Consider the following 144,179-nt stretch of genomic DNA (forward strand, 5'->3'; position numbering starts at 1 on the left):
TGCATAGGCTTTTGTACATGCCTTATTGAACCAACCACTCGCTGTATACCCTTTAGTTCTCATTTTCCGAAATAAGGTTTCTTGAACTATTTTAGTTATATTAATAAAACTAGCCAAAATCACATTATGGGCAGTGTCGGAATTTAAGCATGTTTCTTTTAACGGCAAAGGTTTCCTCACTATTTCAGTGGTTACTGCGGCCGGGTCAATTTTTGCCCATTTTAAAGAGAATCCATTTAATGTATCCAAACGTAACAATTGTTGCCCCAGATTACTTATTGAAATAGGTTTTTGATGTTTGGTAGAAACGGCGAGTGAGATAGTATTTGGAAAATGGTCGCTCACGGCATTGTTGATGGTTACGAAGCCATGAGCGCAATGTACCAAACAACTAGCTAGCAGGATATAGTCAATGACACTAGAGAGGCCCCTACCATTGAATGTTGTAGAAAATGGGACTGGGGGGGGCATCAATTCATTTGCAAAGCCTAATTCTAACGCAAACATAATTTCATTCAGGCGTGTGCCAACAATTGAATGGGGATAATGAGTTAGTACAGTATTATGCTCATCCAAAATCCCACAATTCTTATTGTTTTTATTTTTACAAAGCTGTAAGTTAAAGTCACCTCCCCAGTTTAATTTAAAATCTTCATTTGAGTACTTGCTTTTTAAATCCTGTAGGCAATAAAAAATGCCATTCAGAATTTTTAGAAGTTCTACCCGCGGTAAATTATTATAAAAATTAACCAGAAAATAATTAGCCTCTTTACTTGTCCTAAGGTTAAAAATTTGGAAGTTAGTTTCTAATTTGAGGGGAACTATTTTGTCAGCTTATAAGGTATTAAAAATGAACGTTGTCAGCCCACCTTTTGGCCTGCCTGAAGTTGATGGGAGGGCATACGAGGAGAAGGTTTTATACCCTATGAGATGTAACTCTACCGTAGCCCATGTTTCCTGAAGGCATAAGATGTTATATTTGCTCGCCAATTGTAACCAGGCGTCATTAGTCTATTTGGATCGGAGACCTGACACATTCCAAAAAATAATATTCAGTTTGGATATTCCTAAATTACACAGAACTTTTGGGACTTTGGTGGCTGGATTCTCTTTGCCTATATGGCCCACTATTAAGTCTGGGGGCCTCTCCATTATCGAATGATCTGATGGGTCCACTCGATCCGTTGCTTCAACTACGTGTCCAGTGAGACCTACTGTAGTGAAAGGGTGGGATGCTACTAAAGATTCCAACTGTTGTTGAGCTAGGTCAAAAGAAGACAAACCTTGCCCAAGAAGTGAGGAAGGACTGTTAATCAGTCAGTCGTTATCTTCATGACCTGAGAGAAGATGAAATCTGTTGTTGCTAGGGGCAAAGTATGACCTGAAATCATCAGATGCAATAAGTGCGGGTTTCGAAGGGTTTTCATGTGGTGCACGGGGAGGATAAAAGAATCCTAAAGGTAGTATGTAATCCCTGCTGGATCCAAAAATTGATTCTCCCCCCCCCTTAAGATCTTATTCACCAATAGCGGGGAGACAAATGTTAGAACTATACAATCCCCTCTAACTTTTTTTCACGAGGCCCCACCCACTGGACCCTTCTCGCCATCTTAAATTCACAAAACATTTGCTTAGTCAGGCCTACCTTGCTGCCTAGCCAATGTAATTATTTATTACTTAAGGAAACCCATGTTTCTTCATCTGCATTCTCCTTTTTTGGTATATTGGCTAAGATGACGACATATGGTGTTGCAGCCGGCGGGAGGTCTAAATGATTAGTGAAGGCCCTCTGGTCCCGGGGGAGAAATGTTTTTTTCAGAGCTTGGCGAGTAAGAGATTCGGAGGGTTTATAGGATGTACTAAATCAAATGATTCTGTCGATCTTGATCTAATTACTAGGGCGTCTCCCCCCTTCTTAGTCCTGGTAGCCGTAAGGCAATTTGGTTCGTTTATGGTCCTGCTAATACCGTGATCAATCACAGTGTTTTTAGTTAGAGTGTTGTCTTTTATAGTGGTCGCCCTCTCTGTGATATTCAGGAGGTCTGTTGGTAAATACTTGGCTGGACCAGAAAGGATACCCCGACCCGAATTTAATAAATCCTGGGGACTAGGACTAGTTACTGCCACCCCACCCTGAGAGTAGTTGTTGGAAATAAGATCCTCGATGTTAGTCTATATGTTAGTTGATCCAGTCTAACTCTCAAGTATAGATCCAATCTCTCGACCAAAGTTGATAGAAACTTAATATCATTATGCACATCACTAGCGTCTTTTAATGCAGTCTTACCCTTGATCTGGCTTTTAGTGGGCCCCCAGTTTTTTACCTTGTGGGGTTTGTTTCACTGATTTAATGGCTGTATGTGATGCTTGGACATTTGAAGGAGGCCTATTAGTAGTATGAATCTCCACAGGGCAGGGATTTTTGAGTCTTTTTTGTGGAGGTTGCGTTGGGGAGTCATTATCGACAGATATAATCTCCTCTGAACTAGGCTGAACACAGCCGTTAACAGTGGCACCATTTAGCCTGCCCTGACCCGGTGTAAGGGGCTCGTCAGATGGTGTAATGTCAGAGCTCAACCTAGATGACCCAGCTTCAATAGATTCTTCTACGGATGATATCTGCTTATCAAGGACCCCTACTGCCCCCGAAAAGTAGTTAAGCAGGGTCTGCTGGGAGTCAACCACTACTCTTGTGACTGAGGGATGTTTTGGGCTTGGTAACTTCCTTTTGCCCATAGCGCTTAATATGTAGATATTTATAGCAATAAAACGTTAAAAAGGGGAACAGATGGTAAAAGATCTCACAGCTGACCTGGTCCTAGAGGAAACCCGCCCTAGCTGGATAATCGTTACTTACATATGTCAAACAGTCACAAGTAAATTCAGAAAATACACAAGACCAAGAGGGTGGGCCCAGCCTAGCCCCAAACGGGCACAGACGGGCAAGGACGGGCCCGCCCTTGGCCCGCGCGCGTCCCGCACTGCGGGAGCCGGAGCGGAGATTTAAAGTCCCTGGGGCGGAGCAATGAGATGAAGGAGGCGATCAGCCCCACACAAGTGCAAGCGTCCCCAGAGTCAGCAGCTCCCCTCTGCCAGCAAGGGGCCAAAAGAAAGTCCAGCGGCTCGAAAACCGAGCTGAAATCCAGGTACGGCAATGAATCCGGGTAGGGCAGTAAAATATTCACAAAATCGCTCGATCAATGCGTCCCGCGCCACGGGAGCTGGAGCGGAGATTTAAAGTACCAGGGCCGGGGGTGGGGCAACTCTTTCTCGCCTCACGCGTGACCGCGGGGCCCCCTGGGGAACTGGGTCCGGGGCAATGTGCGGTCCGCGAGATGAAGGAGGCGATCAGTTCAGCACAATCGCCAGCGTCCCCAGAGTCAGCAGCTCCCCTCTACCAGCAAGGGGCCAAAAGAAAGTCCAGCGGCTCAAAAACCGAGCTGAAATCCAGGTACGGCAATGAATCCGGGTAGGGCAGTAAAATATTCACAAAGTCGCTCGTTTGAATCCAAAAGAACAGGTTTTCATTGTAAGACTGGACACAGTAGTAAGAATCACTCACAATAAGTGTCGTCACACTAGGATCAGCGTACTCCAATGCAAGTATCAGAGCACAAAGCTCTGCCAATTGTGCGGTGCAGTCCCCTAGAGTCTGCATGTGCACGACTCTGGACTTGAATTCATCATTCACCATGGCACCTACCACAATGGCGCAAGCAGAAACGTATGCGTGTTTGGACTCATGCGCAACTTGCGCTGAACCATCAGTGTAAATGATACAATGGAAATCCTCCAAGGGCCACAAAGCCAAAGGTGCAGGATGAACAAATTCATATTGCAAAATCTCCTGCGACTGTAAGGAGGCATCAAAACTAAACGTGACATCCGCAGATGTCTATGATGCTGCCCATTGTATCCACTGAGTGTGCAAAGGCAAATAATTTGGTACACTGGCTTTCGTAACTGCCTCCAATGCAGGATACGGGGTAACAACCAACATGCGTTTTCCCTGTGACAGTGCACGTTCCTTAAGAATCGCCATCTGCACTGCTGTCAAAACGTTTTCCACAGAAGAAAACCGCATTTCAGCCGAAGTAATCAATAGGTACTGCGTCTCCTTCATTAAAAGTAAGGTAAGTGAAAGCCACCGCCCCAGGGATGATTCTTATCACCAGGTTGGTGTGGTTATCACGAGTCAGTAAGAATTTAGATTCTAGAATATCAGCCTGCAAAGATTGCAAAATAGCTGAGTGTTCTGGCAGCCAGCACGATTTGGTAAAAGTAGGTTGTATCAAAGCATACAAAGGCTTGATACGCTGGGAATATTCAGGAATGTATGTACGCCCGAAATTCAAAAATTCCAGTAAGGACTGTAATTTCTTCAGAGTTGTAGGAGTGCACAATTGTGCGCATTTCTCCAAGAAGTGAGGAGCTAAACCTCGACCTTCATTGTTGAGCTCATAGCCCAGGAACAACACTGTGTACTCTGCAATGTGAGACTTTGCAAAGCTGAATTTGTAACCGAAGTCCGCAAAGTTACAAATTATGCGGTCAACACGACACAGATGCGCCTAAAGCTCGTCGTCTGTGAGATAGATATCATCCACATACGAACACGCATCTGTGTCCACTCTCTCTAAGAGAGAGACAATGCGGGCAGCAAACCCGCCTGGACTATTCTTATAGCCCATTGGTAAACGTTTGTATTGGCACTGTTTGCCTTCACTTGTAAAATTGGTCCATTGAGAACTTGGACCATCTAAATTGTGGGCAAAAAAACCATTGGAAATGTCAAGTGTGGTTTTAAAATGTTTCCGCACAAGACCATCCACTAAAGCAGCGCCGTGGGTATTCTGTACTGCACAGGTACGACATTGTGAGTTAAGATGCCGGTAATCCAATACTAAACGGTAAGATCCGTCTTGCTTGGTCACAGTAAAAAGAGGGTTATTCATCCGTGACACACAAGTCTCAATTACACCTTGATATTCCAATTGTGCAAGGATTTCCGCAACGGAAGCCTTAGCTTCGCGTCTGATAGTAGATTGAGGTTGAGGCTGTGGCATAGACCGTAAGGGAATCACGTGGTGTGGGGAAAATTTATCCCAACCACAGTGTGTACGGTAGAGAGCCGGCGCAAGGGCTTTAGCCCACTCTTCTGCAAAATTCAGCGCATGCTCCTTCTAGACAGTGTGCGCGAAACTAGGGAGGATCACCTCCTCCCCTCTCGAGCTGCGAGCTCAAAAGGTGAGGGCCAGTCAGCATCTGCTAACAAAATGTCATAAGTAGTCGTAAGATTTTCCCAAAATACCCCTTTTATGGTACGTTGTATGTCACCTTCAATTAAAAGGACTATTTCATAATATCTATCAGGGGGAGCTACTCTAGTGTCAGCTGTCTCCACAACAACATAACGGTCAGTCGCTGTCACCTTCAGTAGCAGACGCAGGGCCTCTTGTACTATGGTAATCTCTGCAGCGCTGTCCAGCAAGGTCAGAGCCCATGTCTGATTCCGAAGCTGTATTCTCACTATCTGTGGCATATCTCGCTGTTAAAGCGGCAACTTTCTTTTTCTGAAACTGGGGTCTTTTCGGTGTTGAATCCTCCTGCTTGCCTTCACTGTCTTTAAGGCGGGGTTGGTCGCGTCCCTGCTGACCGCCCGACCTCTGCCGCCTCCTCCACCACTGGTCAAAGAGGCCGATGATTCCTGAAAAGAACGAGGAGAGCGTTGTTCAGAAACCTGAAAACGATCAGGTGATTTTATCGTCGCGCGATCACGCAAGTCATAAATACGTTCTGTAGGTGCAGGCACTGGAGAAGCAGGACAAGACTCCTGTTTCTGCTGTTGTTGTTTACCCTGTTTTTGTTGTTTTTTTCAGCCAATTTTGCTTCTTAACCTTGGGCTGTTCGTCAGTTTCTGACTTCTGCCCTTGAGGCTGTTTTTTCTCTTTTGTTGAGAAAGGCTTGAGTCCCAAACTATTATGGCCTACGGTTTTATAAGCCGCCACAATAATTCTTGGTAACTGCCGGGGTTTGTCGGCATCGGGTACAACCTGCAAAGCATTAGACACCTGAAAGTTCACAGCATCTCCCTTGACATTCGCAAGTACGAGATCGAAAACTACGTCAAAAGTGCCGCATAGGCGCATACCCAATTCAACCGCCGCCTCGGGTCCGTGCTCATCCTGAACACGCTTAAGGACCGTAGAAAGGACAGTCACTGACGGAGTGCCGAAGCACCTCGTATATACTGATGCAAAGGTCTTACCCCATGTCTCACAGTCACCAGGTTCCGGGACCAAGTCTTTTGGCACGCTAATTGTCAGAATCCTGTGTTTTTCACCAGGAGTCGTGTTAGGAAATAGTGCTTCCAGCTGGTCAAACTTCTCGGCAAGCCAGAAAGGAAAATCATCCTTATTCTGGGGGCGCTTGCCCATTACTGTGTTCACCATCACAGGACTGAGCTCCATTCCGCCCTGTCCGGCTGGAAGCGCCGCAACACCTGGGGCCCCGCCTGGGAGATTGCAGGTAATGTACTGCACTAACGACCGAATCACGCTAATTGCGACTACATGTAGTCATCTTAAATCAGCAAGGGGACACGCCCCTTGTTGAGGATGCAGTGTAAATCCAGCCAAAACAGGCCAAGTTGCGCCTGGAATGGACAAAGGACCTACCTCGGAGCTAACAAAGAGTGTGGTAGGGCGCCATTAAACCAAACTTGCTGCTGCCAAGCATTAATCGAAACTTCCTGTGTCGTATAGGGAACATATTCTGGTGGCATGGCAGTCGCAGTGTACGTGTCGAACACATTAGTATTTGCATTCATAGCTGGGAAGGTCACCCACGAGTAAAACATTTCGTATGGGTAAGCTACTTCCGCACTCACCACCATGATCACAGCCATGCCATCCACAGGGGCATTATAAGTCTGTAAATGATTGCGAACCACAATCCGACTATGCTGTGGAATATCTACGGCATTAGCCATAGCGACACAGGAAGAAAGAGGTACAATAAAAACTACGTAGCACAACTGGGTAGCAATTCAAAAAGAAACCGTTTAAAAAGACTCAAGCTTGAAAAGACCTATGTAACTATAAGTAGGTTTGTCCGACACCACTGTTAACCGGAAACAATAGCGAAGGGGGTTAAGGACTGACAGAAGCACTACTCAAGTGTCATGTAATAAGACCACCAACGGTTGGGCGCCATGTCGCAGGGATCCTGCTCTCACACAGAACTGTCCATAGAGACTTGGAACCGCAGTGAATTAGAGTGTGCCAAAACTCACCTTAGTACCCAAAATCTCCTACCAGACTAGCAATCAGTGTCTCATTTATTCTTTTTTTTTTTTTTTGTCCTCATCTGCCTTCCCCTTTAGGCGGATAATGCCACCCACCTTGCACGACATTGCTGACGTGATGTGTTATGGGGTGCTTTCTTTTGACTCCATCTAGGTATATTTCAACCTGCCGGACCTTACTCGAAACTATCCTGGGCCCTGGTCCAAAAGAGTATAGATGGCATAATCATCGGACCCGGGGGAAAAAAAAAACAAAAAAAAACCCCGGATCATCTCCAGTTGGTCAGGAGGTCCCAAAACGCCAAGTTTCTCTTACCGACAGATCTTTTTAGATCACTTTTAGATGTCTCGTATAAAGATGTTAGCCATAAACAATGTAAAGGAGGTGTCTTCTCTACCCATTGTATGCAGATCTGTCTTTTCGCTAATAGAATTGCGTAAAAAAGGAATGATTTCTCCTTACCTATGATGTTATCTTCCATCCTAAAGATGACCAGTGGGAGGGGGATTGAAAGGGATGTATTTAGTATGGAGTTTAGAGTGTTTTTCACGTCTTCCCAGAATTTTGCTATATTCGGACATTCTAGGAACATGTGTACATCACATGCATCCGCTAAATTACATTTGTTGCATTTCTTATCCGGTTGGTATTTAGAAAGTTTTCCTGGTGTTAAATATGCCCGATGTGCCGAGAAGATATGATTTCTTACTAGCCATGAGGGCTTTACGATTTTACGCAATAATCCAAAAGAGTTTATCCACCTCTCCTCGCATGGAAGCCCTATCTCTGCCCCCATAACTCATCCGGGAGTTGAAACTCCCCTTCGCTTTCCTCCAACAGAAGCCAATACCATTTGGCTACTTCTCTTCCCCCCGTTGGTTGTTCCACCATTTGTCGTTCTGTTTCACTTATCTTCCCAATATTACCATCTATACGGGTTTCAGATCTTGCCCAACTATCCAGTTGAATATATTTAAACCTGGAAAGCCCCGGGCCAACTAGATCGTATAGCTCATCCCAAGTTATCAATTTTTTTCCTTTAAATAATTGGCCCCATTTGGTAATGCCTGCTTGTTCTAATATGATGGACAAATTGTCTCTTAGGCATGGGGGTAAACCGGGAGAGTCCCAAATTGGGGAATAGTTTGAATAGTAAGATAAGCCCAGTTTTTTTCTGATGTTAAACCAGTTTTTGGCCCATGAGTGTAATACTTTCAGTTTGATGTTTTTGAAAAATGTCTGACTTCCAAATTTAAACATAAAGCCATCTGCTGCTAAATTCGTCCCCCTTAGCATGGCCCCGTACATGGATGTATTAGGAAAATTAGATGGCATTTTGAGGAGCATTCTAGAATAGGACATCTGAAAGGCCCATGAATAGTACATTAGGTTCGGCAATGCAAGGCCCCCTTTTTCTCTCCTTCTTCTAAGCTTCTTCCATGCTATTCTTGTGGTCTTATAGTTCCATATAAAAGAGTTGATTTCTCTTTGGCATTTTTCCATCATTTTTGTTTCCAGGGCAATTGGGATAGTGTTAAAAACAAAGGTGAATTTTGGGAGAATGCACATTTTGATTAGATTTACCCTTCCTGTTATCGAGAGAGGCAGATGTGTCCAAGATTTCATAAGTCTTTTGCTTTCACTGTGTATTCTTTCCAAGTTAGTTTGTGCAAGGGTGCCCACATCTTGGGTTATTTTGATTCCCAGATACCGCATTGAGGATGAGATGTTTATCCCGACATCTAAGTTGGGTAGATTCCATGCCATAATCTCGCTCTTGCTCGAGTTTATGTCGTAGCCTGAAACATGGCCGAATTCTTCAGCCCGTTGTATTACCACTGGGAATGCCCTGTCTGGATCAGATGTAAAGACTAAGATGTCGTCTGCATATAATGCTACCCGTCTTTCCCACTCTCCGAAACAAAAAGATGGAATATTAGCCTCTTCCCTTAACACCTGGGCAAAAGGCTCGATGTACAAATCGAATAAGAGAGGGGAAAGCGGGCAGCCCTGCCTTGTTCCACGTGTGATGTTAAATGCTTCAGTCAGGGACCCGTTAATCAGCAGCCTAGCAGATGGTGCACTATATAACTGCTTTATGGTTCTGCAGAACACTTCCCCACAGTTAAATTTTTTTAAGACGTCATTTAGGTAGAGCCAATTTACTCTATCAAACGCCTTAGTTGCGTCTAGAGTCAAAGTGGCCAAGGGCAAGGAGAAAGCAGTAGCGATATCTATAGCCCCAATTAGCTCCCGCGTTAACTCAGCTAGTTGTCGCCCCTTTATAAACCCTTTCTGATCATGATGGACTACAGTACCAATAACGCTAGCCAATCTTGTGGCAATGATAGTTGTAAAAATGTTATAATCGTTGTTAAGTAACGATATTTGTCTGTATGACCCGCACTCTAATGGGGATTTCCCTGGTTTTGGAATGAGAACTATTGTGGCCTCCCCCCAACCTTGGGCATTAGCTGTTCTTCCATTAAGATGCCATTGAAGAGTTCAGTTAGCACCGGTGTAATGATGTTCTCCAAGGCTCTATAGATTTCTCCCGGCAATCCATCCGGACCTGCAGCCTTCCCTTTCTTAGTTTGACTAATAGCTTTTTTTACATCCTCTTCTGTAATGTCTGACCCTAGAGATTTGGTCTGGATTATTGAGAGAGTAGGAAGTGTAATGGTGTCTAGCCATCTGTCTCTTGCGTTTTGGTCGTTGGGGAGATCCTCTTTGTAGATATCCTGAAAAAACTCAAGAAACGCTCTCCCTATCTCAGGACTGGTGGTTCTTGTCTCTGACTCACCTTCTATCTTGATTTCCCTGATGTAATTTAATGCTTTGTCAGATTTAATTTTCCAAGCCAGAATTTTCCCTGCACTTTCTCCAAACTCAAATTGAGAGGATTTACTCGCTTCCCACCTCTTATTTATTCTCTCCTGCAGAGTGTTCTCTAATTCACCTTTCAATCCAGCCACTTTTTCTTGCTCTTCAGTTGTTATTGAAGGCAAGACCATTTTTGACTCTAAAGTTTTCATATCTTGTTCTAATCTATTTATCTTGTCAAAATATGTCTTCCTCCTGTAGGAGGCTCTATTAGTAATTTGCCCTCTCAAAAAAGCTTTGAATGTCTCCCAAACGACTGTTGGGTTTGCAGTTTTTATTTATTTCAAAAAAGGTTATAGATTCTTTTACTAGGAAGTTGACTTCTTCTTCCTCAAGCAGGAGTGTCCTGTCAAAGGACCATGAAGGGTGTTTAGCAGTAGTGTCAGATTTAAGAGAAAATTCTAGCGCCGAATGGTCTGATAGATGTGAAGGTAAATACTCAATTGATTCGAGAGTATCTTTTAGACAGTAACTGAAGAAGGCGTAATCTATTCTGGATTTATGTTTAAACCGGCTGTTCCTGTAAGACACCCCCAGTTTATTACCCACTCTTTCTCTCCAACAATCTGCCAGACCCAAATTTGTCATTATTACTTTAAGTGTTTCTCTAGATTTGATAGAACCAGTAGTTTTAATCCTTGTTGATTTATCTAATTTGGGATTAGGGACAATGTTAAAGTCTCCCATCCAGATTATTGGCTCCTGCACAGTTATTAGTTGGGTCCTTATTGCGTCTAGATGTGATGGGTCGTCCGAGTTTGGGCCATAATAGCCCACCAAGGTTCTAATCTGTCCATCGAACGAAACTCTTACTATTAGCCATCTCCCTGTATGGTCCTCCCTGCAATCTAATATTTCTGCTTTTGCAGATTTTTTAAAAATGAACACTACCCCTCTTATATTAGCGTTATGAACTGTGGTGCAAAATTTGTCAATCCACCTATGTTTTTTTAGTATAGTATTTACCTCTGTTCTGAGAAGGTGTGTTTCCTGCAACGCTATGACCTGCGCCCGTGAGTCTCTCAAGTATTGTAGTATGCACTCGCGTCTCCCTCTCACACGCAGACCATTCACGTTCCAGGACAAAAATTTTGTACTTGTCATGTTGTAGCTTCTATCCCTATCATCTTTTCTCTTTTGCTATTTATGTGGAAATCTCTTAACCCTGGCATGGAAGAAGCCTGTTTGTGTAGAAGTTGTAAAGATTGGGTAGTTAAAACAACAGAACAAGAGCACAGATGAGGATTTTTTTTTGCTAATCTACCACCACCCCCCCTACCCTTACCCCGGGAAACCCCCCCTTATTTACTCTGGCTTTGTCTTTAGCCAGGTTAACGCCCGTCCACAGCCCTTCCATGAGCCACAACTGCTACCTACTCGAAAAAAGAATATGCTAGTCTATGAGCGGGTAAAAAATGATCAGACAGAAAGTAGCTAACATGTCAAACTGTATTTAGTTAATCGTAGGTGGGAGCTATATGTTATTTTTATATTCTTTTTTTTAAATTTATTTTCCTTCTTTTTGGAGCTGTTCTTCTTCATTTTATCTCCACCTTTTTTTTTTTTTTTATATTTTTTTTTTTTGTGCTTGGTCTCCCAGTGTATTTCCAAAATATATCTATATATTAAGTGAAGGTTTTTTTTTCCCCCTTTTTTATGCTATCGCTTCCACCTATGTGATCATTTCCCTTTTTTTTATGTTATTTTTTTAACCCTTATTTTAGGTTCTCCAGTCTTTCTCAGGAAGACCTAAAAATCTGTATCTACACTGATATCTAGTTTACTTTGATTTCTATATCTTTCTAAGTCTTGTGAGAGTAAGCCTGGTCATGGGCTTGAGCTTGAGCGTGATCTCGGATGGAATCTAACAGCTGATCTGCATCCTGTGTGGTACGAACATTATGCATCTTATTATTATACATAATGCGGAGGAATGCAGGGAATCTCATCTGCACCGTAGCCCCGTATGATCTAAATTTGTCCATACGCTGACCCAATTCCCACTGTCTGTCCAATGTGGTTTTTGAGAGGTCAGAACGGATCTCAAAAGAGAAGTCAGGGCCTTTTATTTTACCAGCTTTCAGGGCTAAATTTAGTATTTTCTCTTTAAGAGCATACGTCAGGAAATTGATTAGCACTTTTCTAGGTTTGGTCCTTGCAGGGTTCAAGCAGAAAGGATCTCTATGTATCCGCTGGATGCCTTTATTGAGATCTTCGACCGTTTCCTCCAGATTAAGTGTTTCTTTTATTAGTTTTATTATGTATCCCTTGAGATCTCCGCTCTCTTTCCCCTCCGGAATCTTTAAAAGTCGAATGTTATTACGTCTAGAAAAGTTCTCCAAAACTTCTATTCGCTCTTTCATATTTTCGCCATCTCTTTGGAGGCTATGTATTTTTGACCTAGCGCACTCCAAATTAGTGGTTAGAGAACCTACAGAGCTTTATAAAATCTCCGTCCTTTCAAAAAGGCCATCGACCTTATGTCCTAGTTCCTCACAAGTAGCTCTTATTTCATTTTGATTTAATTTAGAGACTACAAATTCCTGTCTGATCTCTTCTCGCATTGTTGCGATGGAGGAGACTATAGCCTCGAGCGATTTTCCGAGACCTAGAGCTGTATTTTGTTCAGCCTCCCTTCCAGCTGATGCGTCCAAGGGCAGTTCCTCTAGAGGTGCTGCACTGTGAGTGCCCTTATCTGTTAAGTTTTTAGAGACCACAGGTGTGAGTGAGGTGGCTGGAGCTTCGGACCCATCCCCCACATTTGATGACGCAGAACTGCAGTTGATAGTGAGTCAGGTTTGCTCTGCAATTGCACGTTGCTGTCCATAGCAGCTGCTGCCATACCTTGTGTAATCTGCAACACTTGGGGTAAGGCTCTGAAATAAGAGCGCAGTGATTGGGTTATATCCCCTGGGGCCCTTGAGCTTTTGCTCTTAGGTTTATTCTTATTCTTGTTTCTTTGCTGTTTTTTACTTATGTTTATCGCTAATTCAGATTTTTTTTTTTTAGCTCCTGTGCTTTCCTATGAACCTCTTCCCAAGTGCACCCTGGGCCCTGTAGTTCGTTTTCTAAGGTTCTTGCCTTACTCCTTGTTACTCTCCCTTGTAACTCCCTGTTAGAATCGTCGTTGCAGGCACTATTCACAACCCCCCTAGCATCAATTAATTCCACCTTACTTGATTGAGCGTTGATGTCGCCTTGAACCTCCAGCTCGGCCAGCTCTCTCTCAACCCCCACTGCTCTCTCAGATCTCTCAGCTCTCCCAACGTCCACCGCCTTATGGGCCGTCCTGTGTGTCCCCCTTCTCACAGTCGGTTTGCACTGGTATTTCCTGCTCCCCCCGCCGCTCTCCGCCACCGTGTGCACCGTATGCACCCTCCGTGCTACAGCCGCACGGCCGCGTCTAATCCCTGCAGCTGCACGCCCCCAACACAAACGAGAGGCGGGGATCGGCAGAGCAATCTTTGCTGGTGGACACATCCACAAAAAGCAAGTTCGAAAAACAGAAAAGCCAGGAAAAATACTGAGTCAGCACACAGCTTCCAAGACTCTCGATGCAAGCCCCAGCGGCAGACAGGTCACAGCTGAGAGCCGGGAAATGCCGGCAGACGCGAAGGGCTCCGCTCCGCTCCTCACCGTTTTTCCGACCTCTGAGCCCGAAATGCCGAAGCTCCAAAAAGAATGCCGGGTCAAATGCAAAAGCTCCAGATAATCTCTAGAGAAGCCGACTCCTCACTTTCCCCGCTCACATCAGAACCGTAGCGGCAGCAGTGTAGGCTCCGGATCGGCTGTTCACAGAAGCGTGCGCACCGCTCTAGCCTGCGGCCGCCATGTTTCCCTTGCGTTCGTCTCATTTATTCTTACAAACTCCCAATGTTTAGACAACCCAGAACATGGACTTAGAACACCTCAGGTAACGTGTAACACATGAAGACTCTTTCTTTATACCAACATATCAATCCAGAACGAGGAGTAAATTAAGACACGTGCAAGTTTGAAATGTTTATTTCTAATGCAGTCTTCCCAAGTGCAGTATCTTAGCTAAAGAAGCAAACATATTATAAGAAAAAAGTAATCAGCATAGCTACTAGTGCATAAAATACAAAGGGAGAAAGCATGTTAAAATGCTAAAGGGAAGAAGGCTAATGCACCTAAGTCTTACCCTCCCTTGCTAGTATATTATAATATATCTAAAGAAGGTCTCTTTGGGTTTTAGAAGGGCGGCCCCATACCTCTGATCCTAGTGGTAAGGGATCACATCATCTTCCACCAGCTCTCTGCATGCGAAAATCCATCAAGTGTGTTGGCATGCTCTGTGCAGTGCAATATTAAACGCAACCTAAAGCCAGAGCTGGCCGCAGCTGCATATATGTTATGTCTAGGACTTGCGAAGATCAGACCTCACAACAACCACTGTCTTGAAATAACCTTGAAGGCCTCGGCACTCACTGAACAGACATAGCTTACCAAGCAAAGCTGATACAATAGCAAAACATATTATTCTTGTGGTAAGCAAAATATTTTACTAGGCTCAAAACTCTAATAACAATATGTGCTGTGTGCAGAAGCAGCAAAAAGGTAAAAAGGCGTTTAAACTCCTAATAAGCTCATGCTAACTTAACACAGTGTGAATTTTAAAATAATATACGTTTATTATAAGTACAAATCTATTATTTTTATGAATATCTTAGATAATCTCTTGCCCTAATATGTATATTAAAGACACATACATATCATTTTAGAACATACATTTTTTGGTGGGAGTCGGCACCCGGCCCGATTTGCCACCGCACCCAGCGGGACCCGCCACTGCGCAAGCGTCGTGTACCGTAATGCGCATGTGTCACAGATGAGCAGGAGTCGCGGACTGGTCGCTTACCAATCGCGCACATCACGTAATATTAAATATTAAATGTACACGGATCCTTCATGACTTTTCTAAAATGGCGACTAGAATCCGCGCACTCACCGTGATGTGTACGCTTTGGGTGCGCCACTCCGAAAAAAATTTGGAAAAAAAGAAAAATAATATAAATATATTCAAATAAAAAACACAATTAAAAACTGAAACAATATTTCAGTTCGAATTTTCATATTTTTTTTTTCAATTTTCTGAAAAACATATAATGTTATTTAATGAATAAAATATGTATATTTTGTGAGTGATAGCTTGCATGCATGGCTAATGCCTGGATGAATGCATGAGTACAGCGGTACTTCCTGGGTGTTTGGATGAGTGCATGAGTAGTACCTGAGGGAATGGGTGAGTGCAAGAGTAGTCCTTGGCTGATTGAGTGTATACATACTGCCTAAGTGAAAAATGAGTACAGCAGTAATGCCTGGGTCACTGGATAAGTGCAAGGACAGTGCCTGAGATAATGGATGAGTGCATGGGTAGTGCCTGAGTGACTGTTTCAGTGCAAGAGTAGTGCCTGAGAGATTACATATCTACATGGGTAGTGTGTGGTTGATTGCATGAGTGCAGGGATAGTGCCTGGATGATTGAATGAGTATATGAGAAATACCTCAGCGAAAGTATGAGTGCAAGAGTAATGCCTGCGTAATCCGATGAGTTTATTAGTAGTTCTGTTATGTTATGTTATGTTGGCTTGTATAGCGCATGGCTACCCCAGCAACGGGGCGTCCCAGCGCTTGCAGACATGCCTGAGGGCAAGGCAACCTAGCCCATAGAAGTGACGTGTAGCGCCTTTTAGATACCCTAGATGGCAGGGAACAACCAGGTTTTGATTTGTTTCCTAAAAGACAGGTAGTTCTTTGTGGCACGCACTTCAAAGGGGATCGAATTCCACAGTTTCAGGGCTAAATATCTGAAGGAGCGACCGCCAGCCCTACTCTTCCGGATTTTAATAGTACAGGCAAGGTGAAGGTCTGCCGAGCGGAGGGCGCATGTACGAGTATAGAAGGAATACAGATCTCGTAAGATTTGAGGACCAGAGCAATGAAGAATTTTGTGCATTAGACAGAGGGTTTTGAAGTGGATGCGTTGTTTCACCGGAAGCCAATGTAAACGCCGCAGAATTTGGGACGTGTTTTGGTAGAGCAAACAAAGTGCAAGCGGCAGCATTTTGGGCTCTTTGGAGTCTGTTAATGGCTGTCAAGTTGGGGCCAAGCATTAAGCCATTACAGTAGTCTATGTGCGATAAGACAATTGTCTGGCGTACAGATGGTACAAAAAAGCCCAATATCGGTTTGAGAGACCGTAGGCGACCATAGCACGTGCCAGCCACTCTTTTTGCGTGGGACTCTAGAGCAATTGAGTTGGCCACAATCACGCCCAAGTTTTTTACTTCCTTCTTAGGGACGGGAGGTGGGCCTAACGTAGGGGGCCACCAGTGGTCATCCCACTTGTGACTGTCTTTGCCAATCAGAAGTACCTCAGTTTTTGATGAATTTAACTGCAGACAATTCATGGACATCCAACTTGAGATGGCCAGAATATCTTCTTGAAATTTGGCTCGGTCCACATCGAGGTTATTGGAAAAGGAGAAAATGAGTTGCGTGTTGTCCGCGTATGAAATTAATTTGATCTTACGTCTCTAGCCAGCACGGCCAGAGGGCGGACATACATGTTAAAAAACGTGGGGCTGAGTGCCGACCCCTGCGGGACACCACAGCACAGCGGGAGTCTGCTGGATGAGTACGGCGGAGCATGGACCTGGAAGGAACGGTCCGATAGAAAAGACACAAACCAATTCAGGGCTCCATCCCTGACTCCGATCTCCCAAAGTCTTCTCAGTAGGATCTCATGGGAGACCGTGTTGAACGCCGCACTCAAATCCAGCAAGACTAAAACCGACGTGCCACCCAGATCTTGTGTCGCCCTCAGTTGTTCCGTGACGGCCACTAGGGCGGATTCCGTGCTGTGGTTAGACCGGAATCCGTTTTGCGATTCATCCAGAATCCCGTTGCTCTCCAAGTAGTTGGTCAGAGTGGCATTCACATGCACTTCTGCCACCTTGGCCAGGTAAGGTAACAGAGAGATAGGTCTAAAGCTTTCAGGCCTTTTAGGGTCCAAGGTGGGCTTCTTCAATAGAGGAACAACCTTAGCGTGTTTCCAAGATATAGGGATGATGGCGGACTGAAAAGATCTATTAATCAGTTCCCGACCCTCCACCAGGATACGATCCTGGAATGATTTAAACATTTCTGGTTTAACGGGGTCGTCCGGGGACCCAGACTTAACTTTTACAGCCAGAAGTTCCATATTGGCCTGCGAGATAAGAGGGAGGGCATGAAGTGAATAGGGGGGTTCCAGTGAGTCTAGGGCATGGTGGGCCGTTGGGACAGACCCGCCAGATTTAAGAGAGTTATGGATCCCTTGGACTTTGTCGACAAAAATGAGGGCTATCTCTTCGCATTGCAGGTCAGATGTTATCGTGCTGCTAAGTCCCTCCGGTGACTTAGTCATGTCCTTCACTAACGAAAAGATAGCTTTGGAACAGTTTAAGCTAGAGCTAATTAGTTCAGTATAGTAGTTGGTCTTGACTTTCTTTATGAGTCTATGACAAGCTTTGGTAGCGGATCTGTAGTTAGTTTTGGCCAGAGGATCATAGGATCGCCTCCAGATACGCTCCAATAGCTTACATTGCTTTTTCTGGGCTGCCAGTGCCTCAGAGTACCAGGGGTGGGACTGCTCGCGCTTTGGCCTGGACAGTTTCTTGGGAATGCAGTAGTCCAGAGATTTATTAACTCACTCTCTATATACTGTGTCCGCTTCCTCCAGATTCTCTGGCCAGTCTGGACGGGAATTTTTTAGTCTGGTCACGAACGTAGCACCATCTAATTTATGCCATGGGCGCCCCCAGAAAGGGGGGGGGGAGCTGTTTTCTGGAGCTGACTGGGATCTTAATAAAAAATTGGACCAGGAAATGATCCGGCCAGCTAAGGGGGCTAGGGATAGAGGCCGTGGCTCCTGAAATGTTCGAGAATACCGGATCAAGCAGATGACCTGCCAGGTGAGAGAGCCCTTTGATTAACTGAGTGAGTTGACAGGCCTTAGGGCTCCCAGAAGCTCTCGGACAGCAGGGGATTCACAACACTCAAGATGGAGATTAAGATCCCCGAGTATATTAAAATTTGCAGACTGTAACGCTAGCGTAGAAATAGTTGAGACCAGAGATTTCTTGAAGGCGCTTGCAGGGCCAGGGGGGCGATAAATCAGGAGACCTGTAAGAGTAAACATATCTGAGATCTTTATCTTAAAAAGAGCGCATTCACAATTGACTATGTTTATAGGGGAAAGAGAGCAGGAGTAGGTGGATTTGAAAATCACTGCTAATCCGCCCCCTCTTCTCTTTGGTCTATTCTGGGTTTGTATTAGATAGCCAGGGGGTAAGGTCAGATTCAGGATGGCTGAAGAATCATTCATTAACCACGTTTCTGTTAAGAATAGCAGATCCGGGGAATGATTTACCACAAGATCGTAGACATCCTCGTGGTGCCTAACCAGCGATCTGCAGTTCAGGCTCAATATGTTTAGTTTCATGATCTTTTCCGACGGTGGAATTAGTGGGTCTTCAGTGGCAGTGACACCACAGTGATGACATTGTAGGTAGTGAGAGCCTGGATGTAGGAGATGGACCGCACACGCTGCCTGGCACCGGAGAGCAAATAACTCCTCCCTAGCATATGGAGCCATTCACAGTAAATGTCATCCAGGGGTCCTGGCAACGGGCGACGGACCAGGGTGGACGGGCGCAGACGGGCTCGCCTTTGGCGACCCGCCGGCTACCCGCCGCGCACGTCCGTTGCGCAGGAAAATGTGTAGCAGCCTAAATAGGCACCGTCCCCGACTCTGGCGAAGAGAAACACCCTCAGGGGGCGGGCCCAAGGTCGTGACCGCCCTCCACAGCAAACGGCACTAGCCGCGGTGGAACGAGGCGCCGACCAGGATCAGCAGGTAAGACAAAGTAAAAAATTTACAATAATTGCAGTTTTAAAACAAAGGATATCTCGTGCGCACACTTCACAACAGCTGAGTGCCTAGTGATTCAAGCGCGTCCCCTTTGCGGGTAAATGTGTGGCAGCCTAAATAGGCACCGTCCCCGCCTCTGGCGAAGAGAAACACCCTCAGGGGGCGGGCCCAGGGTCGTGACCGCCCTCCACAGCAAACGGCAGTAGCCGCGGTGGAACGAGGCGCCGACCAGGATCAGCAGGTAAGACAGAGTAAAAAATTTACAATAATTGCAGTTTTAAAACAAAGGATATCTCGTGCGCACACTTCACAACAGCTGAGCGCCTAGTGATTCAAGCGCGTCCCCTGCGCGGGAAAATGTGTGGCAGCCTAAATAGGCACCGTCCCGCCTCTGGCGAAGAGAAACACCCTCAGGGGGCGGGCCCAAGGTCGTGACCCTCCTCCACAGCAAACAGCACTAGCCGCGGTGGAACGAGGCGCCGACCAGGATCAGCAGGTAAGACAGAGTACAAAATTTACAATAATTGCAGTTTTAAAACAAAGAATATCTTGTGCGCACACTTCACAACAGCTGAGCGCCTAGTGATTCAAGTGCGTCCGCCAGTGAGTGCCTGAGTGAATGGATGATTGCATAAGTAGTGCGTGAGTTGAAGGTTTGGTGGAAGAGAAATACCTGGGTCATTTTATGAGTGCAAGTATGAGTGCAACAGTAATGCCTGGGTCATTAGATGAGTGAATGGGGAGCGCTTGAGTGAATGCCTGACTGGAAGAATGGGTGCAAGGTTAATGCATGGGTCATTGGATGAGTGCATGGTTAGTGCCTCAGTGAATGGTTGAGTGGAAGAATGATTCCTGAGTAATTGCATAAGTACATGGGCAGTACCTGGGAGATTGCATAAGTGCAGTGGCACTATCTGAGTGATTGTATGAGTGCATGCATAGTCCCTGAGTGACTTCATGAGTGCAGGGGTAATGCCTGGGTGCTTAGATGAGTACATGGGTAGTACCTGAGTAAATGGATGACTGCAATAGAAATGCCTCGGTCATTGGATGTGTGCATGGGTCGTATCTCATTGAACGAGTGCAGAAGTAGTATCAGAGGGAATGCATGAGTTCAACAGCAGTGCCTGAGTGATTGCACAAGTGTATGGATAGTGCTAAGGTGATTGCATGAGTGCAGGGGTACTGCCTGAGTGATTGAAAGAGTGCATGGGTACTGCATGAGTAAAAGGATGACTACATAAGTAATGCCTGGGTCATTTGAAGAGTGCATGGCTAGTGCCTGAGAGAATGGATGAGTGCATGGGTAGTGCCTGAGAGAATAGTTGAGTGTGATAGTAGTGCCTGAGTGACTGCATGAGTACATGGGTAATGCCTGGGTGATTGCCTGAGTGCAGGGGTAGGATTTGGGCCATTGCATGAGTGCAGGGATACTGCCTGGGTGATTGGATGAGTGTATGGGTGGTGCCCGAGTGAATGGAGTGTATGAGAAGTGTCTGGGTGATTGTATGAGTACATGGGTACATGGGTTGTGCATTGGTGATTGTATAACTGCAGGGATAGTATCTGGGTGATTGAATGAGTACATGGGTATTGCCTCTGTGAAATAGAAAATGCAAGGATAATGCCTGGTTTATCCTATTATTACCAAAGTTGTGCTACAGAGATTAGATGACAGCATGGATAGTGTTTGTGTGAAATGATTACTAACTGGCTGATGACATTTATTCGAAATAAATAACATATAAATGAACTTTAAACATTGTTTCACGTTATCATGCGAGATTTCAGATTTCAGATTCAGATTTGTTTATTGTAAAGTAAAAAAAAACTCACAATATTAAAACAAGCAAATTATAAGACAATGACTAACTAAAGTGTTTGTGATTAAAATGACGGGTGAATTCTCCTTATTAGTTAATAAAAGCACAATTTGGTTTGATGCTGACCTTTAGGGCGACTGGATGCTGACAGTTTTTTTATTTTAGGTAGTGCTTCCAGTTGGCACGGCAGCTGTTTCTTTTAGTCTTTTGGCCACAATGTCAAAAAATCTTGTTATTCTGCAGTTTAACTGGGTTTCTCCGGGGTTAAAGCAGAGCATCACAGCCTGCCTGCAGCTTGTTGTTCCCTTCTGAATCCATAGGGGCCGAAGCAGGTAGCGTCTTATATCCAGGAGATTTGTGCAGATGCAGATTATATGCGTCAGGTCCTCTTTTCCAGTGAAACAGAGTCGGCAGCAGTTTGCTGCGTTTTCTCTTTTCCAGGGTGCTAAATGAAGCGTTATGGGTATATTGCCAAGGCGCATGTTGAGGAACTTGTTTTTTGTTGTCTGTGTAAGGCCCGTTGTTAAATACTGTTGTGGCTTGAGAGCTGTGTAGCCTTCCAATACCACCCATCCATGTGCTCTCTTGGCAAGAGTTGCTTTATCCTCAATAGATGAGACCGTCTTGGTGAATTTCGATACCATTTTTTTGAAAGTCTTGGGGTCGGTTGCTGACTCCCATAAATTTGTTAGTCCTAGGGTCTCCAATGATTTCATTAGGTAGTTCCTTGCTGGTGAGTTCTCTCTAATGGATAGTTCGGTCCAGAGGTGGGCATTATCATGCATATTAGGTTATGTATTCTTAACTTTTTATGTAATTTAGATATATAACTCTGTTGAACTATTTTAGAGTAGTGATGTTGTAAACAGCATTAAATCTCTTTTCAAACTTCACCGTTACCTACTGTAAACAGAAAGAAAAAAAAAGTTATGTAATGTAATGTATTACAGAAATTATACTACTATAATTTTAGGAACACAACATAATTTTAGAATTACATAACATTTTCAATGTCCCTTTTTTGCTGTTCTCAGATTCTACTGAACTTCACCATACACAGTGATTTCAACGTAGTATCGTCATTGAACAGGGGGGGAAATAACAATCAACAAGATTGTAAAAAACAAATCAGCACAGAGCGTTATTGTCAATATGTGTAGCTATGTGTTTACATATCTACAGTTTCTTAATCACATCCTTCTTGGACTCATTTGCTGAAATGTACACTCTCATTTACATCTAGTACAAAATAGACAACAAATATATAGAAAAATTGCCCAAATGCAATGTCAATTAGCACAAATAATAATCCAAACAGTAACTAAAAATAGTAATTGTTTTAATGCTGTCTACTTTCTGTTCACATATTCTCAATAGGCCGAATAATGTATTCAAAACATTTGCTTTGAAAATATCTAATAAGAGTTTGGTCATTCGTAAATCAAGCTAGATTTGAATTCCAAGTGGGCATCATTGCAATGTGTACATCCATTATTACACTTTAAATGCACAGTATAGTGTCCAGATGTTGTAGTAGGTCCATAATGAAATATGATAGCCAATGCTATGAAAGTTCTTCCTGAAACAGATAGTTGGCTTGCAACAAATATTTTAATTTCCGTTTCCATTTTTGTTCCAATTGCTCCAGAATGTTGAAACATTAAAATGAGATATTTTCCAATTCTTTCTATATGTAATGTAGACAACATCCCTGATCTACAATGTAAACATTTCATGTCCTGATTAGCTGTTTTAATCAATCTCTTAAAAGGTACTGATTTGCAGTCTGGTATCGTCAAGTATATGAATATTTGTGTTTCTATTTTAGTGATGGTAGTAAATGAACACTCTTCATATTTATGATCCCATGTGTAACTTATTACAAATAAGTTTTCAATCTGTATTCCTTCATGTTTTAACACTCCAAGCATAAGCATTATAAATGTTTGTGCATCATCTTGTTGTACATCAAGAGCTAATTGAAATAAACCAGTACATATATCCAAGAGATGCTGAATGCCAAAAACAGTATGGAGTTTACTTCTGCCAGTTACCAACTGTTGAAATACATGATGTAATAAAGAACAGAATCCTTTTTCATGATTTCCCATGATTTCACAATGAAGCTCTCCTGGATTACCCACAACATTTAGAATCACATTAGCAAACAGTTGATACCTGAACTATTTTCCAACTAGTATCCTACAATCTCATCAACAGTCTCCATTTTCTTTTTCTTTATGCCTTAAAGTTTCTCTTAATTTATTTTCTTTATTTCAACATCAATTCCATCTTTGACATATTTCCATTTTGGACAGACTATACCTTTCCCATATATGGGATATTCACCTGTCAGGGCCATGAAGTCTTCTTAAATGATTACACTCTCTTACACAATTTGCATCAGCACTAAAGTTTTCCTCATCAAAATCTATCAAGTACAAATCACACAATGTTCTTACTTGAGATAATGCAACATATGCCATTGCCTCTTTGAACACTGTCCTTACTATATTTACAAAAGCACTGTCTATATGTAAACCTACACATTTATGAATAGTTACTGCATATGCTAAAAACAGATAAACCTGTTTTTTGCGAACATACAATTCTTGTACAAGCAAAAAACGTACAACACAACTCCCATTCTGTCTTACCTCTTTAATCTGATCAAATTGTATTTTCAAAAATTGTATTTCATCTCTGTTCTGAAAATTTACAAAATCAACAACTTTCCCATTGCTCCATTTACTAAACCTTCTTCTACTTTCAAATTACACTGTAAAATTACCTGACAGTTCAAACATACATGTATAGTCTTTTCAAAGCCTGCAGTTTTAGATACAGACTTTTCCAAAGAATCCAATTTAGATTGTAGATTTTCTGTGAGAAGAATAGTCACTCCTTGGTATTCAATCTTATCAATAGCTTCAATTTCCACTATTTCTTGTTTTTGTAGTTTTAAAACTTCTTGATTAAATGTAGAACACTCTTGCAGTGTAGGCATTAGGCAAACTATAGACTTCTTTTCTTCAAGCTTATTGTACATTATTTCAGCCGCTGTGTTTTGAGTTGTAAACAAGTTCCTTACTAGCTAACTTTCTAAAGCTTGTTTACCATATTTTGTCAATACATCAATTCTTATATCTTGAAGAATATTTCCATAATATTCATCACTTGCTTGTTGCATATTCTTAATATGTTCTTTATATTCAAAATGCGACCAAACGTTTACATTTTCAATACTTTCCAAAGATTTCCTAGTGTCTTCATGGATGAGTATTTTAAAAACAGGTTGTCCTTTTACAGGAGTAAGTCATGGTAGATCTCCAAATACAATTACATGTTTTCCTCCAAACAGAACATCGGATTCTGGTTTTAAAATCGGTTGCATTCTCAAGTGTACAAAGACAAGCATTAAGATAAGTTTTAGATCATGCTAACCTCATCAATGATTAGAAGTTTCATTTTCTTCAGTACTCTTGACACTTTATAACAAGCTTCTGCAGATAGCTTTTGATATTCCAATTTACTATCATGCTCAATTGGTAGCAAAAGTAATCAATGTAAAGTAATCAATTTTTGCTAATCCAGTTGGAGTTGTGACAAAACAAGATCAATGTGATTCTGTAGTTTTGTGTAGACAACTGGTCAAAACTTTAATTAAAAAACGTTTTCCTGTTCCAGCTTGTCCACTGATGTACATTTGAATAGATTTAAATGATGAACATTGGCATTCTTTTTTTGTGCAGTAAACCATGTTGTATCTTTTGTGTCACTTGTTGATATATTTCTTTTTGTTCAATATTTAGTTGTTCTTCTAACTTTTCCAACTGGATAATATCCTGTTCTTCTTGTTGCATTGCAGTTTCTACTTCATTCCTGGATATTGCTGCTTCATTTTCAATCATTGGTTGTCCTAGTGGATCTTGACTTAGTGGAGCTGAACTTTGACTATCTTGAGAACTGTCTCTAGCTATTTCAGCTGCAATAGTAGTTTATTGTTCAATCTCATCATTTAACATTTGTAGATAAATTGGGAAAATTGGGCATTGAATGCTATCTTTACATGCATTAAAACAATGTTCATAGCAGTTGAAGTCTCCAAGTAATTAAGTTTCACTATGCCAAGACTTGAACAGTTACAAAAGTGCTAAATTGAAAAATTGCCTCTCATCTGAACTTTCGTAACTCCGTTTTCTGTGGTTAATAAGATTTCCTTTGGCATGTTTTACGAAACATCCGTCACACCCAATTACTGCATACTTTTCTTCATTTATATTTTCTGTAACATTTCTTTTAAAACTGTAATGTTGAAGTATTTCATAGCGACATAGTTTTTCCTGATGTGGACTCCTTTTGGGATAGTATGTATCCAACAAATTCATTTTAACAATTATATGTACTTTCTGGTTCATTCAGTGCTAAGTATTCGATTTCTTGTGGTGTTTTCAATACTCTATTTCATGTACAGGCAGGACCTAAACTTACCCAAATGATTCCTCTTGACTTTGAATATAAACTGGCAGAGCTCAACTGATCCAAACATTCATGGGATCCAATCTCTCGGTGGGAAAGCATTTTCAAGCTTAAGCTGTACAATTTCTTGCTAAGACTCTTTTCCTGTGAAATTTCTTCCCACATTCCTTTCATCTCTGTCTTGTCAGATTTGGATATATATGATGTAACATATCAAACAACAGCAATTGAATTACCTGCACTATATTGAATATCCTTGTTTGCAGTCTTCATTCTCAAAATTACTGGATTGTAGTTATTAATATACTTTGAATCTACAGTTCTTTTTAAGTTGTATGTATTCTTCGGAGACTTCCGAATTATTGTATGCCTTACTGCTAACATAAAATTATTTACTCTTACTTTTGAAATTATTGGACGTGGGAATCCAAAATGACACTTTGTATAACATTTTCCCTTAGACTTGTATTTTTGTAGACAGTATTTTCCATATTGATGACTTTGAAACCGTAAATCTTGTTGTCTCAAGCTGCTTACTTCTCCTTCTCTTGGCACGCCACAGGTAACATACTGTTCAATGAAAGACAAAACACGTTCATCACTATTAGTTCAGAATTTTACAGCATTCTTGATCCCTAAAAGCATATGTAAGCACCTCTGGCTTGATACTGTTTTTGCCAAAAGAAATCAGTTAATTCTCCAAGAGGAGGAATATTTTTATTGTAGATAAATGACATCATACTTTGAAACCTATAGTTAAAATGTCTGCAGACATTTGCAGGATCCAAGGAACAGGGTTCTCCAGGTGTCTTCAATTCAATATTTTTTACATTTGAATTTGTTTCTCATTGAAATTTAAGTAAATCGTCCCACGAATATTCAACACAGCTAAGTTAAAAACCATGTAGGTTTACCTAAGTTTCTTAACATACATTTAAGTTCTCTGTGATGACGAAACCAATATTCATTAGAACCACATTGACATGTCATCACATTAATTGAATGAGATTCTAAATTGTCATCTCTTTGTTGAACTTTGTCCATGAATTCTTTTGCAGAAACCTGTTAAAAATGATCTCCTGCTTTTAATATGTGGGTCACTGCATATGAAAGTGCAGACCAATCACTGTCAAACAAAAGATGAAATATTCATTGAATACACTGTTGAAATCTTGGATCTTCTGAGTATGACCTTTTTGAGCTGTATTCTGAAGCTGGAATCTGTTCTGCTCGTTCATCATATCACCCACCTTCTCCAGTGGGGAACAGCTGTGGAAACCAACGTGCGTCAAAACTTTTTTCCTACACACTCATGGGAGTTCTCTTTGCTTTATTCCTTTGAATCAATACTGTTTCCTATCACTTCTTTTGAATGTAGAGGATGAATACTGTAATGGTCATAAATCTCTTCACTACTGCCTTTGTCCACTTTTTCTATATGGTATCTTGAAATTTCTGTTTTATCTTCTAGACATATTTCCTGTTCATCACCATTTACATTCTTTTAATAAATATTATTTTGTACCATATATAATGTAGCCTTTTGAAGGAATATAAAATCGATACTATATAATGTTGTTGTAATATATCCAATATATCACTATTACCTTGATAGAACCCATTTGTAAATACACTCGACCCATGTAGTTTATCAGAATCGGGCCTGAACTGAACAAACACCATCTTGGTTTCATTTCCTGGGGCCTCTTTCGTTAGTTAGGAAAACACGTGACATGCTGCTGAGAGGAGAGCCTGAAAGGTCGGCCTGGGCTATGAACAGACCATTGATTCTAACTTAGGGAACACAAGGTCGCATCTGTCTTTCTTGAAGGAGGAGCACATTCTTGCAGGCGCCATGCCTGTACTCCCATGCACCAGAATGAAAGGGAGGCACCTTTACTGACCTACCCCCGGAATAACTTGAGCTGAGTTTCAAATCAATCAGTTGTGCCTTACATGGGTTTTCCTGTTGGTTTCTCATGAACTTGTACTTTTCCATGTACGGGGTTTCTATGAGGCATGCTGAAAGTATATATGCACTGTCTTGAATGTAATCCAGCAGTCTCCTCTGCACACCTTTGAGAGCTGTGACGAGAGGGAGGCTCCCCTATATAGGGCGCTTTTTGCAAAATAAATGATTGAACCTTCTCCATTGCCGGCTGACTTACTCTTGGTAACTATTGTATATGGGCTATTGGTAAGTATAGCCCTATGTTTTTTTTTTAGTACTTCAGTTGGCGACTCCGCCAGGACTCCGCGATAGGGTTGTCCCCTCCTGTAAGTAGGAGAAGAGGGACGGGGAGGGGTTCTGGTCGAGGGGGTGGACTGAAAAAGGATCCTAATTGAGAAACCAGTTTGTGGTAGAAAAGGAAAATTCCACTCTCGGGCCCAGTGACCTTCCCAGCTGCTAAATAACCCTTCGCCGGAGTCCTTCGGGCTTAACCCGGGAACAGCTGACCGTGTTGGTCTATAAAAGAAGTCGGCAGTGAAGAACGCGCAATCAGACCTGAGTGCACCAGGTGAGTGATTTGTATTGTAAGTTCTTTGTTGACTTTGGAACGGCCACTTTTGAGAAGTGGCTCAGAAGAACAGTTAACTGAGTATGGAATGTAGTGGTTAGTGAACCACAGGGAATCTGGGGGTCTGACGTGGCAGAGATGTGACTGCACGGGCAGATGCCTCACAGACTTGTTCGGTGATTAGTTGGGACAACATCGGACCCCTTAGTATTGCACGGGGTGTGCTCACTCGGCCAAATCCTCTTCGGAAAAGCCCGTAGGAGCAACTGGGTAAGCGCGGGGTCTGGGGTTGCGCCCATAACGCCCGGCCAAACCAGCACAGGACTACGGGATAGTCTGTAAGAGGGTTCGCGGTGCGCCCGTCTGATGATCCCAGGGAAGTCTTTGGACTGTCTCTTTTGTGAATTCTTTTAAGTGGTCTGGAATCAAGGTTGATAGATTCCCTGAACAGGAGTCGACGGGCTCTGTTCGCGTATTAGACATGTCGTATGGAATTGTGAATTCAAGACCGGAGTATTTTTATCGATCGAAACTTATGCACTTTATGTATGTTATGTAAATGGAATTGTTTGAGTTGAAAAGTGAAAGTGTATGTGGTGAAGTGGACGCGTCCATGAGTCTAACTTCATTTGGAACGGTATGATTTGTTGAATTCATAAAAATTTTGTGTTTCAGTAAATTGTGCTTTGGATATTGCCACCAGAGAAGTGGACGGCTGGAAGAAAGACAGCCTGCTCCTCCGGAAGGCAGTCCTAGCTTCGATTTGTATGGTAAATATGGTATTTCTCCCATTTTGTTTAATGCACTGTGGAATAAATATACTAAAGACAATGCAGAATTACAATGGCCTTTAACTTGTTTTTTTGATGAAAGAAAAATTAATTACTTACAGAATAAATTGTTTTTAAGAAGGAGCCGCCTGACTATGTTTGACTCCTTGACCTTTTGGTTGAAGGAGGTAAAACACCGGCGAATACGAGAAGAAAAATTGGGAAAGATTAAAGCAGGACAGACTGTTACTCAAAAGGCAGTGGCATATGAAAAGGAAAAAGTAGAAAAGAATATTGAACAACTGGATAGACAATTTCGATTACAGACAGATAAGAGTTATGTGACCCGAACCGCGGCAGAAGATAAAATACAGGAATTATTAGAGGTTCGCCCTCCTCCTCCATATGCCCACCAAGGCTTATATCCGGCGGTCCATGTGGACCGGACAGGAAGGGCGGGAGCAGCGGTACCTGCAGCCGCTACCGCACCAGTAGCCGTCCACCCTCCGGCTCCATTGCCCGCCCCTCCTACACTTCGTTCAACTACCTCAGATTTAATTACTTTGATGCCTGGGTCAGGTGCCGCCTCCCCCTTGTCCCCAGTATTTTTAACGCCCCCAGCTAGAGGAACAACGGCCATCCCTATGGGACTGACCGCTGCCTCATCGGATGTCACGCCACGATGCCCTATGGGAGGGATGGAAGGTCAACGAGTTTTTACTCGATCATCCTTAGGAACCGAAGAAAGACGGGCAATAGTGATTCAGGCATCCCAATGGATGTGGAATCCGATTTATACTCTGGAAGACATTTGGAGTACCATGAAAGATTTTGAACCAGTTACGCAGCAATTAGCATTAGAACACATGGCAATAAGACTGATTTCCTTATGGGAGCAATGTTTTCAGGAAGGGCTGACCCCCCAGATATTATGTGATATCAAGGATCGAGCTTTTAAATTCGAATTACAGGTTGAAGAAGTATTTCAAAATGTTGAAAATTTGATTCAGTATCAGGAACGAATGAATAGGAAATGTCCAGATGTAGGGGCACAATATCCTATGAGAGAAGTGCACCCTCTTTTTCACCCAGAGATTCCTGAAGTGTTAGATGGAGGGGGCCAAGTGACCAGAGCACGAGGCACGTTTCCAAGAGCAGTGGGTTTATACCCCTTGGAAGCGGAGTGAAGTTCTTACCTTAAAAGCCCAACTTCCTGACCCTCGGAAGAACCCCACAGCTTATTATAAAGAATTGACAGAAGTCGCAAATTCGGCTGTTATGACTTTAGCTGACATCAAGTTATTTTTCGGTCTTCTGATCCCAGTAGATATATGGAGACAGGTGCATGATACAGATTATGCTGCAGAACTTGGAGGAACCTGGGATCAGATTAAGACGTGGGACAAAGATCAAAAACCGGGTGACAAGCCTAAAGACGAGATTTTAGCTATACCCGCTCGAATTATTACATATATGCAAACTCTTATTCCCCCACGAAAGGTGGATTGGGATACACTAACGGCCTGCAACCAAAAGAAGGATGAGAATGTGTCCGATTTCTTCACTCGGTTTGAGAAAGTATTTATTGACTTCAGTGGACAAGATTTGTCCACGGAAGGTGGCACACGATTATTTGTAAATAGATTTGTCACTAATCTATTACCAGAAATAAAGACACGTTTACAGGCTGCCGAAAGTACTTGGACCACTTCGACCCCCTCAGTTATTCTTAGCATGGCCCAGTATTACGAGCATCAAGAAAACGAGAGCAAGGATAAGTCCGATAAAAAGGTTAAGGATTTAAAAACCCAAGTGCTGCTGCAGCAAGTCAGCAGAGGACAAAACGGGAGAAGGGGAGGAAGGGGCTCCTTCCCAAGAGGAGCAATAATGAGAGGGGGAGCAGGAAGTCAGGGTCCAAATATAGGAATAAACCAGTGTTCAAATTGTAGACAGGAGGGGCATTGGCGAGCTCAGTGTCCATTATTATACGGGCAGGGTGGTTTTAACCGAGGACGAGGAAGAGGAGGTACTGATCGGAATAGTATGAGACGTGGTGACAGGTCCGGCGATGAGTCGGGAAATAACTATTTCGATGATTTTCATGGAAGGCAATAATATAATGAGGATTACCGAGAAGATAGCTATGATGGAAACAATTATGCATGAGACAGCCACGGACAGAGCAGGGGCCATGTATCAGTGCCAGTCGACCAACAAGGGCCTTATGTACAGGGGCAATTGATGGGGACATCTGAGAAGTTTTTGGTGGATACTGGAGCAATGAATAGTACATTGGTCCCAAGGGCTGCTCTGTCTGGGCAAAATAACGAATCGGTGGGATTTTCAGGAATCCTCGTGGTAAGCCCCGTTTCAAAGCCACTACCCTTTACTATTGGCCCTGTCACTGTGGACTCACCATTCTTGCTTACTTCTAGTTGTGGCGAAAATTTGCTAGGATTGGATATACTAAAGAAGTTGCATGCTCGTATTTATTGTTCTCCTGATGGTGTGTATCTCACATTGCAGCCTTCTATTGAACTTATGTCCCAATGTTTGGTTAAAGATGGACCTCGCCCTCCTGAGTTTTCAGACATACCCCACACTCTTTGGGCAAAGGGGGACACGGATGTAGGATTGTTGAAAATACCCCCTGTATCCATCAAGTTAAAACCTAATGGGCACCTACCACGCATTCCCCAATATCGAATGTCGCCAGAAGGTGAACAGGCTTTATTGCATGTCATTCATGATTTAATTAAGAAAGGAGTGGTAGAAGAAACAGCTGCAAACATTTGTAATAGCCCCATTTTACAGATTCTGAAGAAGGCCCCTCTAGATGGTGACCCTGATTATACTTATACTTATTACTTATCGTTTTGTAATTAACCTTAGAGAGGTTAATAAAATAGTGATTCCCAATACCCTGTGGTTCCTGACATCACTGCAATCCTGACTATGATTCCTCCTACTGCACAGAATTTCTCAGTGATTGATTTGAAGAATGCTTTCTTCAGTATCCCAATACATCCTGACAGCCGTCATATTTTCGGATTCTCATTATCTGGCCACAGCTTCAGATTCTGCCGCGCACCTCAAGGCTATACTGAGAGCCCTAGTATTTATAGCCAAGCCCTAAAAGCAGTATTAGATGAATTAGTCCTACCTCCTGGTAATGTTCTCGTCCAATATGTGGATGACATCTTAGTGGCATCAGATACGGCAGATGGTTGTAAGGAGGGCACAGTTCAATTGTTGCACCATTTGGCAGCTAATGGTAATAAAGTGTCCTTATCCAAATTTCAGTATTGTTGACAGGAAGTGACTTACCTTGGTCATTTACTGTCGAAAGCGGGGAGAAGATTATCTCCTGAATGGATAACTGTTATTACTAACATGTCTGTGCCCCGTACTCAACATGATGTTCGTGCTTTTCTAGGCATAACCTCTTACTGTCGCCAATGGATTCCTAATTTTTCTCTTCTGGCTAAACCTCTGTTGAATTTGGTTACCAAAGATGTGCATGAACCCTTGCCCTGGACGGATGAATGCCAAGATGCTTTTAATTATCTGAAATCTGCTCTTTGCTCTGTACCCGTCTTTGGTACTCCGGACTACCGAAAACCTTTTGTACTCTACGTGCATGAAGTGGACGGTTGTTCTCTTTCAGTGTTAACCCAGGGTTTTGGCGGAAAGCAACGACCTTGTGCATATTTTTCGGCAGTATTGGATAATGTTGCCAGGGCCCTTCCTAGCTGTTTAAGGGACACTGCTGCTGTAGCGGTGGCCTTTTGACAGTCGGAGGGGATTGTTTTAAATACTGATCTCACAGTGATGGTACCGCATGCTGTGGATATATTATTGAATCAAACAAAAACTCAGCACCTTACGAGTGCACGATTGACTGGTTATAAATTAACTCTATTTGCACCCCACATTATAATTAAAAGATGTGCCACTCTGAATCCAGCCACTTTACTACCCCTCCCTTCGAGTGATCAAAAGGACGATGTCCATGATTGTATATTTCGGACTGAAGAAGAAACGAAGGGACGTGTAGACCTCACTGACTCCCCTTTATCTGACCCGCAAGAGGAGTTGTATGTGGATGGCTCTTGTTTGAAGTTACCAGATGGCACGACAACAGCTGCTTATGCTATAACTACCCTTAGAACAGTAGTAGAGACCACTCGGGTTTCTCAGCATTCAGAGCAAGCAGCTGAACTAATAGCATTATTAAGAGCATGTGAATTGAGCGAAGGTTTAAGAGTGAATATTTTTCCAGACAGCCAATACGCCTTCGGCGTGGCCCATAGCTTCGGGTGGCTGTGGAGGGAACGAGGATTTCTTACCTCCCATGGTCAAGGAATACAACATAGCCCTTTGATTGAAAGATTGTTAAATGCTTTAACCTTACCAGATAAGGTGGCTATTATCAAGTGTAGTGCCCACAAGAGAATCATTGACACTACAGGAGAGGGAAATGCCTTTGCTGATCAAGTAGCGAAAGAAACAGCACAAACTAAAACGTCCACGATGTTTCCTAGTGTAGCAGCCCGATGGGTGACAGAGACCACAGTATTTGATAATACTGTAGAAAGTGTTAGAGAACTACATAAAGAAGCCACTCCTGACGAATTATTGAAATGGGAACAGGAAATAGGACGATTAGATAAAAACGCTTTTTGGACTGACTTGACTGACAGACAGAGATGGCTATTGCCTAATGCCCTGGTGTATGCAGTAGTAGTGATGGCCCATGGCACTTCCCACATTGGAGCAAAAGGTATTTATGCATTATTGGTCCCAGTGTGGAATAACTCGAATATCCCCAAGTATGCTGCCTATGTGGTTAAATACTGCATGGTCTGTTTACAGCATAATCCCGGTGGGAAAGAGACCGTTCTTAGTGGAAATTTTGCACCCCCTTTTTGCCGTTTGAAGTGCTACAAATGGACAATATTCAATTTGACAGGGTGAACAATCTTAAGTATGTGCTGGTGGTGGTTTGTGCGTTTAGCAAATGGGTTGAAGCATACCCCACCAAAGACAATACTGCCTTGGCCACTGCAAAGGCCTTGATTAAAGAGTTTCTGCCACAATTTGGTTTGCCCCGAATTATATGGACAGACAATGGGGTACATTTCAACGCAGAACTCGTTAAATACATTTGTAATGGACTACAGATAAAACAGAAATTTCATGCAGCACGACACCCGCAATCTGCAGGACTGGTTGAGAAATATAATGGCATATTGAAATTAAAGATGGCAAAGATGCAGGAAAGCACGGGTTTGAGTTGGCCTGATGCGTTGCCCCTAGCGTTAATGTCAATAAGAGTAAACCCCCATTCTCGGGCTGGGCTGTCACCTTATGAGGTTGTTTTTGGCCGACCAGCCAATGTGTGGGGTGTCCCAAGGCCTAGATCCTTCCGTGATCTTGATTATCCTATGATGACAGACTATTTGTACGCCTTAACTAAAGTTCTGCGTTCCATTCATCAACAGGTGTCAGCAGTACTGCAGCCGCTGCTGGAGGGTCCCGGACATCGCTTGGAACTAGGACAGTGGGTCCTTGTACGGAAATACCAACGTAAATCGAGTCTGGAACCCAGGTGGAGCTGTCCTTACCAGATCCTCTTGGCCACTCGAACAGCAGTGAAAGTAGATGGGAAGAAACATTGGATACACGTTTCGTATATAAAGAAACTACCCCTGCCGCTTCCTTCTGACAAGCAGAATCGAGACGGAGTTCTGACTCAGGAAGGAGAGCAGAGGTTGAGATTTGTGCCTTTCTCGGATGTCATTGAAATCGGGCAAGAGGAAGGATTGTTGACGCCTCAAGGAGACGAATCAGCCTCCGTTTCTGAAACACGTGATAAGGCTGATTCCCCTGAGGCTTCTGAAAAATGTGTTGTGCCGAATGTCCCTGCTGCTGTGTTGTTCCATGATCAGGAGCAACCAGGCCATCTTCGATACAATTTACGGCCCCGAAAACAGCGCGGTACCCCAGTGTTGGATTGCAGGAGATAGGGAAAGACTTGAGCTGTAGGGCTGAAGATAGCTTTTTACTGGGGTATTGAGCAAGACACTGGACTGAACCCGTTGAGAGCACGGAACGGTTATATTGCTCTGTTCAGAAAAGAAGACTGTGTTATGTTAAGGGCCTAAATTGTAACGTCAAAAGTACAGTGAAGATTGTTTTTGTGGATGGATAATAAGAGCCTACCTGTGAGGATCTAGACAGACACAGGGAGAAGAAACCCTCTGGCAGTTGGCTTGCATCTCATTCCCGAGTTTAGTTTGGATTTTTTAGTTAGAATGTATCCCTTTGCCCGGTTTACCCTTGAAGACAAAAGACCTCTTGCTCCCAGACCTTTCATAGAGAATGTCCCCATGTTTTCCGGTTGGGCTACCAGAGTGAAGATAACCTTTGTAATAACTATTGCAGTAATTATGATAATATTGATGAGTGTGTTTATGTATTTGGAGTTTCAATACCCTATGCATAAGGTATTAGGTACTACAGCAACCCCGCCTGAGCATTTCTTTTATACTTTGCCTCCCCACAAAGAGCGACATCGAGAAACCTATGCTAAAAATGTGTTCATAGAAATGTTGCACGAAGCGCATAGCACTATGAATAAGACAAACTGTTGGGTATGTGGCCATTTGCCATCTGTAATGCTTCGCCATGATTTATTGATTTTTTTGCCATTATGACACTTAGCAAGCTGTGAAGCCTGGTTTCAGTTGTTATCTCTCATGTATCTGAATTATGTAGCTGACCCTAAATGATATACTGAAAAGGATTACGAAGCTGTTTTAAAATATATAGAACAACATTAGGGATTTGATGCTCAAGGAAATCAAGGAGAAGGATCTTTAGATCCAGATGCCTGTATGACTCTGTATACTACTTACGAAAATGCTACGTGGTTAAGAGAAGAAATGTTAGATTTTGAACAATTTAATTCCGCGCAATATTTCCAACACTTCCAAGACCGTAATGTTACTGATGACAAGGCGATGCCAGTTCCTATCCTGAATAGTACTGCTTCTTTTTGTATACAAGGACAAGGTCATGTTAAAGTAGGAGATAGTAGATGTAACTACACCTACACTTTGCATACCAACAGCACTCCACCTTTAATAACCCCGCCTAATGTATATTTTGTATGTGGTGAGAACGCTTATACTTGGCTCCCCAGAGGTTGGGCAGGGCGATGTTACCTGTCCTTCCTTTACCCCCCCCCCGGTGTATATAGCCCCTTCTAATTATCACAAGACACACCAGTTGATTAAACGAAGTTCAGACCCTTACCGAGTTAGCAGAAGTATCGATACTGAAGGCACTGATCAGACTGATACTGCTTCTCAGCAGTTTGTAGATATAGCAAAGGGCCTCTTTTCTATCTGGGGTCCTATTTTTACTAGCAGAGATGTTAGGCACCTCTCTAGAGTGGTAGAAAATGTAGTCCAACCACTACTGGGATTTTGACTAACTTGACAGTGGAGTTTCAGGCTACGAGGCTTGTATTGCTCCAAAATCGGATGGTGCTTGACGTCATCCTAGCTGACCGAAGAGGAGCATGCAGCGTGAACGGGGCAGCTCCTGCTGTGTATATATTCCAGATTCTGCTCCAACCATACATTTGGCCATTCAGAAATTACACCGCTTAGCTGCAGAAGTCCATGCGGACACTGGTACTTGGTCTTTGACCGGGAGGTTCTGGGACCTTCTCTCTACTTGGGGCTGGAAAATGTTCATGATTCTGGCTGGAGCACTTGGAGTGGTGTTTGTTTGTTGTCTGTGCCTTCATTGTAGGCCAGCATGTTGCTCCTATTGTGCTGCCAGGCTCACTTCCTCATTGACCATTTCATAACAGGCGAAAATGGAGAAGCAGTTGGTACAAAAGGAGGTTACCGACCTCATGCAAATTGATGAAGGTGTGTTCTTGGATTAAGAAGACCTGTTATATTATATATATATTGGCTATATCACGCCAAAAGGGCGGTCTGAAGGAATATAAAATCAATACTATATAATGTTGTCGTAATATATCCAATATATCACTATTACCTTGATAGAACCCCTTTGTAAATACACTCGACCCATGTAGTTTATCAGAATCGGGCCTGAACTGAACAAACACTATCTTGGTTTCATTTCCCGGGAACTCTTTCGTTAGTTAGGAAAACACGTGACATGCTGATGAGAGGAGAGCCTGAAAGGTCGGCCTGGGTTATGAACAGACCATTGATTCTAACTTAGGGAACTCAAGGTCGCATCTCTCTTTCTTGAAGGAGGGAGCACATTCTTGCAGGTGCCATGCCTGTACTCCGGTGCACCAGAATGAAAGGGAGGCACCTTTAGTGACCTACCCCCGGAATAACTTGAGCTGAGTTTTCGAATCAATCAGTTGTGCCTTATATGGGTTTTCCTGTTGGTTTCTCATGAACTGGTACTTTTCCATGTACAGGGTTTCTATGAGGTATGCTGAAAGTATATATGCACTGTCTTGAATGTAATCTAGCAGTCTCCTCTGCACACCTTTGAGAGCTGTGACGAGACGGGAGGCTCCCCTATATAGGGCGCTTTTTGCAAAATAAACGATTGACCCTGCTCCATTGCCGGCTGACTTATTCTTGGTAGCTATTGTATATGGGCTATTGGTAAGTATAGCCCTATGGTATATTTTTTTAGTACTTCAGTTTGTTAACATCTACAAACTCTTAACATATTTTTTGACTCTTTGTTGGTATACCATTAACTAGAATAACTACAGGCTCCCTTTCCTCCCTGTCTGTACCAAAAGTTTCATTATTTTTCTTAACATCTAAAGGTAAGTACTAACCGCAGATGGGGAGCCCAACTCTGCCCATGGAGTGTGCAGAGATTTGCCTATTCCATGTTCCATGGAGAATGTGGAGTAGGCAAATTTCTGCACACTCCGCAGCGGAGCGAAGTTGCCCTGCCTCCGCCTTATCCCCCCTATTAATAATTAATTAAAAGAACATTACAAGTAAAAGAATAAAGACTTACCTTTACTGCGGCGTCCCCGGGCAGCCGTCCTCCTCTTCATTGCCGTCTCATGGTGATCTGCACATGCTCAATTCTCACAAGGAATGCGCATGCGCGATGCGTGCACATGCGCAGATCACCAAGAGACTGTAATGAAGATGAGGACAGCAGCCCGGGGACGCTGCAGTCAAGGTAAGTCTTTATTCTTTTAGTTTTTACTGTATTTTTAATTATTTCTTAATAGGGGGTGGAGGCGCGTGGCGGAGCGGAGTTCCACGTAGTTTGTCCCCAACTCCGTGAAGTTCCGCTCCGCCAGCTCCACCCAGGTATAGTAAGTACACAACTCTTCCTTTCAGACCTCTTTGTAAGAGGCGGCTTGCCTGTTTTAGGCTGCATATGAACTATAGCCTGAAATGGGTGAACAGATTGAATAAAAATGGACTCATATGCATTCAAATCTGCCAGTTCCGGAGGAATAGCTATCAGTTCTAAGTTGTTATGTACAGCTCTAGCTGGCATTTTATTCTCTTCTAATTTGTTATAAAAATATTTACAAATAAGTTGATCAGTAGCCAACCGAAATTGACCTTCTACCAATAAGCACCATTATGCTTCCACTCAACATTGCTTTCCTTTTCCCTTTTTAAATATAGATCAACATTCCTAGTTTGACTTCTATAGTGAGTACGTCGACAACAAATACAAACATGGGGGTCGATTACGATGGCGGACGGAAGGCCGACCGCCGTCCTGGAGTAGGCAGAAAATGCCTTTTTACAGTCCGCCAGCTGCGGTCAGTCCGTCCGCCATATTAGGATGGGAAGCACTGTCAAATGTCCGTACGCCGCGGAAGAGCACGCACTGCCGCGGAAATACACCCGACCCCGCGGCGGACGTAACCAATCCAGAGACACCGCCGTACGGAATGACGTCTCAGACCGTCCTCTAAATCACGGTGGCGGTAAAGACACATCAAATCGCAGCGGGAAAACAACCTGCCTGAACACGGCGGATTCACCACAGCGGAGAGGCAAAACATTGCAGAGATACCCACCACAGGCAGATCGCCGGCATGGACCCAGCGCTACACGCATTTCCTATACTCTTCGTGCTTCACCACCAGCAAGTCATGGACCGTCGCCGACGACGACGCAGGTACGCAAACACACCAATTGCTGTCGGAAGGGGAGTACCTTCCGGGGCCGTGATGTGGGGAGGGGGAGGGGCATGTTGGAGAAACAGCACTTATGATAGCACCAATATATCAACAATGCAAGGAGACAACCAGGAATGACAAAGACAAACCACTACACACAATTAACTTGCTTTATTTCACATAATAGGGGTTCAATCCTAGAGTAGCCCGGAGCATGGGCACTGGATAGAACAGAGCAGGTACATCAGAGGCAGCACATGAGAGGGCACAATGCAGTATCATAACAGCAACAGGGCAGTGTTCATAACAGAGCAGGTACATCAGAGGAAGCACATGAGAGGGGCTAAGTGCATCAACAGTCCATGGCACAGAACAGGTACATCAGAGGCAGCACATGAGAGGGGCTAAGTGCATCAACAGTCCATGGCACAGAACAGAGCAGGTACATCAGAGGCAGTACATGAGAGGGGCTAAGTGCATCAACAGTCCATGGCAAGGCACAGGTACATCTGAGGCAGCACATGAGAAGGGCTAAGTGCATCAACAGTCCATGGCACAGAACAGAGCAGGTACATCAGAGGCAGCACATGAGAGGGGCTAAGTGCATCAACAGTCCATGGCAAGGCACAGGTACATCTGAGGCAGCACATGAGAGGGGCTAAGTGCATCAACAGTCCATGGCACAGAACAGGTACATCAGAGGCAGCACATGAGAGGGGCTAAGTGCATCAACAGTCCATGGCACAGAACAGAGCAGGTACATCTGAGGCAGCACATGAGAGGGTCTAAGTGCATCAACAGTCCCTGGAAAGGCACAGGTACATCTGAGGCAGCACATGAGAGGTCACAATGCAGTATCATAACAGCAACAGGGCAGTGTTCATAACAGAGCAGGTACATCAGAGGCAGCAAATGAGAGGGCACAATGCAGTATCATAACAGCAACAGGGCAGTGTTCATAACAGAGCAGGTACATCAGAGGCAGCACATGAGAGGGGCTAAGTGCATCAACAGTCCATGGCAAGGCACAGGTACATCAGAGGCAGCACATGAGAGGGGCTAAGTGCATCAACAGTCCATGGCACAGAACAGGTACATCAGAGGCAGCACATGAGAGGGGCTAAGTGCATCAACAGTCCATGGCACAGAACAGGTACATCAGAGGCAGCACATGAGAGGGGCTAAGCACATCAACAGTCCATGGCACAGAACAGAGCAGGTACATCTGAGGCAGCACATGAGAGGGGCTAAGTGCATCAACAGTCCATGGCAAGGCACAGGTACATCTGAGGCAGCACATGAGAGGGGCTAAGTGCATCAACAGTCCCTGGCAAGGCACAGGTACATCTGAGGCAGCACATGAGAGGGCACAATGCAGTATCATAACAGCAACAGGGCAGTGTTCATAACAGAACAAGTACATCTGAGGAACCACAAGTACGTGGGTCAAGCGCCCCGTCCCATGGACATTAATAATGCAAGTGAGGTTACAATGGACAATCTAGACACCAAGTACAATGACATGTGAGTGATGGGAGCTACACCTCACAGCACATAATCTGGTGGCCTGCTTGACCTAGTCGCCTCAGACACACTGCCAGCACCAGAAACAGGAGTGTGAGACACAGCCACAGCTCTAGTGACTGACACATGAGCCATAGACCCAGACACACTGCCAGCACCAGAAACAGGAGTGTGAGACACAGCCACAGCTCTTGTGACTGACACATGAGCCATAGACCCAGACACACTGCCAGCACCAGAAACAGGAGTGTGAGACACAACCACAGATGTAGTGACTGACACATGAGCCATAGACCAAGACACACTACCAGCACCAGATACAGGAGTGTGAGATACAGCCACAGCTCTAGTGACTGTCACATGATCCATAGACCCAGATACAGGAGTGTGAGACACAGCCACAGCTCTAGAGACTGACACATGAGCCATAGACCCAGATACAGGAGTGTGAGACACAGCCACAGCTCTAGTGACTGACACATGAGCCGTAGACCCAGACACACTGGCAGGACCGGATACAGGAGTGTGAGACACAGCCACAGCTCTAGTGACTGACTCATGAGCTATAGACCCAGACACACATCAGGACGTGTCCCTGAACAGTGACCAACAAATACCATGCCAGCATCTGAGACATGAGAGTGTGGAACACACACAGTGGCAGTACCTGAAACAGGAGAGGGCACAACTGACACAGTGCTACTACATGAGGTACAGCAAACAACAGACACAGTGCCATTATCTGACACATGAGAGTGAACTGCAGCTGACCCACTAGGACCACTGAAATGATGAGCCACAGGGCTGTAAGGGCCAGGAGGCAGGGTGGCTCTGGAGAGCTGGGGACAGCTGTACTGGAGCGACATTGGGGTGGTCAGGTGTCAATGGTGTGTGTCTATGTTTCTTAGGGATATGTAAGGGCACCCTGGACATGACTGGACTGGTAAGTGGTCCGGGCTCATCTGAAACATCACCCATCAAAGGTGGATCATGTGCTGGTGGGGGTCTGCTCTCTGGGGACGTGCTGGACCCTGCTTGACGTTTGCTGTGGCCCTGCCTTCTGCCCTCTGCATCATGGGTAATGGGGGATGCAACAACAGTGTACTCCTTCCTCTGCTTCAGCGGGCTGTGGATGGGAGTAGACGTATGGGGGGACTCTACCGCTGACACATGTGTTTTACGTTCCTTCACCAACACCAGCCTCAGGGGACGCAGGGGTGATGTATGCCTGGCCTTGGTGGAGCTCGTGTCCATGGGAGAACCCTTAGCCCTGGGAGGTGCCTTGGCCATGGGAGGTGCCCTATCTATGGAATGTGCCTTATCCGTGGGCGGTGCTCTGTCCCTGGGAGTTGGCTTGTCCTTTGTAGTGTCCCTGTCCTTTGAAGTGTCCTTGTCCTTGGGAGTGTGCCTGGCCTTGGGAGGTACCCTGTCTTTCGAAGTGTCCTTGTCCTTGGGAGTGTCCCTGGCCTTGGGAGGTGCCCTGTCCTTCGAAGTGTCCTTGTCCTTGGGAGGGTCCCTGGCCTTGGGAGGTGCCCTGTCCTTCGAAGTGTCTTTGTCCTTGGGAGTGTCCCTGCCCTTGGGAGGTGCCCTTTCCTTTGTAGTGTCCTTGTCCTTGGGAGTGTCCCTGCCCTTGGGAGGTGCCCTGTCCTTTGTAGTGTCCTTGTCCTTGGGAGTGTCCCTGGCCTTGTGAGGTGCCCTTTCCTTTGTAGTGTCCTTGGGAGTGTCCCTGTCCTTGGGAGGTGCCCTTTCCTTTGTAGTGTCCTTGTCCTTGGGAGTGTCCCTGGCCTTGGGAGGTGCCCTTTCCTTTGTAGTGTCCTTCTCCTTGGGAGTGTCCCTGGCCTTGGGAGTACCTTTTGAGGGGGATGCCTGTGTTACATGTGAATCACTGTCCCCCAACTCCCCTTGAGGATCCTGTGTGTCAACTCCAGGGCAGCTGATGTCGTGTTCTGTGAAAGATTTCCTTGCCCTGCCTTGCTGCCCGTGGCTGCTTCTAGTGCAATACCCAGAAAATGATGCCTGGTCTGAAATGTCACTCTCCCCTGAGACAACAAGTGGTGTGGATGGGGGAACTGAAGTAGAACCTTGTCCATGCGACTGTTGAATGGCTGCAGTGGGTGACTGGCCAGAGCCGGCGGTGGGTGACCGGCCAGGGCCGGCAGTAGGTGACCGGCCAGGGCCATCCATGCCAGGGTGACATCAATACACAGGGCGTTCACCCACCGCCAGCACCTGGCGGAGGGTGACCGGCCAGGGCCATCCATGCCAAGGTGACATCAATACACAGGGCGGTCACCCACTGCCAGCACCCGGCGGTGGGTGACCAGCCAGGGCCGGCGGTGGGTGACCGGCCAGGGCCATCCATGCCAGGGTGATATCAATACTCAGGGTAAACACTCACCGCCAGCACCCGGCGGTGGGTGACCGGCCAGGACCATCCATGCCAGGGTAACATCAATACACAGTGCGGTCACCCACCGCCAGCACCCGGCGGTGGGTGACCGGCCAGGACCGGCGGTGGGTGACCGGCCAGGGCCGGCGGTGGGTGCTGCAATGTGACTGTGAGGGGGGGTGCCAACTGCCATTTCCACTTGCACTTTCAAATGTATGTGTTAGCCTGCCCCGCCCCGGCCGGAATGCGTGCTCCGCCATTGCGATGCCAGTGAGTGATGATTTTCAAAAGATGCACCGTTGCGGTAGTGCGCACATGCGCTTGGCCGGGTGTGACCGTGATGGTCCTTGACCATGCAGCAAATGTTATGCACAATTGCAGTATCAAGGATCATCTTCTGTGTTAGGGGAAGGCATACCCGGATGGCGTGTGTACACACACTGCATGTCTCTGCAGACATGTAATGTTCATAGTTGTACATGTGTGTCAGGACATGTCCGGAATGCATCAAGAATCATTATGTCAAGTCAATGGCCCGTGTCCACGTGTGTCATTCATATCCATTTGTTGCATGTGTGGTCATACTATTGACCTTGCCAGTGGTTAACTAAGGCCAGTGATGTGAACCCAAGTTGCGTAAGATGTGCATGGCTATGTATTGACGTCTTGGTTTTGAGGTCACACGTTTCTATTTGTACACATCTACACAGTACATCAAGCCTGTGTACCCACATTCAGAAGCTGTTGTGAGTGTGTGGTGTGTGTGCAAGTAGCAATGATGGGGGTATACATGCATTCTGTGTATGCGGATGTGTGTTGCCTGTTGTATGCCCATTGATGTCATGTAATGAAGTCCTGCATTGTAGGTGGGGTCATGGGTGCATGAAGACAAGGAGGGTGTGTTCCATGTTCGTGTTGTGTGTGCACGTCCATGTGTGTCTGTGGGCACGCTTGTCCACACTTGGGCCCTCAGTCATGTGATGTTGGCTGTTCTTTCAACATGTATGCACGTTACATTGGACATGTTTGCACACAGGATGTTGTTTGTGGGTGAACATTGTGTGTGTAGTTAGCTGTAGTGCCTTATATTTTGGTCACGTCACACATACAATCAGTGTCTGCAACATGTATTATTTGTATTGTGTTGGTCAAGATGTGATAGTGTGGCACAGCTGTGTGGTGTTAGTCAATTGACATCTGCTCCCATCTACTCCCACACAGGAGGGCTCCAAATGTGATTCGACCGTACACTGTGCTGGAGGACATGGTTGACGAGGAGGTGATCCGCAAATTCCGGCTTGACCGACGGAGATTGCAGGACCTTGTAGCCCAATTGGCACCTCATCTGCAGCAACGCAGGCCATATCCAGGACCTATTACACCCACAGCAAAGGTGATGGCGGCACTTCACTTCTTCACAACAGGCACTTTCCAGTACACAGTTGATCATGCAGGGGGATGTCCCAATCCATGTTCAGCATGGTACTGCGGGATGTGCTTTATGCCATGATGCATTACAAGGATGATTACATCCATTTCCCACGTCCGGCAGAACTGGCTGCAGTGAAAGGTGACTTCTATGCCCTGGGCCAGATCCCACACGTAGTGGGTTCCATTGATGGCACACATATTGGTCTCATTCCACCCCAGCCAGGTGAACTCGTCTATCGCAATCGGAAGCACTACCATTCGATCAATGTGCAAGTGGTGTGCCTGGCTGACAACATCATCTCCCATGTGTGTGCCAGATTTCTCGGATCCGCACATGACTCCCACATCCTGCAGAGCAGCATTGTCCCACAACTGATGGCTAATCTGCGTCAAGAACGTGCGTGGCTTGAAGGTGAGTGTGCTGTGAGGACTACTGTGTTGTATGTGTGCCATGCTGTTCCCACTAATCCTGGTAATGATGTATGTGTCTGTCATCCCCCCACCTAGGCGACTCTGCATACCCACACCACCCGTGGCTGCTCAGCCCCCTACGGAATCCTATTACCCCTGGTGAAATGCGTTATAATGAGGCCCATGGGAGGACACGTCGGGTGGTGGAATGTACTTTTGGACTGCTGAAGTCTAGGTTTCGCTGCCTGGATAAAACCTGAGGGGCCCTGCCATACTCACCAGGCAAAGAATGCAAAATAGTGATTGCCTGCTGCATGCTCCACAACCTGGCCTTGCGCAATAATATTGAACTGATCATGGACCCTGCAGACCAACAGGTTGCTCCGCCTCCCATCCCACCCATGTCCACTGATGAGGATAGTGGGGAGGAAGAAGGTGTGGCCCGAGGCGTCAGCTCATTGCTCGCTACTTTCCTTGAATATGAGTATCTACCTCTTGTGCTGCTGGTCAATGCGTGATGTATGTTTGCTGGTGATGTGTGGTTGTGGTGTGTGAATGCTGCCTGTTCTGGTATGTTCTGTTCGCAAATGGGTGTGTGAGATGGTGTACATGCAATGCTCCCTGATGTGTGTCCTGTGGTCCACTTAATTAGTGATGAGTGTGGTTTGTGGGATGTTGCAGTCAGTGTGGTGTGATGGGTGTGATTCAGTTTCCTGACCTGTGCTTGTTGTTCTCTCATTATCCCTAGGTCACTCCCACAGAGGCATGATTCTCAAGAACATTGATCCCTGCACCTAGTAATGACAACTAATAAGACAAACCTGTGATTAAAACATGGAGGTCACACAGCATTGAGTGTTTACGTGGTGTTTATTTACAGGGTGTGGATTACTGTTAGTGCATATTTACAAATAGGTGTTGGGGGAAGTGAGAGTTGAAGGTGAAAACAGCGTGGGGACACCACATTGCGTGATGTACACCTAGTCCAACAGTCGTGGGCCAATGCTTGGCATTGTGGAGCAAGATAGTTTGCAGAGTGAATGGCAGGCTCAAGGAAGGGTGAAGTCAGTGGCGGCCTCTCTTCGAGCGGGTAGATGGTGCATTGACACTGCTCTCAGCTAGATCCAGCCTCGGACGGCCCCTCCGTCTTGGAGCCGGAGCAGAGCCAGCTGTGGGGGCAGGTTGTTCAGGGACGACCTCCCTGTCAGTGTCCTCAGGGGATGGTGGCGGTGGTGTTGGTGCCCTGTCCCGCTGGGCACTTGGGGGAGGAGGAGGTGGTGTGGCGCGGGATAACCACTCCCTCCAAAGAGCAGTTTGCTGCCCCATGAGGTCAACAATTTGGCCCATGCGGGTGTCCATGGACCGCAACAGCTGGCAGTTCTGTAGCGAGTCTTGGTGTGCCCGATCCGCCTGTGCCTGCGACCGCTCATAGGAGGCATGGACTCTGGCGATGGCATCCAGGGTCTCGGTCCCAGGATGGGGGAGGTCTCGTTCCCGACCTCGCCTAGCACCTGTACTTCTGTTTGTGAGCTGTGGCATCACATTGTGTCCTCCCCCGTCCACTCTCCCTGCTAGCCTGAGATGTCGATGGCCCATCATCGGATGATGGGTCAGGCAGGGTGACACAGGTAGGAGTGGTGGTGGTGGTGGTAGCTGCACAGCTCACAATGGCAGGTGTTGGTGTTGTGACACCGGCCAAGGTGGTGGAGGCAGGGATGTCCTGGGAGCCTGATGGCCCTGGGAGTGTGCTTGGGCCAGCAGCGTCCTCTGCACCCGAGGTGTCCATGGGATCTTCACCAGAGAGTCCTGGCTGTGAGGGGGGCAACTGGTGCTGGCGGTTGATGGTTTCGCCTGTCAAGTTGCGATCACCTGAGGGACAAGAATTTCAGAATCAATGCTGTGGACAATGGCAGGTTTTTTGGCGTTACATTACAAATTACAATGGAATCAGGACATGGTTGTTGGTGTCATCATGTTGGTGTGGTAGACAGTACTGGGCAATATGGTGGTGTGGAGGTGGGGAGACAATACTTGGATATGTGTGGTCCGGTCCTGCTATTGGATGGTGCCCCTGTGAAGATGGCTACCTACCTGTAGGTTTGAAGTAGGAGATGCACTGGCCAGCAAATGGTGGGCGGACTCCATATTGCTCTGGGATGAGACATGGGGGCCTGTTGGGAGTTGTAGTGCTGGTCTCTCACCCCCCCACCCACCACCACCCTCCTGGTAGACATGGGGGCCTGTTGGGAGTTGTAGTGCTGGTCTCTCACCCCACCCACCCACCACCACCCTCCCTGTAGACATGGGGGCCTGTTGGGAGATGTAGTGCTGGTCTCTCACACCCCCCACCCACCACCACCCTCCCTGTAGACATGGGGGCCTGTTGGGAGTTGTAGTGCTGGTCTCTCACACCCCCCACCCTCCCTGTAGACATGGGGGCCTGTTGGGAGTTGTGGTGTTGGCTCCTTTGACAACATGCAAGCCTGTGAATGTAGGAGGCAACATTTGTGGTTGTTCATGGTGGGTGCATTTGAGCCCAGGACTTCACATTTGGGTGACTGTGTGGTCCACATGCATGGATTGGAGCCTGGGAGATGTGTGTTGGCAGTTGTGCAAGGCAGACCATGACAGTGTGATAGTGGTCATTGGTGTGTACTCACCAGCCTCAAGTCCCTCTTCTATTCCTTCCAGGCTCTCAGGGTGCAGTATGCCTAGCACCTACTCCTCCCATTCGGCAAATGGTATTGGCTCTGGGGGAGTGCCGCCGCCAGTGTGCCCGCAGGTGGTTCTTGGCCCTGATGCCTTTCACCCTTGCCTTGAGGTCGTGCCACCGCCTCTGGATCTCGTGTTTGGTGCATGGCACGGTCCCTGACACATTCACTCTGGTCACTATCCTGTTCTACATTTTGGTTTTGGTTGCCAAGGTGGTCTGCTGGACTAGGGTACCGAACAGATGTGGTTCGACACGGATGATTTCATCCACCATGACCTTCAACTCACTGTCTGTGAACTTGGGGTTTTTCTTGGGTGCCATGGTGTGTGATGTGCAATGTGTTGGTGGGGTGGGATGTGCAGGTGTGTGGTATGTAGGGATGGTGTTGTGGGGGTTTGTGTGGTGGGTGTGTTGGTGTGTAGGTTGTATGTGTGTTTGTGTGTGTCTGCTGTTTGTGCTAGTCTAACTCTTTCTTGCAGCTATGCTCTGATGCAAAGGATTGTGGTAATGGGAGGGATTCATTTTATACTCTGTGTGGTTGTTGTGTCCCAATGGTTGTTGCCAGTCAGGTGTTCTGTGGGTGTGGTGACTTGGGTGCATTTGTTTGTGCTTGGGGGGGGTGCCATTTGGGCGTGTAGTTGTTGGGGGTGGGTGTTTCAGGTGGGTGTGTGTTCTGTTTAGTGTGTATTCTATTTACTTCCGTCTGCCATTTTAGAATCGGTTTGACAGCAGAGATGATGTTCGTTTGGTCCTTCCGCAGTCATGCTCCATTTGTCGAAGCATTGTTTCCGCGGCGGTCGAGGGAGGTGGTGAGTTCCGTTGGGATGGCGGGGTTATCCTAATCGTGCGGCCGGACCCTCTGCAGGTATTGTGGCGGTTGGGCCTGTTTCCGCAGTCAATTCGTCCGCGGCGGAGAGTGTTTCTGTGGTACCGTCCGCTTACGCCGGTCTTTGGTGTGATCCGTCTGCCGCGGACGGTGTTTAATGTGATCCGTCCGCCGCGGTCGGTGTTTGTTGACAGAAATATCCTAATTGCAACCGCGGATTATCTGCGGTGCGGTCGGGAGTATATTTGCCACGACCATGGCGGACAGATCACGTTTCCCGTCCGCCATCCTAATATGCCTCATGGTTTGGTTTTTCAGATGCAACTATCTTAAACTTTGTAATCTCTTCTGTAAACTTTTCACTACTAATATCTTACACCTGTTCTTCAACACTTATCAAGCTCTCACTTACTCCATACTCCACTTGTGAACCAAAGAAACAAAACTGTATATTATCACAAATTTGTTTTACATCTGATACTGAACCATGCAAAGAAGATGTGTGCATTTCACTTAAAGATAATGCAGGACTTTATTTTCTCCTTACTAACTTCCACATTTCTGAGTGATGGACTGCTAAAATTCTTAAATGATTGAAAGTACTTTGACACACTTTCCTACAAAGACAATTTAGAGAATGACCCTGCAAGTTAGTATATTTTCTTACTTTACCTGGATCTAGTCCTTCTAACATCTTAATGTTCTGTTTAAGACTTTTTTGGACATATCCTCGGTTACAAATTAGTAATATGCCAATGTATTCCTGTCCAATACTACAAATACTGCTACAATCCCACTTAGACACTGGAGCTTGTGTACGCCTCCCTTGAACTTCTTCAGCTATTACTTCTTCCACATTCCTAGGGACCATCTTTTCTTTGGGATGGGACAACCATCTTTCATCTCATAGCATCAACCTCATTAGCTAATGTTTTTTGTTGAAAATAACTTTTTTCATTAAAGAAAGGTTCAGTACTGGAAGTATGCGCCATTCACCAATGAAAATTTTACAAAAGTTACGTCTATTAACCAGTCTTTTTCTTTTCTCTTTCATAGACAGCATTGTTTTATCCAATGTTTTCATTCTCTTCAATATTATTATAAATAATTTTCTTTTTATTTCAAAAGCTTTTTATACTACACTTTCAATGTGTTGCTTTTTCTTATAAACTATATCTTTTCATATTTTTTAAATCTTTCAATATATGTTGTAGTACTCTACTTCTATACATTCTCTTCTGTATGTCTTTATATAGTTTCAGCTTCTTTTAACATGGATTGTTTTCCCATAACATGATTTTCTATTACTATGTCCTTTTTCATTTCCTTCCTATTTGTTGTTGAACTCTCCCCTTTCTCTTCTAAAAATTCTTTACATTCTTTAAAAGTCTTTTAACAACCTCTTTAGTTGTCTTACCAGAAGTCTTTTTCTTTAGTGTAACATTTTGCACCTCATCTAATTTCTGCTTTTCTCTTTCCTTTAAATGGTACTGGGTTTTTTCTTGTCTTCTCGAGGCGAGGAGCAGGAGCAGTAGCAGGCGAGGCGAGCAGGCGAGCGGCGAGCAGGCGAGAGGCAGAGAGCCGTGCCGAGTGCCGTGTGCAGCGTAGTGTGGTGCGGGAGCGAGGCAATACGGCAGCACGGCGGTGAGGCGCCGAGTTTGACACCGGACTTCCCTCACAACGATCTGTGGTCCGGGGGTCTCAGTCTCCGCCAGCCACCGCCTCCACCACCTCCACCACCACTAAAAACGCCGAAAAACGCTCTGCACTGCACCGCACGCCTACCCTACTACCCTACTCTATCCCACCAATCCAGCGGGAAGGAGGGAGAAAGGAGGACGAAAAGTGAGTCTGCGATCTTAGGCAACTCACCAACGCTCACAGAAAAGCCCAAGGTACCGGGGAGAGGGTGAGGGTGATACGCGAGCGCAGTTGCCTGTTAGAGGCACCTGCAAAGTAAGAGCCGGGGGGGGGGTTGTCAGACAGGCAGTCCGACTAGGTCCGACTGACCAGTGGCCCCCCTGTGTGCTCCGCTTGCAACCAGCCACCCCCTACGACCCCCTCCGCCCTCCTCTCATACTCCATCCAACCACCCAAGCAACCAACCACTGCCCCCGCCACAGTTAGCACCAGACACTGCGGAGAGACTCGGAGATCCAAGGCAGAGAGAAAAGCACAGCGGTGCAGCGGGAGAACGGGAGGGAAATACCCTACACCCAGAAAAAACCCCGAACCATCCAGCGGGGGCCCACTAACGGCAGGAGGTCTGGGAAGGCCAGGGGTCCCCCGGAGTCAAAGCCGAAGGAAAAAAAAACCAAGGCAAAAACGGGAAACGGGAAGGGGAACAAGGAAAAGGACAAGGAAAAAATAAATCCAAACTCCCCCACAGGCATGGAGTCCAATTCCCCCTTAATAGAGCACGTATCGGGGGTGATCAAATCTGAAACAACACAGGGATCACTAACGGTCTTGTCGCAAGAGACACAAGCAAGCAAACCGCAAAACGTAAAAAAACTTCATCAACCCAAAATATACACCAAGTTGGATTTCCTAAAAGACACGGGCTCGGCAATATTCTCGAGCAAAAAACACCTACACGGGCTGCAAACCCCATTGCTCCCTTTACCGCTAAGGCCAACATACTCATTACCTCCACCCTGTGAAATGATCTCAAGCATCTTAGCCCTAGAAAGCCCTATGGACGATCCTCATCAAGGTGGCAACTCAGAACACAGGAATACAAGTACAAGAAGACTATCTGAGATCCTCGAGACCCCCACTGCCAGAGGAAAGCCCCTCGATTCAACCTCCAAACAGCAACCATCACCTACTTACTCAGCCAAATGGGCTACTGGTAGAGTCCAAAGCCAACTTAAAACCTATTTCGGCTCCAAACGCAGCCGAAAATCCAGACAAACCGGACAGTTCTCCAAGCCGATTACGCAAAGGGGATCCCAGGGCTGACCTACAGATAACAACACCAATACAGATGTCAACACCAGTCATCCCCAAGGAAACATACCCCAGCCTGGCGCAGGGTACACAACCCACGAGCCACAGTCACATCGCACCGATCAAGCCTCACCTCACAGCAGCAGGCGCAGGCGCCCCACCATTTACAGACTTGGTAAACTACGGCTCAACATTAAGCCCTTCGGGTAGGGCGTCCTTCAGTCCTTATAACTTAAGTCGGAAAACTGACGGCAGGACAACAGAGCCCAACCCCAATACACAGGACTGGGCAGATATGCTAGCGACCCACATACCAGACCCTAAAGACTTTCATCCCCTCAATTCACCTTTGACAGCTAACAACCCCAATAATTCCGCCCATCCCCCCAACAAAAAAGATCGGGGAAAAGATCACAACAACGGAACCTGGCTCTCACTGCTAAACACAATCCAGCTAGCAGTAGATGCACTGCAATACCAATCAGATAAAATGGACTTACAACTCAACCTCCTCAATACCCTGGCAGTTTTTACATCCGGAATCGACGACAAGCTGGGCAACCTGAACAACTTGATATTAAGAGCACAAACAAACACCTATCTAAGTTGCAACTGTAGCCAGACAGTAGACAAACTAGCCACATTGCCTCTAATGCTAACTGACCTTATAGCTGACATAAAGAACCTTCATAGAGGCAACGCAATTATGGAAACGGGCCCCATTATGCCCGAAGAAAGATTTGGATTTTGGATTTGGATTGGATTTATAGAGCGCGTAGCTACCCTAAGGCGTCCCAGCGCTAAACAGAAGACCTGTATTTCCAGAGGGGAAGGATACTATGGGAAGAGCCAAGTTTTTAAGAGACACCAGGAGTAAAACACCTGGTACAAATCCAACCGTTCAGCATGCCCTCGCAAACGAGGAGGAAACCCAGATGGGACCGGAGTCCCCAAAAAAACTCAACGCAAAACAACGGCGCCAACAAAAAAGAAAAGGGCGCAAGCAAAAATCTAACATAGCAACAATACCAAAACTCTTTCCCATCTTCCTTGGCACAAACGGAAAACGCTCGGTCTCCCCAAGTAATCTTCATCTCACAGAAGGGGAAACCGACGCGTCTATCTGCCCAACCCAGCAGCAAAACCTAAACAGCAGCGTGCTGAATCAAAAAGGACAAGGGCCCCAACCTCGTAAGGCCGAAAATCAAACTGGCCACACAGATGCACTGAGAAAAGCGGCAACAAAGACTAACCAGTTCACCCAGTCCACTTGGACCTCAAAAGACCAAGAGCCGGTCCTCGACCTACAAGCGGCAGATCTAACACCGCCAAAAAGGAAGCAACCTCGCCAAGGGGATACGCTCTACAAGTCTATCAACTGGGACACACAAATAGCAGCCGCGAGCAAGAGATCACCTCCGCCTATCTCCAAGGAGGGGGCCAGAGAAAGTAACTTAGGCTCCATGCCGACCTCAAAACATGAGAATCAAACCAGAATCACCTCCATTACGACAACCCACTCTGCCCCCAGCCAGACAGAGCATTTACAGGCAAAACGGCCACTCGTGATGCAAATAGCACCAAAGCAACTAACACCAACAAAAGCAAAAACAGACACTTCCACTACGCCAGGAGATGGCAAACACTTGGTAACTCAGGAACTCCAGTCTGGCTGTGGCTCAGCAGTTCAAACATTTCACACAACAACAAAACAGTACGTGGAAGGAGCCAAACAACAATCCACCGAGATTCTTGTTTTCTACCCGGAATACACATCTCAAGGCCGGCAGGACTTCTTGAACCGAGGCAATATTCTCAAACTAATGGAATGTATTCCAAACCTGGGGGGGATAAGCTCCAAGGACTTAATCTCCGTCGAATTTCTGCCTGCCTTAAATCCGAATAGCCAAGAGGCAACGAGGACAATGTGGTCCTCCAGCACTGTTGCAGATCTAATCACAGCAGAAGCAGAGCACTTTAAGACCTGGGGCATTAACCTGGTCCCTCAGCAAAGACCAGCCTATCCCTCACCTCTTCTGAGGAGAATCAGCCCTGAATCAGTGACACAACAGGCATACACCTCCAGTGTTCTCAAGGGTGCCTTGGGGAGCTCACCCAACACAAGGGCCAACAGCCCCTGGCAACGACCAACAGACAGAAAGATGGCGACTACTGGCCCTGAGCCAGCGTCTACAACGGGCAGGCGTTATTCAGCCTCAAAGAACCACCAGACCCGTACCTTCACCACTATTAAGCCCCTGCGAGACAGCCCGCTAAACTTGAACTCCCGCGGCACTAGGGAACGGGCAGAAGCCAGCGCAAGGGGAGCATCATATCAAAATCGCGCACCAACAAGAGAAACTCTTTCGTGAACGATCTTCATACACACCGAAGAGGCTTGACGCCACCAACAAACTAGAGACGACAAAAGAGGAGGGGCACAATCCATAGGCATTTGCTCTTGGAACATAAATGGCTTAACATCAAAAATGGACGACCCGGATTTTCTAAGGTATATCTCTCTATTCGATATAATAACGCTGCAAGAAACCTGGCTTACAAGCACAAAGCACATCTCAGGCTTCATTTGCTACTCTACTGCAGCAGTCAGAACCAACAGATTTGGACACCAGTCAGGAGGCTTGGCAACATACGTATCCACCACAACAATACCATCGGCTGTTCTTATGGACTCATCCACATCCTCAACCCTAACAGTAAAGAAAAAACTACAGCTCGGTATCAAAGAAGAAGAGCTATGCATAGTCAACGCATATGTTCATCCCAAAAACAGAGCTCGTACAAAATCTCGAACCAACTGGCGGAGTACGTTACTCAAATGGAAAACCCACTCCTCATCCTGACAGGGGACTTCAACCAAAATCTACTTGGTTCATCTTCAGACAAGGAGGCTCTGGCTCTGAATACAATCTACAGTATACCAACACAAAGCTCCCCTCCAAACAGGCGAAAGCGTCAAAACAACTCCCTACTCGAAGATCTAGAACATCAAAATCTTCGGGCACTAAACGGAAGATTTACGACCGACTCCCCTCCAGTAGCAACATTTTACTCACAAACAGCTAGCTCCATCTTGGACTATACCTTCGCTAGTCTGGCCCTATTTCCATACATCCAGGGTTTCAGAATGGGGGACAAGGGCGAAAGTGACCATCGCCCCCAGGAATGCCACATGACATCGAAGACGCCGACATCAATCATGTCAGATAAAAGTTGGGGGAGATTTACTCAATGAATCTAAAAAGAATCAAATGCACGCCAACCAACGCAACCACTCTGGCCGACACTGCCCTTCATATATATAACTCACAAAAACCAAATGCAGCTGGGCACATCTCACACTGGGAGAAATATACAGAATCTTTGCTAAAAGAACTGGCAACAAAGACCGCCCCCAAAAACAACCTCAACAAAGAGAGCAGTAAAACCGGCCTAAAAAATGGTTCAAGAATACAACTAAGGTCACAAAAAAGGGTCGTAAACTGGACCCTACAGAAGCTGAGATCAGCGCCCCAAGACATATATTTACGAGCCACCCTGAAAAACCAAAGGGTTAAGCTCAACCACACAAAATGGAAAATAAAAAAAGACGCAGAAAATGAGTCATGGGCAAAACTACTATACGACACCAAAAGCAATAACAGTGCCTGCTTTTGGCATACAGTGAACAAGATCCTACACCCACAACACAAGGACATAGGATCTCACATCACAGAAGAGTCATGGACCAACTACCTCGTATGCCAATTCAATGATCCCTTGGGAAATGCAGGAGAGCAAAGAAATAACAACACAGAGTTAGCCAATACCATCCACATGTCAGAGTCACGCACCAAGAGAGAGCAAACCCGGCCCAGAGAAACCTTGAAATCATCGGACGACCAGCAGATGGCACTAATCGCAAAGCAGATCTGCAAGGGCAGGAAAGAAGGAGCCCCAGGTCCCAACGGCATTCCGCCAGCCCTGTTTAAGGAAAAAAACATAGAATGGGCCACCATCATGCAACCACTATTCGCGGAAATCAGACTCCTAAATCGCATCCCAGACTCTTGGAGAGGGTCAACGATAATCCCTATACACAAAAAAGGCGACAAAACGAACCCCAACAACTATCGCCTAATACTCCTCCTTGACAACGAGGCAAAATACTTTGTGGGAACCATCTTAGAGGAGATTGTGCTATGGGTGGAATCAAACCAGATCATACCCTTGAACCAGACTGGTTTTCGCAAAAACACTGGAACAATGGGGTTTACCGCAACCAACTTTAAACATGCTGAAGCTTCTCCACTCTGATGCCTGGGTGCAGGTGCAGGTGAAGCTAGGAAGCGGCACCCATTTGTCATCCAAAGTTCGCACCACCAAAGGCCTCAAACAAGGGTGTGTGCTTGCCCCTATATTGTTTAACCTATTTATGGCAGATCTACCAAGCCAACTCAACACATGCAACTCCCATTCACCAAGGCTGGGAGGTAAAACTCTAAGCAACCTACTATACGCGGACGATGTCGTACTTCTCAGCCATACTCACACTGGCCTTCAGAAGTTACTCATCGAAATGCACAGTTATGCAACTGAAAACAACCTAAAAATAAATCTGAGTAAAACGCGCACGATGTCCACCAACACCAAAAATAAACACCATAAGTCCTGGACTCTGGGCGGCCAAAAACTAGAGCTATCACGGGAATACGAATATCTGGGAGTCATCTTTGACTGTGAGGGTTCATTTATCCAGCAGATGCAGGAAACAAAAAGAAGAGGGACTATGATCGCCGCTACACTGAAAAACTTAGCCAACCAACTGCCAGGGCCAACCCTGACACCCTACCTGTAAGTCATCCAGGCAAAGTTACTCCCCTCAATCTCCTACGGCAGCGAGGCATTACGAGGAAGAGATTCTGGAAACTTAGACACCATTCAGGTAAAAGCCTACAGAACAATGTTTTCGCTTCCGCCTTACACCTCCCCTGCGCAACTAAGGCTGGAGTTTGGCTTGCAAAAACAAGATCTCACAAGACAGGGAGCTTACATTATCTGCTGCCATAAACTCCGTTCTGCCACGATTGACTCACTTAACTCGCTGTTGTGGCAAGACATACAAAACAGGGACGCATCCCAGGCACGATCCTACCTGAAGGCAGCATTGGGGACCGTCAAAGCAACTGAACTCTGGGACATGCAACTGGGGCATAATCCATTCAAAAAACTAGTCTGGAAAAACGTAAAATCCCTATCTTTACTACAGGACAAGGCCACCTTTGCAAAAAGGAATCATGCATGGATGACACTAAACACATACAAATCCCCGACTCCACAAGTATACTTCAGCCAGGGCTATTCAAAAACCACAAAACTAAAGTTCTTGAAACACAGACTAGGGGGCCTGCCTAGCAGAGAGCATCTTCCACCATGGCTCAGGAGTAACAGCCAAGAAGCATGTCCACTGTGTAACCAAGGAAAGGGAGACATACTGCACATGACCTGTCTCTGTCAAGGCTGCAAGCACTCTTACCTGTGAGTTGCTTGCAGATGGATTTCGCAGAGACGTTATGGACCCGCTTCCCCAAATTTCTAGGCAACACCCAGTGATTTCTAGAAGAACACCTAGGTAATCGATAGAAAAAAAGGGAGGGAGGCCGGATAATGGACGCTACCGGTTCCTGGGTTGTCGACCTGCGAGGCAACAAAGAAACTCTTGTAACTTTTATCCTTATTTCCTGCACACATTAATTGCTTGCATTTCACAATTCACTGTCCTACTTCTAAAACCCCTTATGGCCTACCTGCGACAGTAAGAGTCTAAGCGTCGCGTCCGTGTTGTCGTCGAGGAAGGATGAGGCGATGTGGATTGTTGATTGGAAGAGTTGGATTCAAGAAGGAGAAGTCAAGTTCTCTTTCCTAAGTAGAAATAAGCATTAACGTATTAGGCACTCCCTTCAACTTTCTATTCATAACACATATACACTTTCACCTCTTTTGTACATCACACTTACTTAGTGTACTCAGTAATATCATCCCTCGCCTTCACCACCTAGAATGAAATAACACTAAACCAAACAATTTGCAAATCACAATTAACACTTCTATTGTCCAAAGCTATAAAATACTTTGATATTTTCTCAAAGCTCTTTATTTTCTTTTCAGAATTCGAATCGTGTCTTTAAACAAAAGCTTCAAAAAGTCTTTGAGGGATTAGCAGGTAAGTTCAAGTCTTTTACATGAGTTGCTGCTTGCTTGCGTAGGGCGCCTTGCTTTGCATTAAGAAAGAAATATTCACTTCGCTTTTGTCTTTCTCTTTTTGCAGGGATGCGCGATGAAGTCCGTGCAGAATCTGAAGTCCTCCTGAAGCCTGAAGATTTCCTGGACTGGACCGGCGTTCTGAATCCCACGGAGCCTTCAGGTGAGTTGTCCTCGAGGGCGCAGCGGAAGACGAAGCATCGAGAAGCTTTGGGTGTGGCTTTTTATAGCTGAGCCGCACCCAGAAGAAGACGACGCACCGCGCACCCTTTGACAGCGTGCGTGTGCGTCAAGAGCCCCGCCTGATGACAGTTCCAAGTAGATGCTCCCAACGAGAGCAGGTTATTTGCGTATGCGACTTCACTCAGATAACAAAAGGCAGAATCACTCGATTTAGGCAATTATGTATTTCAAAATGCACAGTTTACATGATTGGTGAAAAATTACGAATTCAAATGCACAGTTTACATGATTGGTGAATGTTCCTTACAGAAAATACACAAACCACCATTAACATATATGTCAACTCTTTACACATACACTTTGGCGTGCTGGGTGCACGGGACAGGGGTGGGTTTCTTGATGGGATAAAAAACCTTCTTGCTGCAGGGCAGGAGGTGGGCGAGTTAGCAAATCATGACAGTACTCCCCTCTCAAGAGCCCTCCCAAAATCGGAGGAACAGGTCTAGGTTTAGTTGGGTTTTGAAGATGAAAACGTTTCAGACATCGAGGAGCATTTTGCACGTTTGACAGCGGTTCCCAGGTCCGTTCCTCAGGACCGTAGCCTTTCCAATGAACTAAATAAAACAACTTTCCTCGACTTCTTTTCGAGTCTACAATTTTTTGAACTTCAAATTCTGGTATCCCATCAACTTGTATGACTGCGGGCTTTCCTTTAAATCTGGTTTTAGGATCACAGGGTTTGATCAAAGACACATGGAATACCGGGTGAAATTTATATCTGATTGGTAAAGTTAATTTTACACTGACTGGATTTATTAATTTTTCAATGGGAAATGGTCCGATAAATTTGGGACAGAATTTTTTACAGGTTCTTATTTTCAAATTTTTTGTGGACAACCACACCTTATCTCCTACGGAGTATTTGGGTGGCGATTTCCTGTGTAGGTCAGAAGTTTCTTTTTGCTTTTCTTTTGCTTGTGCTAAATGAAATTGGGCCTGCTCTTGAACGTGAGCTATTTTTTTAATATGATCTTCTAAGGACGGAATTTCAGATGGAATTGGCACCGTGCCTGGAATATTTCTAGGATGATACCCATAAGTGCTGAAAAAGGGTGAAAAAGAAGTAGAGGAATTATCCATATTGTTAAAAGCAAATTCTAGGACCCATAATATATCAGACCATTCCCTTTCTTCTTCCACTGGAGCACAACGTAAGAATTGCTCGATAGTTTGGTTAGTTCTTTCAGTCAAACCATCCGTTTGAGGATGATAACCTGAAGAAGTGCGGATATCCATGCCTAGAGTTTTTCCTAAATTTTGCCAAAAGTGGGATATGAACTGAGGGCCTCTGTCTGAAATTATGACTGAAGGAATTCCATGCAAACGAATTATTTCCTTAGAGAAAATTTGAGTTAACTCCTTGGCAGAAGGAATTTTCTTTAATGGGACAAAATGAGCCATTCGTGTGAAATGATCAACCACAGTTAGAATAGTAGTAAAGCCTTCCTCAGTTTTAGGGAGCTCCACTATGAAATCGAGGGACAATGTGTGCCAGGGTTGAGGTGGAATCGGGAGAGGAAGCAAAAGACCACTGGGAGCTTGATGTTGTGATTTGCTTTGAGAGCAAACCACGCAAGTCTCAATGTATGATTTAACATCATTTAACAAAGAAGGCCACCAAAATTTTCTTTTTATTAAATTACTAGTCTTAGCTACTCCTGGATGAGCAGACATTAAAGTATCATGATGCAATTGTATCACCTTTTCTTGGAGTGCTTGTGTGGGTACTAACATCTGTTCATTCATGTATAACAAATCATTTCTGTTTTGTAACAACGGATATATCTTATGCCATTCCTCAATTGTTTTTTCTTGTATTTTATTTTTAATGTCTTCCATTACATCCGATACTATCACGCCTACTTTGAAACAGTGATCAGACAATACTGGTTGAATCTCTTCAAGGGAACAATCTTTTTCTCCCGCAATTCCCATGCGAGATAAAGCGTCCGCTTTCAAATTCTCTTTTCCAGGACGATAAGTGATTATGAAATTGTAGTCGTTAAAAAATAACGTCCAACGTAACTGCCTAGCTGTCAGGGCTTTTACAGAACGCAGAAATTGTAAATTCCTATGATCTGTATAGATTGTTACTGGGTGCCTAGCACCTAACAAATAATGGCGCCATTCTTCGAATACTGCTTTTATGGCTAACAATTCCTTGTCGGCGATTGCATAATTCTGCTCGGTAGGTGTGAGTTTTCTTGAATAAAATGCAATAGGATGCATTTGACCAGTTTCTTTATGCCTCTGGGATAGGATACCACCAATGGCAAGTTGAGAAGCATCCGCCTCTACTATGAAGGGTTGGAAAGGATCGGGATGCATCAACACGGGTGCAGTTGTAAATTGTCTCTTGAGAGTTTGAAAGGCCTCCTCAGCTTCCTTATTCCATTCAAACTTAACATTCTTTTTTAACAGTCTAGTTATTGGAGTAATCACGTGGGAAAAGCTACAGATAAACCGTCTGTAAAAATTAGCGAATCCCAGAAAACTTTGAACCTGTTTTACTGAGGAGGGGCTAGACCAGTCCAGTATTGCTTGAATTTTCTTTGGGTCCATCTCAATTCCTTTGGGACTCAAGACGTATCCTAGAAATTCTACTCTTGTGGTATGAAAGGTACTCTTCTCAAGTTTAATGTACAAGGAGTTGTCAAGTAGTTTTCGAAGAATAGCCCTTACTTGTTTTACATGTTCCATGGTATCTTTTGAATAGATGAGAATGTCATCTATATACACAATGCAACAGATATCCAAAAATTCTCTTAATACCTCATTTATAAAAAATTGGAACGCAGCAGGTGCATTGCAGAGTCCAAATGGCATGACTTGGTATTCGTACAAACCAAACTTGGTACGAAAGGCTGTTTTCCACTCGTCTCCGCTTCGGACCCGTACCAAGTGGTAAGCACCCCTTAAATCCAATTTAGTATAAATCGTGGCATCCTTCAACTGATCTAAAAGAGTTGGAATCAAGGGAAGTGGATATCTATTTTTGATGGTAACATTGTTCACAGCTCGGTAGTCAATACAGGTTCGCAACTCTCCCCCCTTTTTAGGAATAAAAAAGAGAGGGGAGGATACAGGAGATTTTGAATGGCGAATAAAACCGTTAGCCAAATATTCATCTAAATATTCCCTCAAGTGTTCATTTTCTTTCTCAGTGAGAGCATATATTCTACTACACGGTAAAGTAGCTCCCGGCACAAGATCAATTTGACAATCGAAATCTCGATGAGGTGGTAATGTGTTTGCCTTCTTTTTATCAAAAACATCATGAAGATCTGCATATTCCTTAGGAACCCCTTCTAATAACAAAACACTCTTTGAGTTCAAAGGAAAATTGCTACCTTGAACTATTAATTCAGATTCCAAGGATTGCCAACAAGATTTTTGACAGGTTTCAGAATCGAATAGCACTGTCTTCTTTACCCAATCAATCTTTGGATTATGTTTTACTAGCCAGGGTATGCCTAAAATTAAGCGAAATTGAGGGGCATCAATTATATCAAAAGCAATTCTTTCTTCATGCTTATTTAAACAAGTCATTAGGAGCGTTTCAGTATGAAATTGAATTAGTCCGGATGATAACTCCTTACCATCTACAGCCTTAACAACTTCGGGGTGTTCTTTAGACTCAGTTCCAAATTTCAGGTCTTTTAAGAAACAAGTGTCTATAAAATTGCCTGTAGCTCCTGAGTCAATTAGAGCGTCAACTGTCCAAACCTTTTCCTTAGTTATCAGTGACTTTAAGGAAATCTTTATACTGAGGTGATAAGATGTTATCTCAGGGGTAATGGAGGCCAAGCTAGATAACATACTCGACAATCTGACCTCTTGATTTGTCGAGCCAGTTAGTTTTCCGACTGCTGTATTAAGCCTACCTCTGAGCCTTTGTTTTTATGTTTATTTGGACGAACTGGACATTCTTTAACAAAATGTCCAGGTTTTCCACAGTAAAGACATTGATTTAATTTTCTCCTTTTGTCCTTTTCCTCTTTGCTCAAAGGTCCTTTAATAGTCCCTATCTGCATAGGTTCTCCCAAATCCACCCTAGGTGGAGTCTCAGTCTTTACACTACTGATTCGCTCTTTAAAAGAAAACACCTTAGTATCCGCTTTTCCTTTCTCCCCTCTTCGTTCTGATAACCGATGGTTCAATTTTACCACTAAGTCAATAAAGTCCTCTATATCATCTGGTGGATCTAGAATTTGTGTGACCATATCTTTAAGTTCATCCTTTAAACCTTTATAGAATATAGACACTCGCTTACTCTCGGGCCAGCGTGCTTCTATCACTAGTCTATTAAACTGGGATATGTAATGTAAAAGGTCTGAGGATCCCTGTTTCAAGTGTAGAAGTTCGTGATCGGCAGACTGAACAAACACATGCTTGGCAAACAGTTTTTTCATGGTATTTTTAAAACGTCTAAGGTCATAAAGAATAGGGTCGTCTCGCTCTACTATTGGTAGGGACCATTGAGCTGTGTCACCACCTAAATAGGATAAAATAAAAGCTATCTTGGAAGAATCATCCGGAAAAGCTGTTGCTTTAGCGATAAAATGTAATTGACATTGATTTAAAAAGATAGCAAACTTATTGTTATCCCCATAAAACCTCTCCGGTGGTGCTAAAGGAACGGGAACAGGAGTTACAACTTGTATTTGAGTTGGGGTAGTGGAAGGATTTGAGCTGGAGTGCAAGGTTTGAAACCCTGGATGGAAAGTAGCTGGTTTTAACACAGATTTCTGACTGGGGAGAAGCTCCAAGTACTTGGTCCAGATTGTATACTGTGCTGAATGACAGTAACATCCCTACGAAGGGCAGCATTTTCTTCCTGAATTGTTGTTAGCATATTTGCAATGTCTTGCAAAGAAATTGGATCAGCAGCATCCATAACGTCTGGGCGAAATGATCGTCGTGGGCTTCGTCTTCTGTCAAGGCTGCAAGCACTCTTACCTGTGAGTTGCTTGCAGATGGATTTCGCAGAGACGTTATGGACCCGCTTCCCCAAATTTCTAGGCAACACCCAGTGATTTCTAGAAGAACACCTAGGTAATCGATAGAAAAAAAGGGAGGGAGGCCGGATAATGGACGCTACCGGTTCCTGGGTTGTCGACCTGCGAGGCAACAAAGAAACTCTTGTAACTTTTATCCTTATTTCCTGCACACATTAATTGCTTGCATTTCACAATTCACTGTCCTACTTCTAAAACCCCTTATGGCCTACCTGCGACAGTAAGAGTCTAAGCGTCGCGTCCGTGTTGTCGTCGAGGAAGGATGAGGCGATGTGGATTGTTGATTGGAAGAGTTGGATTCAAGAAGGAGAAGTCAAGTTCTCTTTCCTAAGTAGAAATAAGCATTAACGTATTAGGCACTCCCTTCAACTTTCTATTCATAACACATATACACTTTCACCTCTTTTGTACATCACACTTACTTAGTGTACTCAGTAATATCATCCCTCGCCTTCACCACCTAGAATGAAATAACACTAAACCAAACAATTTGCAAATCACAATTAACACTTCTATTGTCCAAAGCTATAAAATACTTTGATATTTTCTCAAAGCTCTTTCTTTTCTTTTCAGAATTCGAATCGTGTCTTTAAACAAAAGCTTCAAAAAGTCTTTGAGGGATTAGCAGGTAAGTTCAAGTCTTTTACATGAGTTGCTGCTTGCTTGCGTAGGGCGCCTTGCTTTGCATTAAGAAAGAAATATTCACTTAGCTTTTGTCTTTCTCTTTTTGCAGGGATGCGCGATGAAGTCCGTGCAGAATCTGAAGTCCTCCTGGAGCCTGAAGATTTCCTGGACTGGACCGGCGTTCTGAATCCCACGGAGCCTTCAGGTGAGTTGTCCTCGAGGGCGCAGCGGAAGACGAAGCATCGAGAAGCTTTGGGTGTGGCTTTTTATAGCTGAGCCGCACCCAGAAGAAGACGACGCACCGCGCACCCTTTGACAGCGTGCGGGTGCGTCAAGAGCCCCGCCTGATGACAGTTCCAAGTAGATGCTCCCAACGAGAGCAGGTTATTTGCCTATGCGACTTCACTCAGATAACAAAAGGCAGAATCACTCGATTTAGGCAATTATGTATTTCAAAATGCACAGTTTACATGATTGGTGAAAAATTACGAATTCAAATGCACAGTTTACATGATTGGTGAATGTTCCTTACAGAAAATACACAAACCACCATTAACATATATGTCAACTCTTTACACATACACTTTGGCGTGCTGGGTGCACGGGACAGGGGTGGGTTTCTTGATGGGATAAAAAACCTTCTTGCAGCAGGGCAGGAGGTGGGCGAGTTAGCAAATCATGACAGTCTCTGCGAAGAGCTTCGACTAGCCCGCCAACAGCTCTTAAAGGAACAGTTCAAGCAAATAGGGACGAGGACCCGAAGGCAAGCGGTACTCGCCTGCTTGAACCCTGCATACACCAAATTGAACTGCAGATACGTCAAGTTCCTGGCAAAGATAGAGCAAAGACTGCCAAAACCCCAACTACTGGCGACTATTCACACAGGCAAGTAGCAGACGTCCATCAGGTCGCAAGGACTCATGTTGCCCTCGCCCTGGGAAAAGACTGTTAGATAATTATTTTGGGTCTTTTATTACATGCTCTACAAAAACGACGACTACAACTATTAGACTGTTTTACTCTTTAAAAAAAAAAAAAAATCTTTTATTTACTGTGAAATAATTTGTACTGGTTTTAATTAACTATGCATAATAAACTTACCTTACCTTGTCTTCTCTTTTGATCTTTTCTTGCCATACTCAATCTTTCTTACCAATAAATATAAATATATAAAAAAGAAAAGTTTAAATAGTTTCTAAAAATAATTTTATATTTTTAAGATAACTATATACAAATATTCATATCAATAAATAAACAAATACTTTCAATTGCATTGCAAAAGTCTCCGTAACATGTAAATATTTAGAATATTATACTTTACATATTATCAAACCAATGATAAGAACACACACATTTAAACAGTAACATCTCAGAGCACATGCTATCTAAATTTGAGTAACAAAAAAGTGTATGTATTCATTTCTGCTCATAAAATATGACACCTTCGGTATTGAATAATCTATGTTAGACACTGCACAATTCCTTCATTTAGAAGACATCAGAACCTCTGCAACAGAATGACAGAGCAGAATTAAAGAATTTCCCTACTAGTAGCCGAACCAACAAGGTTTAGATGCATAATACATGCAACGTATGTCAAGTGTACCTTTCCAAAGGCTCTTAAAAGTAACCTAGTCACTAATTCCTCTGCCAACATGTCTTAACCCTCACTTTTGTGCTGTAGCTTCTACTACTTCTCAGGGTGTTGGGCCTAGCTAAATACAAAGCAGCAACTCTTCACATATCTTATAAGTGTCACCATAAGCCTGAAAGCATGCATGCATCTGTCTGTACCTTTTGCTAGTGACAGCATATATAAAAGAAACATACAAATAGATGTATACCTGAGTTTTATACATCTAGCATCTTCAGATGCATAACACATGTGAAAATACAATTTACAAGTAGACATATGCCTCATTCACAAGACCATGAAGTCCGTTAATCTTGACAGACTACACTTCCCATTTAAAAGAGAGTCCTAAATTTATGCGGCGTACTTCAAGTGTACATTTCAACGCACTCATTCAAAGTAACCTAATCACCAATCCCTCTGCCAACATGTCTTAAACCTCACTTTTATGCTGTAGCTTCACCATTCTACTACTACTCAGAGTGTTGGACCTAGCCAAATGCAAAGCAACAACAATTCACATATCTCTCTTGTAACTCTCACCATATTCCTGAAAGCATGTATGCATGTCTCTCTACCTTTTGCTTTTGCCATGATATATAAAAGAAATATAAAAAATAGATGTATACCTTGTTTTACACATCTAGCGTCTTCAGATGGATAGCACATATCAGAATACATGTGTAAGTTGAGACACATGTTAGTCACACTACTATTCAGATCTTAGAACTTCATGAAATGCTCTTCCCATTTCAAGCAGACACCGAACATTATGCAGTATATTTGAAGTGTACCTTTCCACAGACTCACACAAAGTAGTCAAATCACTAATCCCTCAGCCAACATGCCTTAATCCTCGCTTATATGCTGCAGCTTCACCTTTCCACTGTTACTCAGAATGTTGGGACCAACCAAATACAAAACAGCTACCATTCATATTTCACTCTTGTAAGTCTCACTATATTCCTGAACGCATGTATGAATGTCTCTGCACCTTTTGCTAGTGCCATTATATATAAAAGAAACATACAAATTGATGTACACCTGTGTTTTACACATCTATCATCTTCGGGTGGATAACACACATCAGAATACATGTGTAAGTAGAGACATATGTCAGTCACAAGACTATGCAGACCTTAAAACTTCACAGAATGCATTTCCCATTTCAAGCGGACACCAAATATTATAAGGTATATTTTAAGTGTTCCTTTCCACAGACTCATAGAAAGTAGCCTAATCACTAATACGTCAGCCAACATGTCTTAAACCTCACTTTTACGCTGCAGCTTTACCTTTCTACTACTACTCAGAATGTTGGGCCTAACCAAATACAAAGCAGCAACCATTCACATTTTTCTCTTGTAAGTCTCGCTATATTCCAGAAAGCATGTATACCTGTGTTTTCTATGTCTACATCTTCAAATGCATGAGACATATGAGAATACATGTGCAAGTAGAAACATACATCAGTCACAAGACCATGCAGACCTATAAACTTCACAGAATGCACTTCCCATTTCAAGCAGACACCGAAAATCATGTGGTGCATTTGAAGTGTACCTTTCCACAGACTCATACAAAGTAGCCTAATCACTAATCCCTCTGCCAAAATGTCTTAAACCTTACTTTTTTGCTTCAGCTTCACCTTTCTACTACTAATCCGAATGTTGGGCCTAACCAAATACAAAAGAGCAACCATTGACATTTCTCTCTCATAAGTCTCACTGTATTCCTGAAAGCATGTATGCATGTCTCTGTACCTTTTTCTATTACCATCATATATAAAAGCAACATACAAATAGACATATAGCTGTGTTGTATACGTCTACCATTTTCAAATGCTTAATATGTATTAGAATACATGTGTAAGTAAAGACATACCTCAGTCACAAAACAATGCAGACCTTAAAACATCAAAAACTGCACTTTCCATTTCAAACAGACACAGAAAAGTATGCAGTATATTTCAAGTGTAGCTTTCCACATACTCAATTCAAATTTACTTAGTCACTAATCCCTTTAACCAACATATCTTAAACCACACTTTTGGGCTGCACCTCCACCATTCTACTACTATTGAGAGTGTTGGGACTAGCAAATGCAAAGCAGAAACCATTCACATGTCTCTGTTGTAATTCTCACCATATTCCTGAAAGCATGTAAGTGTCTGTACCTGTTTGCTAGTGCCACCATATATAAAAGAAACATACGTACAGATGTACATCTGTGTTTTACATGTCTCCCATTTTCAAATGCATAACATGTATGAGAATAAAAGTGCAAGTAGACACATACCACAGTCACAAGACCATGCATACCTAAACACTTCACAGACTGTACTTCCCATTTAAAGCAGTCACCTAAACTTTTCCGACATATTTCAGGTGTACCTTTCCACAGACTCATACAAAGTAGTCTAATCATTAATCCCTCTGCCAACACATCTTAACCCTCACTTTTATTTTGCAGCTTCACCATTCTACTCCTACTCAGAGTGTTGGACCTAGCAAAAAACAAAGCAGCAACCATTCACATTTTCTCTTGTAAGTCTCACTATATTCATAAAAGCATGTATGCATGTCTGTGTACCTTTCGATAGTGCCATATTATATAAAATAAATATACAAATAAACGTGTACCCGTGTTTACCATGTCTACATCTTCAAATGCATGAGACATATGAGAATACATGTGCAAGTAGAAACATACCTGAGTCACAAGACCATGCAGACCTTACAGCTTCAGAGACTGCACTTCCCTTTTCAAACAGGCACAGAAAATTATGTGGTATATTTCAAAAAATCCTTTCCACAGACTCATACAAAGTAGCCTAATCACTAATCCCTCTGTCAACATGTCTTAAACCTCAATTTTCTGTGGCAGTTTCACCGTTCTACTACTACTACTCAGAGTGTTGGGTCTAGTCAAATATGAAGCACCATTCCTTTGCATATCTGTGCTGTACGTCTCACCATATTCCTCAGAGCATGCATGCATGTGTCTGTACCTTTTCCTAGTGGCATCATGTATAATACAAACAGGCAAATAGACATACTCATGTGTTTTATACATCTATCTTCATCAGATGCATAATATGTGAATGAATACATGACCCAGCACACAATTACCTCAGTCACAAGACCATGCAGACCCATAAACTTCAGAGAATTTACTTCCCATTTCAAGCTGACACCAAAAATGATGCAGTGCATTTGAAGTGTACCTTTACACAGACTTTCAAAGTAGTATAATCACTAATCCCTCATGCCAACATGTCTTAAACCTCACTTTTGAGCTACAACTTCACCATTCTAGTAATGCTCACAGTGTTGGGCCGAGTCAAATACAAAGCAGCAATACATCTTGAATCTTCAAATGCATAAGACATATGAGAATACATGTGCAAGTAGAGACATACCTCAGTCACAAGTCCATGCACACCGTAAAACTTGACAGACATCACTTCCAATTTGAAAGCGACACCTAAAATTATGCGGCATACTTCAATTGTACATTTCCACACACTCTACCATAATCGCTAATCCATCTACCAATCTACACATATTACGTAGCACAATCTATTTCAATCATCATTTCAGTGCAATAAAACAAACTACAATACACATCTCTACATTTCATAACATATTTCAAACATCACAGTTCTCAAATAATTTCAAAAGTTTGAAAATAAAGCTGATCAAATATAAAAATATCACTACAAAGAGTGAAGCAAAACTACACATTACATAATACACCTCACAATTTGTAACTCACCTTTCAAATAGTATTGCAGAATATGAAATATAAGAAACTCATAAAATATTTTCTTTTGCACACAATAAATGTAAAGCACCACTCTCAACAAGGTAAAATCAGTAATGGCAAATTTTCCCTCTCTTTCTGCACACACATAAATGTAAGTAACAAATCAAATTGCTTTCTACATCATTTCAAATTGTGAAAACACATTTCTATTGGTTAGACGTATTAACCCTTTTTAACTGTCTTCTAAAAGTGCGCAAACTGGTTCTGAAATTTTCTGGAGTAGCGACTCCACCGCAGTGCCACAGTGTAGCATCACGATAGAGCTGTGAATCCATACGGGAGTTCAAAAATCTACTTCTAATAATACTAGTATCTTTTTTTTAACCACAGATTACTCCTACACATGTTTCTGATTTAGAAAAACTTAATTTAGTTACATATCACTTATATATAAGTTACCATTTCACATTTTAAATCCACAGTTACCTTTCAACCCTTCCCCCATTCTGCTTAATCCCAGTTTCCATCGTAACAGATTCTGCAACAATCAACTGTACTGGCAGGTCACACTTTCACCACATTAAGTTCAGCACGCTAGCTTACGAAGGCAAATTGCAGGTGTGGTTGACTTTTCCAAAATTTACCTCATCGTATCTACCATACCTTTCAAACATTTTTCAATAACCAATAAGAAACATGCTTCTTTAGGAAAGGAACATGCATCCTATTTTTGAGTGCACAATGTTAATGAACAGCCAATCACTTATCCGCTTTTTCAAAAACAGCATCGTCTACACCATGTTAGATACCTCTCATTCTACCAACTGACTACCTCAGCTACAGACATCTTTTCATTAGTTCCAGATATCCCTTCAAGATGCATACTGTATGGATTGTAGGGGACAGCTCTGTTTTTTGGTGCAAAAGGTATGCTGAACACAGAGGTATTGTCAAAGACTTAGCTTTGCAAGATGTGGATATTAAAAGGATTGCACAGAGAAGATTAAAGTAGCTCCAATTGATGTCTTTGGTTGAAACCTTTGTGCAAATCCAACCCCCAGACCTCATGATTGTGCACTGTGGTGGAAAAGACCTAGGCACATTGACGCGAGTAGGACTGAAACACTTATACCTTTGCACAATTGATGTTACTTATGCCTCAAACTGTCTTTTTATACTCATAGACTAAAGGATGGGCTCCATCAATAACAACAATCTATGTTTTGATATGGATGACATCTACAGAAGTGATGGAGATCACTTCACAGATCAAGGGAACAGATGCTTTCTCAACAACCTTAAGCTTTGCATCTGCACTTACAAGTAGCTACAACCAACTCATAGTAAAAACAAGGGCCCTTTTTAGAGCTACCCTATAACTCAACAGTGAATCTTATTTATTTTTTACATACAGATTTTTTTTAAATGTTGGCATACACGGATGGAGCTTCAATGCCCCCGCAGTCCCAGATGGCTCCCAGCCTCCTGCGGGAGCTGGCATTGTTTTTGGACAAAGGATCTGGTTTCCTGCTCTGGCTACCATGAAGTAAAGCAGATGTTTGCTATGGCTGGGCAGGAGCTGTGCTCCCGCCCTGCCATAGAAAACTGCAATGGCAATGGTACCCTGCAGGATGCGGGGAGCCGGCAGGGACCGTGGGGTGCTTGGGGACCCCCCCACAGCCCCCAACGAGGAGGGCCAGGGCCCGGGGGATGGGGTCCCCGGGGCCAGAAGTGGCCCGGGAGGGGGGCCACGCAGCCCACCTCCCAAAAAAAGAAAAATAAATTTAAACAAAAGTCAGGCCCCGGGGGATGGGGTCCCCGGGGCCAGAATGTGTGTATCAAGGGTTATATTATGCTGAGAGGAGGTCTGCCACTCCTTCACAAGGATGATGTCATCAGTGATGTCATGAGTGAGTTCATTTGAGATGTCATTAGTGATGTCATGAGTGATGTCACTGACCATGTCGTGAGTGATGTAATATGTGACTTCATCAGCAGTGCATTGCGGGCGCACGAGTTATAGTTAGCTGAACTAACTATAACGGGGGAATTTCAATGGTTTTGTATGAGTGAAATGTCCAGCTAACTATAACATGTATGAAACCTAGAGTTTTTTCAGTGAATTTCTAAGGTTTTTTAAATGCTAATTCCTAACTATAACGTGGCTGAAACCTATGGTTTTTTCAGTGAATATATGTATTAAAATGTCTTTTTTTAATATAAAAATGGAATCGCGTACCGGATGTGAATTCCTGTACATTACCAGGCCTTACATGGCCCCTCTTCCTTCCTATAATTTGCCTTGGGGGGGTGGTGGTCCCCAGGGCTTGGGGGGTCTGCACACACCCCTGCATTAATTCAAATTAAAGCCCTGGGGAAGTGGTAGTCCCCAGGCTGGGGGTCTGCTGAGTCCCCCTGCATTTCTTAAATATAAACCCCCAAAGAGATGGCAGTGCCAAAGGGCTGGGGGATCCAAGAGGCCCCGCCATTGATAATTAAATAAGCCCCGGGAAAGTGGAGGTCAATGGGGCAACAGAGTAGGCCATAAGAGCCTTCCCAACTTTATTCTTAAACAAGCCTCGGATGTGGTAGTCCCCAGGCCATCAATTAGCCCCAGGGGAGGGGCCATACCCCCCTCTTTTATTAAAATGCACTCCAGGATAGGCTACTGCTGTCTGAGGTAGGGGCAGGAAAAGGGAATCACTCTAGTGAAAGCAACAGAAGGGTTCCCGGCCCTTGGTGCAAAGATGTTATGTTCAATTTCTCCATACTTCAAAGATAATGTGAAGGATTTGAACGTCATGTCCCACATTGTTATGGCGTTTAATACATTAGGAGTATATGCTAACCGTGTATGAGGAAGCTGTCTTTATCACATGAATTATATGTGTTTTGTGTCGGGGGAAGTGGAGTGTCTGTATGAGGTATCATGGTGGGTTTTTATCCATCTTGTGTATGATGTGTGCATATTAGTCTGAGTGCAAAGCAGGTGGAGCATATATATAACAACAGGATTCAGAAGTGCATGTGTGTGAAGTTTGCTAACTGAGACAGAAGTGTATGCTCAAAGTGTGCAAGGAGATAGGAGTGTATTTGTGTTTTATGAGTAGAATCAGGCATGTTTGTTATCAGTCTGAATGTATACAGACCCATACATGTGTCTGATTTATAGGTGTTTGTGGCATGAGATTGTGCCTTTTAAAAGTGTATATAGTCAGAAGTATAACGTCAGAAGTGTGTGTTATGAGCATCCTGGGCTGATGCATGTATTGTGTTGAGTGAATAGGTATTAGAAGTTTATATCACAGCAGTTTGTATAACATGAAGTATGTGTATCAGCTGTGTGTATAATTTTCAGTGTAAAAAAGTTGACATTGTAACAGTATTAACATTGTGTGGGTCAAGAATCAGTAATGTTGTCATCTGAAGACTGTGTGTCTCACAAAAATCTGTATAGTGAAGTAAACAATCAAGAGTGTGTGTTACTTGATATCAGGCAGGCATGTATATTGCACTGATTATGTGTATGTATTGCATGGAATGGGTGCAATGGGTGTCATGGAATTTTTTATCAAGTATGTTTATTGGTCATGTTTATCATTCTGACTGTAAATAGAATCACAATTTAAAAGTGAGAGTGATTATCAAGCAAGAACATGAAGACAGAAATGTGTGTTAAAATTGTATCATGAGTGTGTGTTTCATAAGAGTGTTATTTGTGTTATCAGTTTCATAGTTTATATGTGGGTTTTGAGTGTGTGTGTTTTGCATTGAACAGGTTATGTATGTGTATCTGTTTTGCATTTCAAGTGAAAAATCAGTCTGAATGTACATAAAGTCAGGAGCATGTGTGTTTTATGAGTGTGTGTGCCAAAACAAAAGCCACAAATTTGTGTTTTTAAATGCATGTATAAACTATTGTATCACGTGGAATGTGCATATGTATTGTTGCAGTACAGGAGAAAAGAACCTCCAAGTCTGTTACTGCCCCATTTAGTTTTGGGATTGATTTGTTGCAATTTTAGGGGCAGTAATTTTGGGCAAGCTGGAAGAGTGGGCTAATGGTAATTCCTTTTTACAGAGGTTTAATATGGGTTACGGCCAGGGCTGGGAAGGATGATGCAGGGTTAGTGCCGCCGCGTCTCGCAGCACTGCAAAGTCTCTGGCTGGCCACCCCAGCAACTCCCAATATCGCAAACTGAAGTACAAGGCTTACGAGGCGCCCACATACATAAATAGGTGATGCCCTAGAAGACATGCTCTGCTACTCCACTCGCGTTGTGTCGGACCTCGCAATCGTAGATGCTCGGACCCGGGTGCAGTCTCAGACGGCATTGGCGGATGTTGAGGTGGGTCTGCAGGTGAGTTTGCTGGTTGTCCGGCCCCTGCAGCTCCTATGGATCGTGGCTCTGCTGGTCGTGCCTTCCTTCTCCAGAGGCTGAGCTAAGGAGAGACATGGCACCGCCAAAAAACACCATGAAAGCGGCTTGCGCTACCAGGACTATGCGCTTGCAAGCACCTCTACAAGGCGAAGAAAGTTTGACGGCGCTGATCATGAGGAATGGAGCTAAAGCTGCCCCAACACGAGCTGACAGACCTGTGCTATTGCTTTTGGAGGCAGGTAAAGCTGCTGAATTAATTTCGGAGGGCGAACTTCTGGTCCAAACTACGGATGCAATAGCAATAGCATCTACACTTTGTAGCGCGGTGAAGGAAGATACATTGGAGACAGCCTTTAAGAATTAGACTATCCTTTGAGGATCCTGCGGGGTGCGCAGTAGGGGAGTCTGGTGAACTGCCCAGAGTGCTGGATCAGGGGGAGAACACGGACTTAGGGGAGACTTTAGTCATTCAGGAGGATGCTATCATAGATGTGTCTGATGTGATGGCGGGTGGTGATGTGATGGCGGGGGCACCAATGAGCACTGGCCAGAGGCTAATGGCAAGAGTCCTTGTAGCACTTCCCAGAGCTGCGATGTGTTTAGTCTTGAGGTGGATGGGAACGGTTCTAAAAGTAATGAAGCGAGCCAAGGCACTACCCCCGCGCACGCCGATGTGGGCGCTAAAACAGAAAATAAGAGCCTAACTACATTTGGTGTTACGCCTGAGGTCATGATCTCAGTGAAGAAACAAAGGGACCCACAAAAGTCCCCTAATACTTCAATGGGGAACAAAAAGTAAAATAACAGGAGAAAATATCTCAAAATCACCAAGCCTGGCAAGAGATCGATTGACCTGCAAAAGGCTAGCTGGCACAATTGAACTGGAGCTCGCCGGGGAGGCGGTATGGAGAGCAGCCCACTAAGAAAATGGGTTCAAGCAAAGGGAGCGGTCAAGGCACTGATCTCTCGCCTGTCGGGTTCCAGATCTGGCTTGACAAGTGGCCAATGTGCGAGGAGCACCACCAGCAATGAAAACAGCAAGACTACTGGAGAACAAGCGATACCCCTGACTCATACTTTAACTAACTCTGTTGGATACTCTAATCAGAACAGTTTAGAAATCCCGCCCGGCCCAAATGAAGAACTAGGCTATAAGACTGAGACAGCCTCATTAGATACCACGCATGAGACTGATGAGCAGCTTCCTTCTAAAGAGCCATCTCTTGCAGTAATACTGCAGGCCCTACAAGAACAACGATGAGGGGCTCAGGTTCACCATGCTCAGATTAGAGCAGACTACCTTAGCATTAAGATATCATTGGATGAGGTGACGGGTACGGTGGCTGGTATTACAAGAGATATGGCTGAGTTACAGAGTAGGGTAGCAGAGACAGAGGAGTCAGTTTCCTCTGTAGTGCAAACCGTGCAGTCTCATGATCTTCAGCCTCTGGCCTGTCAAGCCAAAATTGAAGATTTAGAAAACTGGCAACAGCGGAATAATCGAAAATTATTTTGAGTACCGGAGGGCAAGGAGGGCGCCGATCCCCAAACTTTTGTGGTTGAACCACTTCAAAAAGCCTTCCTGGATCTGTTGGATTGGGACTGGGACTGCCAGGTCCAACAAGCACACAGGCTCCCCATAACTGCGCAGAGGCTTAATGCCCGGTATCCTCGGCTTATTTTGATTTTTTGGGGGAACTTTTTGTTAAGACAGTCATTGTCTTTTAAGGCTCGTCCTAATTCCCCAGGAGGAGTTGATTCTTTATTGATATTTTTTATATCTGATCTGAGCTGAGCTACTATAGAAAAAAGATGGAAAATGAGACAACTCATCGACTCATTCAAAGCGGCTGAAGCTCAAGTGCTCCTGCAGGAGCCTGCCAGATTGAAAATCATCAAGGATGGATAGTCACAATTATTTTTTCGGACCTGGAGGCCAAGCAGGCATTACGTAAATGGCAAACGGCATGAACACTCGACAGGGCTGTTTGATTTAATAAGAAATTATAAAGTCGGTAATGTTATATTCTTGTTTTTTCTCTTTTTCTGTGTTTCGGCAAGGGGTACTGGGAGGTGCGGACCAGAACCATATAAAGACTGGGGTTGGGAGGCCTTGGGGGCAGCAAAGGTTTTAGTTTGCTTATACTTTACTTTTTTGTGCAGCTGCGCGGGGCCTGCTGGAGTTCGGCTTTTTGGTGCTCTGAGACGTAAGCTGCCATGTTCAGTGGCAGCTTTTGGGGAAGGGTGATTCCTTCTTTAGGAAACTGGGAGGGGATGGGAAGGTCGCTTTTGAGGGAGGTGCGGATGGGCACTCCTGGAAGGGCGAGGGGTATAAAGAAGGAAAAAGTCAAAAAGAATGTTCACAGCTCTACGTTTGGTGGTGGGAACTCAGGGACTACTATTTTTTTCTGTTTTGAGGTTTGGCAATTTAATTAATGGTTATGGCAATGATTAGGTGTTTATCTTGGAATGTGTCTGGACTGAAAAGAGGATCTAAAAGACAATTAGTGTGGGAGGAGCTCAGGGCTTCTATTTTAGAACTAGAGTGAATGCTCTCGCTGCAAGATGAGTGGCGCTACCTATGTCCATCTATACTGGGGTACACGTACTACTCTATGCCACATCAGCAGCACTCTAAGATCGACATGGCTTGGGTCTCAGATACCATCTTGTCGGGGGCAGATATGGAGATCTGCCCTAGGATCACATCTGACCACAACCCCATAATATTTTCTTTCCTGGCCAACCCTATTTCTAAAATAGCCCGCTCCTTTTATTTTTCACGAAATCTGGTTATGGACTCTGAATATTTGGTCTTTATTTTAAAAAAGTCTCAGAATATCTTAAAGATAATATAGGGTCCGCCCTGCCATGTGTGGTATGGGATGCAATGAATGCATTTATTCGGGGAGTCACTTAGCAGTTCGTTTGGCAACAAAATAGAGAACGGGACAAACAAACTAAGGAAGCCTATCAAAGGCTTATTACTTGTGAGCTTCAACACGCTGAGGCTGTTTGACTGCGAAAGATAGACCAAGATTCTCTGTATGCTTCTCTTTTGGAGCACAGGGTTGTGATAAATAGGGTTCTAAAAGAGAAGGTAGCGGCTTGTTTTACTAAGCATAACAGACTACAATATGAGTATGGGGATAGGATAGGGAAAGTTTTAGCACATCATCTTATTGATAGCCACCTGAAAACTAAAGATTAAGGCTATTAAAGGCAAGGGTGGTGTTATATACAGGTGCCCCCAGGAGATTGCTGATCAGTTTGTCATATTCTACCAGCAATTATATTCCCCAGACCCAACACAAGACTTGACTGGTATGCAGAGCTTTTACAAGGGAGCAATCTACCGACATTGACAGAAGAGGATTCCTTGTTATTAGAGCAGGATATTACAGTGGAAGAAGTCATTGAAGCGATCGGGGGCTTCCACCAGGGAAGGCAGCTGGCGACAATGCGCTCCCAGCTGAGTTTTATAAGTGCTGCAAAAGCCTCCTGGCTCTGGTGCTTCAAGATATAATTTCCCAAGTAGGGGTTACTGGGGGGGTTCCAGATTCATCGAATATGGCCAAAATACTTTTTTTCTAAAAAAAGATAAAGCTACAGAGGAACGGGCATCGTATCGCCGAATATCTTTAATAAACGCAGATGCTAAGGTGTTTGTTAAGATATTGGCCACCCAGTTAGCTCCAATGACGGCTAGCCTGGTTTCTCCCCAGCAGCATGGGTTTATTCATGGGAGAGACACCACCGCCCATATCAATATGGCAATTGTGGCATTTGACGCTGCAGGGAAGATACAAATCAACCTGGGCCTGGTCTTATTGGATGCAGAAAAAGCATTTGACCGGGTGGCCTGGGAATATCTCTGGGCAACACTCATCACATTTGAGGTTAAGGAAAAATTTCAGAAGTTGGTTGGGGCTATTTATTACAACCCTATGGCCAGATTACGATATTCTAATGTTCAAACTACTCCTTTTCCATCCTCTGTGGCACAATACTGGGCTGTCCCCTTTCCCCTCTTCTTTTTGCTCTCTATATAGAACCATTTATTTGGGCACTGCTGGTCAATAATTTGATTTGTCCGTTGAATATTGGACAGTGCCCCTTGAAACTCATGGCATATGCAGATGATATTGCCATTTTCTCTGAGGAGCCAAGGGAGGCTATAGAGAGCTTTAATAGGGAGGAAAGTAGGGTTGGACTCTTCTCTGGCTATAAACTAAATAGTAATAAAACCCAAGTCCTTCTCAATTTTCAGCAGGAACTCCCGGTTGAAGGGGCCTGCCCGACGGTGACATATCTGGGGGTACAAATTTCACCTAAGATCGAACTCACCCACTTGTTAAATTATGATTCTCTACTAGCCACTGTCACTAAACAACTGTAGCTGTGACACAAGCTCCCATTAAGTATTTTAGATAGATGAAATGTCATAAAGATGAAGATACTTCCTAAGTTCCTGCATCTATTTAGGTCGATCCCGCTACAAATTCCTAACTCATTTTTTAGATAGCTGGATGGGGTCTTGAGCAGCTTCATCTGGGGCTCTAAAACAATCAAGACGTGCGGCTTAGACCTCCCGGACTTCAAACTTTATTTTTGTGCCGCTTTCACTGCTCGCTTACGCAGCCTCCTCAATCCTGAGCAAACAGATTTTTGGCACTGGCTGGTTCTTGGGTCAGAGAGCCAGATGTTTTTATATCGAATCAATGATCCTAATTATTTTAAACATGTGTGGTTCAAGACTATTAGAGACTATGCAAATATTTGTCAGGGCATTAAAACCAGACCCTCTTTCTCTCTTGTACATAGTAAACTTCCTCTTTGGGGTAACCCAATGCTGCCCGGAATATTTCAGGATGCTACGGCCCGTCAATAGGCTAGCTATATGATTGCAATGGCTTTAAGACATTTGAGAATCTCCAGCTAATGTTTAATATTCCTCAATGGTTATTTTTTTAAAATATACAGGTCAGGGATTATTTTGTTAGAAACTTAACTTAACTATTCGGAGTGTTTCCGACTCCAGATGGAGCGAGATTTTTTTTTAAAAATTGATTTTCACCCCATTGTAACCAAGGCACATACAAAAGTCGATTATGGTACATTCAACACCAGAATCATAAAGAGAAATAATCAAATACAGAATATACAAATATACAATGTCCCGTTCGGTCGAGTTACACATAAACATTCATATTCCCGCATATTGCTTCTTTGCCTTTTTAGTACCATTTACATTTGTTGTATTCAATTGGGAAAGGAGCCCATATTTGATATCCAACAGCCCTTTTTTCCTGCCTTTGGTTTTATAAATTGCCATTTCTAAGTTATAAATAGCTAATAACGTGGACCTCCAACTAATGAACGTTGGGGGGTCAGGGCTAATCCACTCACTTGTAATACATAAACGGGCCAGGGCCATGGCGATAAATACAATTGCCTTCGTGGACCGCGAACTAGTAAGACCTGCCCCATCGACTCCTACACCCAAAATTACCATATCTGCAGTAATGCTTATTGACATTCCTAAAATATTTGACAAAAAATATTCAATCTCCTTTAAGAACAAACCTAGTCCAGGGCAAGAAAAAAACATATGCACTGAATCTGCAGCTTGCAGTCCACACCTGTTACACTTATCCCCCTTCGATAATTTTCCCCAAAGTGTAGTATAAATCAAAAAAGACATAAAGTGCCGATTCTTAAGTCTACCAGTCATTAATACCTGATTCGCCATGTCCTGTAACCTGGTCCCAAAATGTTGGCGGTAAAAGGGTAGAAACAGAAAATGGGGTATAAAAATTTACATTTGAAATGTTCACCCTTCTCCTTATTTGTTTCCAGACTAGATACTCAGGTTTGAGCACCTTGAACTTGGTCTTTTTGTAATAACTGGGCTCTAATTCCTTACCAAGCAACTATTAATTTCCTCCCGAGCCCAAATTCATATATAGTTGGTCTCCTAGCAAACAGTAGCTCTGCCTTACCTCCAACTATAAGGGGCCCCAAATGTTGTATCACAGAAGCCCAATAATACAACAAAAATATGGGACACCCCAGCCCCCCCGATGTTTCAAAAGTATCTTCCGTTTAAACGCCCTTCTCGCCCTCCGATAACCCCAGAGAAATCTTGAGCAGATCCGATCTATCCTTGTGAAACAGGCGACAGAAAACTAGAGGGGACTTGTTCTAAAAAGATACAATATTTTGGGGAGAACCAACATTTTTAAAACATTACAACGTCCATGGAGAGAGGGATGCAAATGATCAAGCCGTTCCAAATTACTGTACACCTTGTCAAGCACTGGTAAAATATTCAATTCAAGAATTTGCTCAACCACTGTGGTAATTTTAATACCCAGATAAGTGCTTCTGTAACAATTGGCAAATCTACCGGTGTGTTACTATGGAAATGAAGCATCTGAGTTTTCTCTATGTTCAATTTATAGCCTGAAAAATTACCAAACAATTCTGCCAGATTCTTCATTGTTGGAAAAGCCTAAACGGCATCGCTGGTAAGCACCACAACATCATCGGCATAAACCAAGGTTTTATACTCAATATTGTTAATTTTAACAGGTTTTATATCGGTGCTCGGATTCAGTCTACTAAGAAATACATCAATATATAATGCAAATAGCTGCTGATGCTAAATAAGTCAGACTCCTGACCAGAGATACGTATAACCGCCTTTGGATGAGCATAAAGAGCCTTCACTGCTCGGACAAATTCCGGGCAAAACCCCTTCCTTTGCAAAGTATGTCATAGAAATTGCCAGGAGACCCTGTCGAACGCCTTCTCGGCGTCCAACAGGATCACCCCTAGAGAAGATTTGATAGCCTGCACCCAATTGAGAAGGGATATTACCCGTCTCACGTGGTCTACTGTATCTCTTCCCAGAATAAATCTGTGCTGCTGTGCTGATACCAACGGAGTTAGGACTCTGCCCAATCAACAGGCCAAAATTATTGAGAAGATCTTACTGTCCGAGTTAATAAGTAAGATCTGCCTATACGAAGAAGGTTCTAGCTCAGGTTTACCCTTCTTCTTAAAAATAATTATAGTAGTAGTCCTGATAGATTCTTTAATGGGATGGGGCCCACAACTAGAGAAATCAAAACTGGTGTTCAAACAAAACTGCTTCCCAATATTGCAGAGACATAACAAAAGTGTGAATAAGGCGGTCACCCCAGCAGTAGAGCTTTTTAGATACAAGGTTCAATCAGCCTCACTGTATGGGGCGGAAATTTGGGGGCCAGTGTGTAAGAAAACCTTTGAAGCACTTGAGAACAAATTTATTAGGGGTCTTTTAAAAGTTCCCACAAATACCCCACTGATACCCTTATTTCTTGATCTAAATATCAAACACACAGACCATCATGCAATATTGAGACCAGTACTGTTGTGGGTTAGATTATGGACAACTATTGAACTATCAGATTACAAAAATGGCTTGAAAGAAGTCCTAGAGCTTGATAGCGACAGGAAGATTTTCTGGTTTAAGCATGTTAAAACCTGGTTAATGAAGCTCGGATTAATAAATTTTTGGAACGAGCCTGGTTCTTTAAACACAGTTTCCAAGAAAATACTCAAATTGTCCTTTTGGTCATATGTGAGTCACGATTCCGTGTATACAAGAACACACGGTCCTCTTACAGAAAAATTCCTTATGGTAAAAAATGAGGCATCATTTGAACAATTTCTTGATGAAATCGAGCCACCATTGGCCAAATCTCTGTATATAAAATTTTGATATGGGACGCTGAGGTCCAAGGTAACAGAGAAAAGATGGGGGAAAATAGATAGTGACCATTGCAGTTTATGCACCAATAATCAAAGGGAGGACATTTATCATATATTGTTTTTCTGCCCTAGCTACGCTAAGGCAAGGAAAAGATGGATAGTCCCCTTGTGCCGTAATATTGGTTCTATCCCCCATAGGGAGGCTGGTAGGATCCTAAGCACGGACACCAGTCAAGTAATTGTGTTCGGAATCAGTACATTTTTATTGTCTGTTTATTTTATTAGACGGAAACTAAACCTTTAATTTTAAATAAGGAAAAACTGCCATCCTGAAATCTTGTAAATCATGAATTGTGTCTAGCTATTTGTGTCTTCCCAAATTTCCGGTTGTTATAATCAATTTAATGCTTTTAATTTGATTTTTAAACATTTTAACATATTTATTCAATCTCTGTGTCAAACATAAATTTGTAATCTTGTGTGTCCAAATATGATGAAATATAGATTTATAATAGGGTGCTCAACTATAATGAATTGTAAGTCCTATATGTGATGAATCTTACTTTGTTTGTATATTTTATTGTATCTTTTATGTTGCAAGTCAACTAAATAAAGATTAAACTTGAACTTATAGTAGTACTGCTCCACGTCTCAGGGGTAGAGCCCTTTTGGGCCGATTGGAATAGCAGCATAAGGTCTTGTTGCAATACATGTCGGAATGTCCTAAAAAATTCCAGAGGGATACCATCTGGACCCACCTCTTTTCTCAGCGCCAATGACATTAACACCCCTTCCAATTCTTCCCATGTGATCTGTTAAACACTTTCAGAATTGCATCAGAAGAAACCTGTATCTGGTCAAGGTGATCCTTAATCCTATGAATCTGATTAGCAGCTTCCCTCTGATGCAATCGATTGGCTAATACCCTACCCGTATTCTCTCCAATTTCGTATATTTCGGTCTTTAACTGGGCATATTTCGCAGCTATTTCCTCACTAAAATGCTGATGGATTTTCATTTTTTATAGTAGCAGTGGCCTTCAATGCTGAGGCTCCTCGTTATATTTACCATACGTTCTGTTTCTAATAGTCTCAACTGTTCGATCCAGCTCTTTGTCTCAGCGTGCTTTTTCCTCTATTTCGCTATAGAAAAACTGATGGTCTCCCCACGTACCCCAGCCTTAAAGGCATCCCAGACCAACGCATCTGCGGCTGTATTTTTATTCATTTTGAAAAACTCTTTAATCCAGTTGCTTATTTAAGTACAGTATGTTTGATCCAGCAACAACTTTTTTTCAAAAGTCCAGGTCTTCTGATTACACTTTCTGCTATTTGGTAGCTCTAATATTACCGGATTGTGATCAGAGATAATCCTAGGCATAATCTCAATCTTAACAGTTTTGACAATTTGTGTGGAGACAAAGAAATAATCCAAACACACTAGTTTTTTATGTGGAGCTGAATAAAAAGTTGGTCCTGGATCACCTCTTTTATGCCTATGCCACAATTCAATCAACCCAAATTCTCTTGCTAACCCTTGAGTGGCTTTAAACACTTTAATTTTCTTCCCTCTCTATAGGGTATTACTAGTAATATCAACGTCGCTATCTAGATGCAGATTAAAATCGCCACACAGAATTAGAGGCTGTGGCCATAGTGCTAGCTCAACACTTAAATAATGCAGCACTTCTGGATCATCCAAATTCGAACCATGGATAGAACAAATTGTCAAAGGGGAGTTGTTAATCGTAATTTTCACAATGGCCCAACGCCCTAGAATATCCTCTTTCACCCACTTACAAACCCCAAGATTGTGTTTTGCCAAAATGGCTACCCCTCTAGTCGGTGTGCCTTGCTTTGTGCGAGCCAGCATTTCTAGGCCCAAATCCTGCAACCACCCACGATTATTCCAGGAAATATGAGTCTCCTGTACGCATAGCAGATCAACTTGCATGCTCTGTAAAACTTTAGCTGTCACACCTCTCTTCCTCCTATCATTTATTCCACAAATATTCCATGAACATATTCGAGTTCTACCAGTCATTATCATACCGAAAAAGTTCCAGCTCTAATCTGACTAGCTCAAACTAAGAGCTACATTTCATGCCAATTAGACAATTATTTTTTTCCCAAAAAAATAGGTACCATACCCATAACTGATATTCAACAACCACACAAACCAGCAGTGCCACCAAACCCCCCACCCAAAACCCCTCCACCCCCCCTTCCACCCATCCCACCCTCAACCCAAATGAGACTTAAGGACTAAGTCCTCTGTGACAGGAAGCAGATAATGACACCCCCTCGATCCCCCCCCAACATGCCAGAAGTAATTAGAATACAAGAAGAGAGAGAAAAAAGAAAAAACTAAGTTTGACCAAAGGAACTTAACAAAATGTCAGCATTGGCCCTCAAACCGCTTACTCGTAACCCAAACAAAACATAATTCAACCATAGTTCAGATTCAGTTCACTTTTGCCCCAATCCCCTCATCAAAAGAATAAAAAAATTATTTTGCTAGAATCTCTGGAAAACAAAATGTTGTCTGACCCTTATAAATAACTTTCAGTGTGGCCGGGTTTAACAAGAAGTTTGGTGCCCCCTTTGCCTGAAATAAGGGAATCAGTTGCCGCAAATGCCACCTTCTCTCAACTGTGACAAAAATCAGGTCAAACAAAAGATTCACACCCCTTTCCCTTTCTCTTCTTATCTGGTCTTGCCAAATCATAGATTGCCTCTCGTAATAAAAAATTATTAAGGTAGATCAGAATTGCTCTTGGTTTTTCATTTGACCCATCTTTTATCCGCTGATTAAAAGGGAATCTATGAGCTCTTGACACTTCAACTTTTCAGTGCCAATACTGCAACTCAGGGAAAGTTTCTGAAAAAAGTTCTACAACAAATTGTCGAACATATTTGCCCTGAAGGCCCTCGGGCACTCCCAATATCCGCAAATGATTTCTTCTGGAGCGATTTTCTGAACTGGACCAACTTCCAAGCTGTGTCTTACTTCTGAGCCTTCAAAGACTCTGTCATGGTCTTCTGCTGGGCAAACTCATCTTCCAGAACTGATATTCGTGGCTCGGCTTCCCCAAATCTTGTTGCGAACTCAGAGCAGGTCTTGGAAACCCTGCGTACAGTATTCTTTCCGTACTGCACCCTGAGCCTGTAGCCCTTCTGCCCTGGTCTCCTCTCAATGGGGCATTATACTTTGAAAGAAAGTAGACAGAGTGACTTTGCCTTGCGGCGCCGTGCTTAGACCATCTGTATCTTTGATACGTCCCCATAACTTTCTTCGTCAGCCAAGTTTGGGGAGAACAAATATTTCCAGACCAATGAGCCAACTGGGCCCATAGCTGCATCTGCCAGAAATTCAGACTGTGCCCCTTGTTTCCAAACAGTCCCCTTATTCAGTGAGACCTTATCACCTGTCTCTTCCTCGTCCAAGTGGAGACTACTGATGTTGCTCCTGTCTTCTGCCCACTCCCTCCCTGGGCTCTCATTCCCTGAAGAGTTAGATGGGTCAGACATAGAATAGAACTTGTCCCCGGAGTCTCCTTCCTTAGCTTGTCCTGAAGCTGATTTATCCACGTCTTAATTACCCGGGGTTGCTTCTGCCCACCTCTCCAAGGAATTACTGCCAATTTCATGTACATGGCTTGACCTTGAGGGGTTGCTAATTAGGGCCGCATCCAACATGACTTTTTGTATCCCCTCCTCGAGTATTTTACCCCCTGGGACTTCGGATCTCTCCAATGCAACCGCTGTTTCCATTGGGGGGTTAACGCTAATATTATCCAAAAACCAGAGTATTGTTTCCTTCAATCCATGAGTCCTCCTTATCCCCCAATACACGTAATAGGAGCAGCCACAGAATCAATAACAGTACCTTGTATCCCCGGCTGCAATCCATCTACTGTGTCATTGTTGCCAGGTTCCGCCGCAACATTGTTGCAATTCTTCGCTGCAGCACCGCACGGCTCTAAAGCTGACAATTTCCCTTTCCCTTTACTGGACTGAGCCTTAAATAACCCTGGAACTGTGAGCTGGGCGCGGGTAATGGCGCTGCTTTTCCTGACTGCTGATGTTTTGGAGCTCTCACCTTGCCGACGTCCGTCTTCACCTCCTCTGCTTTTGCTGCTCTTCGCCGGACTCCCGACACTCACGGCACCAGAGATCGCCCCCACAGGAGCCCCCCGGACCTTAGCGCCCTTGACTGCATTCTTCGGAGTCATTGCCTCAGAACGCCAGATTGTGTGCTGTCAGCCCAGTAAGCCACCAAACAGCAATTTTGCAGGCAGTAAAGGCTGGAAAAAATTTAAGCACCGGGACCTGCCCCTGCGCCGCCAGAGCATAGCACAGATTCTGCTGGATCCGTATATTTACTACGCCACATAAGACCACACCATGCGGCCAGCAGGGGGAAGATCAGCCAAGGGGAGTGTCCGTATCTAGCTTACTCAGCCGAACGACCGTCCGCCACCTTGCCTCTTACATGCCTGGAGCGAGATTTTGGGGGAAAATATTGCTATAGAAAATATGAAGATAGCCTTTGCTACTATTTCCCATTCTGTACACTCATTGAACTTACGACTGCAGCAATTCTGGACACTTTGTTTACTTTATTACACCCCGGAGAGGATTGTTAGATGGTCTCAAGGTGGGGCTGGATGGGGAGAGACTCATGGAGGGACGCGCCATAACTGCCCAAAATTAGGGTTATATGCGGCCGGCATTACTCACATGTTTGTTATGTGTCCTGCTTTAAGTCTTTTTTGGGATAGGATATCAGTAGCAACCAAACTTAGACTTGGAGCGACTTCATACTCTTGACAACCAAAATGGTGTTAGGATACAAGGAAGACTGCGGTCGGTATAGGCTATATTGGCAATTATTTCGGTTGCTGCCCGGCTGGCGATAGCTAGAGCTTGGATCTCTCCCAACCCCCCCACTGAGATGGAATGGTGGTAATTGTTAAAGAAACGGGGGAAAGGGAAAAAGCGCTTGCTAAAGCAAGGGGTATTCGGGCCTTGCGAAAGTACAGATCCAAATGGGGCTGTTTGGAAGAGCCGTAAGGCTCACAGGGGGGGGGGAGACTTTAGTTGTTGTTTTTTTGTGATCCTTCAGATATTCGTATGTTTGCTTATAACTTTTTTCTAAATGTATGTTTGTAGTTTACCGACTGTCATATGTATATTTATTGTGTCTTTCAGTTTGACTGTACTTCTTCTTGGTAATAAAAAAATATTTTTTTTAAAAAGTGTTCCAGCCAGGGCTAAGCAGAGTTGAACAAGACTTAAATATGTCAAAGCCAGATGGGGTACCTTGCATGTAGTCTTTAGTGCTTTTGACTTTGTTGATATGGGGGAAACTGTCAGAGCTGCTGGACCATGCACGAATTGACCCTTCTTCATTGAACCTCCCTAGGCGCCTACACTGAGATACTACAATGAAAGTGTGCTATACCTAAAAAGGAGAATGCACTCGATCAAAAAGGCCACAAGAGGGTTTAGGCAGGGCTGTATGCTGGCACCATTTTTATTTTTATTTTGTATCAATGCTCTTGATTTGGTGCTAGTTGCAAGTATTAAAGACATCCCTAAAATTGGGCCTGCACATACAGCCAATGGTTTACAGGCCCTGTTAGATATATTTATCAAATTTATGAAGAACTTAAATCTAAAGGCTAATCATCAGAAATCATTTGTATTGGCATGTGGCCCAAAAAGAAAACCTGATCCAAAAACTAAGTCAAGGTACAGACTTTTAACTATCTGAATATTTTGTTCGATGTCAATCTGAAATGGGACAGACTAATCACTCAGAGCACACAGATGCATGTGGCCTCCAGCAACGCAATTTTTAGCTTTGTGAAAAAGTTAGGCCATAAGCCAATCAGATAAATTATCTTGTTAAATAAGAGCCAATGCCTCTCAGCAGGGTCCTACTGGGGTGGGTGTATGGGATCATGCTGGCCAGGGCACCCTCCATGCATTGAAGAACACATTATAGTGTAGGCTCTTGGATATCCCCAAAACAATGCCAAGTTTCAGTTCACACTCAGAACTTGATTTGGGTCATTGAGAAGATCAAGTGAGGTTTGCTTCCTCACTTTTGGTGGTGATACTCTGGGCCACACCTGAGACCACCTTTCCATGTATGGTTTTATAGGACTGTCTTAATTTAGGTAATATGGCTAGTATCCCTTGGCTTGCATATTTCAAGCAAGCCTTTCAAGATCTCAGATTGAAAAGTGCTTTCGATTCACCTGGTAGAAATGGTGCCCTAACGGAGGAGGTGGAGAAGCAAATGTTTTCAGTTGATAATGAAAATGCAGAATAGCGGAGGAAGATGGCGGCCGAGTAGGACGCTCGGTCGGAGAGCTCCTCAACTAAGAGACCTGGACAGCATGAAGCACGGCACAATCAGCGCTTACACACCATAAGGTTTTGCAGGAATAATCAGAAGAGTAACCTGAGCAACTTACAAGAGACTACCACGGAAAAGTATGGAGGCATAATCTGGTTGTTTGTGCACAACACAGCATGAGCAGTCTATAGCAGAGCAAAGACTTCCCTGCAAAGTTTCCGTCAGCAAAAAAAAAAAAAACCCAACTAAATACCGACTAACGTAGGGAAACTGGGATGGTCGGCTACTTACTTTTTGAAGGTTTTTCGGCACAAGGGAAGCCCAACGGACGAGGTGAGCAGGCTTTGGCTTCAGCTTCGGTTTCAGCGGGGGAGACGTCGGACTGCAGCGCGAGCCTCTCCGGAATCTGGGCGGAGGCCGGGAGGGCGAGAGCGGCCCACAGGAAAGCATCCGGAAGGCTCGGTTTCCTGTTCCGGGGCATTAGCGGCGGCGGCGGTGGCAGCAATAGAGGTGAGCAGAATCCACTTTCAGTTTACCATGGGACCCGTGAGAAAGCCCCTTTGTAGGTTTTATTTTACAAAGGAAGCATAGGCGAAGGAGAGAAGCGCTTTTGCCGGTTTGAACCCAGAGACTAAGTGCAATCAGATAGAGACTGGCATAAAAAAAGGGAGGAAGATACCTCAACTAGGCAACACATGAGTGAGATATCGCCAGAGGAGGGGGGAATAATTGGAGTATGTAGGAGAGACAAGGACAAGGACACAGATACTCACCAAAAAAGTGAAGAATCACAAAAATCAGCCAACCAGAGTGACAGAGAGAAAAAAAGATGCATATAGTCTTAGAAATAGGAACTTCCTTAAACAAGAACAATACCCCAAGAATATTACTCCTAGAGAGGTTAATCGAAGGAAGGCAAAAAAAACACCTCTTGAGCCCATAAAAAAATATACTGATAAGGTGAAGTTATTTGGAGACAAACTTGACTCGTCCCCGAAAATAAAGATTACACCCTCACTGAGAACCTTCTTTAAGGTACAGAAGCAGCAGACATACTATGTAAAGGACAATATAAACCGACCTGAAATGTTAGTGGATAAGCCTGAACTAGCCTTACCACAGCAGAAAAAGATCAATCCCTCCAAGTAGAACCTCTCCCTACTTTACAGAGCAAAAGTCCTAATATTTCCTCCAAAACAACAATTAAAATAAGACTAGAAAACAAAGAAGTTGGAAAACTCAGAACCCACTGCTCTCCTCAAGATATGGATGAAACAGCCACAACATCCAGCACAACAGTCGTAACTGGAGAAACAGAAGGTGCAGAAGAGATGGAACTTTGTAAGGAGAAAGATACGGTTGAGATACAGAAGAAACAGGAAACCGGGAAGGCTGGAAAAACAGGTTCTAAAAGCACTACGGATGAGTTTCTGGAGAAAATATGGACCGAAATGAGAGACAAATTCGCTATATCGGAAGCAAAGCAAGATAAGATTCAAGAAGTGTGCGAAAAGTAGGACTCTAAACTAAATGCTTTAGGAGAGAGAGTCACAGCTGTGGAGGGGGAAGTAAGTGGATTGAACAGTAGGGTGGAAAGTAACAGGAAAGAACTATATACGCTGAGACAGGAGGGAAAATATATGAGTGAGAAACTGGAATCTCTCGAGAATCAAGCAAGGAAAAATAATATAAGAATCTTAAACGTTCCAGAAAGTCAAGAAGGTACTGATATAAAGAAATTTATTGTAGGTCTCCTGGTGGAGCACTTTCCATGGAGTGACGCTGAGACTTTGGAGGAAGACATACAGAGAGTCCACAGAGATCCGTTTGGAAAGGCCAAAGAGAGGAAAACACCCAGGAAGATTCTTATAAACTTCAAGACCTACACATTAAAAGAAAAGATTCTAGGCGAGGCACTGAAAAAGGGAAATTTTAGTAAAGGCTCATGGTCCTTCAGAATTAGATCAGATATGTCCAAAGCATCTCAGGACAGGCAATGGGAGTTGGGAAAACTCATGCCAGAATTACAATCATTAGGGGCAACAGTACAAATGAAGTTCCCGCCCTCCCTACGAATCATGTGGCGCAACAAAATGAGGAATATCAGAGACCCTGAAGAAGTGAAAAATCTGCTCATTTTAATGAAAGACAATGTCCGAATGGAAAACCCCACAAGTTGAAATGGATGCAAAGATCGAAAAAAAAAAAAATATAACAAAATATTCGTAAATAATCGTGATTAGGTGACGGCGCAAAGTAAATAAAATAAAAATTCCAGGTCTAGTTGAGGAGCCCAAAGGGGTCAAGATGGAAACCCCAAGAAAAGAAGAAGGAGGCTTCCTCGGGGAGGGTAAGAACAAAGCACAAAATCAAAAAAGTAAAAAAAACTCACAAGACAAAAAATGGGTGGGGAGCAAAATGGGGGAAAAAAAACAAAAAAATAATCCTCAATATTGAAAAAAATTGGAAAAAAATGGAACATCAAAAATTCACTACCAAAGCTATTGAAATCGACAAACAAAAGATAATAAAAATAAGCAGAAATAATGGGAGACACCAGTAGAAGCATAAAAATATTATGCTGGAATGTTAATGGCATGAGAACGAAAAGTAGAAGGAACAAAATCCTAGAATATCTTAAAGCATCTGAAAGCGAAATTATTATTCTACAGGAGACACACTTATTGAAAGAGGAATGGGATCAGATAATGAAAAATCTAGGATGGGTGGATATGCATATTTGCACAAACCAAGGGTGCAATATCAAAGGAGTAGCCATCGTTTTAAAAAAATCCTTAAATGCAATTATGGAATTTTCAGAAGTCGATAGTAAAGGAAGGTGGGCAATAGCAAGAATAAAATTGGGGAACACCGCTTTTACAATAGCAGGCTACTACGGCCCCAACCTTGATGACCCTGAACCCTTTCAAAAATTGTATACGCATCTGCTACTAGCCAACACTCCAGTAATTCTAGGAGGAGACTTTAATCTCATCTTAGACCCGAAAACTGATAGGTCCCCCCCAGGAAGAAATCCTAATCTTCCCAATCTACCAAAAATGAGGGAGTGGATTGGTTTTTATAAGAGAGATTTAGAGCTTGCAGATATATGGAAAGAAAAAGGAGACAAGAGCCAACCTTTTACACTACACAATAAAAAACTAGGACATAGATCCAGAATCGATTTTTTCTTAATAGATAGAAGCCTACTTGAAAGTGTAGCAAACCTAAGCCACATTCCAGCCCACCTATCAGACCACTCCGCCGTACAGTTAACATTACAAATTAAGGTAACCCAGATACATAAAAGGTTTACAGTGGAAAGAGCCATGTTTTTAGATCAGGAAATTGTACAAGCACTCAAAGAAGAAACAGAAGCCTTTTTTGAAAATAATAAAACAGGAACATCAAAACAAATTGTATGGGACACGTATAAGGCCGTATTAAGGGGCAAGCTACTTAGCCTTGGAACACATAAATCAAAGAAAGCGAAACAGGAAATAACAGATTTAGAAAAAATCATAAACACCCTAGACTCCCAAATACTAGTGGAAAAAGATCCAGACAAGAAAGAAAGCTTGCAAAAAGACAGACAAAGACAGTAGGACTCCCTAAGTGATATTCTTGACGAAAGAGTAAGAACTAAGTGGGAAGCAAGCAAGCTGGCAAATCATGAATATGGAGAGGGATGCGGAAAATGGCTTGCATGGAAATTAAAGACCGACGCAGTAAGAAACAAGGTAAAAACCTTAATAAAACAAGACCAAGCAAGCCTGACCTCAGCGGAAGAAGAAATCGGAAATGAATTTGCAACCTTCTTCTCGGAACTATATACTGAAGATGTCAACCCATCTGAGGAACAGATAGAGGAATATTTAAGAGACATGCCAGTGTTAAAATTATCTGAAGAGGAGAAAAACGAGCTAAATATGGAAATTTCAACAACCGAGGTTAAAAACATAATAAAAACCCTGAAGAAAGGAAAAGCTGCAGGCCCAGATTCACTGCCAAATGAGTTGTACCTGTCTTTATTGGATACCCTGGTCCCACATATAACAGAGATGATAAACTTATCCTTTAAACAAAAGGAAAGGCTGCCAGATACATGGAACGACGCAGTAATAACAATCATTTTAAAGCCAGGAAAAGACCCCAAAAAATGTGAATCATACCGGCCGATATCTCTGCTCAATGCAGATTATAAAATATTTACTAAAATAATGGCAACACGGTTGGGAAGGTTTACATCTCAAATTATACACCCAGACCAAAAGGGCTTTACAAAAGGAAGACAATTACATGAATTGACACATGAACTCATTAGCGCTATAGACATAGCCACGTCAAAAAATACCCCTCTCACAATACTAACTGTCGATGCCGCTAAGGCATTCGATAGAGTAAACTGGGCATTCCTGAATAGTATAATGATTAAAAATAACCTAGGGGACTCCTTCCAACACGCAGTAGGAGAAATCTATAAAAATCCTAGATCAAGAATCCTGGTTAATGGCAGCCTTACGAGTAATATCAAAATTGGCAGAGGCACTAGACAGGGGTGCCCACTCTCCCCCCTGCTTTTTAACCTATATATAGAACCCTTAGCAAACAAACTCAGAAGCTGTAAGGAAATAACTCTATTTAAATACCAAGGGTGGGAAAAAAAGTTAGCACTCTACGCAGACGATCTGATGCTATTCACAGACAATTATGTAAAATCTAAACCAGCTATTGAAAAAATCATTAATAATTTTGGACAAGTGTCAGGATACTCAGTCAACCACACAAAAACAGAAATAATGACATGGAACACACACCTTAACAGCCCCAACATAAAACAAGAGATAAAATACTTGGGCATCTTGGTAAATCAAAATTTAGATAAAATACCACAAAACAATCTAAATAGAGTGGCCCGAGAGGTGAGAAAACTGCTTAAAGTATGGTCTAGCCTACCCCTAAGCTTTATAGGGAGGTCTAACATCATAAAAATGACCATACTCCCAAAATATACCTTTTTGTTCAACAACATTCCATTGGAATTCAAAGAACTCGCATTAAAAAAACTGCAGGGAGAGCTTGCAAGTTTTATATGGGCCTCCAAGGGAACCAGAATATCATGGAAAAAACTTAGGAGGAAAAAAGAGAAAGGAGGAATAGCAAGTCCAGACCTAACAGAATATTATAGGGCCTTTCAATTTAAAAATATACGATCTCTTCTGAGAACACACCAGTATTACCCGGAATACCTGCAAGCAATGACAGAATCTGAGGACCACTTTCTTTTTAAATTTGGTCACCAAAAATACTTCAAGAAAATCAAACTAAAGATATTAAAGAAAGCAGTTAAACTTTGGATGCAAATTAGAACAATCCTAAAAATCCCTTATTACAGTACAATGGCACCGATATGGAACTCTCCCGGAACTCCAGACTGTTTAAAAGACGCTATGGCCACCCCCTTAAAACAAAACGATATTAAATACTGGGGTCAACTCCTAAATGGGTCAACATTAATCTCATGGGAAGCAATGTATAAGATCTCAAATGGAACAATATCAAAATTCAAGTTTTATCAACTAAGCAGTTGGGCAAAGACAATACCAACACATGACAAATATTGCAAGACATTAGAAAAAGAAATGATAAAAGTCCTACCCATAAACAAGGAGGTAGCCAAATGGTACTGGACCCTTATAACGGAAGAAGATGAAAGTTCCCAGATGGTAGACCAAATCTGGGGGGAGAGACCTGATTATAGAAGACCTAGTAAATATATGGGAAGACTCAATAGAGAAATGTTGGTCAACATTAAAATCTGCGGCATTGAAAAGGAATCATCTTTATACTTTGCATAGAGCCTATTGGACACCGAAAAAACTCTCAAAATTCAAAAAGGCAGGAATCAAAAAATGCCCTAAATGTGGGGAAGAAAGGGCAGACGATGTCCATATGTTCTGGAGCTGCCCATCCCTGAGAATATTCTGGGGAGAAGTTGGTAAGACGTTAAACTCGATATTTCAAAAACATCTAAAAGTAAGTACAACTCTTATTCTCTTTGGGATTGGTAACACAACAGAGAAAGTTCAATTAACAGTAATGGAAGCAAAGCTACTTTTTGTATTAATGGTGATAGCTAGAAGGGAGATCTGCATTAAGTGGATTGGCCCATCACCCCCAACACTTGGAGAGTGGATGAACTCAGCCATTAAGACAAATAAACTAGATAGAAGGGGGAAAACTAGCAAGAGGTTTAAATATTGGGAGATCATGGAAAACATCTGACCTCTGAGGAAAGGGCAGAACACACTGTCCTATGATTAAAGCGAAAGCATAATCTGGTTAATGAGTATGATACTCATAGAGTAGCCAAGGTGGCTAGCTCCCCTCCTCTCGACTACAGATATGTTTATATGTAAATGGCAAAGGAACTCCTCTGACCGAGCAAGATAAGGGAAAACTCCCCAGACAAGAGAGGCCATGGGGCAGTGACGGTACAAAAGCTTCAGAGGCAGAATCCAAATTTTCCATACACATAAAATTTCGCTATATGAGGATTAAAAAAAAAAAAAAAGATAATGAAAATGCAAGACTATCAAGGTCTCTAGAAATGGCTTTGGTCCTTCGCTATATGCTAATTTCATCTTCACCGGTGATGGAACCATAACTATCATGGGTTGTGAACCTGCAGTACAGATTCTTCCTCACATGGTTGAAATTCGATACAGTCCTTTTTCATATCAGCATTCCCATTAACAGGTTCTTCTCAATCAACGATACATGCTATGTTCGTTTGCACACTGTACCGCACTCTGAGATTGTTTTTTATGGCCATCGATTGTTATGCCACATGAATTATAGGGCAGAAAAAGAAGGGCTGCATTATTTACTATGTTTAAATTCCCAACTTGTGTGTTTCCCAGTTATTATATAAATTTCCACTGCACTTAAAAATTAGAAGGGATTACGCCTTATAAAAGGATATTTTTACAACCTTTTTTCTGTTCTGTCTTATGATTTTCTTTTTAGCATTATGGTCTGGTGTTTCCTGAAATGTTATAAAGCTTAGTCTTTTACATGTAGAGATTGACTGCTAGTGATGGAGAACCCTTAATGTATTTTCGTTAAACATAGCGGGACGCTATTTGAGGTTTTTGTCAATTGAATTTCGTTAAGGTAGCTTGCTAATATGTATTTAGGCACCTTTATCAACAAGAGTGTCTACCAATTTAAAAGAGTCTTATTTTAAAAGTGTGGATTTATTATTATATCATCCTGATGCTTTTTTGTGCATTTTGTATGGTCTTGTACTGACCGAATAAAGAATTTAATGACTGACTGATTTTGTGTGCCATAAGCCAGGAATTTATTTTTTATAAATGCACGTATAAACAATTGTATCACATGGAATGTGTGTCTGTATCATCTGCAGTATCGATATGGGCATCATGGAGTGTTCCTAACCATCATATGTGCTGACCACAGATATCAGTATGCGTGTATATAGAGTCAGGAATGTGTGTGTTTTATGACAGTGTATGTCAGGTGTCAGGAATGTGTGTCTTTCAACTCTGTGTAAAGCCAAGCACAATGCATGGTTGACCTGCATCCAAGCCCTGATACCAACTCCCAAAGGCAGCCAACACCATGCTGCGCTGGTCATTCAGTCGTGCACAATATGGTGGTTGGCAGCAAGGCAGTTGGCTGTAGGCCAGACCCTTCTACCAACTCCCTGCATGTAGCCAACCCCACGCTGTGCAAAGCCTGTAGCTGTGTGCAGCAGGGGTTGGCCACAGGCTTGTTGCCTCCCACAAGGCAGTCATCTCCATGCTGGGCAATGCAGCACACTGTTACAAGTTCCCAAGCAGAAATATGTTCCTGAGATTAGTGTAGGTTTGTCAAAGGCAGCCAAAGTTGTTTAACATTCAGTGAGTGGTTCAAACTGAGCTACATTGTGAATGTGCCTGCTATTGAAACTCTATTTATAAGAACATGTGTACAATTATTGTAACACTGCAATGGTGGAATCCCATGCTATTACCTCAAAACTATCATGAGTAAAACACTGTTTACTATCTCACAGTTTGCATTTTACTATGAGTTTGCTCAGGGAAACAACTCTACCAATACTCCTATGGGGTGATTACACTAATTTAAGAGAGTAATCCTTTGCATCTTGTTTCTGGTGACATACTATTTTTGTTAACAAATACATATGAAATATGCTATTTATTAGCATTGCTAAAGGAGATGAGGGATCATACCCCACTTCACCTATCATGAGTCATGGCCGCTCTCCACACTCTCAGTGGGAATAAATAGCAAACTACTCTCTGGGCGTCTGCAATAATGCAGAATTAAAAATGACAGAAACATCTTGATCGCAATAAAATGTCACATAACATACGTGACAAAGCTATTGTGACACATTACCACTTACAGAATCCAGTTTTCATACTACTATGATAATAGATGTTTTGGGAGTGAACTGGCCAATTTCAAACAAAGGACATGAAAAAAGCCAATCAAAAATGCTTTGTGATGTGGTCCAACTCAAGTTTCATGCAAAAGGGGTGTACAATAATTGTTCTTAGAGCATAGCTTTGGGACTGTTTAATAAATCTTTATTATAGCCCGCCGTATTGGGCTATACCGGCTATTAAAGGCCCTCTCCAGCGTTCGGCTCGGGCCTTTAACAAGGGAGAGGGACTTTAATAGCCGGTATAGCCCAGCTATGAAGGGCTATAAGGCTATTAGAACATTCTGCCACTAGAGGTCAGAATGTTCTAACAAAAAAAACAAAGCCTCAATGGAGTGCGAGGGCATTGAAATGCCCTCAGGCTCCCTGAAGCCTTTGTTCACAACCAGAGCTGTGAACAAAGAAACATTGGAATGTTGGAGCTCCGGGCTTATACCAGCCATTATAAGCCCGGAGCACTCCATTGTTTTCAATGAAGCTCCCAACATTCCAATGTTCTAATAAGATTTACAGGCTGCCAAGTTAAGCACAGTGCAAGCAACTCATGTTTCAACAAGGCCCAAAGAGAGGGAGAGGCATTTCAAATGGGGGTTAAACATTATTTGATTTGCTAATAACGTTGATGGTGTTTTACAGGCCTACACAAGATTTGGTAGAAAATTGGCATGTTTATTAACTCCTATTATGTTGAGTTTCATTCTGATCCAGCAAAGGAGGCACGGTTAAAGAGGGCAAAAAAAGGAGAAGCATTACTTACTGACATCACTGGTGCCATTTGACAGATTTACATGAAAGCTGAAATAAAAGAATTGGGTTTAAATTGCAAACTACTCTGTGCAGCTGGTAGTTAGCTAAATGGGTGGTTGGTTGACTGCAGAAGCCCCTTCTGCACATGACCAAAGGCTACATGCAGCCGTGATTAACCGATAGGGGAGTTTAAGCAGAGCCTGCAGTAAAATACTACTACATGTAGATTACCTCAGTTTCATTTATTCCAAGAGCCTGGTCCCAACTTAGAAGGGAGTAATGTATCAGAGCGTCTCTTAATTCAGGACATTAGAACTGCTGGTCAACATCTTAATCTGATCTCATGGAATGTCTCGGGGTTAAGGTCCAAATACAGTGATTGTAAATTCGGTAAGTTTGTGGATGGGTGTCATATTTTCTTATTCCATGAAACTTGTACAGTCGAACAAACCTACAGGGGTGGGGGGGTTACCAATTTAAGTGTTCAAGCTAGACTATAACCTGAAGGTTGTCCCCGCGGTGGCTTACCTATCTGAGTTAAGACAAGTTTGGCTTGTAATTTTCGGAAGTAAAATACTGAATTAGTCGTTCTATTGGGTCTTGATTTAGAATCCCTGAAAAGGAACTTTGCAATAAGGTTGAGTAACATTTACAATCGTTTCAGCAAACAGAATCAAGAGTCTGCTACAATTCCGACTCTGACAAACTTTTTAGAGAACTCAAAGAGGAGGTGTTATCTTATTGTAGCAGGAGATTTAAATGCGTCCTGTGAGCCAGTTGATTTTGTACAGAATCTCGTCCAAGAGGAAGAGTTAACAAGGGGATGGGTATAAAAGAACTGCAGATCCCTCCCCTGAAGAGATGTACAAAGGTTGGGCATGAAGTTCTGTCCTTTATCCTAACCTATGGTGTCCCTGCTTTCAATGGGTGGATGCTTTCTGATTCAGATGCATCCTTTACTTTTAAAAGAGCAAATATGCATTGTAGGATAGATTACATAGCAGTCGATTTAGATATCCCCTACTTGACAAATAGTACTGGTGCCTTGGCTCCGCCATCGTTACTACAAATGATAGGCAGATTATATGGCCTTTGGTATTATCAGATGAGTAGTCTCTAGCTGGCAGCTGTGAAGAGGTAATTTTAACTTTAACCATATTGGGGAACCCCAATTGTTATGATCTAACAACCATTATTAGTTTTTCTTATTTACTTAAGGTCATTACGGGTTACTTTCATAGGCATTTGCAAACTTTCTCTACTAGGTGGAAAGATGTGCTCTGGTATAATGGAAACTGCAATCAGGCTAGATGAGCTTAAATTACTGCTGCGAAGAACGGCAACAGCATCACCTTGGCAGAGAGTAGAAAGGTATACAACAAGATGCAGTCAGAGGTTAAGAAATGTTGAGAAGAAGAGAACTGATGAACTTCAGTTCAGGCGTCGAAAAATTCTGTCATTTACTGACTAAAGGTGCAGTGCATACGGTTGAGGAAGACGTTTTCTTCATTCAACTGCATGTTTGGTAAAAGTACTTTATGAAATGATATTATGGGGAAGGAAGGGGGATGTACAATGAGAGCATGAAGTAAGGTCAACATCATCCAAATGGAATAGAGGCATGGGAATCCGTTAGATTTACATAAGAGGAAAATGTGTCCGCAATTGGCAGTTTGGATAACAGCAAAGCACCAGGGTTGGACAGAATACCTGGAGATCTCTATCACTCAGGGCAGCTTACATTGGGACAGATACTCATTTCAGTCTTTAATTCTATTGCCCGTGGTGGGGATATCCCAAGTACATGGAAGTGTGCTGAAATCATCCCAAAACTTAAGAAAGGGGGTAAAGGAGACACCTCCAATTATAGTCCTATCAGCCTCATAGATACTGCACAGATGTTTTTTGCAAACTGGTCTGAACACATTTACATATATGGATCAAGGACAATAGCATAATTATACATCTTCAAGCTGGTTTCAGGGCATTCACAAGCACTCTTGTTCAAGTGTTTTGCTTCCTATTGCTTGTTTGGAAGGCTGTTATTATTGAGTCGGGACACCTTTATGTCGTGTTGCAGGTCTCAAATCTGCCTTTGACTCTATCCCGCAAGTTAAACTGTCAGCTACATTGAGGAATGCAGGGATGCCCAATGGTCTGCTACAACTTATGGTGCATTTACACCAGGATAACTTTGCACAAGTTAGGTGGAGCAAAGGTGGGGATCTTACTAGGTATATTAGTGTCTCAAAAGGAGTCTGCCAAAGCTGTGTTTTAGCCCTTACCTTGTTTACTTTGTATCAATATTAGAATGGGTAGTAGTGGTTTGAAGGACTGCACATCTCAGAACTTATAGTATAGGGAACATACATAAGACTTATGAACCATATATGGATGGTGCTATAATGGTACAATCGCACTTTACTATAATAGGTGCCTTAAAACATGTCACCATAGAATACCTCCATGCAAACATGATAAGAATTGAGGGCCCGATGTAGGTAATCCCAGATTACCGATTCTTAAATACCGAATCATACCGATTCGTATTTAAGAACAGGCAAATGGGATGTAGGTAATTTTACCGAAAGAATTACCGAATCGGTACGTTTTGGTAATTACCGAATCAGTAAATACCAATTCGGTAATTGCCATTCATTTCTATGGGCCTGGAGGCCCATAGGAATGAATGCCAATTACTGAATCGGTATTTACGGATTCGGTAAAAGGGGGAAACATTGAAGGGTGGCAGGGTGTCACTTTGACACCCTGTTGCACCCCTCAATTGTGTATGGGTACACATGTTGCAGACATACATGCCCTAAGGGCATGTATGTCTGCAACATGGCACTGTTGGAAAAGCAAAAAAACAGCTTTTTCCAAGGTTTTCATTATTTACCACCAACTTGTAGTTGGTGGTAAATAACGAATCCTAAAAGGGGAAAAGCACTCATTTGAGTGCTTCCTACATAGCAAAATCGGTAATTTACCGATTCAGTGTTTAAAATACTGATTTGGTAAATTACCGAATCATTAAAATGCCCACTTACATCTCATTTTCCAAATACCGGTCGGTAACGGCCGAAATTACCGAATTTTGGCCGTTACCGACCGGTATTTGCCTACCTACATCTGGCCCTTAGTACCCAATCACTCAAAAAGAAGTCCAATAGAGTAATTTAAGTGATCACAATTTCTATTATCCCAATAAATGTTGATTAAAATGAGAGACAAAAACGAGTGTTTTTCGAACAGCAATGTGTATTCAACAGAGAAACAGCCAACACATGTTTCATCACGATGAGGTGACTTCTTCAGGGCTAAGATGATAGTAGAGCGATCAGTCGTTACTTGATAAGTGTTGCAGAAGAATTGTTGAGTTAAAACTGATTCAAATAAAGTTCTATTCAGTAGTTACAAAGTCATTCTCAAATGTCCTAATTGATGTCTGTATTAGCTGGCTTAGAGTTGACTTTTTGAAGAATATTATTTAAAAGTAGGTCATGTTAAACCTGTGCCAACAAATCATCTACATATAAGTGTAAATTCCTGGTCATCCTAAACAGAGGAAGCCTTGATAAGATTCGAAGACATTCTCCCTTTGGTGTGCATGCTCTTTGCGTTTTGGAAATATCAAGCCTTGGTGATCTCCCAAATTATCCGGCAAATTATTTCCTTTGCTCTTTTTTGTTGAAAAGAAGTTGCTGCTTTCAAAAACACCAATGGGCATTCAGAATGTTTTAAATAGGTTTACAACATCTTGTGATTACTTAGGCCTTGAGATTAATCGTTTAAAGACCAAATGTTTGACTTTTAATCCTTATCAACCTTTTAAAGGGAAGCTGAGGTTAGGATCTTATATTCTTGAACAGGTCAAGGTTTTTGATTATCTAGGGGTTAGACTGGTTAGTAATTTTACATGGTCTGCCTGGATCCAAAAGAATTGTTTTGCATTACATCACAAAAAGATGAAGAACTTGTTAAAAAATTAACTCAATCTGTGTACCAGCCTACCTCTCCCGCATTTGAAATCCATTGAGCTAGAGGACTAGGTGCTTCTTTCTTTGGGGCTTAATTCTGGGGTATGAAGCAGCCGAAGAGTTTAGAGCTGTTGGAAAACAAATGTATAAGATTATTAATAAATCTCCCAATAAATACACCACTGGTGCTGGTTTGTCTAGATCTTGGGTTAAAGAGTATTACCCATATTGATGCCCTGAAGGTTTTAGTGTTCTGGGTGAGACCGTGGACTATCAAGACACAGATTCCTGTTGAAGAAGCTGTAGCTGAAGTACAAATTTTAGACAAAGCAGTTGGACGAGTCAATTGGTTTAAGCAGGTCAGACAATGGTTGTATAGACTAGACCTAAGGGACCTGTTGGAGGATCCCAAGTTCATGTCCAAAGAAGTTGTACCCCTCCTAAAACCAAGGTTTTGGAATCATATTAAGGACTCTTGTTTTAATGCTGTAGCACTTGGCAATTTCACTGAAAGGTTGCATGATTTTAAATGTTTTTTTTGTTTGAGACACTGATGGATGACCTTGAATCACCACATGTGTATACAATGTATTTACAATTCAGGTATTGGACCTTGCCTCTCAACTACAGTAACCATAAATGGAAGTACTCCACTGTAACCCCATTGTGGCCCATGTGCAGCCTCTGTGCTGAATCTATAGATCATTTTATATTATTTTGCCCTGCATATGTTAAGATTAGAAAAAGTTGGATAATTCCAGTATGTCATCTGTTATCCTTTACTCGACCAGTAGAAGTTCTCAGAGTGCTAAGATCTGATACCACAGAGTGGCTAGTGTTTTCTACTTCAAGATACTTTATTTATGCCTGACGCACTAGGACTAAGGCCCTAGCTATTACCAAGTAGCACAGAACTAATGCAACTGCTTCTATAAATTGTCTTATAAATAGAGTTCAACAAGATATATTTGATTCGGTAGGTTTATAAATGATGTGACACAATTTTATTCTTAGGGATGCATTTGTGAGTATGTTTATAAGAAGTAAGAACTATAATTGGATGAACTAGGATAAGATCTTGTACGTTTTAGAAATTTTAATCAGGTCTAATATGTTTTTGAATTTATTGGGACTGTTAGTAAAGTTGCTTTTATATAATTTTTTATCAATGGTAATTATCTTGTAAGTTTTATTGTGAATGATCAATAATTGGTCAAATACAATTAATTACTACTACAAGTATAATAAGGCCATGCACAACTGTTGGCAGGTTTCCAAATTATACACATGCATTATCATTCACCAAAACACCGAACTAACCACCAGCAGTAAAATGTTGGAAATAATTAATGAATATGTGACGTTCAAAAGAAAGTCAAAAGTTCACTTGAAGCATATTTTAAAAAGTTGTTTTTTATGTAGTTAATGCAGTGCAAACCACTGTAACTTTCCATGTAAAAACCAAAAAGATCCTGCTAAATCCACAGTTAAAGTGTTGCTATGGTTCCACTGCTAAACCTAAATCCCCTCACATCCATGCATTATGAATTATGGTCCACACCTTGAACCCTAACTCAATCTCTTATCATGGAGTGTCTTTGAAATCACACATAGATCACTATAGCCATTTTCATAATAGGCAATAATGTATTGAGTGACCATATGCCACTGGAGCTGACACTAAAAACAAAGACATGCATATTACTGGAAGCTGATAAAAACATTGTTTGAGTTGAAGCAATAAACCTCACGCGAATAAGATGCCACTTAACCAATATGGAGGTAGTATCAAGTAGAGCCAAAAACATTCTAATCCGAGTACAGGAAAATTCAGCTCATCCGATGGATAGTTGGGATAAATTCATCATGTCCTTTGGAGATAAAATTCCAACTGGGACTGACCAGAAACAGAGGAGCAAGGCTGTCAATTTGACAAAAATGGCTATGAGCCCTGTCTCAAAAAAAATGAAACATAATATAAATTACACCTTAAGGCAACTCCGTAAATCACCGGCAAATCAAAAACTGCAGCAATCTCTCTGCGAATCTAAGTCTCTTTTAAAACGAAGGAGATGGGATAGGAAAAGAACAATGAACAATGATTTATGGGCTAAACTACTTTATGAATCGAACATGAAAAATAGTGCCAGGTTTTGGCAATCTATTAACAGACTACAATGCCCAACCCATCCTGGTATAATCTCAAATATCACCGAAGCGGCCTCGGTAAACTTTCTTCATAATCGCTTTAATGAAACTAAATTCCCACTAGTTCTAACCGCTGGCCCAAGAACTGTGAGAGTCATCAGATCTCCAAAGGAGACGTTATACAAAAACCGCGTCCCTCCAGATGAAAACTTCTGGCAAGTCTCTACCCAACAACAAGGGGAAATGGACTTAAGACTAGTTCAATATAATGTCACAAGCACAAAAGAGATGTCCATTAGCCTGGAAACAACCTCGATCCGGAAACAAATAGCAAAAGGAAGACTGGCTGGGGCACCAGGCCCCAACGGCATCCCACCATAATTGTACAAACACGATCCCGAATTTTGGTGCAATGCATTATAACCTGTTTTCAAATACTCATTTGAAACATCCACAATCCCACAGTCTTGTAGAGACTCAATTATAAGCCCAATTTACAAACAAGGCATGAGGTCTGAGCCCAAAAAATAGCGATTGATAGCCCTCGTAGACATCGAGGCTAAATACTTTGCGGGGCTTATTTTAAATGACCTAACAACTTGGGCTTCAGATAACCACATTATTTCACCAACACAAACCGGGTTCTGGCAAGGTCAAGGGACAACAACAAACATTATGGCTCTAACTTTATTTATAGACGCAGCAAAACAGGGGAAATATCCCCTGTTTCTCTGCTTCAGAGATTTTACAGCCGCCTTTGACCACGTGGACAGAACAAAGCTTTGGCAAAACCTACATGGTAGGGGAATACCTCCCCCGCTTTTGGACCATCTTAGGAACCTGTATACAAACACATGGATAAGGATAAAGCTTGGTGCAGGGACTCATGTATCCAAAGAAATCCCTACCTCAAAAGGGTTAAAACAAGGGTGCGTCCTAGCCCCGTCGCTTTTTAATCTTTACCCCTCGGATTTACCAGGGGAACTGGACAAGTGCAAAAATCACGCACCAAAATTAGGAAACATAACCCTTTCAAACCTGTTATACGCTGATGATTTAGTTCTGATAAGCCGGACCCCCGTTGGATTACAACATCTCCTGAATGTGACTCACAGTTTTTCAGAACGGAACGCCTTGAAAATAAATTACAGTAAGACAAAAATAATGGCAGTAAATCACCATAGGAAGAAAAGCTTCAATAGTTTCCTGGACAGTCACTGCTTAGACCAAGCACCCAGCTACAAATATCTGGGATTAATACTAGATCAAAACAACTTTTTAAAACTACAGATAGAATCCTTGCGGAGGAGAGGGGTAATGATATATCTAGCTATAAAACCTCTAAAGAAGCTCCTGCTGGACTTAACACTTGATCCTTTAATAAAAGTCCTGCAAGCAAAACTTCACTCTAAAATAACATACGGTAGCACAGTAATGAAAGGCAAAGACGCAACAGCTGTAGAGAATACAATAACTAATGCATATCGAGCCATCTTTCTGCTCCCTAGGTATGCTTCCCCGGCCCAAATACGGTTGGAGTTTGGGCTACAAAAGCAATCAATTGAATGAAGGGGAGCATACGTAAAATGCTGGCATAAAATCAAAGAAGCAGAGGAAGGATCCTTGAATAGCCAAATTTGGACTGAGTTATTCCGCCCAAAAATATCGCCAGCTAGAGAGTACCTGCAGGACTCTATTAAACTTTTAGGACTGACAGACCGTTGGAGCATTACTGTGTCACACTCTGTATTTAAAAAAACTGTAACCAAGGTATCCCGTCAACTGTCAGTCACAGAGGATAAAAACACGCTATCCAAACGATCCCATGGCTGGGTAGTACTAAATACGTATAAAACCTTAAAACCACAATCATACTTGAAAACCGGAATAAAAACAATCACCAGGGAAAAATTCTTAAAACTCCGCTTGGGGATTGGTGCAATTAATCAGTTTCTTCCCACTTGGGAGAGAAAAGGCAGTGACCAGCCTTGTCGCCTCTCTGACTGTGGAGTGGAGGACCTATTACACGTTATCTGCACCTGCAACAAACTAAGGGATATAAGAATAAGCCTTTTAAAACCTATATTCAGACAGTACGGAGTTAGGACCTGCAGACAAGCGGCACTGCTGTGTTTCAACTCTGTGAAGCAAACAAGGACCCCCTGACAGGAAACCATCTTTTTATTGTATCATAAATGTATTTGATAAATGTCTGAACTTATGCATATGCTATAATGCTGAAATACTTTATCATGTATGTATATTAATGTACCAAATTTTTTTATCATTGAATTATGTTTTAGAATAGTAATTAAAATGTACCAAATGTGCAAAAACGTTGTTTGATCATTTTTATTTCAATTTTGGTTGGCAAATGCCACTGTTCATGTGCTAGTGTTTATTGGTATTTGCCTGGGTATTATATTCACATAAACTGCTGTGTTTCAACCCAGAGAAAGTGCAGCTAAATTGTCGACTCGCAAAGTTTTTCCACATAATTGCTAAGAGATTAAAAAACTCATGCACGTTGCCCTGGAACATTTAACAACAGAAGCTTGCCAAGTGAATTCATCTACCAAATAGAATAAGTGGGAGAAGAGTTACAAATGGAGCCAACGCCCTAAAAACTCTTCTTCTTTTCTTCAATTTAAAGCAGTAACTAGTGGTAAAAAATGAACGCCTGCCTCAGTGCTTTTCATCATAATCTTCCTGTAGGGGCTTATCCTGATGGAGTGTTGCAAGTTATCGAAGAAAAATATGTGTAAGGCAATGACACTGAAGAATCTTCCTATGATGGCTACGGTCTTCTTTATAACAACACTGTGATTTTTTGGCAAAATGTTAGATGGTACATTGGAAAAGGTCTAATAATTGTGGCAAATTTCCTCCTCCTCCCCTTTTTAACGAGTAACTGATGTTAAATAAGTGGCCTTTTTAACTGCGCTTTTAAATATACATGAACAAGATGTTTTCACTTATGTTTTAATGTATGCAACGGTTTTAATTAATCATGCATAATAAAAAAAAATTGACCCCACTGAAGATATTTTACATTACATAATGTTCAACATTAATGACATATGAAAGGACACTGATGTTGACATCAGAGGGTGTAGCCTTATGGCTAGAACGGTCGACCTAGAAGCTGGGGAACCGGGTTCGAGTCTCGGCAATGACGCTCAATATCCTGTGATTCTGGGCAAATCATTTCATCTCCCCATGTGTAACAAAAATGAATGTGGCCTTCTGTAACGAAACTGGTGCTCATGTAAAGCACTCTGATATCCGATTTCTCGGGTCTAGTTCCCGTGATATAAAACTCTTTTAAAAAAAAAGGTGAACCTACAATTAATATTCCTCAATGAAACTGTTATGTTATTTACAGTTCAGTAAGAGTCTTGGCCTACCATCAGTCTTATCAGTACTTCAGATGTATACACATCCACCATTCTACAATAATAAACTCACCTCATATAATGTAGCAACTATCATCTCACAACCACATATCCACTGCTGCACATACACACAGTCAGTATCAAATGATCTCAAAACCACCACTGTACATCAGCACACCAATATTATTATCCAATAAACCAACATCATGTGCAAACCCATGCACCATCATACAGTCACACATTCACCATCATATACCAAAGTGCATCACATGTGGCCAATTCATCTTAGAATCATAAAAAGCATCCAATTAGTGCAGACACTAACAACATATAAAGATTCACAAGCCTCTCAAGTTTCTTTGTGCAGCTCATGCTCACATCCTTGTACTTAAGGGCCCAATATGTAGTTACTGTCTTTCAATTAATTATTGTGGTTCCCTTGTGACGTTAAGATTATTAGAGGATGTACCATCATATATGAATCATAATGGTCATTGTACTGTTCTTCTGGGATTTGACCCTTAATAGTTCTGGGTTCATGTATTCAATTTCAATTCAAGAATCTTGATGAAACATTCTTATATCACAGTTTGACACACATTGCTAATATCATTGTATATACACTCAAGGTGCAATCCCACATGCAGAGAACAATTTTAACTACTCCGTATATTTGTTCATTATAAGTGGGCATGTAACTCTGCATCTGAATTAAGTCCCCAAGCTTGCACTGTTCCAGATAGATTTACATTTTAGTTAGTGTTGTTCTCGACCCCTCCTCTTGGATGCTTCTTAATGCGTTAGATTCCATAATATTTGAGATATGAGAGATTACCTTGTTACTTATCCCATGTATGCTTTGCCACAAGTTAGTAATAACCATGATTTTTGATTGCTCTCAAGTGCTGAATAATTAGTATGTTAACCTTCTTTACAGTGCTACCTACATAATGTTGTTTGCATTTACATTCTAAGACATACATGGCAAATTCTGTTTTGCAGTTGATCCTTTCATTTATTGATATTATTTTGCCATCAAATGTACAATACTCATATTCTGTCCACTGTTACATGCCTTGCAGTTCCCACTTTTCCAGACACATTTATTTCCCAAAGTAAGTGAAGTGAAAAAGTGCTGGATTTCATAGAAATTACTTGTTGTTAATAGGTCCCTCAAATTTGCTAATCGCGTGTATGTGATTTTTGGGTGCCGACCTGCAGCCTTTTTAAGATCTTCATTCTAATCTTTAAAGAGCAGTTTTCTCAAACTTGCATGCTCCACACCATTTTTAATCAAAACCTGCATGTTTCATCATCCTGTTGTGTTAGTCTGGTACCACATCTCCTTCCATAATTCCGTGGGATTGCAGCGATCACTGGCAGCCCTAGTCTGTTCCTGTGAGAGAATAAACAACTTTGGGATTGCAGCGATCACTGGTGGCCCTGGCCTGTTACTGTGTAGGGAATAAACTTTAAATTAACTACAGTAAATTGAAAATTATGGCCTGTGGACTATGAAACAAACAGCCAGTCGAATTTAATTTCTGCATAAAGAACGTGGTCCTGGCTTAAAATATTTGGGCATTTATTTTAATACTCATAGCTCACATGTCACACATTTTAAGCACCTCAAAATTTCTGATTTGTCAATGATGATGAGTTTTAAAAGGCTAATTCCGACAATGGATTACCCTGATCTTACTGATTTACTGGCGTATGCAAGGTAACCAAGACCAAATTAATGCCCACTCTTACTTACAGTACCTTGATTTTTAATGAACAGATCTCAGGCTGGCTGGACAAAGCCCAATTGAGGTGATATAAATGACTTTTTAATCTCCCTAATGCTGGTCCATCTTCTCAGGTTAGCCTGAAATTCAGGCCTTTTTAAATAGGCAGTCATTTTACAGGCCCAATTTCTGGGATATTATGGGAAGTTCAGCACAGCGGACCCAGGGTCACTCAAGGAAATGGTTCGCTGCGACATCCATCATAAAATATTACCATCGGAACGTTACCTGAGGGATGCAAAGGAAGCATTGGAGATGTCAATCATTCTGCTCCCTAAATTATCCCCGAAGCTCTTTGCAAAATTATTGCTAAAAATAGCAAGAACTCAACTGAGGGTCACAGACATTCAAGATCTGTTCCGGAAAGCTCATGGAACTAACACTGGGCGTAGTTCGCGAAGTAGGGCTACGCGAAGCAATGCAAAGTGCACTTCGCACTATGCGTAGCACTACATGAACTGCGTAGTAAGCTGTTAGCGATGATTGCACAGTGCCGGGTGCTTGTCCGCACTGTGCAATTATTGAAAACAGCATCTTGCACAGTGCAAGATGTCTTTTACTGCCACTTGAGTACATTTTAACTCGAGCAGCAGCTTTCTCAATGCGGACTGATAGTTTCTCATGGCGAGCGGTCGCCAGCATATGCGACCACTCGCAATAAGAAACCTGACCTCCCTGCATTGAGAAGCTCACCGGGAGGTTTATTTTCTACGCTCGCCATCGGCAACTTGATTTTTCTGATCTTGAACGAGGAAAAAGTCTCCCCGGGATGTCATTTTGCTTGCTCGTGGCCGCCAACTTGATGTTGAGGACCGCGAGCAAGCAAAAAATGACAGTGGCACTACGCTACGCGTGTTTGCACTGTGCTACGTGCAAATCGTGTAGTGCGAAGAAGCGCAAACTTCGCAAACTACGCGAATGTAGCGTAGTGCTTTGCCCAGGGTTAATGTGAACCTATGTGACTCACTATATCAAAAGCCAGGGAGAGCCACTTATCTAGCTTCTCACATTAAATTTTTATTTAAGAAAGAGCTATTGAGACTGAGATGGGGGCTAATCCCTTTAAAAGCCTACACATTCGGAAGACTTGCTGTGTCTCCCAATCAGCAGTGTTGGTTATGTATGTTCCAGAAGGAACACACATAATATATATTCACCCAATCTTAAACATTTTTAGATGTTTTGGGCTGAAACCGCTGTTTTGCAGTATCGGCATTAGCGACTGCAGCACAGTCATTTTTGCATTCTTGAAGGGTATGATACCACAGTTATTAGCCCGGGTGGGAAATTTCTAAAAGAAACTTAAAAATTATTGTCTTTGGTACCAACAAATTCCAGAATATTAATGTTTTTAATGGAGGTCGGCCTTAACCCCTTTTTTAAGATTGATTTTAGTCTAGTTTCATTTTCTTTCGAGGTGACAAATTATTGCACTCTGCACTTTAGGGAAGCTGGTCCTTGTCAGAGCCATATGACAGGTTCTCTGCACTATTGTTCCTTTTTTGTTTTTATGATGTATTATTAACTGGAAACAATAAAATGTATACATCTATCTATAATGGAATAACAATTCATCTCTGCTTTCAATGTAGTTCTGTACTATGTAACGTTTAACACATTCTAAAAATATGCCAGTGCGAGAAATACAGATATCATCATCTGGGACTCTTTTTTGAATTACCTTTCTGTAATGCATAGTCTTTTAGCAGAGAGTAGTTGGCCATACAGGATGCTCCATTTTAAAGGCTTGGGATACTCGGTATTGTCATGTAACAGGAAATTCGCTGCTGTGGCTTTCCTAAATATTGCCATGTGTAAAACCCCATTTTCACCATAGAGACCCACATCAAGGAATTTCACCTCAGATGTGCTTCATTTACTGGTTAGTTGTATGCTGTATTCATTTATGTTGAGCTTCCCTAGGAGTAAATTAAAGAAGTTCTCTTCTTCATTCCAAATTAGGAACAGGTCATCTATGAAGAATGTACAAAGAATAACATGGTGCATATAAACTTCATGTTTTTTAGACCAAGCCACCTCCTTCTCCCACCATGCCACAAACAAATTTGCATAGGTGGGGTGAAGGAGGTGCCCATGGCTGTTCCTTGTTTCTGTAAATACATGCCATTCCCAAACATTAATTATTATGAGTGAGACAATATCTCAACATTGTAATGAATATCTGTGTGTTGTAAATAATCCACTGACCACGCTGGTAAAAAATATTGACATGCAAAAATTCCTTGTTCATGATGAACTGATGTATACAATGGGGTGACATCCATTGTTACGATTACCTATGTTGGTTTCCATGGCATGTTATTTCTTTTGTGCCCTAAGTCAAATGTATCTCAATATGATAGCACAGTGGTCACATAGCCTGCTAGAAATAAGTCTAAATATCTTGATGTATTCTCTAGTAATGCTCCTATAGAGCTCACAATGGGCCTTTTCAGGGGTTTCACTAAAGATTTGTTGACTTTAGGGAGGAAGTAATTCATAGATATTCTAGCTTCAGTCACACTCAGATACTGAAAATCTTCAATCTTCAATACTCCAGCATGGCCAAGGTGATAACATCTGGTGGCATTCTTTCTCCATCTCTCCCATAAGATTGTCTTTCAAAATCTCATAGTAATGTCAACTTCTCAGCTGTCCCTTGGCTTCTGCTTGATGTTGAGATTTGTCCATAATCACAACAATACCTCCTTTGTCGCAAACCTTTATAATGATTATCCCATTATTCCTTAGCTTATTTAATTCACTCCATTCATAGCGTGTCATATTCTTAATACTTTCAGACTTCTTTGTATTAATATTCAATTTTGTCTTTATATTCCAATTCCTATGGGTCTCATGAATGTCTTCAACTATTATTTTGTGGAAAATGTCCACCTTATTGCCCAGTGGAAGCAGTGTGCAAAACATGCTCTTAGTCTTAAATTGGTCAGAGTCAGATAATCAGTCTCAAATCCAGTTTGTTCCATAGGGTGGGTCAAGTCTTGGTTTGTCTCAGTCTCTACATCACCCATGTTGTCCAATTGTTGTAATTCCAATAATTCTTTTGCAAACGGTGTTTTAGGTTTTATTGGTACAACTGCTTTTTTAATTCTGTTTTGTTACTGAAATCTATTTTTTCATTTGAATTTTCTTGTGAACTTAACAGTTTTATTCTAAAATACACATAATCAGGATTAGTAGGAGGATAGAAACTTAAACCAGAATTCATAATGTTTATTTGTATTTCAGATTGATCTTGTGTTGAGATATTTATTACAAGTGGTCTATCCTGCAACATATTTACCATTAATTCTGGGATTTTTTTTCTTTTACCTCTTCACTCTCCTCACCCCACAGCTCCTCTTCCTTGACCCCCTCATTGCCATGTGCCCCTTGTCTCATGTATCAATCAAATGGGGGAGGAGGAAATTCTGCTGCCTTCAGTTTCCTTATCTTAAGCTCAGCTAATCATAGGGGAAAGGATCACTTGTCCTGCATAACCAGGGTATGCAGAAAATATCCGAGGTGTCTCCGGTAAAAATCCCTCATGCACGTGTTCATAACGTCGTGGTAGCGGTATATGTTGGTTCTCCGCTCTTTATACACGTGTGTGCATAATCATAGGGTTAGTTTTGTTATGCACTCTCCACCAGGAGGTTCTTACCCATGGTTAAAAACAATAGTGATCTAGTGATGTGGGTAGTGCTTGTCTAAAATACCCGGACAGCCAGATATTATTCTTTATTGGGTCTGGATTCGGGTAGTCCAAGAAGGGATATAGATAAGCGTGCGTTCTATGAATATGTTAGGAATTCTAATGCACTAGTAGTTAGTGATTAAAAATGGCCGACATGTTTCAGCCCGATCTGCCAGGTTAGGACTTATGGGCTTTCTTCAGGACCAACTGTGATTAGTGAAAAGAACAAATAATTGGATTTCAAAGAAAGAGGCGGAATTTCTAGAGACCAGATCCCCTAGAATTCCATATTTCTACTCTCTGCCAAAGACACACAAAGCCCGAATACCCCCCCCCAGGACGACCAATAGTCTCGGGAATAGGGTCAGTCCTAGAACCCCTTTCCCAATTTGCTGACCATTTCTTGAAACCGCTCGTTCAAAAAACACCAACGTATCTGAAAGATACCAGAGATCTCCTAAATCAATTACGGGATGTGGAGTATTCACCAGACACCATGCTGTTAGTAGGACTTGATGTGGAAAGTCTCTACACAAGTTTACCCCAGCAAAAAACACTAGACACACTGGAGACCATCGTATTTAACATAGATTGGCCACATAAAACACCAAGACACTTCCTATTGGAATGATGCCGCCTTGTGCTGATGGAGAATTACTTCCAGTACAAAGAGACCCTCTACTTGCAATGCCATGGGACCTCAATGGGCAGTACATTTGCGCCGAGCGTAGCAGGACTCTACGTCAGTACCTTTGAAGAGACATATATCCAGAATGAGAACAATCCCTTCCTTCGTCAAATACTGTTCTGGAAACGGTATATTGACGATATCTTGTTAATCTGGAATGGTGATATCGAAAGTCTACAAAACTTCCATACCTGGATCAACTCTAAAGACGACAGTCTAAAATTCACCTATGGTGCTGACTGACAGAGCCTAGATTTCCTAGACATTACAATTTATGCTGAAGCAGGAACTTTGCAAACACGCACCTTCTTTAAGAAAACAGCAAAGAACAGCCTACTGTCATTTAACAGTTTCCACCCCCGCTCTCTGAGGGAGAATCTCCCTTACAGTCAGTTTCTCAGATTGCGGAGAAACTGTATCAAGACCAACTAGTACAAAGTACAAGCTAACGACCTCTGCCAAAAACTGGCAGATCGAAATTACCCCAGAAAAGTGATCAACAAGTGTAAGAAACGGGCTCGCAATCAGCATAGAGAGGGCCTACTCGAAACAACAGAGAACCCAGTGCAAGAAGAATTGATAAGGTGCATCACGACCTATAGCCCAGTGACTAACAATGTCAAGAAGATAATTAAGAAGAACTGGAGTATTCTAACATCAGGCAAATTGACATGGCCGAAACCAAGTTTCGCCAACAAGAGGAGCCGGAATTTGAAAGACATTCTTGTCCACACGAGACCACCCCCCATTAAACCAAGAGATAGAACCAATCTTTGGGGACATCCGTCCGTCACAGGTCACTATACCTGCGGTTCCTGCTCGGTGTGCAACCTAACCCAACCAACAAAAGAACTACAACTCCTCCTGAACTTCAAATGGACCATAAGGAACCACACTAACTGTAACACCAGTCACGTGGTGTATATGATAACTTGCCCGTGTCACATGCGATACATCGGGATGACGTGTAGAAAGGTAAAGCAGAGGATATGCGAGCACCGCAGCAATGTGAAATGTAAAAAAAGTATGACCAAAATAGCTAATCACTACTTGGAAAAAGGCCACACAGTTGAAGAACTCAATTGGGTCATTTTGGAAACCCTACCCAACAAAGACAGGAATGCAGAAAAGATCCTTTTCGAAAAGGAACAACGTTGGGTCCACACACTCAAAACGGACTCCACAGGCCTTAATGACAATATCCCTTGGCTGAGCCTGGCGAAATAAAACCTCCCCCATCTGAATTGAATCGATGATGTAATGTCGACCACATTACAACTACTGAATCATGATTATAATGAGGAACCTTCCTGACTTTGAATATTCACCCTTCTCCCAAAGTCCCACTCGTTTTGGTGAAATCCTCCCATTCGCTCCTTTTGAAAAGGACTATGCCCTATCTCAACATGATATCGTTTAGGAGCTCAAATGAAGGCCATTTTCACCTAGTTTATTTTTATTATTTTTTAAGAATGCCTCACTAACGTGATTTTTCTTGGTAAGACCAACTGCACCAGTGCTAAACCACTGGATGAAAAGGGCAGCACCATACCCACACAAATAACTTCAAAACATTTTTAATAATAGTCCTTCTGTTCATTGAATGACTTATAGTAATCATCGAAATGGTTCTTTTCTTTAGTAACATATGTATGCGAATAAACTCGAAAAAAGACTTCCGTGCAAAAACTGGGTCACTTTACAGTTTTCATTACGGCAAAAAAAAATGTTTTTATTTTTTTTACATTTTCTTTCTTTTGAGTTTAACATGTTCGTAGTTATTTGTAAAATCGATAAGATCAGTAACCATCGCATACTCACATTAACCGAGTGAGTCTGCTTTCAGTGGCCATTATAGACTGTTCCTTAAGAAAAGACCCGGTAACGAATGACAGCCACTTCCGGGTTACGGGGGCAGAGTCAGCACATGCGGCGCTCGAGGACAGGAGCTAAAGGTAGCAGAAGAGTTCTTCCATCCGGCCTCACCAACTTGGAACCGCAAGTATAAACAAACTAATGTTCCTTACTTCTCTTTGTAGTTTAGCCCCCTCGACCCCCCTACAAACCCGAAGGAAGCGTGGAAATTCCGCACTAAAGGTATGTTTTTTAATGTTTGTCGCAAACCACCATTTTGCCATAAACTCCTGCACACTGTGACGATAATGCCTTCACACGCCCTCGCAGGCCCACTAACGATACCGAGAGTGCGCATATGTCCAATTTTGAGTAGTGCACTTCAGTAATCATGTTAATAACGCTCTATCGGCATGCCGAAATACACGGCCAACACACCTCGCAATAAGACCATTTACAAGCATGTCACACTTCATGGAGAAAGAGAGAGTTGTACTGCCATTTACTAAGGGTTCTATAAAGTATTGGCATCTTTTAGTTGCCACAAAATCGATCATGATTTTGAAATGAATGTAGTAAATCACTACCTGTATGTGTCTCCCCCTTACCCTTGTATCATGTTTATTTATGTTTGTATATTTCACAGGTACATTGTGACCACATTGAAAAGAAACAGGTTGAAAATTTCCCTTTTTCTCACACTGTTTGCAATAAGACAATTGATTGTTGTAAACTTTTGTTCTTTTCACTAATCACAGTTGGTCCTGAAGAAAGCCCATAAGTCCTAACCTGGCAGATCGGGCTGAAACATGTTGGCCATTTTTAATCACTAACTACTAGTGCGTTAGAATTCCTAACATATTCATAGAATGCATGCTTATCTATATCCCTTCTTGGGCTACCCGAATTCAGACCCAATGAAGAATAATATCTGGCTGTCCGGGTATTTTAGACAAGCACTACCCACATCACTAGATCACTATTGTTTTTAACCATGGGTAAGAACCTCCTGGTGGAGGGTGCATAACAAAACTAACCCTATGATTATGCACACACGTGTATAAAGAGCGGAGAACCAACATATACCGCTACCACGACTTTATGAACACGTGCATGAGGGTTTTTTACCGGAGACACCTCGGATATTTTCTGCATACCCTGGTTATGCAGGACAAGTGATCCTTTCCCCTATGACTCCCCTTGTCTCATGGTCATATGGGATCACTTCAATTTTTGTGAAAAAAATGAGTCTTTCCTGAGGGCCTGGGATCCGAAGTATTTTCTACATCACTGACAGCATGATCAATACTCAGTTTCTTTTCTCTCATCTCTTTTGTTTGTATGGGTTCAAATCGCCTTGAGAAATTGTAAATTTAACCATATTCATAGTGCAGTCTATAGCAGTTAAACTCCTGAGTTGTCTTGTTCTTTATCTCTTCCTCATATTTTTCTATAGTTTTTTCAAGCTTCTCTAAGAGAATTTTTACTTCATTCTTCTCTTTCCCTTCTTCAAGTTTCTTCATGAGTGCATGCATTTTTCTGGTCTGTTCGTTCATTGTATGATCAGCATATTTGTTTAATGTTTCCAATAAATTTAAAACACACCCCTCTGTGTGCCCTCTCCATTCTTCCAATAAGTACCCATCCATATCATGGGTTGCTATCAGCATTATTCTTCGACCCCTTGGTATCAGTAGACATTTAATATATTTCCTTAGTGATATAATTTCCAGACGTTTATTGGATTCTTGTATCCTAGCTTTCTCTGAATCTCACACAATTAATAAAAAAAAATTTTCCTGCTGGTCCAACTCCCTTAGATTTATTAGTTGTCTCCAAGTTATGAAATGCATCCTCTGCAGTCAACTCTCTTTTATTGTGTCTGTCTGCCATTTTCATTGGAATTTAGGCTGATGACTGACTTCCTGGATTACCAATAATTATTGCCAGAATTAACAATAAATTGTGCCTTTATGATGCACCGCTTATACCCTTTCATATTACATCTCTTATACTATGTGAAATCATAGCATTTGTAACAACATTTGTGACATCTCAAATTACATCATTTCTGAGAATAATGTGCATGGTAAAGTGGCAAGTTATAGTTCATGAACTAAGGCTAGTGAGTTGACAACACTGTGTATGGAGGTGCGTGAGTTATAGTAATTTGAAAGTAGTGCGTACATTTTAAATCTGAGGTAAAACTATAACTTTAGAATTTCTAATATTTGTGTATTTTAAGTTTGGTTTACACAGAAACAATAAATTAAGTTTTCCTACCTATAACTAAGCTTTACCATTGTTTTCTTCACTGAATTTAAATGCATATTCTTTTTTGATAAAAAAAAGTGTTTCAAATCACAGAGTGGAGTGTTGTTAAGTGAACTGTCATAGAGTACAATGGAGGACAGAGTCGTACAAAGTAGTGTCAGTCAGTAAAGTGCCATAGAGTGGAGTAGCATAGAGTTGGGTTGAGTGGAATAGCATAGATTGGAGTGGCGTAAAGTGGTGCAGAGTTGAGTGGAGTAGAGTGGAATAGAGTAGAGTGGAGTGGCTGAAGTGGCATGGCATAGAATAGAATAGTGTACAGCTGACGGAGATAGTGGAACAGCACAGAGTGGAGTGGTATAAACTTGAGTGGAGAATATAGGTAGTTATAGTAAGGTCAGCTGACCCATTGGTAAAGCATTTTTTGTTTTAATAATAACTTCGGAACTGTTTGACCAATCTCAAGAAAAATTTCCAAAACATTACTGCTTTTTTGATGGAAAGTTTCAGAGTGAACCATCAAGCAAAAGCTGAGAAAGAAGGGAAGGGGAAAAATTCCCTTTCATGTTCTATGGACCTTATGGACAAGGCTACAACAAAAACTGCTGAATGGAATTACACCAAATTTGAGAGGAAGCTAGATCTTGGTCCACAGATTGTGCTTTTGTGATAATCCGTTCAGTAGTTTTTGAGAAATTAATGTTAAAAATAATTGTATATCTAGACAATGTAGCTTTCCCTAGTTATTTATGAAGGGTAGTCTTAATTTTTTTAAAGATACGGAGGCAAGTATTATGCTTCTCTAATGTAGTATTTTATTAACAGAAGCAGTCAAGAACTTAAACAAAACTATAAATCCCATGAGGCATAAAGAAGAGTAGCCAATGGAGGCAAATTCATAACAAATTCCAACCCATGGAATGACAGCAACATATATACTCCCCATCTGACTGCAAACAGCTCTCTTTTCTTGTGCGAGAAGTTAATTAATATCCACAAACAAAGGAAACATCAATAAAATGATGAAATAGGCTAAGGAAAGTTCCTGGCAAATGTCTTTGAATCTGAGACCCACAGAAGTAACCGAAACACCAGAGAGAAGCACTTCAGGAAAGTCTGCAATAGGAGCAGTAGAGGAAGAAGAACCAGAACAAATTGGAACGTCTTTAAGATTAAGGTGGTAATGCTGGAGCAACTGTCGGGGGAAGAAACACCTATTTAATACAGTGCTGAAGTGGAATAATACTGGCCTTCATGTCTTTAATAAAATGAAGACATTCCTTCATAAATTAATAGGAAAATCTAAATTTTATTGCAAGACCGGAAGCTCCAAAAATGTTCATACAAAGCAAGCTAATTACAACAGAAGACGCAGTGTGAACAGGTTTACAGTAATATGTGTGAAACACAATATCATTAGACCAATCAGCTGATGTCAGAATGTTCTCGTGCCAGGAACCAGTCCAGAATGCTTTAGAACCCATAGGACCTCTAGAAGAAGGTGCACCAAAAATAGAGGTATCAGTGACAGCAAGGGACATAACCCATTTGATCCAGCAAGACAGAGTTGGAAAATAAACTGGTTTGTAGGGTTTTCTGAAAGAGATAAGAAGTTGAGAAATAGAGGACATTCTGAGATCAATTGTTTAATGCTCATACACCTTAAGACATTGTCCAACAGAAAGTTTATGTTGATCAAAAAAATAAAGGCAAAGCACAGTAGTTAGATTTGCAAATCTAAAATTTGGAACTGAGAAAAGAAGACCTGTGGGAATAAATTGACGAGAAGTGACATCCAGCACTTTGACATGAGATAGACATTTGATAGAAATAAGACAAAACAGCACCGTATGTTTTGCAGACAACATTTTCAAAGAAAGATCCGTGTTGACAGGCCAAGAGACAAACAATTTCAAAGCAACATTCAAGTTGCACAGTCTACTGTATTTTGGTATAGGAGAATTATGAAAGTTTACTCCTGGATGTTCTCCCCCCGGTTTCCATTGATATAAGGATGTTTCATCAAAATGGCTGATCTGTGCAAAGTGATGGTGCAATAGGTCTTACCTCCACTGGCTTCAGCTGCCAAGAAGTTTACAATGAATACTACATCAGCTGAAAAGGGATCAATAGATTTTCCCATACACCAGCTTGCCCAAAGAGACCAAGGTTTTTTTAATGTGTTCTGAAGCTTCTTGCAAAATGACAGAACATGACTGGGAGATACCACTATTTTCCAAGCTGAAAGAGTTAGAGATTTTAGTCTAATACTAGGATGTGGGGCTGTCCCAATGCAGAAGGAGGTTGGAAAACGATGGTAGAAGGACTAGATAGTCTATTGCTAGTTCTAGAAGAAGAGTGAACAAAACCTGTGATTGCCAAAATGGATCTTTTAACACTAGAGTTGCCAACTGATGTCTGGTCTGGGCTAAGACTCTGTTGATCATCAAGATGGATGGGGAAGCGTAGTTGGTCAAATGGTCCCAATTTTGTAGACAAGCATCCGTAGCTAAAGCTAAGGATCTAGATGCCAACTGCAGAATTGTGACAGTTGGAAATTGAGTCTGGTGTCAAATACAGCTATGTGGAAAGGACGCCATTCGTGCGGAAGAGTCCTGAAGATTGAAGGATGAAGTATCTAGTTGCTTGAGGTGTGGAGATAGCAGGACTGCCAGTCTGCTATGGTCTTGAGGTCTCCTGGCAAGTATTCTGCACAAACCGAGATTTTGTGGAGAAGACAGAATTCCCAAATGATCTGTGCCAGTTCTGCAGGCGGCATGGATCTGGTGCCATCCAGATGATTGATGTATTGGACCACTGTAATTTTGTTGATCCACTGAGGATGGAGCATTGCACTCTATGCTTTTCGTTGCAAATAAGACTGTAAGCATCTCTAAACAGTTCATATTCAATATAGACTCCTCTAGAGACCATATACCCCCAGTCAAGATTGTACCACATCGGACACCCCAGCCCTTCCTGCTTGCCTCAAATTCTAACATATGATCGGGTGCTGACGCAAAAATAGTCCTGCATTCCAGGCATCTAAGTAGTCCATCCACCACTGAAGCTCTAGCTTGGATTCCTGATCTATAGTGATGAAGTCGCAGTAGGCGAGACCTCTGTCCAAATGACACATTTGTTGTCTTTGAAGGACCCGATAGTAAAGGATATCTGGGAATATTACCTGTAAGGAGGAAGACAGAGGACCCACAATTCCCACTAAAGATCTGATGGAAATTAAGGAACTTTGAAGAGTTTGAAGAATCTCAGGTCTTATTGCTTTGCCTTTTGATAAAGGAAGATGAAGAGTGGCGCCAGAAGAGTTTATCAGTAATCCTAGGAATTCTATCTGCTTTGATGAATTTAGTACTGAATTTTCTTCATTGATAAGAAAACCCAAATCTGACTCAAAGAAAGCCTGTCTTGCCTGGCCACTACTGCTGCTCGGGAGGAGGGGGAGCGGACCCAGGACTACAGGTCCCAGGCTTCATGTGGCTTGCTGACGTCACCAACGCGATTCCCGCCCGGAGCGACAATTTAAACCTTTGCAGACTCCTGCAGCACGGGAAGCCCGTCTTGCTGCTGCCACTGCTGCTGCTCAGGAGGAGGGGGGAGCGGACCCAGGAGTAAAGGGCCCAGGCTCCCTGTGGCTTGCTGACACCACCAACGAGATTCCCACCCGAAGGCGACAATTTGAACCTTTTTCGGGCTCGCGTAGTCCAAAGACCGGAATAAGCTGGGCTGGGCTGGGCCAACCGCCTAACATCAAAGTCTTTTATTGCACCTATGGGTAAGCGGAAACAACCTTGTGGTCGGGACCAGGGTGTGTAAAAGCCAAAATGCCAAGGAACTCTGTTTCCATTATATCCTACCTGACTTCTGCAGTGAGAGTCCTAAATAGGAAAATAGCTAACGCGGAGAAGGTACTGGGATTGGGGCTGAGCCAAGACTCTGGGGATGGGCAAATTGTAATCGACAATAGTCCTAGTACCCCTGTTCCCTTGGAGCCAACTGTGCTGATAACAAATAACTAAGACTCAACACACAACGACACTTTGACAAGAGATGCGGTTGGTGAGAATAAGGAAAATATGCCAACCATGGTTAAGACAATGAAAAGGGCTCAAATAGGTTTTCAAGGGAAAAAGAGGGTAAAAAAAAGGCAAACAAATTTGGCCAAACACCCGACGATGGCATCCTCACCCAGGCTGAAGGTATGGACTCGAATACCCAAATGACACTGCGAAAACTCGTGGAGGAGATATTTAGTTCACGGCTTGAATCTATACTCACGAGCATTACCAAAGATATTACTGATACATTGAACACTTGTGTTGAGGGTATTTTGAGAAAATGTGAGCGCCTTGAAACATTTTTAAGGGACACAAAAAATGTATGTGAGGCTTTAATACTATCACAACGCCCCAGGTGCAAACACAGCCTAATTCCCATACTAGAGAGGATCGCCCCGATAATCAACCACAATCATTGGATAGGTTAAAGTCTAGCCTTCTAAATAATACAGATGTAATCTGAGGGAGACAAGCAGGGGGGAGCATCTCCCGTCTGGATGTGAGACCCTTAAGCCCTTTGTCCAATGGCATGATTTTGGCTGTTAGTGGGAACCAAGGTACTCAAAAGGTGAATATTAGATCAAATAGATCAAATAGCTGTAGACTTAACCTGGTAGCTGTTCTTATAGGGGTGCCCCCACTTAGAGAGCGCTGCTGTGAATCTACCTTGGATCTGTTATGAAAAACCAAATACTGGTATGATCAGCACTGTAGTGGCAATTCCAAGGTTTCACCACATATTATAATGGCTAGACGTGTGGGGTGGTTTGGCAATTGTCCCAAACAGGTTGACGGTGATTGTATCGTTGTTAACTTTGATGAAAGGGATTGAGCTAGCTGGCTGTTTGGGGACAGCTCTATGGAGGGGATAGGGGGCATCAGTGCTTTGCCCCTGGGCTTCTTTTACTCATGAGCTAGAGCACGGGTACTCATAGTACGGCCCGCGGGCTCGCAGCGGCCCGGCAATCTTCCGTGGCGGCCTGCGGACCATGAGACATCATACCCGTGTTGAAAAAAAAATCCAAGAGTGTCTGCAACCACTGCCGGTTGCAGAGACACTCTGAGAGAGACTGCTGCTCTGTGGGGCCAGGCGATTCATTCCAGGAGGCCAGAGTGGGGCAGAAGGGGCGCTAAGAGGTGAACAAAGCACCATTCACATGCAAATGGTCTTTTTAAAGACCTGTGAAGTGCTCGGGTGGGGCTGTGTGTCTGTGCGCGCTGGGGAAGCTAGCTGGGGAAGCTGTCTTTCCCAGCCCGATGACACACAGGCAGGGTGAGATGACAGAGGGAGGTAGCGGGACAGAGGGAGAGGGAGAGGGAGGGAAAGGGAAATCGAGACATGGAGACAGAGAAAGGGAGACAGACAGAGGGAGGAGGGCGACAGAGGGAGGGAGATGGAGTGAGGGAAGAGAGTGAGGGAGGGAGTGAGGGGAGGGAGTGAGGGAAGGGAGTGAGGGAAGGGAGTGAGGGAAGGGAGTGAGGGAAGGAGTGAGGGAAGGGATTGAGGGAAGGGGGGAGGGAGTGAGGGGAGGGAGTGATGGAAGGGGAGTGAGGGAAGGAGAGTGAGGGAAGAGGAGTGAGGGAAGGGGAGTGAGGGAAGGAGTGAGGAAGGGGTATGAGGAAAGGGTGTGAGGAAAGGGGAGTGAGGGAGGGAGTGAGGGAAGGGAGTGAGGGAAGGGGAGGGAGTGAGGGACGGAGTGAGGGAAGGGGAGTGAGGGAGGGAGTGAGGGAAGGGGAATGAGGGAGGGAGTGAGGGAAGGGGAGTAAGGGGAGTGAGGGAGGGAGAGAGTGAAGGGGAGTGAGGGTGAGGGAAGGGGAGTGAGGGAGGGAGAGGGGGAAGAGGGGGAAGGGAGTGAGGGGAGGGAGGGAGTGAGGGAAGGGAAGTGAGGAAAGGGAGTGAGGGAAGGAGTGAGGGAAGCAGAGTGAGGGGAGTGAGGGAGGGAGTGAGTGAAGGGGAGTGAAGGTGAAGGAAGGGGAGTGAGGGAAGGGGAGTGAGGGAAGGGGAGTGAGGGAGGGAGAGAGTGAGGGGAGGGAGGGAGTAAGGGAAGGGAAGTGAGGAAAGGGGAGTGAGAGAGGGAGTGGGAAGCGGAGTGAGGGAAGGGGAGTGAAGGAGAGGGACGGAGAGGGAAGGAGACAGGGAGAGGGAGTGAGACAGTCAGAGTGAGTGAGACAGAGGGAGACAGGGAGGAGAGAGGGAGATAGAGGGAGGGAGGGAGGCAGATATATATATATATATATATATATGTATGTTGCGTCTGGTAGCTCAGTGGACGAAGGCGTCCGCTGCAGGGACCTGTGTTCAACCTCATGGTCACAATTTTTTTGTTGCTCTAGCCCCGCCCCCTCCCCCACTGACCCCGCCCCCACCGGTGCGGCCCTCAGGCACAAACCACACTGTAAATTTGGCCCCTGAGAGAAGGTTTGTGAGTACCCATGAGCTAGAGGAACTCAGGTACTTGGCAGATCCCCAAGTGAGTTCTGCTCAATGATGTATAACCAGGGTGGGAATCATCCCTCTTTAAATGAATAGGCACTGAACCTCTCCAATAGGCCTAGTTGGAGATCAGTAATAGCCCCACAACCATTATCCCTGCCTACTGTGAGGAATGAAGGAGGAGGTGGCTTAGTTTTAAAAAAAAGATTTCTCCCATTGTCCCAATTAGATTGAATGGCTGACTGGCGATGACCCGTTGTCAAAAGAGCTTACCCGGGGATAGCCGTAACTGTCAGGTAATAGAGGCTGATGTAGCTCCCAACTGTAAGATTATTCGTCGGAACAAAGTGGGCCTTAGAAAAAAGAAAGATGACCTCAGGTGGCTGGGTTCTCTAAAAAACTATGACATAATTAGTTTACAGGAGACCTGGGACAAGGCAGATAACCTCCGGGTGGATGGGTATAAATCATACTGTTCCCTAGAACGTCCCACTCCGGCAGGTAGAGCAAAGAGGGACCTTCTAATGCTATTTTCGTTAAAATTGAAAGGGACACAAAGGGGGTTAGAGGCAGGTCTCATAATTACTTGCAATAGAATTAATAACCCTTAACCTCCCTAAAATGTTATTTGTTATTTTTATAGCTCTGGAGAGACCTGTTTTTTAAACCAACATTTATGTCACTTGAAATGTTTTTTAGAAGAATATAGGATGAAGCAAACCACTTTTTATTCTCTTGTACTTATGGCGATTTTAATATTCATGTGTGCGACCTGAATTGTCAGGTTGCTGATCATTTAGGGCCAGTCTATTCCCCAACTCCCCATTTTGAGCATACACAACAGGAGGAAGCCCTGGAAGACATTTTGGCTGGAGAAGATATTTTTTAACCTAGTTTTCGTGATCCCACGGACCAGATTCCCACTTTCAAAGTGCGAGAGCGGGATACTGTTATAAATTATATATTTATCTCTCCACCATGCTATTTCAGGTACAGTTTTTTCTAATGCCATGTGGTCGTCTTTCAGTGATCACAACCCGGTTATACTTGTGCTAGATAAAGAATGTGGTCTTTTGGGGAATCCTGAAAAGATAGGGGGAGCTAATAGCGTGATAACAAGTGATCAGGGGAGGAGGCTTAAATGGGTCAAGGCAATTCCAGCCCTCTTTTTCTTGGGCCTTTTTGAGAAGGCTAAAGATAACATCACAATATGTCTTGATAATACCACCCAAGGGGAAAAGGTTCTTAGAGCCTTTGAAGGCATTTGTGGTCAGGTAGCATTCGATCTGACAATTATAACTAAACCCAGATTAACTATGGGAGAAAGGTGGTTTGATAGTAACTGCTCATGGGTCCACCATAACCTGGCTCAAGCTTTGAAAAACATACCACGAGATAAGGCCCAGATAGCAATGCTGAGGAAACAGCATAAGATTGCTGTTTCTTCGTGGAAAAACGAGATTAAAGAGGAGGCTTGGAATGCCCTTTTAACAGTGAGTGGCTTTCCCATTTTGAAGCAATTTATGTGTCTAATGTTACTGCGGATTCACCTGCGAGTTTAGAGGTTAATAGGGTCTCTCTTCCTGTAGTCTTTACTGAGGATGATGTCGAAAGGGAGATAATACAGATGTCTAGTAACAAAGCTCCCCGCCCAGATGTTGTTTTATTTATTTTTATTTATTTATTTATTTATTTTGATATTTGTTAAGCGCGAACAAATGCCCGTGGGCGTCTCGGCGCTATAGCCTCAGTGCATGACTCTCCAGATGGTATTTCATGAGATGGGTTACTGATTGAACAACCAGGTCTTTAACCTTTTACGAAATAAAAGGAGAGAGTGAATTGACCTAATCGACAGTGGGAGGGCATTCCAGAGTCGAGCTGCAGTGACCATAAACCGTCTGTCTCCCCAAGAGACTGTCTTTGTGCGTGGTACTCTCAATTGATGCAGTGTCATGGATCTCAGTTGTCTAGGAGGGCAGTAGAGTGTTAATTGATCTCTGAGGAACTGTGGGCCTTGATTGTGCAATGCTTTAAATGCGAGGCAAAGTGTCTTAAATTGTATGTGAGTTTTGATCGTGAGCCAGTGGTAATTCCTAATCGTTTGAGCAATCGGTTTAAATTTGGGGATTCTAGAAAGCAGTCTTGTCGCCGCGTATTGTTTGCATTTTGTTGACCACCCGAGTTTGTGCATTGGCAAATAAGCCGTTGCAGTAATCCAATGAGGATAAAACCAGTGTGCTTACCAACGTTTTTCCTGCACTTTCTGGTAAGAATGGAATGATTTTTCTTATGAGTCTTAGCTTGTGGAATGCTGTTGCTGATATTTGATTGGCGTGGGCAACGAAATTAAGATTTTCGTCGAAAACAACTCCCAGGTTCCTAACCCTTGGGACAGGATTGGGCAGAGTTCCAAAGGATGACGGACACCAAACAGTGGACCAGCTTGGGGAGAGTTTCCCAAAGATGACTACCTCCGTCTTCTCGGAGTTAAGTTTAAGGCAATTGGAGGCCATCCACTCTCCAATTGCACACATGCCCTCCTGGAAGCGCTCCGCCACCTCTTCTCCATCCTTATTGATGACGAAGACTAGCTGGGTGTCATCGGCGTAGTAGGTAAGGCTCATCCCATATGATTTGATAACTCTAGCTAGGTCCGACATATAGATGTTAAAAAGTGTCGGACTTAGGGATGAGCCTTGGGGAACCCCACAGGGCAGAGATAGGTCAGCCGAATGGAAAGGTCCTAAGGTAACAGCCTGAGTCCTTCCGGATAAAAAGGAGGCCAGTAGGTTCTTTGCTTCCAGTTGGATGCCCATTTTTTCGACACGGTCGATCAGAATGGAATGATCGACTGTGTCGAAAGCCGCGGATAGGTCCAGCAGTACAAGTACTGCTGTTCCTCCCTGGTCTCTGATGACTCTGATATCCTCAGCGGCTTTAATGAGGGCAGTTTCCGTGCGGTGGAATTTACGGAATCCAAACTGGGTTTTATCCAGCAAGTGGTGTTCCTCGATGTATTCGGACAGCTGGTGATTCATAGCTTTCTCTGCCACCTTTGCCAAGAAAGGAAGACTGGCTATTGGTCTGTAGTTTTTTAATTTGTCTTTATCAAGATGCGTTTTTTTTTTAGAAGTGGTTTTAAAAGAGTGTTTTTCAACATGTCTGGATAGATCCCTGATTTGAACATGGCATTGCAGATTTGTGTTATCACATGTGATTGTAGATCCATACCAGGGGGGAACATTTTTGGTGGGCATGGGTCCAGAGCCGATCCTGATTTTATGAGTTTGATAATATCCGTTATTTGTGACTCTGTGACTTCTTTGAATTGGATTAACCCCTTCGATGCTGATGACAAAGCCAGCTCGTCATCAACGTTACCTGCGGTGCGCGGATGACGAGCTGGCTTTGTCACGATCAAGCCATTTTTGAAATTCCCGCGTACAGCGGGAAACCGCGGTAGCGCGGTAGCGGTTAAAGAACAATCAGGGGGTGTGATACAGGTGGAATGAGTAATGGCGTTGTCCTTAAGCGAGAAGGCTGTATAAATGTCATTAACTTTTGAGTAAAAGAAATTGGCCAATGCATCACAGAGGGATTGGGAGGGTGTGGGAGCCAAATCAGGGGTATTCCTTGCCAACTGCTTCACTACGTCGTAGAGTTGTCTATTGGAATTCTTAGCGTTTTCTATTTGTTTGCTAAAGAACTTCCTCTTAGCCTTGATAATCATTTTTTAATATATGACCAGTGTCTCTTTGTAGCGGAATTTACTTTCCAAATCGTATGATTTGCGCCAATGTCTCTCAAGATTCCTACAAATCTGTTTTTGTTTTCTAAGATCTTCCGTAAACCAGGTTGCAGAAGGTAGTGTCCTATTTCTAGATGTGTTTTTATATGGTATCAGTGCCTTCATAGCGTTGCCTAACCATTCCGAATATTGATTAATGGCTATATTCAGGTCTGCGGAGATAGTAGGGCAGGTATTGTCCAGCAGTGCTCTGAGATCTGAATTATTTATGTCCTTCCAAACCTCGAAAGGCTCAGGACTAGGGGGGGCGATCTGTTTATGGGGGCATCATTGATTGAAATTACACAAAGAATGGCGTGTTGATCGGACCATGGGAGCGGAAGGATATCTTGTATATGGATCCCTTCTAAGTTAGAAAAAATGCCATCCAGAATGTGACCAGCTTCGTGTGTGGGAGAGGTGACTAATTGAAAAATCCCCATGGTTTCCATATCGGACAGTAAAGCTTGTGTTTCGTTGCTGTCTAGATTATCTAAATGGAAATTAAGGTCACCTAGGACCGTAAATGAATCCTCTGTTGCTAATAATTCGAGCATATTGTTCAGATTTAAGAGGAATTCTGCGCGTGCTCCTGGCGGTCTGTATAGGAGTGCTCCTTTGAAATTATGCGAGGGGGTCAGCATGATGGCGAAGTGAATCGCTTCACATGTTGGTGAGGGTACAGGGAACGTTCTCACTATGAAGGCATTCCGGGCAATTATTGCCAGACCACGGCCCTTCTTTCCCTGTCTGTCCTGTCGATAGACCTTATATCCTTGAGGGACTGCGACCACTAAGTCTGGATCCGATTCACTATCCATCCAGGTCTCAGTAACAAATAATACATCTTTATTCCTATCTATAATAAAATCTGCTATGTCCTGTCTATTCCTACCTAACGAGCGAGCATTAATAAGTGCTGTTATAATATGTATAGGTTTTTTTTTTATTACTCGTATTTCTATGGATGACCGTATTCTTGATGACAGGTAGTAAGGACTTGCAATGAGAGCAACTAATGGTAGAAGTCCGTGGAGTGTGTTCCAAGTCTAGCTTTAAGCAATTGTTATCTGGGAATGGTCGGAGCTGCATGAGTTCGGTTTTAGGATATGTGATCTGGAACCGCGCCGGGCATAACCAGGAGTCGTGGCCCTAGGCCCGGTCCCGGCGCGGACGGGCGCAGACGGGTTTGCCTTTGGCGCGCCACAGGCGCACCCGCTGCGCGGACGGGATGTCATGGTTCCTATATCCGGTGGGGATGGGGGTGGGAGGCGGCCAACAGCTGTACCGCAGCCCTTTCCTCCACTCAATATGGCGGCTGCAACCCTTTCTCCCTCAGCGTCAGCACCTAATCGTCTGCGCTGGGGAGTAGGGTTCAAGACGTGGCAGGTCAGAAGTGCGGGTATTTAAAAATTCACAAATCAAAATTCAAATGCCCAAAATTAAAATGTGAAGCATAATTTTAAAAAGCGGCGTATTAGCAAGGCAGAACCCCCGGCTTTCGCCTCAGGGGAGAGACATACACTAAGTCAGCGCGCAGCGCTCTGAAGCTGTTTAAATATCCTGGGAGGGTGGGAGGCGCCCAACAGCTGTACCGCAGCCCTTTCCTCCACTCAATATGGCGGCTGCAACCCTTTCTCCCCCAGCGTCAGCACCTAATCGTCTGCGCTGGGGAGCAGGGTTCAAGACGTGGCAGGTCAGAAATGCGGGTATTTAAAAATTCACAAATCAAAATTCAAATGCCCAAAATTAAAATGTGAAGCATAATTTTAAAAAGCGGCGTATTAGCAAGGCAGAACCCCCGGCTTCCGCCTCAGGGGAGAGGCATACACTAAGTCAGCGCGCAGCGCTCTGAAGCTGTTTAAATATCCTGGGAGGGTGAGAGGCGGCCAACAGCTGTACCGCAGCCCTTTCCTCCACTCAATATGGCGGCTGCAACCCTTTCTCCCCTAGAGTCAGCACCTAATCGTCTGCGCTGGGGAGCAGGGTTCAAGACGTGGCAGGTCAGAAGTGCGGGTATTTAAAAATTCACAAATCAAAATTCAAATGCCCAAAATTAAAATGTGAAGCATAATTTTAAAAAGCGGCGTATTAGCAAGGCAGAACCCCTGGCTTCCGCCTCAGGGGAGTGACATACACTAAGTTCTGGCTGATCTGTATAAACTTAATCAAAACTTTTGGGCCACAATACTGACTAATGTATTTAATGTGTAAAGTTCCCAGGGATTCCACACATTATGGTCTTTATCCATGATCATTCCAGCTTTTAAAAAGGGCCAGAGAGGGGATCCACGTGTTCTAGACAGATATCTCTAATCAATTCCGCTGTGAAAATCCTAGGGAGAGTGATCCTATCTAAGTTCACGGACTGGGTGAACGCAAATGAGGTTTTATCTAACCTACGATATGGCTTTAGACAAGGTAGGAGTACCATGGATCAGTGCCTTAATTTAGATTTAATTATAGGTAAGTATAGCATAGTTAAAGCAGGTATTTTACAGTTGGCCTTTATGGACCTCTCCTTGGCCTTCGATTAGGTTAACAGATGGAAGCTGTGGTCTATCCTACTTGACATGGGCATTGATCCATGTCTACTTCATTTCCTGACGGATTTACACAGGGATCACTCATCAACAGTTAGGGTCACCCAGGAAGGAAAATGCACAAGGTACTTTAAATCTGGCAGAAGTGTTCATCAGGGATGTATTCTGACGCCACTTCTTTTTACCCTCTATATTAATAATCTTGATACATTTTTAGACTTGGCTAGTTTGGACATCCCGCTAGTAGGGGAAAGGGGTACCCCTGTTCTCCTATACACAGATGACGCTGTGTTATTAGCCCGTACATCCATAGGCCTTGTTAGAAATGGGGTAGCCAATTCTACAGGGGGTGGCATGGTGCAGAGCTGGCAGGCCAAACTCCTGAGGACATGTGTGAAGCATCCACGCAGTACGCACAGACGACACACCAGGCACAGCACAAAAAGAGACACAACACCAGTTTCGGTTGAAAACTTTTGTATTGCCTCAAATCACAGTAATCACAATACTGCGTCAACTGGCGGCAGGGCAATATATACAAGGGGGGATTATTTACAGGGTAACTTAAAAAGGAGAAAAAGGTAAATCCATTAGTTCCAGGGCTGACATAAAAACTTAAAGCGTTAACCTTAGGCGTAAAAGCCCAGTATGACGTGTATTAGTATCTCCTGCAAAATAAACAATAGGCGTACAACATTAACACCAGGGCCAGACAGGCATATTCAGAATAGCCTCAAGCCCCCTATGCCCAAAATCAACAGCAGTGAGGCCACAGGAGGTACACCATACTATATCAGGCAGGAATCCTATGAGCATGGAGCCTATTCACAGTAGCAGGGCATACCAGGTGAACCTAGGGTAGCTTCCTGAGACCCAAAAACATGGTCAACACTTTTAAACACCACGGGCATCATGCATGGCCTTAGGCTAGACATCACACTCTTAGCAGAAAGGCCTAGGACAGGGGTAGACGTCCTTCCACAGTCACGGGGCCTACATAACGTCTGGCAGGGGCCACAAACTCTTGAGCAGGCTTTATTTCATACATTAACCTGTGGGCATCAGGGCTTAAACATCATGCATTCTAACAGGGGCACCTCTTTCATTAACATAATCCCCTGGAGCATCCCCATGGGCCTGCAGACAACAAACCTAGCCCGTGGCCGTAAAACATTAAGTATTTCCCTCATAGCCACTTCCAAACATGTCAGGCATCCTGGGTAGTGAGGCCCTCAAGTTAACAAGGCCCCCAGCAATGGTGACTGCCCTCTGTCTGGCAGGGCAGTCGTGGCGAGGCAGTCCTGGCCTGACACTTTTCATGGGAGGCCCCTTCTCTGGTACTTAAAGGTCAAGAATGCCCCCTCGTTGCAGTTCCCAATGTTCACACTCACCTGGGCAGCGCGCAAGGGAATTCAGGCCCCTCAGAAGGCCCTCTCCCCAACACTGGTCCCGGGGCTGGGCACCGACTTTGTGCCCCGACGCACCCTCGAAACTCCGTCACACGCCCTAGTCACTGGCAGACCTCCGATCTCCTCTGGGCATGTGATGCTGGGGAGGGGGCATGCACCGACACCATGCCTCGACGCTCCCTCTCCCTCTCCCGCTCTTCTCTCGCGGGCACTGCGGGACTCTGACCGGCGGGATGGGCTCCCGCTCCGGTCTCTCTCCACGGCGCTCTCTCGACCCCACGGGGGCCCCGCTACCACTCCGTCTAGTTCCAGCTTCCTCTTCTCGCCGTTCGGTCATTCAGTGCGCGGCTTTTGGGGGCGCGGCATCAGCCGCCAATCAGGGCACACCCTCCATTGGGCGCGACGGTAAGGCCCAATCCACGCACGGCCGGTGATGTGGCTGGGGCCCAACTACGTGACACTGGTCTCCTTTGCTTCACTAGCCCTTCTCAATGCCATGGCGGCCCTCTCCTGGCTCCGGGGGCCGTGGCGGGAATTCAGGCAACAGTGCTCCCTCCACAGCGGTGCAGGCGCCCGGGTCACAGCGGTGATTACCAACGAGCGCACACATCTTCGGACGGCCCTGGGGGCCGCACCGGTGTGTACTTCAGCAGCGTGTCACACGCGTTTACCCACAGGCATTCTAGAAGCGTGGGGTGGCCTCCCGCCTTCCGCTTCTCGGCACTCGCTCCTCCGGGCACAGCGCTTTGATGAAGCGGCGCTTCAGAGGCAACGACAGTGTCCAGAGCCAAAGCGCTTGGAGGCACAACGTTCACTGGCAAGTTAACTGCAGCAGGACAGCACAGGGGCTATAGCGCTTAGAGGTATGGGAGCGCTTAGAAGGCAGACAGCCCCAGCAGAAAGCTTCAGGGGCCCCAGGGTAATGCTCCTCACCTCCTGTGGGGGGGTCCAGTCCAAGGTGCTCCTTAACACAGAGGTCCAGCGCTCTCCCCTCCCAGGTGCTAGGGAGCAGTCCGGGACCTAGGGTGGCGCTCCTTCCTCAGGGGCCAGGTGGCAGAGCAGCAGGCACTACTGGGCTAGGTCAGCGTTCAGTGGGAACTCATCAAGACAGGGAGGTAGGCTTTAACCATCCTCCTCTGAAGAGTGGCCCTCCTCCTGTACAGCAGCCTGTACTCCTGCAGTGGGGCTTCCACTATCCCTGGGGACAGCAGAGGGGTTTTGGTTGGGTGCAGGGTCCAGCACACAGGCCCATGTGGTGGTATCCCCTGGCAACTGGTCCCCCCATGTTCCTGTCCCTGTTCTGTCTGAGCACATGGTGGCACAGCCCCCTTATTTATATGCCCCTCACCCCACCTACCAGGCAAAGTGCCAGAAGCTTCTAGAATCCTCTGGGGGACTGCTTCAAACTGGTTCAGGGGGGGAGTAGAGCACCCTGGGTGCCAGGCTTTTCCTCCAAAAGCTGGGATGGCTGGGTACCAAACAATTAGACCGCTAACCTACTGCAGTCAGGTGGCACAAAACATAGCCATGGCATCCATTTTAAATGCGACATTTCACCAGGGGGCATTGCTACAATGGGGGAAAATAAGTGCACACACCATTGCGTTATATTTAACATTACCCAGGGCATATCATACCACACATGGCCTATACAACTTCCTTTGCTATGGGGAGACATCCTAAATTGGGGGTTGAAAAGCGAAAACTTTTGGGGGGAAATGGACCAAGTCCAACAGGCCTTCAGAGGCGTTTGGATGCTTTTGGAGCCTATATGCATTCCTTGGACTTAGTAGTGAACATAGCAAAATCCCACGTTATGTCTGTGGGCCAAAGAAACAGAAAAGTAAAATCCTTTTACTGCAACGTAGCTGAGGTGTCTAGGGTGTCCTCTTTTACCTACTTGGGGGTCTTATTCTACAAGACAGGTTCCTGGGTTTCCCAACAGAAAACCAAAAGAAGTGCAATGGTAAGATCAATGGCTGCTGTTGAAGGGTTTGCACAGTGTCTGGGGGCTAGGCCCATCGAAGTCATGCTTAGTATTTATAGATCTAAATGCTTGGCTATTGCTCTGAATGGCTCTGCCATCTGGGGTTACAAGCACTTGGAAGGGGTCCAGATAGATGAAATTTCTGCGTACCCTTTTGTTGGTACCTTAATCAACTCCAACCTTTGTTATTCATCAGGAATTGGGGCTTGGATATGTGTCAGACTTGCTGAGGTTGGCCCTGGTGGTTTGCTGACTTAAGACCTGGCTTAACCCAGATTTAACACTGAATCATCAGATTACATGGGATTGTGTTACCCTGGAGAAAGCTAGTAGTATCCTGTGGTTGCATTACGTTAAGCATATGTTGTTAAATCTGGGGCATCCAGTTCTTTTCAATTATCCTGTTAGGATAAAATAGTAGGGTGTTAAATGGGTTAAACTCAGTTATTGAATTTATTGTGGCGGATCGTGAGGAGCGGGAGCTATTGAAACTCTCAGTTAGGGCTCACTTTTTGTTAAAAACGTCCCCTCTGATTGAGCCCTACCTCAGAATTGTTACCAAGCCCTTTCATCGCTGGCTTTTAACTAGGTTTCATTTTAATTCAATACAATACTCCTTAGCAATCTGCAAGATTGCTGCAGACCAGAGGAACTAGGTCCAGGTCCCTGTGACAATTTTTTGTCACAGAACACAATGTATTTTATAATGTTTTGTGACTATTACAGTGAGATTTGTAGGAGGTTTTTAGACCCTCTGCTAAGGGGAAAGGGGTTTTTACAGGTTAGACCTGCTTTATTTTATCTTCAATTGCTTAACGATCCATGGGAGATTTTCAACATTGCCAGCTTTTTAGTTGCAGACGTTTGTCTCAGAAAAAGAAGGGACCCTATGTTAAAATCTGTATGAGCTCTGATCGTATAGAAAACCTTTGTTTTACCCCTTTACTCTTAATTGTGTTTGTAAGTTTTTATGCATTTGAAAATTGATCTTGCTGTATTAATTCTTTTTTAAGTCGCTCATATGTTTTATTGGTTATATGATTTTATTATATTGTGTATTGCATAATGTACTTTTGTGATTTTAATTAATCGAATAAAGTGGTATGACTGACTGACTAACTGACTTACTCAAAGGGAACAAGTGAGCTAAAATTGTGATTGATGAGCCAGAAGTTTTTGACACATTGGAAGGATATTGTCTGAATAAATGATGTGATGGATCTTATGAGATCTGAGGTATGCAACTACTGGTTTCATTTGTTTTGTGAAGCATCATGATGCTAAAGAGAGGCCGAAAGGAAGGGAGGAAAAACAATAATGTCTGTCTCTGCCATTTCAACTGCAGACATTTTCTGCAACTGAGATGAATGGGCATTGAAGGATGTGCAACTTTGAGATCCAACCTGACTATCCAGTCATGTTGGACTAAAAAATCCCTGAGATGTAGTATTGTTTTCATTTTGAAATGACATACAATGAAAGGGTTGAATAGTTTGAGATTCTTGACCGTCTTATCTTTTTATTTTTATTTTGTACTAAGGAGATGGAACTGAAGAACCCTGACAGATTTTGGAGAAGGGTTGTATTACATGTTTTTGTAATAGAGGCTGTAATTCTGTATGTTTGACATTCATGAGGAGAACTTTGGAGGAGGAGGGAACACAGTTTGGAAAGGCTTTGTAAAAAGCTCTATAACATTACCCGGTATTGTATTTAGGATCCAAGGGTCTAACATTATCATTTGCCATTTTGTTAGATTATACAGAAGACAATTTTCCGCCGGAGTTTGGCCAGAACAAAGACTCACCTGGCTGCGCGTTAGCTTTGAATATTTTATGTACAGGACCTCAATATCCTCTGCCTCTTTGGGGGTAGAACTGAACATGGTAGTCTAGATACAAGTAGTAGTAGTTGTTGTTAAAGGAGCATCTGTATTCTCTAGTGGGAGTAATTACAGCTGGTAAAGTGGATCCTACCTCTACCAGCCCTTACAAAAACCGGTTGGAAAAAAACTTTTGGGAGAGATTGCTGTACCTAGTCAAACGACATTAAAGCAGTAATGTATCTACTGAGCTCTTTGATAAAAGAGTCTCCAACAAGCATCCTTCCGCTTTGATACTTGGGCCTAAAGTAGCCAAATTTGCCAACTTAGTATCCACCTTGAGTAAAAGATCCTTCTTCTGTTCATGGGTAATGGTGGAGTTTGCATTGCCTAAAATGCAAAAGGACCTCTGAATCCATAAAGACAGCTCTTCCGGATCAATTGTATTGTTTTCCAATCTAGCTGCTTCCACCATGTCAAAGATGCAAGCTAGGGGACAAATAATATTAAGTAGATTATCCTGACAGGTGGACCAGGCCTTGTCTACATCTTTGCAGGGATCTTTTCTGAACTTGGAGAAGAAAGTCTGTAAAGTAGGGCCAAATTTGGCAGCTGAGGTGATATTGGAGGTCAGCAGAGGCCTAGGGCATTCAGAATTTATTTTGGCTCTGGTTTGCTTGTCTAAGGGCAAGCAAAGTCAGGAGTAAATGTAACTCTACAGGTGTTTAGCAGGAAACAATTCTGTTGAGTTAGGGTGGTGTATAAGGCCATGATCAATCTCAGGTATCCCTTCGGTATTAAGGACAGTTTTTGCCACAAAGGGATCCGAAGAAGAAGACAACACTTTGGGCTTTTTTGAAAGGAGGGAAAGAAACAGGTTTAAAGGTCCCAAAAGTATCCTTATCATTTGTATCTTTATCCTCCCCATACCATCATCCATATCAAGTATCTGAGAGATAACAATTATTGAAGACTTTTCCAATGTATTTTTAGACTTCACTTTTCATTTAGAATGTTTCTTAGCATTCCCCTCCTTGTCTGGAGGTGTAAGAGGAATCACATCCTCATTCATATGTGAGGGAACCTCACTAGTCAGAAGTGCAACTTGGGAAAACAAGGAGGCTGATTGCACCTTCTTTGACAATGTACACAAATTAGTGGATTTTCGTTTTCTGCTTTTCCCCACAGAATGGACGAAAAATATCTTTGCCATAATTTAACCACAGAAATTCTTAATATTCTTTGACATTTTATTCATGGAGGCTGCCACAACCTGTTCCACAGAAGACGGTATAGATTAATTGAAGTCATTGTTAAAAATGTCCCCGTCATCTTTGTTACCATGGGAAATGAGAGATATGTCTAACTCCATAATGAAGGAACAACAAAAGCCACAAAATATATGCAAAATGAGAAGAAAATGGGCTAAATTTGCTATGGGTTTTCGAGAAGGAGCTGGTCCCTCCAAATGGGCGTGTATAAATGGAGGGAAACAGGCTGAGGGACCTTCAGGAGGAGGGAGAAGGCTCCACCCATAGTGAGTGGCCAACCTCAGACAGAAGCTGCAGGCAGGTCAGGGTCTCCAATGATATCAGCACAGCAAGTGGGAGCAAATTAATCAGAGCAGCACAATAGAAAAGTGTTACAATGTCAGAGTGATGAGCGACACTCTATTATTGAAAAAGCGGTCCCTGTACAGTGAGGATCGCTGTATTGGGCATAAGACACACCAGCTGGACAAAAACAATAAGCTATTTAACAGTCTAGTAACCTAAGGTTATACAAATCTCATGAATAAATAGCAATGTAGAATAAAATATGTAAAGTGCTGTACTTATTTTGTCTGTAAGCAGCAAGAATAGCAGTTGTTCACAGTCAAGTGGGAAGATATCTGTGTTACTGTCATCCCGATGGTTGGAAATCGTTCTGTATTTGCCTCTCTTTGGCTACTCTTTTCAATGCATTATGGGATTTGTAATTTTGTTAGAGGTTCTTGACTCCTGCTGTTAATAAAACGCAAGATTAAAGAAGTATTATATGACCCTCTGGTCTTAAAATAAAATTGGGTCGTTGAGAGTCTTATTTAGACTCTTGTGGGAGCGCCAATTTAAAAATACAGCATTCTGATTGTCCCAGGGAGCTATTATTTGCCTTGGGCCATCTTGCTCCAGTGGGAGTCGGACTCCTGCTGGGGTGAGAGCTCTGATTGGCTGCCAGCAACATGAGGAAAATGCTGCTGACAGCCATTACAGGTCCTCTGTCCTGAGCATGTTTAAAAATAAATTAAGGGGGCAGGGTAGGGATACCCATACCACCTAGGTCCCATGGAAGGGACCCAGAGTGACCCCACATGGGGCCCATAAAAACCTGGCAAAAATTGCTTCGATCTTGCGGGACACCCGCAGGACTGTGAAAAACAAAAACAACATGGTTGCTGGGGCCACTTTGTTTTATTAATAGGAGGGGGCACACCGCCCCCTCCCCAAGCCTCTGAAAGGCCCCAGGAGAGATCCCCCGGGGCTGAAATCATTCAAAATCCAGATGGGGTGCACAGGCCCCTTCTCAAGACTCTAAATGCCCAGGAGCCCACTCCAGGGGTCGAAATTACTGCAATTGAGGAGGGCACCTTGTGCACCTCCGCTCTCAGAGCCATTAATGGCCCTGGGGACCACATCCCTCGGGAATACCTTACATGTTATTTCCTGGGGAGCCTACCCCTGAGACATAGCAGTTACCCTGCCTGCACTGGCATGGGCAGGGAAACCTGTGTTTGCTCCCGCTTGACCGGAGCGTTTTGAAATTTCCAGCTAAGCAGGAGCAAACAGAAAGTCTCCTGCTAGCCAGCGGGAGCTATAAATATGTTGGGAGCACACTTTTGATCTGTTTTCCTGCCTTCACTGATGCTGGCAGGGAAATAGACAAAATATTGTGTCCGACTGGAGGGAGCAGCATTAGTAGCTGCTCCCTCCGGACGGGAGCAATGCTGGCTCCCACTGCATGTGGAGAGCGCACTTGAGGCCGCAGGGATTGTCGGGCTCCCCCTGTGGCCTCCAACTAATATATGGTGGGGACCCGAGTGTGCATCCACCTTTAACAGTGCGGGCCTTTGGAGGGCACCAGGGCACCCACCTTTAACAGTGTGGACCCATAAGCAGTGTGGGGTCATAAGCAGTGCATGGTGAGAGCGCAAGTTGTAGTTAGCTCTGCTAACTATAACTGGTGAATGTGAGTGTTTTTTCAGTTCAAGAATTTAATGTTCTCACTGACATATTCACCTAACTATAATGTTACTCTGTGTGGTTGTGAGTGGTTGTATGGGTGCGTGAGTTGGTGTATGAGTGGTTGTGTGGGTGTGTGAGTGGATGTGTGAGTGATTATGTGGATATTATCAGTGATGTCATCATTGAAAACATTTGTAATGTCATCAGTGATGTCATGAATGATGTCACTGACCATATCATGAGTGATGTAATATGTGTGGTCATAGGCAGTCCATTGCTGCGCATAAATTATAGTTAGCCCGAGTAACTATAACTGCTGAATGTAACTGGTTTTGTACAAGTGAAATCTGAGCCTAACCATATTGTCCCTGTAACCTTTGGTTGTTTCAGTGAATTTATAGGGTTTTTTCAACTTTAACTAGGATAGCCATCTCAATGCACGGTCGAGGAATTGTACGCTGGTCCTGACCTCGCATTTTGCTGCCCCAACCCAAGAGTGCTGCTCCTGCCCCCCTCCTCCTAGCCATCCATTGTCCAGGTCCATGCTCCTGCTCCCTTGTTATAGCCCTGTGTGACTGTTGTTATGCCCCTTCGCTTCCTGTCTTCCCTGAACCGTTGGCTTGCTGGCCCATCTATCTCCTCCCTACCCTCTGTTTTCCTAGTCAATGCACCAGCCACCTTCCTCCTGTACTGCATGGTCAGATGTACTGTTAGTGCCCTCCAATTAGCTTGATGTCCCTGGCCACCCTTCCTGTCCTCTGTTGCCCAATTATATGCACCATCATTGCCTTCTGCTTATCCTCTGTGCTTATCTTGCTGTCCCTACTCTCCTTCCACCTACCCTCCGATGTCTGTGTGCGTGCCCCTGCTCCCTCTTTTTTGCCCACCATGTTTCATGGACCTGCCACTGGCCCTCCCAATCTACTCTGAGTGTTCTGTTGAGCTGCCACTTCCATTCCTACCAGCCTAGCATTTTCTGGTGGCTGCCACCTCCATCCTGCCAGTCTGAGTTACATGCTCCTAGTCCCTCCCTTCTTTCCTCCATGCTCCATTTTGCTGCAAGTCCCTTCTGCCCTCCATGCTCTGTTGCATTGCAACTGCTCCTCCTGCCTGTCCTGTGTGGTCCGTTGTTAAACCCTTCCCCTGCCCTCTCTTGGTTGTGTCCAGCCTCTACCCCTCATTTCTGTCCTCCATTGTCCTTTGTGCTTTTCCTTGCCCCCTCCCACTTGCCTACAATGGCCATTGTACTACCACTAACCCTTCCACTTATCATGCATGGTCTTCTGTGCTGCCACAGCCTCTCCCACCTGCTCTATGTGGTCAGCTTTCTGCCCCTGACACCCTCTACCTTCCCTCCATTTTTTGTGTGTATACCATTATATTCTCACTGTTGCCCTCCATTGTGTGTTGTGCTTCCAGTGCCTATCTCGCCTGCCCTCCATGATCAGCTTGCTGCTCCTACCCTTACACGTTGCCCTCTGTTTTCCATGTGCAGACCCCTATCCCCTCTATCCCCTCTCTCCTAACTTGTCTGGTCTATTGTCATGCCCCTTCCCACTCCCTCCTGTCCTTCATGGTTGATTATGCTACAACTGTCCCTCCTCTTGCCTCTTTACCCTCTGCTCTCTGTTGTCCATGTGCATGGCCCTCTCCCCTCTCTTGCTTTCCATGGTGTGTTATGCTGCACTGCATTCCCACTTGCCCTCTGTGGTGTATTGTAGTGCTGCAACCCCTAAAGCCTGCCCTGTAGGGTCAGTTTGGTGGTCCTGCACATGTCCCTCCTGTCCTCAGTTATCTGACTCCATGTTCCGACCCCAATCCTCCTGGCCTCCGTGATCCAATGTACCATACTTGCCAACAGTTTTAAATTGGTTAAGTAGAAGACTTTTACAAAAAAAATGGGGTATTGATTTTCCCTGTTGACTTACATTGAAAAAGAGGAGACTTTAGGCAGGAAAGAGATAAATGAAAGCCCTTGTGTGCTTAAAAACATGGAGAGACTCCTGCCTGAATCGGGTGGGCGCCACCACATTATGGAGTGGGTTTATGTGACTATGATCTACAGTCACAGACGGAACGATGGGCTGTGGGTTGAGTCTAATAATGTACAGCTTTTTGGAAAGGTGGCATTGGGAATGCCCGCTCTAGGGCGATGTGTATTTGAATGAATAAATGCATGAAGGATCAAACCTACAGAAGGCGTCATTGTTATAGCAAAGGACTATGATTACCAGCAAATACTTTAACTCACTGCAGGCCCACTTAGGGCGGGACTTGTAATTAAACTAGGCAATTCTTGCCTTTCAGCAGCTTTGCTTTTTCTTCGTGCAGTGGCCTGTGAACAAGGGCTGGGGATCCCGAAACGCGTTAGGCCGAAGGAACTTTGTCCTGAGGTAAACTTCTAATTTTTCGGCCATTCGAAATAAACCACATATCAGCATGTTTGGAGAGTACGTCTTCTTTGGGACAAAGTCAGATGTGAAAATAAACAGTGGGTCCAGCCATAAAGAAGCACCACTGCGTTATTTCTATGATCTAAGGTCACAGACGGAGCGATGGGCTGTGGATTTGGCTGATAATTTACAGCTATTTGGCAAGGTGGCATTGGGAACACCCACTTTGGGGTGATGGTTATTTGAATGAATAAATGCATGACTGAACAAACCCACAGAAGGAGTAATTGTTATAGTAAAGGCAGTGATGTATTTGTAAAATAATAAGTGCCGGTGCTCAAAGCTCTGCTCAGACTCCCGCAGCTGGTGCTATAAAATGTCGGAGCGTGAATATCAAGGGTGCACAGTACCGAAGCCACCTCAGGCCTCTTTAATTCACTGTCAGTCACTCCCTGCCACGTTATCTCACTCTTAAGTATAAGGTGTCTGCTTTCTCCCTTGGTGATGGACTTTCTGTTTCTTTTCCTCAGTCTTTTTGTTTTGTTTGTTTTTCCCTCGGTTGGCCTCAGGAAATGTTTGATGTGGCAAAATAAGTGGTGGTTCCAAAACATAAGTGCTGATGCCACCCACTGACAACCACCGGCTCAAATTAAGCACTGAGTAAAGGACTATGATTACCAGCTTGCACTTTAACTCACTGAAGGCCCACTGAGGGCGGTACTTGTATTTAAAATTGGTAATTGATGCCTTTTAACAGCTTTACCTTTTCTTCATGCAGTGGCCTGTGACTAACATCTAGGGATCCCAAAACGCGTTAGATCGAATAAACTTTGTCCTGATGTAAACTATTACACTTTTAGTTAGATTTTTAAAATAGACTTCTTAATGTTTATTGTTGGTGACCTGTATGAATCTCCCTCTAATTTCACAACTGCACCTTTCCATAAGAAATATACAGGTAGATTCATCAAGCATTTTTGCGAGCGCAAACGGTGCGAATTGCAAAATTCGGCCGTTTGCACCCGCAAAAATGGCATTTGAGATGCATCAATGGTTCATGAACTCGCAATTTGAAAAATCACAAATAATTGCGATTTCTCAAATTGCGATCGCATTTAAGGAATCTCAATTAGAGATTCCTTAAATGCTATTCATGAACGTTTTAAAAATTGCGAATTCGCTATTTTTTGCCGCTATTTACCGCGAAGTCTGACTTCGTGGTAAATAGCGAAAACTTAGAAAAATGCACTTTAGTGCATTTTTCTGAGTTGTATGTTACACACACACATGTCCTTTGGACATGTGTGTGCGCAACATCAGTCTACATTGACATTTCAGGGGTGCTACAGGGTGTCCTTTGGACACCCCTGGCACCCTTGAAATCGCATACTTATTTGCGATTAGCAATTTGCTAATCGCAAATAAGGAAGCTGTAGAAATCGCAAATAATATTGCGATTTCTACATGAATCCCGTTTTGCGAGTCCTTAATAGCGATTCATTAATAATCGCTATTAAGGACTCGCAAATCGGGACATTGATGAATCTGGGGGCAAGTCACCCAAATCTCACATATCGTGTTTCTAAAATTCACAATTCACAGCTCTCAACATTTTACGAGCACATTTTTCTATGTATGTATTTGACATGATCTACTTCATATACATAATAAACAATACAATAAAATAATAAACCCACGATAGCCTTTTAACTGAAAGAAACAACAAACAATAACATAACGTGTAATAGAAAATGTTGTTACATTATTATCAAAAGGCGTTGCAATGTTTTTCTGATACTTAAATAGCAGCATGCCCACAAATCTCCTGGAGGCCTTGTGAGAAGAGAAAATGTATGAATCCGTTTTAGCATACTCATGTTGCAAAACAATGGCAATCTCAAAGCACCTCCGGCGCAGTAGTCAAACATGGGAAATCGAGACAAGCAGCACTTGAGCTAATGATTGATGAGGAGAGCATTAGAGGTTCATTGATAGTCCAAACTGTCCGAGGTCGTCGCAGAGAATCCCAAAAAGTGTTATACCATAGTTACCGGCGAGTAGTCTTTCTATATAATGGAAGCCTAATACCCGCCCAAAAAACTGTTTTCATTGTTTATATCTGTTTGCTAGGGCGTTGGAATGTAGCAAATAAATGTCCTACATTTTACCGTGAAAAACTCGGAATACAGAAGGCGAAAATATCCATGGAGGGCTCCATTGAAGAGTACCAGTGGAGTAGCAGAAAATGGTTGGGCCCGCTGTGGAAAGCGATGATTGGTCCCTCAGTCGCCCATATCTCACAGATATTTATAGACCACCTGCTCAGTGAAGTGTCCGCCCTTCAACGAAGTGGCTGCAGGGACGAGTTGTGCCCCTAGAAATATTAGACAAAAGTGAGTTTGCTGGTAAGGACGTCGTGCTGAAATAATCGAAACGTCTTAGATATCTTTAAACCCAAACCAAAATAAACCTCCCTAACTGTATGGTTTTGTTTGCTATGAGATAGTTGCGGTATATTTTGTGTGACAATTCAAGCTAATTACGTGACAGTGATTTTCACAGTAAAATAAATGTCAAAAAGTCAAGACGCTTTAACAAAATGAATGATTAAAATGCACTATAGGATACAGCTTAAAACATTACCACATTTTTGCCCCACTCAGGAACACAATTTAATCAGTTTATTAAATTATATTTTTGTTGAAGCACAATACACAGTATCGTGATAATGTTTTTAATTTACAGTGGCTACCTCTAATATTTGTCATGAGTGTAAGCTGAGGCCATATTGAGATCATGTGCCCCTGTTTCACAGTTAAACTAGCAGATTAGTCTCGATGAACAGTTTCCACAGAGTAAAGACAGTGAGTGAAAAATGAAACTGTGGCTTTAAACCAGCATTCTGTAGAAAGCGTCAGGGTCGAAAGTCTGGCTCATTAAGTCCGCACTATTCATTTTGACTAATTTATGTTTTTGGTGATGAAAGTAATTCTCCAGACAAAATCTGCCTTCATTGAGAGGTTTGCAGATAAAGATGGAAACGCCAGGGATATAAGTGAGAGTAAATTTCGACAACTTACTGAGCGAGAACTTAAAGGGCTTTATTCCAATACTCTACCCATGGACAAGTTAGTTCATGGACCAAAAAAGTGTACTTTACAAATTATCTTCAATCAAATTGAAATAAATGGCCACTATTTACTAAGCGCTTTATTTCAAGACTGGGTGCTGCATCCAATTTTGTAATACAGTGCTTAGTAAATAGTGAACATTTATTTCAATTTGATTGAAGATAATTGGTCTTCCTGGTCTGATCTGGAGAACACCTTCATTGCACGTGGACAGGGTGTATGAGCACAAAATTGAGGCTGAAGGTGTCTTACGAGTAAACTTCAGTCTTACGAGTAAACTTCAGTGCTGAGTTTGAATTGTAATAGGACTGATATATATCACCATTGTATGGAAAGCTCTGCATCTGTCCACAAGTGTCTTTTGTCCACACTGAGGACACTGCCATCTTGTTTTCCTGATGAAGGCCCTCTATTTAATTGATTGATGGGATGGGAAACATTGACGCAGTTAACCTGGTGGCTAGACATTTAGGGAGAGACGTACAAGCTCCTTGCGCCACTTTTGCGTAATTTTTAACATGGGAAAAGTGACGTAAAGGTGGTGGTGCAAGGGGCTTGTAAATATGCCCCTTAGGGCCGTATTACAACGTTGGTCGAAGTTGCCTCCGACAGACACTGTCTCGGACTACCTGATTACGATGCACCTGAACACTCTTCGTTCACACACTCACTTTTCTCTATGGGAGCTTGTGTTACAGCTGTAAACCGGTTGTAATACAGGTTGTTATAGGGAAATGGGGGGGGGGGGGGGTGTAAAGCTGTGACCCTGTGGCAGGCATTCTTGATGCCTGCCACACAGTTCAGGGTTTTAAAAGGGGGTACCAACCACCAACTGTAGGCTACAGGATGAAGGGGGCCCTTGTAGGGCCTCCGCAAAGCCACTTTCCGACAGCCTTTATGTGTTAGGAAGGCTGGCACAAAAAGGCTATGGGAAACCAACATTGTAATCCTGATGGCAGAAATGTCATCCATTGGGGATTACCTTGTGGTTCAGACCGGCTGGAAGACTCCGAGAACCTGTTGGAACCGAGTCGGAATGACCTGCCGGTTTACATTTTGACATTTCGACCGCCGACATTGTAATCATGTGGTAGAATGCCTCAGACCGTGGTCGGAAAGCTTCCACCTA

This window comes from Lissotriton helveticus, chromosome 4_1 (assembly GCF_964261635.1).
Source record: "Lissotriton helveticus chromosome 4_1, aLisHel1.1, whole genome shotgun sequence".
Taxonomy (NCBI): Eukaryota; Metazoa; Chordata; class Amphibia; order Caudata; family Salamandridae; genus Lissotriton; species Lissotriton helveticus.